We start from the raw sequence: 128,720 nt of genomic DNA, 5'->3' as shown, positions 1-128,720 counted from the left end.
AAGGCAAACGCCCTACCCACTGTGCTATCGCTCCAGCCCCCAAATCTGGCCCCTTAAGTCAAGTCATGGATCATATGGAAAGGTGGGTGGGACTTACTAGTGGGGCCGAGGGTCTGAGACTTCTCCTGGGTTCTCTCTTCGACCCCTACTGCCCCTTTCCCAGGAAAAGACAGGGTTGCTGGGTTTGAGCCTGCAGACTGGCTTGGCAGAGCTCTGCGGCTGGGTAATAAATGGACAGGAAAGGGGATTCCATTAGGCAGGAATGTCTGGGGAGGGGGCGGGGAAGGAGCCGGCCCTGCAGCTGTGATTGATGTGCCTTGCACCACAGCAGTCTGCAGGGCGGAAGGGGGCCCCTCCTTGGCTCACCCCTCCTGGAGCAAGGCCAGCTACCAGATGTTCCTGGCCTTTGGAGAGCTGGAGGGGGGGGGGTGGGGGGAGAGGGGAGGGCAGGGAAGGCCAGCAGTGGGTCAGGGCAGCTGTCCAGATGTCAGCCTTCTCCTTGGCATGGGCTCTGGGATTTGGGTTCTGCTGTTGACTTTTGGCTGGTGGCGCCCAGATTTGGGGGTGCTGATGTACACCCACCCTGTCCTGCCAGGGGAGGTGCAGAGAAGTTTCGGAAGAGGCAAGGAGGAAAGAAGTCCCACGAGGTGCGGCCGGGGCCCAGAGAACCAGACCTAGGATTGTGGGGCAGAATCGGGCCAGAGGCAGACTCTGGCCGAAGAGGTGACATTCCACCCTGGCTGCTGAAGACAGACCCGACTCACGCTCCTCTCCGGCCGTCTTAAGGTTTTAGCATGACACATACTCATGTACCAGAAGAGAGCAAGAATATATGGAGGGGGAGAACATCGAGGAAAAAAACCTTAATATTACCCAGAGATCTATGGTGTAGAATAATGATTACTAACATATTCGCGTTGGTGTAAATTCTTCTGCTATTTCTAACCTGGGTGTGTGTGGATAAATATTTACGCATTTTTTAGGAAGTGGGCTCATTGTATGTGTTAAGCTCCCAAACTGCCTTTCCGTGCTCAGGCTGGACATGAGTGCCCACTATCTCACGCTGCCTTTGTGGCTGACCATTGGACGGATTGTTTAAATGCCCTTCATTCGAGATAAGAACAAGAGGAAAGGAAGTCATGAGCAAACCGGGACTGAGGCTTCGGTTACCCTGGTGACGTGGGAGAGCAGCAGAGCTGTATGTCCTCAACACAGACGCAACAACACCGAAAACATGTCTGACTCCAGCTGTACCACCTGGTTAAAAATTCTGGACTTCAGGGGCTAGAATGATAGTACATCGAGGAGGGCATTTGCCTCGCATGCAGCTGACCAGGGTTCAATCCCCTGCATCCCATATGGTCCCCTGAGCATTACCAGGAGTAACTGAGGGAAGAGTCTGGTGTGACTGAAAAAACAGGAACAAAAAAAATTCTGAACTTCCTGGAGTGTGTGACCAAGCAACATTTCCAAACTCTACAGATAATGCAGTAGTAGCACTCCCTTTTAGGTTAGGGATGTAACCTAAAAGGCAACCAGTCTTGACTAACCAAACAGTAACACAGAAGGCATAACCTGAAACAATATCTTAGTCATTCCTCTAACAAGGACTTAATGTATCCGTGGTGAGATAAAACAGTTTACACTTATTTTCTTCTAAGGAAATAGTTTTTGATCATTCTGTTAGCAATTTATTGATAACAAGCACTGTAGCACGGTCCTCCCATTGTCATCAATTTGCTCGAGTGGGCACCAGTAACGTCTTCATTGTGATACTTGTTGTTACTGTTTTTGGCATATTGAATACACCACAGGGAACTTGTCAGGCTCTGCTGTGTGGGTGGGATACTCTTGGTAGCTTGCCGGGCTCTCCGAGAGGGACGGAGGAATTGAACCCGGGTCGGCCGCGTGCAAGGCAAACGCCTTACCTGCTGTGCTATCAATCCAGCCCATTGATAACAAGCAATATAAAATAAATGATTGTGAGCCTGCTATGGGGGCAGGCTTGGGTGGCTGGAAAAATTGGAGGCAATGGTGGAGGGAAGGTGATGATGGTGGTGGAACTGATGTTGGAATATTGAATGCTTGTAACAAATCATGAACAACTTTGCAAACCATGGCATTCTTATAAAGTGTGTGTATGTGGGGAAATTGGCATGAGTAGACCTTAGCTCTTCTATGTAAACTTCAAAATATATTAGCACAGACTATCTTTCAAAGTTTTATTAGTGAAAGGTAAGGCATGATTATTATCATGAGATCCTAATAGAAAATAAAATTTAATGTAAGGTACTTTGGATTCCAGAGTTGAGAAGTTAGTTACTTATGTAAATGAGAGTAATCATCTTATTATATTGTTTTGTTTTTTTTTTTTTGGTTTTTGGGTCACACCAGGTGACACACAGGGGTTACTCCTGGCTCATGCACTCAGGAATTACTCCTGGCAGTGCTCAGGGGACCATATGGGATGCTGGGAATCGAACCCAGGTTGGCCGCGTGCAAGGCAAATGCCCTACCTGCTGTGCTATCGCTCCACTCCCTTATTATATTGTATTAAAGACTTTTATTTTCCTTATTTACATAGGTTTAAATCATATAGGAATCACAAATTGCCTCTTACTGGTTTATTTTCTGACGATTCTACTTGCCATTCTTAAAGTTTTGTTGGAACATGTAAAGTAAATTCTGTTACGTGCCTAAGGGGGCCAGTTGGGAATGGGAAGAAAAATGAGAACATTGGTGGAGGGAGGGTCACACTGGTGGTATTGGAATATTAAATGCCTGAAACAACTATATAGTGAATAGCTTTCACAATCACCATGTTTTTAACGACAATAACCGCAAAAAAGTAACCAAAGAAACCCCCCACTGAAGACAGATCTAAGCTGCCACCCCAGAAAGTTTGTAATGGGCCTGCCAGGGTGACAGGCACAGGTCAGGTGGGGAAAGTGGGGTGGGAGGGTTGGGGTGGGGACGGAATATGGGGACCCCAGTGGTGGAATTGGTGTTGAAATAGTCTATGCTTAAAAATCCACTGTCAATAGCTTTGTAAGTCAAAGTTTTAATTAAATAATGAAAAGCAAAAATCAAATCAAATAAAATGTCCTTCATATGGACCTTGTGCCTCTGGATCTTTTTATGCCTGTGCCTTTATACGTGTGTGAATAGATTCCAAGAAGTCCTACCCGTGAGGCTGCGTTGTGTGTGTGCATGCCTGAGGGCCAGCCCCAGACCCTCCCGGTGTGGCTTGAGAGTGCCCCCCAGCTCTCCCCTCTCTGTCCAGTGGCCCTGGGACTGTGCGTGTGGGCAGCGGGTGGGCAGTGCTGCACTCTCTGCCTGGTCCCCCTTGCTGCCCCTTCTCTCCCAGATGGCACCAAGGAGCGGTGCTTGGCCCTGTCGCCCTCTCTGGTGCAGCTGTGACCTGGGGGGCCAAGGGGCCACAGCTCTCCCCTGCCCTTCCCCCGTGACCCTGCCTGGGACCCATGGGGGACTGTGGGCAGGAGCCCTGCCCTGCTCTGGTGCTCCCAAGAGGGCACCAGGATGGCCAGTGGGAGCTGTGTGGCCGGGCCCCTCCAAGGTCACCTCTCCTCCTGAGCTGGGGAGAGGCCCATGTGTGGGGACAGGGAACTGGCCGCGGAGGCGGCTTCTCATGGCTCCTGGATGTCACCGTCCTGTGTGGTGCAGGAGTTGACACTTTCGTGCCCTTCTGGTGCTGGCCGTCCTGCCTGGCTGGGCTCACAGCTGCCTTCTCATGCCGGCTCTGAGCCTTCCCGGTCTGGGCCTCCCTGGCATCCCAGACCCCCACCCTCACCCCGACGACAGCAGAGCAATCACCGCAGTGAAGGAAGAAAAATAGCAGGCACCGCCTTTACAGAGCAAAGGCACAGTCTCTTGAGGCCCTGGCAGAAACGGAAGGGAGGAACCCGCCCTCGGCACACAGCCCCACCATCCCCAGGGTATGCCCTCAGCCTCCTGCCAGGCTGCGGTGGTGGTGGGACCTGGCAGCCCTCCCCCTCCACGCCTCGCCCCGTTGGACAGTTGTACACAGTTGAACAGACCTGGCTTGTTCAGACACAGGCAGCTGGAAATATAGTCAATCCAGGCTGTAAGCCACTTTCTCGGCTACTCGGTTTTTGATTAAGGCTTGGTGTCAGCCCCGGGCTTCAAAACTGGAAGGGCAGAACAAGTGCACATGTGCCAAGTCCTTCACCTTCATGTGCCCTCCTCATCCTTCCTCATCCTCCCTCACCCCCCTCATCCTTATCCCCCTCATCCTCATCCTCCCTCATCCCCCTCATCCTCCCTTATCCTCACTCATTCCCCTCATCCTCATCTTCCCTCCTCCCCCATATCCTCATCCCTCCTCATCCCCCATCCTCCTTCATCCCCATCATCCTCTCTTATTCTCCCTCATCCCCCTCATTCTCATCTTCCCTCATCCCTTCATCCTCATCCTCCCTCTTCCCCCATATCCTCATCCCCCCTCACCTCCGCTCATCTCATCCTCCTTCATCGCCCTCATTTCCCGCATCCCCTCTTATCTTCCCTTATCCCCCATCCTCATCTCTCTTCATCCTCATCCCCCTTCATCCTCATCCTCCCTCATCTCCCCTTATCCTCCCTCATCCCATATCCTCATCCTCTTTTATCCCTCCTTCTCCTCCTGTCCCCTCCACTCCCCCCTTATCCTTCCTCATCCCCTCTCTTTCTCCTCCTTTGTCCTTCAGAACCAGCCTTGAGGACCTCCTCCTGTGAGCCTGGCACAGAGGACAGTGCTGGGCTCAGTGTGGGACCCACTAGGACTGGGCCAGCCACAGAAAGTAGAGGACAGGTTTGCTCAGGCCTAGCGGTTAACACCTTGACTCACCTCTGGGGGAGAGCTGGGGGAAGGCTTAGCCCCAGGGAAGCTCCTGGGGACTCTGTGGCCAGAGCAGCACTGATGTGAGTTGTGGCCACAAGCAGGGGATGCCCAATCTGCCACTCTGAGAACCCAACCAGGAGGATTCTGTTATCACCAAGCTCCCAGCTTATCACATAAGGAAACCAAGGCTCACTGTGGGCTGGGCTGCTCTCCACAGCCTGAGTGTCCCCCCGACCACACTTCCCAGAAGAGCACAGTGCTGGGAGCCCAAACTTTGGGACTTAGATGAGGAAGGAGCGTAATATTCTAGGAAGTGGATGTACTGGAGCCAAAGCCTGGAGATAGGAATATTTTTTTTTTAATTTTATTTTCATCGAGCGATAGCACAGTGGTAGGGTATTTGCCTTGCATGCAGCCAACATGGCCGACCTGAGTTCGATTCCTCCGCCCCTCTCGGAGAGCCTGGCAAGCTGCCAAGAGTATCTCGCCCGCACGGCAGGGCCTGGCAAGCTCCCCGTGACGTACTCGATATGCCAAACACAGTAACAACAAAGTCTCCAATGGAGACCTTACTGGGCCCGCTTGAGCAAATCGATGATCAACGGGAGGGCCTTATTTTCATAAAGTTGTTCACAATAATTGATTACATTCAATATTTCAACACCAATCCCATCACCATTACACCTTTCCACCACCATTATTTTGAATCTTCCCACCACCACTCGAGCCTGTCCCACTGGCAGATGCTAAATAATTTATTCTGATTGTTATGAATAGCATGAGATGTTGTGCTGCCATGTGCTCTGGAATCCTAAAGTTTTAAATAATTAGGGTCCAGAGAAATCTCTGTAGAAAGCTGCTTGGTACTGAGATTCATTTGTGAGTCTCTGGATCTTGGTCCTTAATGCACTTAAATGGTACCCAGAGGCAGTTTGTGGGTGTGACAGCCAGGACCCCGTGGGGGTGGGTTATGGGTAGATGGGAAGGAGAGGCCCGTCCCTGATCCCTTGAGGCCTGGAGTTTGTAGTCACTGGCCCCTCATACCTGGGTTTTTCATTGAGTTCTGGAGGCTTGTGGCTGCCAGGATTCATAGGGGGCAGGTGGAGGGATGATGCCTGGTCCTCCCTGAAGGCACACAGTGAAGTCGAACCTGGAGCAAGGTCTGGAGGCATCTCTGCCATGAGCTGTTCAGTTCTGAGATTCAGTTGTCCTGGAATGTTCTTGTGAGCACCAACACCAAAGAAGGGACAGAGCAATCTAGCCGCATCTCAGTGGTCTCTGTCTAGAGGTGCAGGCGAGACCAACCCTGTGAAAAGCTCACTTCAACTCTTGGGCAGTAGAACACAGATGCAATCTCACTGTAGTAGAACCAGTGATGGGTCCAGGCAGGCACCCCTGGGAAGCACAGCCTGTGGGGTACACAGTCCCTCCTGATCCCCCGGCTCCTAGCCAGCTCCTCCTCCTTCAGCTCTGCTGACCCTTCCTCTTCTGTTAAATGGAGCTTGAACCAAACCCCAAAATTGTTAGTTGACTAATATCAGCCTCTTCTAGATGCAAAGTCTGAGGGGGCAGAAGTTGTATCTGTCAAGTTCACCAGAATGTCTGCAGCCCCTGACGTCTCCAAAACCCAACAGGCATTTGTGGAACAGATGGGTGGGCGGACAGGTAGATATATGTATGCATGCATGTGTGAACTTATGGGGAGGTGGATCGACAGAAAGATGCATGAGGTGATGGATGGGTGGGTGGGTGGTGGGGGGTGGGTAGGTGAGCAGATGAATAGAATGGATGGGTGAGTGGGTGGGTGGATGAAATATGGGTGGATGGTTGAGTAGAAGAACAAGTGTGTGGGAATATGGTGAATACATGGATCAAGAGATAGGTAGATGGATAGTTAAGTAGGTAAAGGATGGATGGGTGATTCCTGCTTTATAGTGACAGAGCAGCCTCTGGGGAACGGGTAAGACTCCTTTGCTGGGGTCTCCGCAGCCTCTGGGATGGGTCAGCGGATTTGTGTCTTCTTGCCACACTTCCTTTGCACCCTGGAAGTCTGGGCTCATGGAGGTTTGTCAGGCTGGTCCAGGGGGCCTCTCCTGCCTTTCTGAAAGGCCCTGCAGCCACGAGGGTGGATGCCAGGTCATGCAGGAAGTGCCAGGACTCCCCCAGGAAGCAGCGTGGCTGCCAGCCAGTGCATCTTCAGGGCAGATTGTCCCTGAGGACAGCTGTGAGGAGTTTCTCCGGGAGCCACCAACTCCACACTACCTGCCTTGAAAAGTTCTCATTCACCTTCCTGGGCCCCTGTTACCCAGCCTGCTCAAGCTGCGAAGGAGGGTTTAACTGGGAAGACCTCTCCTTGAGTCAGCCTAGGGCAGCCTGACCCAGTCCCAATGCCCAGTGCAAAAAGAGTTGGTGAGCAAAGGGCTTGGGGAGAGAAAAGAGGCCTTCAGGTCTTCAGGAATCCAGATGTGGGATGTGGTATGGGACTGTGGTATTGGGAAGAGTACGGAATCTTGCTAGAGCGATAGCACAGCAGTAGGGCATTTGTCTTGCACGCAGCCAACATGGCCTACCCGAGTTCGATTCCTCCACCCCTCTCGGAGAGCCCGGCAAGCTACTGAGAGTATCTCGCCCGCACGGCAGAGCCTGGCAAGCTCCCCGTGACGTATTCGATATGCCAAACACAGTAACAACAAAGTCTCCAATGGAGACGTTACTGGGCCCGCTCGAGCAAATCGATGATCAACGGGAGGGCCTTTACTTTACTTACTTACGGAATCTCATTGTGTGCGTGCATGTGTGTGTGTTATGTGTGAGTGTGTGTATGTGTATGAGAGAGAGATGGAAAGATAGAGAGAGAGAGAGAGGGGGGGGGAGACAGACAGGGGGAGAGAGAGAGAAAGAGAGAAAGACAGACAGAGGGAGAGAAAGAGAGGAAGAGAGAGACAGAGACAGAGACAGAGAGATAATGCAGTGCAGGGTACAGAGTTGGGAGAGAACACTCAGGCCTGGGGCAGAGGATGGGTGCAGAAAGGGGCCAGAACTTGGGCAGACACCCTTGGCTTGGCTTGTATTACTCTGTGCCTCATTACCTGGTTCCTACTCTATAGTATAGGGAAGCCATACTTTTAAATCCATCACTTGTATCACTTGCCATCCCGTTGCTCATCGATTTGCTTGAGTTGGCGCCAGTAATGTCTCCAGTCATCTCTGTCACGTGCTAGCGTAGCCCAATGTCATCTGCTAGCTCCAGGAACACAAAGAGCCTCAAACCATTCAATCATGGTCTTGATGAAGAAGTCCGATCATCTCAATGGTGGACAGTCATGCGATCTTTTGACATCCCATGGAATCCAGTCGGCAACGGCTCTAGTTCAGTGGTCATCTCCAAATCGCACTACGTGTCCAGCCCATCTGATTTTCGACACCTTGGCAAATGAGGCAGCGTCCCTGATCCTTGATCGACAGAGGACGGAACTCCGGATTCTTTCTCCCTTGAGTGAAGCGTGAAACACCAAGCATAGCTCTTTCAATTCCTCTTTGGGAGACCCGAATAGCGTTCTCATCCTGTTTTCCTAGGGCCCAGGTCTCTGAGGCATATGTTAGCGCAGGAAGAACAGTGGAGTCGAAAAGATGTGCCCAGAGCCGGAGGTTCTTCGTTCTCTTAACAACTTCAACAATTTCTTGACTTCTTTAAATCCATATTCCGTATAAAAGTTCCTATTACAGGCTCAATGTAAGAGGGAAAAAGCAAATGGTACAACTGATTGCTCGAAGGAGAATAAATTTCCCTCTCTCCTGCTTCAAGTTCCCTCCCTAGAAGTACCCCTCCCATTGCTGTCTTCATTAGAAAATAGTAGTTGACACTTAATCCACTCAGCGTCTCCATCCACCCCTCTTGACATTAATGGAGTCATAGCCTACACCCCATTCTGTGGCCGGGCCCTTTGACCACGCTATTCTGTAGGGATCTTAGCACTCTAGCCCACCCATTACCCGGTTCCCCTGAGGAGCAGGAACCGTTTCCCAACCTTGGACTTCCACCAATCATCCTCTGTGCCTGCGGCCTGGCACATGTCAGATGGACCCCCGAGGGTATGTGCTCAGCTCTCAGTAGCACTGTCCTCCCGTTGTTCATAGATTTGCTCGAGCGGGCGCCAGTAACGTCTCCATTGTGAGACTTGTTACTGTTTTTGGCATATCAAATATGCCACAGGGAGCTTGCCAGGCTTTGCCATGCAGGTGGGATACTCTCGGTAGCTTGCTGGGCTCTCTGAGAGGGATGAAGGAATCGAACCTGGGTCAGCCTCTTGCAAGGCAAACACCCTACCCGCTGTGCTATCGCTCCAGCTCTCAGTAGTCGTCCCCAAACCGCCTCCCAGAAGGTGCAGCGCTGGCCCAGATCACTGGACAAAGAAAGGCCCTGCAGCCCTGGGCAATGATGGGAAGTGGCAGGTATTTGGGAACCAGCCTTCAGCCTGGAGACTGCAAGGTCTTCCCTGCAGATGAGCTCCCGGCAGGAGCTCTCAGAAGCTCAGGAGCAAGGGGCCCTCATGAACATGCCCCTCTGCTAGAGGAAAGTGCCCTGCACCAGGCTGTGGCCAGCCTGCTCAGGGAGGCCGCAGATGGCCAGAGGGGAGGGGACAGACTCGGAGCAGCTGCGAGCGGCTTGGGTTCAGCCAAAGCCCATGCAGTGAGCTGCCAAAAGTTCCTTTTATTTTATTTTTTTCCCCATTTTTCCGAGCCCTGTGCTCTGGGCTGGGCTTGGTGTTCTCCTCCTGGTTGCTGTTATTTGACGAGACTCCCTCCAGAGCTAGCCACGCAGGCCCTTTGATGTCTGCAGAGCCCGCACAGCTGGGGTGGGGGGTTGTTGGGGGGAGTGGGGTGGGGGGGAGAGGCCGCTGTGGGCAGGAGGGGAGGCAGACCATTGGCCCCTTGGGCGGGGAGGCCACAGGCTCCTCTATTGGGGTCTTTTTTTTTCTTTTTGGGTCACAACCAGCGATGCACATGGGTTACTCCTGGCTCTGCACTCAGGAATCACTCCTGGCAGTGCTCGGGGGACCATATGGGATGCTGGGGTATTGAACCTGGGTTGGCCACGTGCAAGGCAAACGCCCTCCCCACTGTCCTATTGCTTTAGCCCTTCTATTGGGGTCTTGCTGAGTAGTGCTGTTTGGTTAATTTATTTGCTTGTGGGGGGGCCACACCTGGCGATGCTCAGGGGCCACTCTTGCAGGGGTCAGAGGATCCTATGGGGGTGCTGGGGATCAAACCTGGCTCACACACGTGCAAGGCAAATGCCCTCCCTGCTGCGCTCTCTGTCCAGTCTCTCCCAGTGAGAGAGCCGCGCAGGGGCTGGAGGCCCAGAGAGGGCAGAGGCCTGGCCCAGGCACACAGAAAACCGGTTCAGGGTCTTCTCTTGGACTGTGAGCAAGTGTGGGCAGCGGGGAACAGGGAAGGATGGTTCTGTTGGCATCACCTGGAGCCTGGAGCTTCGGTCGTCTTAGTCTGTGCTCATTCCGCTTCCTGGAACCCTGTGGTGATGGAGGGGGAGTGGGAGTGGGTGTCTGTAGTCACTGGCATGGTCAGAGCTTTGGACATAGTCCCATCGGGTGTTGGTGAAGGTGTGGGGTCAGGAGAGTGAGCGGCACAGGCCTGTGGTCACCACGGGCCTGGGAGGCAGGAGAGGGGTCTCTGGGTGGATGTGGTGGCCCTGCAGCCTGGCCGGAGGCAGCCCAAGTAGGGAAGGGGGCGGGGTCCTGGCAACGCTGTAAAGGTTTGGATTTGGCTTGGAAACCCACCCAGAGGTCCCTGGCGGCCGCCTCCTCCAGAACGAGTCTCTCTGAAGTGGAGCCTGGGCCGGAGAGGCTGTTTTGTATAAAGGGGCTTTGGAGACCTCCAGGATGGGGGATGGGTTGCGGTGAAGACCGGATTCCCGGGCAGGCCCTGGAGATTCCATCATGTCCCTGGGACAAGGACCAGGATGGGGGAGGAGGGAGGAGTTGCCTCCTTTGAGCTGGGAGAGATGCCTTTACAGTCCATCCGAGTGTTTTTTTTTTTTTCATTTATCTTATTAAAAATACCTCTGGATTCTATGATTTTGGTGCATCTTGCAGAGCCTGTGATTGTACTCAGAGAGTGCCTTTCTTTAAACGGAGTTACTTTTCTCCCCTAAAGTGCTGGCATGTTTTTTTACCTAGTTGCATAGAGAAGAAAAATGATTTCTTAGTCAAATGTGACCCAAAGTAGCAAGTTTTCCGCCTGTCTGCAAGAAGCTAATGGACTGTCACCGTGCGTCTGCACCACCTCCCGTGTGATTCCTTGCAGACCCAGCTTGGATCTTCCCGTCCGTGCCTAATCTCATCACCAGTTTCCACCCAAGTTCCACTCAGGACTGGGAAGATTCTGCTTTTGTTTATCGACTGACAACTGCTTGATCCTAAAAGTCTGTGGGAAGCCACATTCACCCAGGGGACAACGAGGAGAAAAGGACAGAAAGAGCAAAACTGGCTACTTATCAAGTCTTTTTATTTTATTTCTTTTTGTCATAGGGCTGGAGCGATAGCACAGTGGGTAGGGCATTTGCCTTGCACGTGACTGACCCGGGTTCGATTCCTCCGTCCCTCTTAGAGAGCTACGGAGAGTATCCCGACCGCACGGCAGAACCTGGCAAGCTCCCCGTGGCATATTCGATATGCCAAAACCAGTAACAACCAGTTTCACAATGGAGACGTTACTGGTGCCCGCTTAAGCAAATCGATGAACAACAGGACAGTGCTACGGTGCTTCTTCTTGCGGTTGTTGTTTCGGTTTGAGGACCAAACTTGACCCTGCTTGTGGGACTGTGTGGTGCCAGCTCTGAAACCAGGGGCTTCCTCATGCTCCCCAGCCCTTTGGGGCTCCCTGGCCCTTGAATGTCTTTCTTTGAATTGCTAGGTACCACGTAAATAAATACAGTGAAACCAAATGATTAAATTGTGGCTGGGGTCTGCTCTGATGCTGAGGCAAAGGAGAGGGGGGGGGGCCCTCGCCCCTGCAGATTCTGTCCCCTGGATGGAGCGGCCAGAAAAAATATGAGATGAAATTTCAGACCAACAGTTAATAAGTGAGTCTTAAATAAGGGCAGAGGCCACAACTAGACTGAAACATTTACTTGTTTGTCTGCAATTCAAACTTAGCATCCTTTATTTTTATTTGCTAAGTTGGCCAGTCTTTCTTTGGGGGAACTAAAAGATGTTTTTTTGAAAAGTTAACTTTCCCACTGGAAAGAGATTAGGCAGTTTCCTGAGGAGTCCCCACCAAAAATAATCTGGAGAAAAATGGTTCTGATTCAGGTGGAATTAGACCAAGGAAGCATGAAGGGGTAGGCCTTGGGAAGTAGGAACATTCCAGGTGTGGAAATTCTGAAGGGTGGTGGTGGGGGGGAAGGGAAGGAGGAAGGGAGAGGAGGAGGGAGGAGAAGAAAGGGGAGGTGGAGTGGGAAGGGAGAGGAGGAGGAAAAGAAAGGAGGACGAGGGAGAGGAGAAAGGGGTAAGAGGAGGGAAGGAGGAGGAGGAGGAGGAAGAAGGAGGAAGAGTGGGGGCAGGGAGGTGTGGAGAGGAGATGGAGAGATGGGGAGGACGAGAGGAGTGGGGAAGAGTTGCCTTCTCCTGTGGACCTCTGTGTTGAGGGACAGTGAGTGTCCGCTCACGCCCGACCGCGCTGTCAGAGAGAACGCTCACATGAGAAATGGCGTGATTGCTTTCGAGGGTGTCTGCCCTGACGTCCCGCCCTGTGTGGGGACTGGAGCAAGGGGCCTCTCCGTGGTGGGGCTCACTGCCGCCCCATCCTGGAAGTGTGACAAGAAAGTCCTCCCTGCAGCTGGCCACGGGGCCTTGGGCCCTCTGAGCGCCGGAGAGGTCGGCCAGCCCAGCGTGTCTGCGTCCGAGTCTCTCTGACTCCCGGGCTCCTCCTGCAGAGGCCAGACTGTCCCCTTCAGACGGGAAGGGCAGAGGCTCCCTGCTGGAAGGGCAGGAGGGATCTGAGCTAGCCTCTGCCCGCTCTGCGGTGGGTGAGTGCCCGAGGTCTCTGCTGGGCCTTTGCCTTAGGCGCTGGGACCGGCTGTTCTCACCTCCGAGGAACGAGGAACGTTTGTACCAGAGTTGGGAGTCAGGCAGCGGGGGCCGCGGAGGGGGCCCTGGGACAGCACAGAGCAACTGGTGGCGAATTCAGGGGCCTCCAGCTCTCAGCCCATGGGCAGGATAAGGACCGCCCCTGCCCTGTAAGTCACACAGGAGGAAGGTCCGTGTTCTAGCCTGCAGACGGTCCACGTGGGCACACATGCTGGACCACCCAGATAGACAGGAACAGCAAGACGCCCAGAGAGGGAGATCTGGAGGTGATGGGGACGTGTGCTCATCGGTGCCTGTGCCTGTGCATGCATGTGCATGTGTGTGCATGTGTCTGCATGCATGTGTGTGTATGAGTGCAGGAATAGGTGTTCCTGTATGCATGTGTGAGTGTGTATTATGCAGGCGTGCGTATTTGCTTGTGTATGCATTATCTGTGTCTCTCTGTGCATGCCTGCATGGGCATGCATGTGTGTGTGTCTGTGTGCGTGGGTGGATGTGTGCTGATGAAGCCCTCTGCCTCAGGGAAGGGGACAGTGTTCAGGTTGGGGTGAGGGCTGTGCTCCATGGCCTGCAGGCAAGGAGAGCTCAGATGCAAGGGTCTCAGGCCTCCTGGCACCCCAGAGCCAGATGGCCCCTAAAAACTGAGGGTGCCCTCCCCAAGGGGGCCTGAGAGGGGTCCGCCTGGAATCTTCCTTTGTCCTGGATTTCTCCTGCATCTCTTCCAAGTCCCTTCCAGTTCTCTCAGCATTGGTTTCCCCAACTGGCCTCACCTTTGTGAAGCCCCAGTTCTCAACAACGAGGTTCTGAGGGTCCCCAGAGCAAGTTCATTCTTGGCCTGTCTCTAGAAGCCCACTGGCCAGTGGCCGGGCAGCCGAGAGTGTTCATTTGGGGATGGTGGTGGTGGTGGCGTGGGAGCTTCCCACAGCCAATGCGGGGGCTAAGAGGTGTGGGGGAGCCGGGGGTGGGAGCTCCCCTGTTCCCACACTCACCTGTTTTCTGTGGATGTGTGTGTCGGAGGGATTCCTTGGAAGCCTGTGTTCTCCCAGGACACCTGGGGCTCTGAGGAGGGTCCTAGAGCTGCAGGGGGGCTGCAGGGCACCTCAGGGAGAGGCTTCCTGTGTCTGGTGGAAATGAACGGGATTTGAATGGTTTTGACGCAAGAGGCTCAGCAAGTGACGGTGATCGGGTGGAGGTTGTAAGTGGCTTCAACACAAAGACTCCCCAGCTATGAAGACGCTGCTATCAGAGTGTGAGAGCTGGAAGGGGCTCTTGAACCTGAACTCGGCTGCCCTGCGCTTAGTGGGGAGACACATCCTGTGGGGAGGGGCTGGGCTGGGCTCGCAGCTGGGACTGGTACCTGGGCTTCCTGATTTTCCAGTCTCAGCACGGGCTGCTTTCTTGGGAGAAGGTGAGGAGGAGAGGGTCCGGGACCGTCAGACAGAGGTCTGTGGGGCCCGCCGCATGCTGATAAGCGTCCACAATGCCATTCCAAAGAGATATGTTATCAAGATGTAATTTTTCCCGCTGCAGACATGATTTTCTTTCTCGTGCAGACTTACGCTGACCTTTGCAATAAAGCGCCTAGACATGTTCACACCGAGGCAGCCAAAACATGAGGCAGGAGGGAAAAAATTCCCGTCTTAATCTCCCCCAGCCCCAGCTCGCTCCCCCCGCATTTCCTCTCATTCTCTCGGAGTTCTCATGCCCCTCACTACCCGCCCCCCACACCCCAGTGCCGACTGGCTTCTTCCGGCCTTCCAGTAAGGAGCCAGGAAGGTATGTGACCCCAGGAGGTCAGAGGAGAGTGGAGGGACTGCCCCAGAGAAAAGCCTCAGCCTGGCTCCTCATCCCTTCCAGCACACCTTCCCTGCAGATGAACGGGTAAACTGGGGGTGATCGGCCCCCTCCCCAGCCCTGCTCCTAAACTCCATATCAAAGGCCTGGTGGGAGTTTCTGGCAGCGGCCCCCCTGCCTACTCTCCCCCAGGCATCAGTTCAGGCCAGACAGGCCCCCTGGTCCCCACCTCCCCCTGCCACTGGTCACTGTGGCCCTTGGTCTTCAGGCACCCACTTGCCTGTGTTGGGGGAGGGGGTTGGGCTCAGCCATCCTGGCTCTGAAATTTGGCTCTGCACCTTCTCCAGTTGGGGTTCCATGCCCTGGTGCCTGACATCCTGGCTGTGTGGTCCCCGAGTACTAGAGCCTGCTCCCCCCCATCCCCGACATCTGGATGGGATTTACCCTCAAAGTGACTGATGTGGTCAGGATGGCACATGTGTCAGAGAGGCCCTGTGTGTGTGTGTGTGGGGGGGGTGCTCTGCCCAGGAGGGGAGCCAGAGCTCACCCCTCATGGCTCAGGGTGCACTCCAGGGCCCCAGGGGACAGGGAAGGGCCCAAGGTAAGATGGTACCTCCTGCTCTATCTTAACTCCCACATCCCCCCACCCTCCATTCATTTAAGACAAAAGCAGTGACTGGAGAGACAGCAAAGTGGGTAGGACATTTGCCTTGCACACGGCAGACCTGGGTTCGATCCTCAGCATCCCATATGGTCTCCTGAGCACCACCAGGTGTAATTCCTGAGTGCGGAGCCAGGAGTAAGCCATGAGCACTGCCAGCTGTCGCCCCCAAATAGAAACAAAAAAAAACAAACCAAACGGAACCAACATAAAAGATTTAACTAGCACAGTGGGTGGAGGGTGTAGATTGCACCCACTGGCCCAGGGCCCTAGGGCTCTCTGTGCACAGCCTAGGGCTGAAGGCTCAACGGACTACACACAGCTGCGTCTCGGGCATTGCCAAGGGACACTGTGGTTCTGCTTAGTCGTCACACCGAGACAGCAGACTCGGGCCTCCTGCTTCTAACACCTCTTATTCTGAGTTCACCGCCCAAGAACTGGCCTTGCTACCCCACTGGAGGGGCAGTGAGCCCGACCTTCTAGGACCCAGTGTCTGTGCCCATCCAGAAATGTCCCTCCCGGGAACCCCCCTCTCCCTTGCTGCCAGGCTACCTAGGCAAGGGTGAACAAAGCCAGGGTGGTAATGGAGCAGGTCACCCAGTACACCCCTTAGCACCAGCACCTGCCTATGTGTACCCTATGCCCTCAGGGCGGGGGTGCCCACAGACAGGGTTCTGTGTGGAGCGGCCCACTGGGGAAGCAGAGTCTGTGTGTGTACATGTGTGCGCATACCCGCCCCCGGAGACTCCCCAAAACACCCCCTGTTCAGCCCAGTGGTCACAGTTCACAAGGCAGTGTGCTCGCTCTGTTTGGAGGAGGTGGTGGTGGGGTGTCTGGGCTGTATCCTCCTTCCTGTGGACATCCCTGGCCACTGGCCCAACTGTAGGGTGGATGGGCAGTCAACCACCTGCAACAGTGCCCCCCCCCACAGCTAAAGGAACTAGGAGGGACAGGTAGGGGGCTGGGCCCCACTGGGAATGGGAACAATGGGAGGGTTGCTTCCTGTTGTACCGTGGAGCTATGGAGCTATTAGCATCAGGACAGCGACCCCTCACTTACCTGGACATCTGTCAGTACCACTCAGACACCAGCCAAGAACTTAGACAAAGGCCCTGTGGGAGGTCTGGGAACTTCCCTCAGAGGGGAGCTAGGCCATGCCCCAGAGCTCCATTGGCCTCAGTAGCAAGCTGGTGACCAGGCTAGTTCCAGACTCTCTGGGGTGGGAGGCTAGCCCGAAGCCTGCAGACCCCAGGGTTACTCTTGGCTCTGCACTTAGGAATTACTCCTGGCGGTGCTCAGGGGACCATATGGGATTTTGGGAATCGAACGCAGGTCTGCCACGTGCAAGGAAACCCCCCTACCCACTACGTTATTGCTCCAGTCCCATTCCCAGACTTCTTGAGTGTCCCTCTGACCCATTGGCTTCCTGGGGCAGGCGGAGTTTTGTCAACCCCAAAATGGTTCATGGGGCAGATGCAGATTATACCCAGGAGTGCCTCTGACAAAGGCCAATTGGGGCCTGGTGGAACCCGGACAGGATTTAATATTGGGACCATCCATAACACGAAACACCAGACGGGAAATCACTGCATCTTGGCACAGTCCCTTCATCCTTTCTGTCACCTGATCTCGTGGTTCAGCAGAGCTCTGAACTGTCCCTCCTTGTGAGCGAAGGGCCCACAAACAGCAGGTGGCTTTGGTCTCCGGCTCCCATATTAATGGCCTGTCTTTTTATTTATTTTTTTGCTTCTTTTTGGTTTGGGGGAGGCACATCTGGTGATGATCAGGACTTGCTCCTGGCTCTGTGCTCAGGAATTACTCCCAGTGGTGCATGGGAGACCATATGGGATGCTGGGAATTGAACCTGGGTTGGCCGCATATAAGGCAGCTTAACTGCTATGCTAACACTCTGGACCCGTATCACTCTGGTCTCATCCATGCATTGTGTGTGTGTGTGTGTGTGTGTGTGTGTGTGTGTGTTGGGGCCACACCTGTCTATACTCGGGATTTGCTTCTGGCTCCGCACTCATAGATCTGCACTCAGGCAGTACTCAGGAGACCATATGGGCTGCCAGGGATTAAACAGGTTAGCAGTATATAAAGCAAATGGTCTACCTGCTACACTTGCTCAGTCCCCATCGTCCATGTATCTTTTTTTTGGTATGGGGAAGAGGCGGGCCGGTAGTGGCAGGGGTTACTCCTGACTCTGAAACTCAGGAATCATTCCTGGTGGTGCTCGGGGGACCCTATGGGATGTCGATGATCAAACCTGGGTTGGTCACTGCAAGGCAAATGCCCTTCCTGCTGTCCTATCACTCTGGCTCATTGGCACTTCATGTAGCAGGATGGGGATGCTTGCTGTACCTTACTACACCTCTCAGCCCCCCTCCCCCACCTTGTGATGCAGCTGCGTTTCAGGACAGGACCCTATACATTGTTAAGATGTGCCAGAGACACACTCTTGGCTATGCTACCAGGACTGTGGCAGCAAAACATGCCCAAGCTGGGGTCAGAATTCGGGCTCACCCTTCAGTTGCCACCGTCTTGCTGGTGCCTCTGGCCGTGGCCTCTGTCTTCCCCCGAGGTGCCAGGGAGGAACCCACCACACCTGAGGCCTCCAGACTTGTCGGGATCTGCCGGCCTGAAGGGGATTTCCTGGGGCCGCCTGTTCCCAGCGGCTGACATCGCCCTGGACGGATGCCCAGAGCAGCAAGTCAGTGGGGAAAGCGGGAGGGCACTCTCCCAGCCCACACCCTGGCCCTGTCTCGGGGCTTGGGGTCTCCCCACTCCCAGGCATGAAGTGGGGAAGTGGGGATTCCCTCCCGTGGAAGGAAGAAGGCACTGCCTCCTGGTTGAGATCTGGGAGTGCTGTGTGACCTCAGACAATTCCTGGCCCTTTCTGGTCCTTGGGTTCCCCAGCTCTGAAGTGGGGTGTTGGGTGGGGGACACACACAAGGACTCTCCAGTCCTTTGGGACTCAGGCACAGGCCAGGGCAAGGAAGCTGGAGAGGAGGCTGATTGGAGGGGGGGTGGGGGCAGACTGGGAGGGGGGCTCCTCCTCTTCCCTCACAGAGGGGAAGGTGGAGGGAGTGTGCTGGAGAAACCCCCCGCCCCCACCCCTGCCCCGCGGCCCCCAGGCCTCCAGGTGACTGAAGAGGGGGCAAGCCAGGCTGCGTCTGGGAAACACTGATTTCTAAGTGTCCAGTGTCACTGGTCTTTGAAACGCTCCAGAAGGCAGCGTGGCAGGAGCGTGTCTGCCTAGCAGAATATGGGTTGTATTTATTCATCCTTTAGCCCGAGCCTTCAAAATATAGACGGCTAATGTCTTCAGTATGTATGAAATATCCCATATGCTTGGAAACAAAAGGGGCTCTGTTATTAAAGTTTCATTTCCACACGCCCCCTCCCCTCCCTCCGCCCGCCCCCCTGACACCCTGCCCTCCTCCCATCCCGCTCAGCCGCTGCAGACGAGCCGAGAGAGAGGAGGCGGGCGGGCAGCGGCCAGCCCTGGGCACCGTGGCCGAGGGAGTGGGTGCGAACACCGACTCCAGGTGAGGGGAGCACCTCGGGAGAGGGGGCAGGGGCGTCCGGCGAGGAAGGGCCTTCGGGCTTCTTGGGGTGGTCAGGAGGGGTGGGGGGGGCGGGGACCGAGGTGGCCCTTTCCATGGGTGCCTAAGGGGCTGGGACCCTGGCAGGGCCTGGATGTCTGGGACGGAAATGCCCGCTCTGCTGCTAAGTGGAAACACATGTGTCTCTCAGGCAGCGGGACGGAGATGCCGCCAGTCTGGGCTGGGGACGGGGGGCGGGGAGGAGAGACCCAGGCTGGCTCTGCCATGGGCCTGTGGGGAGTGGGGGTGGGAAGGGCTGTTTGCTTCTGCACCAGTGTGAGGATGGCTGAGTGCGTGTGTGCGTGTGTGTGTGTGTGCGCGCGCATGTGTGTTTGTGCGTGTGTGTGCGTGCGTGTATGCATGTGTGTGTGTGTGTGTGTGTGTGTGTGTGTGTGTGTGTGCGTGCGTGCATGCGCCATGCTTGGAAGGCTGTCTTAGTGTGTCTGCAGGTCACTAGAAGGCCTTGCCCCAGGGCCTGTTGGCTTCTCCATTCCCTGTGGCCCCGTTCTGGAAGCCAGAGGCCTAGGTGCTGGCTGGCGGCAGCCCCTTTTCCCCAGGGGGTCCCAGCTGAGTGGGTGGTGGCAGGCCTGAGTGCCAGGACCCCGTTTCCTCCAACCCCGTCTGGTCTTCTCATACCTGCACGGCCTCTCCTAGTTCCTGCGGGGAAAAGCCGGATCAGGATTCCGTGTCGCCTCCCAACCTGCTTTCCCTCAGAGTGTGGCATCTTCACGATCACCTGGAGGTAGGGAGCCAAGCCCAGGAGTAGCAGCTGGCCCACAGAGACTGGGGACATGGCGGCTGTTCAAAGTGGGAGGGGTCCGGGAAGGCGGGGGCAGACGGGACCACGTCCTGGTGTCTCTCTCTCGGGAATGACCGGTGCAGGGGGCCTGCTTCTGGGGCGTCCTGGCCACTGCCTTGCTGAGGTCCTGGCTAGTCTCCTGGCCTGGGAGTCCCATCCCTTCAGGGGCAGCCTTAGGCCACGCCATCACAGCCACTGGCAGTGGTATGGGCCCCTGGGATGTGCTTTTGAGGCTACACACTCCATCTGAGTCGGACTCTGTCATTTCCACCTGCAAACACAGCACAGTGTAGCAGAGCAGCCGTGGATTGGAATAAAAGTGAAGGCTGACCAGCTCCGGGAGCGGGGTCCCGGGGCTCCTGCCGTTTTGGCAACAAGCTCTCTTTGTGCTTCTTCCATACCAGAGGCCCCGCGGAAATGCTGCCGGCACTGCACAACTGCTCACCTTTGGGTCCCGGCCCTGAGATTCTGGTTAGAGCGAAACCCGGCTACCCTTGGGGGCGTGCTTGTGTGCATGTGTGAGTGTGTGTGCGTGTGTGTGCTATGTGCCTGTGTGTGTGTGTGTGTGTGTGTGTGTGTGTGGCGGGGGACACTTTGTTTCCACTGTGTGTGTGTTGAATTGTGTGTGTGCATGTGCGTGCATGTACTGTGTGAGAGGAACTGGGCATGGAGTGGGAAAAAAACTTGGCTCAGCCCAGGTGGGTCCTGGCCGCCCCCACACCCCTCCTGTCTGACAGGGCCTTTGGGAAAGAGATTGTTCCCTGGCTGACATTTCCAAGTGCTTTGTCCGGCCTCGCCTGGCTGTGAATGGCTGGGTGGGCCGGTAGGTGAGGGGGCCCCTGCCCCCACCCCTGGCTTCTCCGGCTCCGGCCTTTCCTGTCATTCAGCTCCAGCTGCTTTACAGGCAGACCTCAGAGCAGCCAGGGAGGGCTGGGGGGTGGGGTAGGAGTGGGGGGCAGGCGAGACCCTCACCCTGGCAGGGCTTTTGTAAGTGCTTCCCTTTACCCTGCGTCCGCATGTGCTGTCTTTCCTCATGCTCTCTGGGCCAGCTACCCCCCCTGCGCCCAGGACACATCATGCCAGACTCCAGGGTGAGGACCCACTCCAGGATGTGGGGGGCTAAGCTCAAGCCCCTCTGAGGACACCTAAGGCAGAGGCAGGGCCTGGGTAGGCCTGTCCTCTGGAGGGCTTAGCCTGGCCACCCGGCCTGAGCCCCAAGCATCTTCCTCACTGTCCTCGGTGAGCCTCCGAGCCACGTGGGGTTATGTTCCCCCTGAAAGAGCCTTCCCAGGTGTGCAGAGGGGGACAAACCGCCTGAGCCTGGGGGTCGGGGCCTGTCTCAGTGGACTGGAGTGGGGCTCAGTCCTGCTTATGGGATCCCTCCCATTTGAAGGTCCCACAGGTCCATGGGGTCCTGTGCCTGCCACAACTGCCCAGAGCCAAGCTTCAGGATGAGGGCCACCAGGGCTGGTTTATGGATGCCTGGTCAGTGTGGTGCTGGGCCTAGTGTCAATAGGGATGCAGAGGGCCGTTCCTTTCTTTGGACGGCAGTGCACACGGCTGACTCCTGGCTCTGTGCTCAGGGATCACTTCGGTTGAGGTTTAGGAGACCCTGTGGGGTGCTGGGGCTGGAGCCTGGGTCAGCTTTGAGCAAGGCCAGCGTCCTCCTGCTGTGCTGTCCCTGAGGTCCCCCGAGTAACTGCTCCATAAAGGAGACATTGCACCCTCAGGCCAGAAGGGCTGCTGCTCCCCGGGGGCTCTGTGCTTGCCGGTGCTGAGTGCTCACCGCCACAAAGCAGTTACTCGGCACACACACACATATAAGTTTGGGTGTCCTACAAAGACGCACAAATACACATGCACACACAGATGCACACTACACAGAGGCAAGTAGACATTATGGAAACACACATACGAGACACCAGGCAAGTAGGTGCGGGATGCAGGGCACATGTGACTAGATCACAGCCTTATTCTCTAAGCAGCCAGCTTCCCTGCTCCCCCCACAGTGCTCCGTGTAGCTCTAAACTCTTCGTTCCTGTCCACGCGCTCCGGTGCCATTCTCACAGCAATCGTGCAGGGTAGCCCTGCCGGCAGATCTGGTGGGTAGCGTAGATGGGCTCTGGGAGGGAAGGAGCCGTCCCAGCTCACACAGCTGCCTTCCAAAGTGGGCCCCAGAGTGTTGCCCCCACTGACTGGCCGCTAGCCCAGCCCGCCTCTGAAGGTGGTAGCCCTGGGATCCACTCATTCAGCCCTGCTCCACGCTGGTGAGGCCGCCTGGGAAGGAACGGGCTGTGCACGGGCCATGGGGTGGAAGGAACAAGCCTGGGGTCTTTGTGTGTGTGTGTGTGTGTGTGTGTGTGAGTGTGTGTGTGAGAGTGTGTGTGTGTTTCCTTTTGGGTCACACCCAGTGGTGCTCAGGGGTTACTCCTGGCTCTGCACTCAGGAATTACTCCTGGCAGTACTTGGGGGACCCTATGGGATGCCGGGGATTGAACCCGGATTGGCCCCATGCCAGGAAAACAAACACCCTCCCCACTGGACTATTGCTCCAGCTCCAAGGCTGGGGACTATATGTGTGCTGACCTAAGCTGGTGGTGAGGAGGAGAGTGTACCCCATGGCTGCAGCCCTCGGCCCCTCTTTCCAAGTCTCCTGCCTGAGTTCCTTCCCCCCCACCTGGCTGCCTGGAACTGCGCCCCTGTCCCTTCCATCTTCCCTGCCCCCCACCCAGGAGCTCCAGCCTCAGCAAGGATCTGCTGAACTTTCTCAATAATAGCCTTGGGAGACTGTTGACAAAACACGCTTCCCTCCCATTATCTTATTTCATCCCCTGGGTGTGTGGTGGCGGCGGTGGTTATTATTATAAGCACTTGCTGAGAACTCTTTCTAGAAGGGGACTGAGCTAATGCCACTGGGCTCACGCTATGCCAACCATGGGTTGGGGATAGAGCTCAAGCATACTCAGGGCCCTGGGTTCAATCCCCGACCACTGGATGTAGCCCTGGCGCCCTCTGAGCACCACGGGGCCTGACCACTGCACCACCAGTCCTGTATTGCCTCTTACGAACGGCAGCTGCACAGGGACTGCAGTGGGAGGTGTGACAGAAACGTAGCAGTTTCACTGTGTTCTCAGGGAGTATGAGGACAAGACCAACGCTCACCAAATCTGTAGCTTTAACAGCTACATTAAAGTAATCTGGGAGCTGGGAATATATGGTAGAGCTTTTGCCTCTATGTAGGAGGCCCTGTGTTCAATCCCCAGCATCCTGTTCCCTTCCCAACACACACAAATGGTCACCTAATGATAAGGTTACATTAATAAAGATGGAATGTCCAGAATGAGGGAGGTGATGGTCTTTGCTGGTTTGACTCCTCTGGAATGTTGTCAGAAGCTGTGAATCAACTGACGGGCTGACAGCAGAGGAAAGTGAATAAAATGTGAAAGGATCAGACAGTCCTTCCCTGCGTGGGGGACTGGAAGGAGCTAAGAGAGGAGAAAGAAAGGTGGAGGAAATGTGCCCTGTCCACTCAGAGGCTGCGATGGGGGAGACCCTGTGGAATGGGGGGTTCACCTTTATGGAAAGGGGGTGCAGAAGACAGGACTGGCTGTGGGCAGAGAGTGGAGCTCCCTGTTGTGTTCTAGGGGAGTGAGCTGTGAGACACACTGGGCTGAGTCCCCTACAGCCCAGCACCCAGCCACTCTGACAGCTGTTCTCCGCGCCTCCCCCCCCCCCCCCCCCCCCCCCCCCCCCGCACCTGAGCACATCACTGCGGCTGCAGCCCTTAGGGGATTCCTGTCCCATTTCAGGGGCCAGGACACTCCACCTCCACAGGGTGACCCACAGACCTGGCCGTGTGGGAGGAATTAGTGTGCAGCACCCCCCCCCCCAACCCCCTCCTCACATACTCCCACACTCCAGAGGAGCTAGCAGGAAGTCAGCGGCTCCCAGGATACCCAGTTCCAGCCAAGGGTCTGACCCTGCTGCAAGAGCAGCTCACAGCCTGCAGAGGGCCGGGCATGCCTGGTGAGCAGAAAGGAGGAGGCTGGACCCACCTGTGTGGAACCAAACATTGGCCCATGCTCCCTGTGCGTGTGCAGCCATAGCTCTGAAGGCCAAGCTCGCCTGCTCCCCACTGCTGCACTGCCCGCGCATGTGGGGAACCCTGCAGGGGAACCCATCCGTGTTTCTCACATGGAGCGTTTCTCAGCATCATGGGGCTGAGCGAAAATCTGGGACAGGATAGGAGGCCCCGGCCCGCTCTGCCTGAGCTGGCTCTTGAAATGAAAGTGGACACATCTGTGATTTCAGGTTTCCTAGCCGCTCCGCTGAAAAGAAACCCAAAAGAAACGGGTTCGGAAAGAATGAACCATGAGATCTCTCTTTAACGCTATTTCTGTCTAAACCCGAAATAGCATCTTCTTAACATGTATTAAACCTAAAATAAGTTATTATGAGCTCTTTGACATTCTTCTCGGGGAGCCAAGTCTCTGAATTCGGGCGTGCGTTCTCTCTGCACGTCTCACTTGGAACTTGCGGCATTTTGAGTGCTTGGGGACACGCGTTGGGCGGGGAGCTCCTGTAGAAAACGGCTTGCAGGATACTGAAGTGGCTGGTCCCAGTGCACAGGGAGAATCCAACAAGTGTCACTGCTCATTGGTTATGATCATCTGTATCCCTGGCTGTTGGTGGCAGTCCAGGGAGAAGCTGGGCTGAGGCCCCACACTTCAGCAAAGCACTGATGATGTCTCTATTCTTCATCTGCGTCCTTCCTCCAAGCCAGCTGGGAGTCCTTTCTCCTCCCAGGCTAAGTCACGCGTTGTAAATGCTTGGCTTGTGGGGTTAGGAGCACCGGGCCTGCTCCCTTTCCCTAGCTGCCCAGCTGAGCGCCACATGAAGTGAGACCTCCCTGGGGCTCTGAGCCTGGGGCCCGTCTGCTCTGGCGTGAGCAGGGAGCCAGGAGCTCATCTGGAGGGGAGATGCCAGGGACTCGCCTGGGGTCCCTGGACAGCACCGCCTCCTCCATGATGGAGGAAGATTAGATCTTTGAGAAGAACAAACAGGAGCCAAAGAGAGAGTACCAGGTGCTTGCCTTTGCGTGAAGCCAACCCGGGCTCAATCCCCAGTATCACATAGGGACCTCCTGATTTATGAGCTCAAAGAATAAACAAATCCCCTCTACTTTGGTTTGGTTTTGTGGCCTTATCCCGTGGAGCTGGGGGCTTATTCCTAATACCCTGGCAGTGCACAGGTGTTGCTGGAGATGCAACCTGGGCTGATCACATACAAGGCAAGCACCCTACTGCCATTTCTCTGACCCTCTCTTGGGATTTTTTTTTCAATTGTTCAAGAACTTTTTTTTATACCAACTACCCAAATATGGTCCATAGTAAAAGAAAGTTTGTTTCTGGATTTTTGTTTTTAAGTTCATGCTATAAGGTGTAACTGGTTCAATTTAGTATCTAGTATAGCAGCACTTTATACTATTGTATAGTGACAAAGTATATTTGATATATATAGGAATCCTCATAATTGGGGCTGGAGTGATAACACAGCTGGTAGGCCTTGCACACGACCAATCCGGTTCTATTCCCAGCATCCCATATGGTCCCCTGAGCACCGCCAGAAGTAATTCCTGAGTGCAGAGCCAGGAGTAACCCCTGTGCATTGGCAGGTGTGACCCAAAAAGGAAAAATAAAAAACAAAAAAAAAGAACCCTCATAATCAACAGAAATACAAACTATACTGCAACAATCATTACCTGGACTAGGTTTTGTTACGTTTAACTTGTTTGTTTTGGCGTCACACCCAGTGTTGCTCAGGGCTTACTGCTGGCTCTGTGTTCAGGGCTCACTCCTGGCCATGCTCAGGGGACCATACATCATGGTGCTGGGGATCGAACCCGGGTCAGCCATGTGCTAGGCAAATGCCCTCCCCGCTGTACGCTCTCTGTGGCCCCACCCCATCTCTCTTATTGTGCGATTGTTTTCCAGTTTCCTTCCAAGTAAATCGATGCAGGGCTGAGTCATGGCCTGCTGGACCTCCTCTCTCTGCGACTCAGGTCAGTTCCTTACAAAGTGGCTGGCAATAGGCGTCAGCATTCTCCAATCCTTCAGCATGTAGAAATGGCCTGGACCACTTAACCGTGTGCTGGTGCCTGGGTGCTTCCCGCATCCAGAGTCGTGGTAGAATGAGTACTAGGCCGCTGCTGGGGCTTGGTGCTACAGCCAAGCTCTGCACGTTCCAGACAGGCTCACAGTCCTCACAGCAGCTCGACACAGGTGTGGCTAGACTTCTCAGCCTACTGATGGGAAAATGGGGGCTTGCACAGGTGAGACAACGGGGCTGAGTTTGGCAATAGAACAACCGGGTCATCCTTCTGCATGCTGAGGAGGGGTCCCTGTGAGTGAGAGTTGATATGGTCAGTGATGTAGGGAATTTTAAAACATAAAACCATTATAAGGTGAAAATGTTGAGAATCCCAATATAAACAACAGATAGGAAAACAATACGTGGGGCTGGAGTGATAGCACAGCGGGTAGGGCGTTTGCCTTGCACTCGGCCAACCTGGGTTCAATTCCCAGCATCCCAGATGGTCTCCCAGCACCTCCAGGAGTAATTCCTGAGTGCAGATCCAGGAGTAACTCCTGTGCACCTCTAAGTGTGACCCAAAAAGCAAACACACACACACACACAATATGTGATCAGTACCAGTTTATTTTAGAAACTGAAATTGTAACATGCTGGTGTAACAGAGTTTCAGAGTTGGATGGGTGCACTTCTGGTCATGGACAGTAGGTGGCGCAAGGACAATCTCCTCTCCTGCTTCTGTGGCAGCCCCCAACTCCACTACCCTTACACACACACACACACACACACACACACACACACACACACACATGCACGCACGCACGCACGCACATCCAGACCTTCCCCAAGCTATTGCTTTCTGTACATGTAAGAGAGTGGGTGCACCCCACATCTGCGGTGCAGCTTCCAGGCTGGCGGGGGCCCTGTTGTGTCCAGCCAGCCTGGGCCCTGTATTTATAATCATGACTTCAGCAGTATCTCCAGTTCTGCTGAAGTTGGTTCCCTGGCCTGCGTATTTATAAACCTAGTGGGGCAGAAATAGATGTGATGTAGGGGATCTGGCTGAGGTACTGAGCAGGCGAGATTAGGCGAGTCCATTCGGAACGGACTATAGTTTCCCCAGTGTCCTGGGGACCAGGATTCAGGGTCAACCCAGAGCTGGAAGGGCATTTGGTCCAGCCCGGTCACTGTGTGTTGGGGTTCTCTGTGGAGGTCTAGAAGTGGAGGGGAGGTGTCAAAGGGCACAGTGGGCATGGCAGAGCCAGACCAGGATAAAGGCTTGTGTGTGTGTGTGTGTGTGTGTGTGTGTGTGTGTGTGTGTGTGTGTGTGTGATGAAAAGTGACCTTGCCCTAAACTTCCTTTAATGACTCCTAGTGACCACCCAGTGGACATCTCCCCCCCCTCAGGGACCACCATATATGAACCACGTGGTCATACATAAACCTGTTTATATAGATCAGAAACTAGTTGGTCAAACTACTCTTGGGGCTGGAGTAAGAGCACAGCAGAAAGGGCAATTGCCTTGCATGTGGCAGACCTGGGATCAATCCCTGGTATCTCCTGTGGTTCCCTGTGCCCACCATCTGCTCACTGTCAGAGTGATCCCTGAGCTCAGACAGAGCCAGCAGGAAGCCCTGAGCTTACTAGGTTCCAACAATCAACCCATCAGATCCTGGCTTGATTGTTTTCTTGCCCTGAGGACCATGGGCAGCAACTCATGCTCTCAGGACCTCAGTTACTCTGTCTGTGAAATGGGAATGATGATAGGTGCCTTACTCATGCCGGTATTGTAAGCAATAAACAATCATAATTGAGAGGATGTACCAGAACAGTGCCCAGCTCAATCATTGATAAATTCATCATCAAAATTATCATTTTTACGATAGTAGCTGTATCTTACTAAACACTAACGGACCTGAACTTATTGAATCCCCATAACTATATGATAACATCAGCATTATATCCAAACTCATTCTATAGTGTCACTTTTACATCAGGGAGGCATCATTGATGGAATGAATTTGGAGAATTATGTCCTTGGAGGGAGAGTGCTAACATGAAGACTCATTTTTATGTTCTGGATCATAAAAAAATACTCAGTCCTAAGTGGGAGACATAATCCTAGCAGAAGATTGTGTTTCTTAAATGAAGGAAAATTAAGTAGTCAGGATTTTAGCTTAGGAAACAGACATCCGAGGATTTGTTGGGAGTCAGTAAGGTTATGTGCTGAGTTGGCTACCTACTGTTGATTTTATAACTGCATATGAAAATTTAACCTAATTGTGAACTTAATACAGATACCGTCTGAAGCACAGAATGGCATCTGCCAAGGTTTTCCCTCCCAAGACTAATGGCACAGCACTCCCTGGCCGCCTTTCCTGCTTAATTATTTTCCCATCACACTTATCACCATCTGATGTGCTCGATTTATTTAGGATCTGTCCAACCCAACTAACATCTGAGCTGCATGGGGGCAGGGTTGTTTTCTCTTTTGTTCACTGTATACCTCCAGCCCTTAAAATAGCAGATGGCACCCAACAGGACCTGGGTGAGATGTGCTGAATGAATGAATGAGGGAGTGAGTGGTTGTCTCCAGCCTACAAGGAGAGCAACTGAACTTGAATGAGATGAAGTGAGTACCATGCTACCCAGCCAGGATGCAGAGGCCATGGCTGGGCTGCTTCCCCTCTTCCTAAGACCACCCAGTGTGCTCGGTTTTCAGACTTCTACCAAGCCCTCCCAGACACGTCTTGCTTCCAGGGGTCACCCCACACCACCCTGACTGTTCCCTTCTGCCCCCCAGGAGTTGGTGGGGATGAGGGAAGGAGAGGTCAGAGCAGAGCCGGCAGGGGAAGGAGCCAGGAGTGGTGTGGTCCATCTGTCTGTCTGCCCCACAGGCCTACAGGAGGCTGCAACAGGCTAGGCCACACATGCCCACTCGGATGCTGACTCTGTCCCTGAAACACGGTGGGACAGGGACAAATCAGGGAGGATGTGAAGCCCGGCAATGACCCCGCTGCCTTTCCCAGCTGGGAAACTGGAGTGCAGGAAAGATGCAGCCCCCCTGAGACACAGAGCACAGTCGCTTGCAGGCAGGCCTCCTCGCCTGTTGGTTGTCGGGACAGCTCTCGGGAGCCATGTTGAGGAACTCTCACTTGCTTTGATGGAAAGATGCCAGGAGGCAGGAGCACACTCTAGGCCTGGTTTCTGGAGGCCGCAGCCCATTCTCTTCCTGGGCTGCATTCAGCCCTGGACAGGACAAGCCCCTACCCGGCTGCAGAGGGACTACCAGGTTTGGGGGTGGGGTGAGGGCTCACTCCAAGCCACTGACCAGCTCTGAGTCCTCCCTTTCCCCAGGGTAACTTTAATGCCCTGGTCACCCCCAGTTATTATTGAGTGACTGCTGCATTTGATGCAAAGTGTCAGGAACTGTGGGTGGGGTGGGGTGGGGGGTGGGGGGAGTGAGCTCTTCCCTCTTCCTTCCATCCTTCCTTCGCATTCATTCATTCTTTCTTTCGGTAACTACATACACTAATAAGACATTCGAGGGATCAGAGAGATAGTACAGTGGGTAGGGCACTTGGCTTGCACACAGATGACCTGGGTTTGATCCCCAGCATCCCTGTATGGTCCCCTGACCATTGCCAGGAGTGATCTCTGAACACAGAGCCAGGAGTCAGCCCTGAGCATCACTGGGTGTGGCCCAAACACGAACAGTATAGCCTTAGGGGTGGGAGAGATGTTTGGAGCGAGATCATGAGGATATGAACTCTGATTCAACCTCCTACTAGCTGTGTGAGCTTGGCAGGTCACGTAAGCTCCACTTCCTTATCTGTCCAGTGGGGTTAATAACAGCCCCTTCCTTGCAGGGCTGTGATGAAGATCAAATGAGTTAATGTGCAGGAGGTGTCTGGAATAGCACCGCCGCAGTAAACACTCCACAAGCATCATCGCCATTGTTGCCAGGATCCTGGCGTTGTTCCAGGTGCTGAGGAAATTGTTCTAGAGCCTCTTCTCCAGCAGAATCCCTGCTCCTAGGCCTTGTTTCAGCCTCCCTCCCTCTCTGCACTGGAGCTCGCAGAGCTCCTGTGCCCACTCTCATTCAGCACCACCCCTAACCTGTCATCTTTTGCACTAGCAATTGTGCCTGGGCAGATTGGGGCGGTCACACCGGGCCTCGGTGAATGATGCACTGTCCGTACTCTGGAATGCCAACACTTCCTGCCCAAGCCCTTTAAATCCAACACAACCGTCATCATTCCCAGGAAACCTTCTTTCCTGCCCTTTTGCCAAGATCTGCCTTTGCATCTACCTTTTCCCCTGGTTTGCATCTTTTCTCGTTGGGCAGCGGGGGAACCATGGAGGGTTCTTGAGCAGGAAAGAACGCATGCAGAGTGGCGCTTTAGGGCACCGGGGTTCAGGCCTGCTGAAGTGCTGGGACAGAGAGACGCAGCAGCAGGGCAGAGGCCGGGCCTGGACAGGTCTGGGCTCCCACCGTCATTCCCAGGCTGGATCAGTTTCCCTGATCCAGAGTCCACTCCTGGAGTTCCCTTGGCTGGGCTCACTGAGTCCATGGAAGAGTCAAAACTAGGACCCCAGCCTTGGCCCCTGCAATGTACCTATGAAGACCCAGGTTCTTGACATTCTCTCTCTCTCTCTCTCTCTCTCTCTCTCTCTCTCTCTCTCTCTCTCTCTCTCTTTTTCTCTTTGGGTCACACCTGGTGATGCACAGGGTTTACTCCTGGCTCTGCATTCAGGAATCACTGCTGATGGTGCTTCAGGGACCATATGGGATACTGGGAATTGAACCCGGGTAGGCTGTGTGCAAGGCAAATGTCCTACCCACTATGCTATCGCTCCAGCCCCAGCATTAATTCCCACTTGTGTGCCTTCTCACAGCCACAGCCCAGCTGGGGCGGGGACTCCAGGGGAGACCAGGCCGGGATGGACTCTCACTCAGGCTATGTAGACTGAGCAGCACCCTAGGCGGCCCCCACCCCTGCGCTCAGGGAGGCAGTGTCCAAGGCCCTGTGTTATGGGCCTTCTTTGGATCCATTTGACAGTCGGGGAGCCCAAAGCTTAGCAATGTGGGGACTAGTCCACATTCAGGCACTCACTGAAGTGGATCAGAATTGGAGCCCAGATCTGATGGCACAGCCAGTGCCTAGAGAAGGGAAGAAGGAAGGCCCAGGGCCATATTCCCCAACTTCCTCAGCATCCCCCACTGCAGAGGCCAATGAGAAGCAGGAGCCTTGGGAGATCCAGCAGGTCTGCGCCTCACGGGGACAAGGCAGGGAGGACGGCTGTTAGCTGCGAGGACTGTCCTGGGGCCCTGCTTGTACTCATGGTTGGGGGTGTGGGGTCCTGGGTCCAAGTTCCAGGCTTGCCCCTGACTGTACCCTGGGCCCAGCACTCCACACTGGACAACCGAGGTTTCGCTGGCTTCCGTCTGACTATCCTGCCGGGCTCAGGGGCCTAAAGTCAGATGACCGGGACGGTTGGAATAAGAGGGCCCCTCCTATTTCTCACGGGGCCATCCGCAGTGGCCACATGCCCATTCTGACCTGCGGCGCCTGAGCCTCTGACTTGTGGACCCCCCTCGGGGGGTTGGAGTCTGTAGAGCAGGGAGAGGTGGGCGGTGGCTCGAGTCCCATGCTTGCCCTCCTCCCACCCCCAGGCTGATAAGGAGCTGGCCTCTCTGCACTCCCCTCACCGGCCTGTTAGTTGCAGGGCTGTGCGGGCCACTAGCAGATGCCCCATCAGGGCGGCTGCCTGGGCTGGTCCTGGCCTGCGCTGCCCCTCCTGGCCCCGGCAGGGTGGGTGTTCCTGGCCTCAGCCTCCCTGGGAGGGAGACTAGACTCAGAGTCCCCCTGCCAAGCCCTCCTCCCCCTTGCCTTGGCAGCGGGAAGACAGCGCTGGCCAAAAATATTTGTGTGGGTGGCGGAAAAGTTAACTTTCCGCCTCTCTCTTCTTTCCTGGAAACCGTGGACTTCGTCAAATACAGCAAAACAGAAGCAGGGACAGAGGAGGCGAGGCCCCGTGGGGCATGAGAGGGGGCCCTGCGCTCGCCCCCTCCCTCCGCCCGCTGCCATCTGGGTGTGGGGATAGGTGGCTGCAGAATCGCAGCCCCCAGACACGGCAGGGGCTCACCACCCCGCTCCCCTTCTCGGACCCAGCCCACAGGGGTGCCTTTGGCAGCCTGACTGCAGCCCTCAGAGGAAGTGGCCCAGGGTGTTCTCACTCCTGCCCTGAGTCGGAGCCTGAGGTTCCTGGTGCCTCTCCGAGGGGCGCTGAGAGAGACACACTGGCCCTGTTCACCTTCTCTGTGTAGGGCTTGGCCTGGGGCTGATTTTGACTTCCATGCCATCTTTTTTTTTTTTTAACTTTTTAACTTAAATTTCTAATATTTTTACTGATATGATGTATTGCTTCAATCAAAATGAATTAATTACATTTTTTTTTCCTTTTTGGGTCGGGGCTGGAGGGATAGCACAGTGGGTAGGGCATTTGTCTTGTACGCGGCTGACCCGGCCAACCCGAGTTCGATTCCTCTGCTTCTCTCGAAGAGCCCAGCAAGCTACCGAGACTATCTCGCCTGAACAGCAAAGCCTGGCAAGCTATATTTGACATATTCGATATGCCAAAAACAGTAACAACAAGTCTCACAATGTTATTGGGCCCGCTCGAGCAAATCAATGAACAACGGGAGGACAATGACAGTGACAGTGCTTTTTGGGCCACACCCAGCGATGCTCAGGGGTTACTCCTGGCCCATGCACTCAGAAATTACTCTGGCGGTGCTCGGGGGACCATATGGGATGCTGGGAATCTAACCCGCGTCAGCCACATGCAAGGCAAATGCCCTACCCACTGTCCTATCGCACCAGCCCCTCATTAAATGTTTTTAAATTAATTTTTTTCTCAATGAAGGTCCTGTGACTTAGAATACTGTTCATGATGGTTTCCTAGGCACATAATTCCAGCATCACGCTCATAGCCAGTGGAGCCACTTCCCTCTCCCGAGGACCCCAGTGCCCCTCCCTGTCAAGTCACAAACAACTCAACTGTGTGGATCTGCTCTTTCATCGTGCCCCCTTCGGCTCATTGTTGCGGCCTTGTTATGTATCTTTAAGTCCCAGATATGAGCTAGATTATTCTGGGTCTACCCCTGCTCTCCTGACTGACTTCACTCAGAATGGCATCCTCTAGTTCCATCCAGGATGGGGCAGGTTGCATGTTGAATGTTTCTTTCATGTTTGAAGCTTTTGAAGAAGACTGTGATTTACAAAATTGTTCATAATACAATTGTGCCCGGTACCTAGTGTTCCAACACCAATCCAATGGCCCTCGTCACCTTCCCTCCCAGTTACCCACGAAGCCTGCCCCCTGAGCTGACCCCAAATGATTTACTTTCTGTTGCTTGTTACACCATATATCTCACAAAGATGCTACCAAAGTCATTGTATGAGGATTTACTGAGCTCTTAGGCTCTAGTTGAGCCTTCTGTGCTACTGTTTTGGCTCAATGAGCTTCGTGGGCTTCTACACAACTTAACCCGTCTAATTTTATGTGCTCCTACAGGGCTGTCAGTAGAGTGACACTTGGGGATGCCACATGGCTGCATAGGGTGCGGTGTGTGCTCCAGGAGCTGTGGGGTTGGGATGAGTCAGCAGTATGGCGGCTCATCGAGCCCTTTATATGCTGGTGGAGGTCAGGTATGGGTGTAGTGCTAGGCCCCCAATCGACTGGGACTGGGCCTGCCCCTATCCTGAGAAGGTTCCAGAGATCCCGGCCCAGTGACTGGGCCTGCCTGTGTCAGCTCAGCTGTGGTGTCTCTCCGAGCTGGTTTTGTTTTTCCTTAGAACAGAGTAGTAGCCCACTGTGTATGTAGACCACACACTCTTGATCTATTCATTGACGTTGTTTTGATAAGACGGCAGTTGTACTAAGTGCTGCAGTGAACATATGTGTGCACAGGTCCTTTCAAATACCACCAAATATCCACAAGAGGAGAGAAAAAAAACACAGCCACATCAACTGACTTTTTCCTGTCTCTCACCCAGTCTCTGGGCTGGTCTGAGCCTCAGTTTCCTTCCCTCGGACAGAGTAATGAGAACATCACCTATCACAGGGTTGTGAGGAGTTGTGAGCAGCCCGGGACAGAGCAGGATTCACAGTGAGTGTGGGTCAGAACACCTCATGGTGATCCAGCTGCCTGGCAGCTAGTTGCTTCTTATTGCTCAGCTCCTGGGCTTGTTGGCCTTCCCTGCATGGTGCTGACTTGCCCTTGGAGCAGGTAATGTGCTTACTTATCCTCCTCCTTCTCCTCCTCTTCCTCCTCCTCCTCCTCCTCCTCCTCCTCCTCCTTCTTCTTTGATTTTCTTTGGCAGGAAGGGGACCACACCCAGAGGTGCTCAGGGGTTACTCATGACTCTCCACTCGGAGTTACTCCTGGTGGTGCTCAGAGTACCCTATGGGACGCCGGGGATCTAAGCCAGGTCGGCCACGCGCAAGGCGAACACCCTCCCCGCTGTACTCTGGCTCTGGCCAGGTGTGCTTATCTTTCTCTGTGCCAACCAAGCTCTCCTGGTACAGCTCCCACCAGGGGCCAAAGCTTGTCCCAGTCTTGGCAGCAGTGGGGGGGGGGGTTCAAAGCTGGTGCTGAGCCAGGCTCAGGCTGTGCCATCACCAGTGAGCAGGCTCACTATTCTCACAGCCTCACTGTGGGTGGGACAGCCCCATTGCACTGTCTCAGGTCCCCCCTGTCCTTCCTGGGGAAGCTGCCCATCTGCAACCCCTTGGGGACACAAATGATTTTCCAGACTTTGTCTCCAGCCTGGGACTGTCAGATGAGCTCCAGGCCTGGGGTGAGTCTGGGAGATGGATCTCGCATCTCTTCCTCCCCCAGGAAACCTTGATTGATGGGATCATCCTCTCTGGCCCGAACACCTGCTCCTTCCTTCCCATTTGCTTCTGATTCCCTATTAACAACTCCCTGTCACCAGAGCAACAACCTGGGCTGCATCCCGACTCCTTCCTTTTCCTCCACTCCCACTCTCCATCTGCCTCCCTGCCCAGCCAGCTCTTCCACCCGCTCCTCTCCAAGCCCCTCCTCCATCCCTTACAGGAAGTCTCTCCCCTCGCTCCTGACGATCATCCCCGGTAATATTTATAAATAGTCCTGCTATTACCATCTTGTTTCCCTCACCAGGGATCTGGGTCTTCATGATCCCACTGGGTCCCCGCTCCCTTGGATGGTCATCGGAAGCTCAGGAAACTTTTGGGAAATGAAAGAGCTGCCAACACGCATTGACTCATGTCTCAGAAGCTGCTAGATCCCAGGCATGCTCACTCAATCTCCACCGCAAGACCCCTGAAGGTCCCACAGATGCCCCTCTATCAGTAGCATCCCTCTCGTGGTTTCCATTACTCGAGGAAATCACGTCAGATATATGTGTTTTAGAGAAATATATGCTTAGGGCTAGTACACTCCACTGAGTCCACCTGCTGTGGGTCCCAAAGCATTGCATTATGGATAAAGTGGGGGGAGATTGTATTGCATCCCCCTTGACAGATGGGGGAGCTGAGATGAACAGAGGGTATGTGACTGGTCACTCAGGTTACAGCACCGAGATTCTAGCTGAAAGTTTGCACAGCCTCCTCAGGGCTCCAGGACCCTACCTTTTTTTTTTTAAAACTCTTTTTCCTATCCCATGATTCTTAGGGTGTCTATGACATTGGTGACATGAGGGAATTCATTCTAGGCTATGCCCAAAGAAAGGTTTTCAAAGAAGCAGACACCTATTTACTGTCTCTTTGGGGGGAAATGGCTTAGTATAACATACCTGTGGTTTTCCTGCTGATTATTGCTTAAGGTAAGTCAACAGGAATAGAAAGAAGTGATTTCAAGTTTATTTTAAGGGATAATGTTACGCAAATAAAGTGTCAGGCAGAACAAGAATGGGGTGAAATTGTGGAATGTCCAATGACTGAAGCCCGGGGGCCTGGCAGCGGATGTGTGGGACCGGAACCCGAAAGGCCACCTGGTTCTCGGCGCCCTACGACTGGCAGCTTCCAGAAGTTCGGCTGGAGCACCGCATGAGGCGGCTGATGCTCCGTTTCTTCTCTCCCTCTGCAGATAGACTATTCTGAAGAGCAACCAGAGACAGGCTTAAAAGGAGGATTTGGGGGTCCTACCTCCTCTACGCACAGCCCAGGACGGCTCCCAGACTGGGGGCCCCAGCTCCGCGAGTGCAGAGGAAGAAGCAGCAACCAGTGGAGGTGCCACCGCCGAGTGGACAGCAGTGCCCCCCCAGGCAGCACCATGCTGGGCCCCCCCATCCCACCTCCGCCCCTGGGGCCCAGTGAAGACACGTCTTCCCCCTGCACCTTCAGGATCCCTGACGGGAGCTATAGGTGTCTGGCCCTGGAGGCCGAGGAGAGTGGGGGTGAAGACAGCGTGCAGGGGGAGGTGGGGCTTGAGGGCCTGAAGGGAGAGACGGGAGCCCGCCGGAGCGGGGACCGCTTTGCCTGTGGAGCCGACCAAGGGACACCCCAACTGCCGAGAGTCCGAGGCATCAACACACCCAGCTGGCCCAGCGAGGCACGAGGGGACGCACCACGGGATGGCCTGTCCAGCCAGGACTGGGACCTGGCCAAGGCCCGGAGGATGCCATCCAGCCTCAGCCCCAATCCGGGACCCAGGGATGTCCAGAAAGCAGGTAAGTCCCTTCCCCGTGGGACACGAGTCCTCAATTTGGGGTCCCAGGGACCAGAGCCGTACTTCCCAGGTGCCTTGTGCCTGCACTCGCCGTGGTGGCGAGAAGGGCTGGCCGTGTGCCCTGTGCCATGCCCACTACATGCCCTCCAAGCCTGCCAACTCCCGTGCCAGAGAGTGCACTTGAGAAAGCAGGGAGGGACAGCCGGGGTATCATACCCGGGGTTTTTGGGTTTTTGTTTCCCCAAGCCCAACTCTCAAGTTTTGTCTGACCTTCAGTTATCCGTGGTGACAAGCAGAAGTGGAGTCGGATGCCGTGGGGCTGGAGGCTTATCTGCACGTGAGCGCTGGTGTCTGCATGTCCTTGGGCTGCTGACGTGGGCAGGACAGTGCAACCTCTACCTTGGCCCAGGTCGAGCAGAGCCAGAGGCTGGAGCCTGTGACTAATTCCGGCAGATGAGGAAACTGAGGTCCACGGAGGGGAGCTCCTGCTCCAGGACCCCCAGCTTGCGCCTTGGCTGAGCTGAGTTCATGTTTCCCCCACCCTGCCTCAGTTTCCCTTCTGTTGGAGACGACAGGAGCAGGCCCCTGTCACCTGGGCTGCAGTGGGGGCCGAGTACAGCACGTCGTAGGGCGGGGAGGAAGGAAAGCGCAGTGACCGTTTTCCTGCGGCGGCTGGAGTGTCGGGGCAGGGCGGGACAGGGAAACCCCGGACTGAATCACCTCCACCAACAGCTCCTGGCTACGTTCAAGAGGGTCCAGATGGAGAGGACGTGCGCAGGGCCATGCTCGGCTTATCGGGAGTCAGCGCAAACAGGTCCCGAGGGTGCGGGGCATGCGGGGCTCACAGGCTTGGCAGGGCCCATGCATCAGGAAACTGAAGAAATACTTCATTTTCCTTGAGGCGTTGCCGATGCCTAGCTGGCATCACACCAGCTGTCCACCCACTCTCTGTTCTGAAATAATTCTCTGCAGGCTCTGGCCTCACGTCTCCCCCGCCCCCACCCCCAAGGCCACTCACTGTTCCTGCATTATCCACTGGGGTGACAGGAGGAGGTAGGGAGGAGCAAGGAGAGCTGGCCCTGGGGAGGGAAGGATGTTGGCGGGAGGACCCGCAGTCGTGACTGACGGGGGAGGGGGGCCTCACACCAGAGCCGGCCCCAGGCCTGGTCCCCATGAGCCTGAAGGACCAGCCGTGATCCCTTTCCCCTCGCGGCCCATGGCCCAAGAGGCAAGAGGGTTGGTCCTGGAGTCAGTACCGAGCAACCAACTGCCAAGAATTGCCGTCCTCAGACTCAGCTTCTTCATCTGAGGATAAAAACTCATGAACCCTGTCTGACTTGTGGGGCCGTAGAGAGACCACTTGTAATTGGGACAGTGCCTTGGAAATTTCAGAGTAATCTAGATGAAAGCCTGAGGGAGGTTGGTAATAACTGAGACGATCAGTCAGCATCAGTGGGACGATCCTAAAGCTATCATTTGCTGAACCCATATGTACTTAGCCCTCAATGCTAAGAGCTTTACACGTATCGTTTCTTTTCATTCTCATATTTAGCCCCTTGAGTAACATTGTGTTACTGTTCCCATTGGACAGAAGAGAAAACTGAGGCTGAGAGAAGATAAGTGACTTGTCAGATATTTGAGGCTTCCAAGCCACTAAGCCATGATTTTTTCTTTTTTTTTTAATATGGGGTTTTGCCCTAGACATCCTTATATCCTGGATTTATTAGGGGAAGGTGCTTGTCTGGAGCCCGGCAAGCTACTGAGAGTATCTCACCTGCACGGCAGAGTCTGGCAAGCTACCCATGATGTATTTGATATGCCAAACACAGTAACAACTCTCACGATGGAGACATTACTGAGCCTGCTCGAGAAAATCGATGAACAACAGGAGGACAGTGCAGTGCAGTGCAGTGCTTGTCTGTGGATGTTCTGGACCAGAGAGACCCTGGTGGAGATGGGAGAAGAAGGGGCCATTTTGCAGAATGCTGGTGGCTCCTGACATGGTGTTTTTCATTTCTCGGCCCCTCAGCAGTCTTTCAAGGCAGTTTGTTTCCCCATTTTCCTGAGTTCTCAGTGTTTGGGGCACAGAGGGTGACAGGGTTCCTTTTTGTTTCACAGTCTGATCTGTCCTCTCTGCCGGGCAGTGCAGGGTCATCTAATTCTGCCCCACACGTGTCGAGGGACAGAAGGTGCCGGGGTCACCTCAGGACAAGGGAACAGGCAGGAGGACTCCTTGGAGGTGCAGGGAGGATGGAGGCTGCAGCAAAGGGGAAATCTGGGTGGTCTTCAGTTAGAGCCCACACTGGTCTTCATTTTTGTTTGTTTGATTCTTTGGGGGCACGTCCAGCGACACTCAGGGGGTCACCTCTGGCTGTGAACTCAGGAGTTACTTCTGGTGGTGCTCAGGGATATGGGATGCCGGGGATCGAACCCAGGTCGACGGTGTGCGAGGCAAGCGCCCTGCCCACTGTGCTCTTGCTTGGGCCTGCAGCCTTCATTGTTTTGGAGCCCTGGGGGTCTGGGGCAGGAGTTGCTGAGTTGCTAAGTTCAGCCCGGACTTGCTGGTCTGCTGATCACCCGGAGAGGAACACAGAGTCTTCATAGAGTCTCAGCTGGCTGTAGCTGGCATGACTCACTGAGATGAAGCTGAGACTCTGAGGCTCATAGAGAGGGCAGATGATTTGTCCCAGGTGCCACAGAAGTTTGGTGGCAAAGCTAGAGCTGGGATCAATGGGTTCTAGGCACTGTGCTAAATTCTTTGGAGCGGGTGACTAGATTGTGTCCCCTGAACCCATGTTCCTCAACTTTTTTTCAGCCACGCCTCTTCCGATCTTGTTCCCTTCCTGTGCCCAGCCCCCACCTCTCCACCCCTGTCTGATTCCCTAGTCTGAGGCTGTGACTCCCATTTATGAGATTATTTTATGTGTTTCCACCATGGACTATCCTGGGGCTCCTGGACTGGAGAAATGCTGCTCTAATTAACCCCGTGCAACCCCATGAAGTTCACAGATGAGGAAACTAAGGCAGAAGGAATGGAAGTGAGCTGTCCTGAGTCTCAGGCTGTGAGTGGAGGAACCAGGATTCGAACCCTGGGTGGTCTGGGCCCAGGTTCCCCCTCACCTCACCTCCCCCCCCCCCCCCCCCCCCCAAGGCTGGCTGCCTTGTCTCCAATGGAGATGATACAGCCGGCTGTGTTCTTCTGCCCACTGAGGGCTGGGAAAGGCTGTTCAGTTTCTGGGGACTGGCGGGGGATTCTGTCGAGTCCCTCCCTCCTTCCCTCCCTCCCTCTGCTGACTCAGGGATTCCTGGGGTCTACTGCTGACCACCCCCTCATTCTCCATAACTTAGGAGTCTGTGACATCCTGGGCATTTGGAAGCCGTGGGAATTCTCTTGACCACTGCTCCAAGCCTCAGGGGTGAGAACGGGATTTGCCCCGGGGTCATCGGAAGATCCCTGCCCCACCCAGGCAGACCGGTCAGTAGAGGCAGAGGGACCAGGGCCCATGATGAGCTGCTGATGGTGCTCACTCTGCCAAGAACCAGGGCCCAGTCTGCTGAGGGCTACGGAAGAGTGGGACAGGTCAGAAGACAGGCACAAGACACCCCCATGCCACAGGACGGCCATGGGAGGGCATGGCAGAGGAACAGGGCACACATGCTCCTGTGTACCCCAAACACGAACATGGATGTACCCGGTGGACACCCATGTTCTGACTCGTAGAACACTCGTAGAGACTCACACCCGTACACATTCATGACCCCACTCACTCACCTGTGCATGGTGTGTACACTGGCATACCCTCCCCCCACCCCCCCCACCCCCCATGACCGGCGTTCACGGCACGCACGTGCCTTCCAAGCTGCCGTCCTGCCTGCAAACACACCAGCGCAGGCTAAAAGCAGGCTCTTGCCCCCCCTTTTTCCCTGGCTCCCACCCCTCCAGTTTGCAGTCTCCCTTACGCGCACACTCTCTCCGTGCCTGCACCCACTGCCACCCGCCCACGCTCAGCCCCAGCCACTTTCTGTCCTCCTTCCTTTTCCTCATGTCTTTCTCTCTGGTGCTCACCCACACAGCAATCCTCGCCTCGCTCACCCACACAGCTGATTTCCTGCTTTTCCACATGCTGGGCTGCCGCAGCCTCTTTCCCAGCGCCAGCCCTGCAGGGAGGCCACACCTGCCTGCCGGATCCGGGGTTGGGTGGAGGGGTGGGGGGGCTCTCTTGCGCCCCTCACAGGCCACTTGGGGCAGCACCAGCACAAGGGACAGTCCCAGTCTCCCAGGAATTCACTGGAGCTTAGGAAGTCACGGGGATGGGGTCCACTAGAGAGAGTCTGTTCCTTCTGTCACCAACCTGCTCTCGGAGTGGCCGGATGCAGACAGTGGTCCCCAACCCAAGCCATTATGCATCTCACAGAACCTGGGACGGTTGGCCCCCAAACACACTTCTAATTTCTTTAGCAGAAATCCACACCCAGAATCTTGCTCTGAGATGAAAGTGGAACCAAGCTGGTGGAAGGGGGTGGGGCACTCGGAACCCGTGGAAACTTCAGTGAAAACCCAGGCCAGCATTTTTTTTTTAATAAGGGTGATTTCATTTCCAAACAGTGAGGAGTGCAAAGGGTGCTGGCTGTATTTAATTCCACTGTTCCACTGGCCGCCTCCTCTCCCCACCCAGTACTGGAAAGGGGCAGAACTTGGGAATCTAGACTTTTAATAGCATCCCAAGATTCCGTGGCACATAGACCACTGCCTCGGGGCCCTGTGCTCTATTTGAAAAGAATTTGGTTACAGGAAAGATGGGAAATTTTGGGCATGAGACTCAGCATCCCTGTCCATTACTTAGCACACGACTTAAGTCAGGGTATGTGTGTGTGTGTGTGTGTGTGTGTGTGTGTGTGTGTGTGTTTGTGTGTGTGTCCCTGGGGACATGTACTCAGTCCTCATTTATCTGAGTCTACCACCGTGAACAGGGTTGAGACAAGGGCAGACAGGGACCCAGAGGATCCTGCGTGCAAGAGGTCAGTTATGGGGGCAGAAGAAAAAAAAAGACACAGAAGCCGGGGTTGGAGGGATGGAGGAAAGGGAGCCGGCCTGCCGAGCAGCGCGGGTGGATGTGGGGGGTTCTCGCACCCCTCCACCTCCCAGCCCCTCCCCAGGAGGGTGGGCGGGGCGGGCCCGGCGGGGCGGCGCTAGGGCCGCGGGGCGCAGCCTGCCCAGCGCTGGTGGCTCGCTCGCTCGGTCCCCGCTGGCCGGCCGTGGACGCGGGGCGCGGGCGTGTCGGGGAGGCGCGCACAGACGCACGCGGGCAGGTGCGCGCAGGCGGCGGCGCGGGAGGTACCGCGGGAGGGTGCGCGGCCCGGAGCTGCTTCCTTTCCCACGGGCGGCTCGCTGCGGATCCCGGGCCTCAGTTTCCCGTCTGTGCGGGGGGTGGGGTGGGGTGCGTGACCCGTCTCCCCGCGACCGGGGCCGGGGCTAGGGGCGGCTTTAAGCGCGGGCGCCTCCGGGGGCTCGGGCACCTCCTGCCTGCGGGCGCGGGTGTCCAGCGCGCCGGGCCCCCTAGAGGGGGACAGTCTGTTGGGAGCCTCCCCCGTGTCTCATTCTCACAGCGCCGGGAGACGGACGCTCCTGCCCAGGTAGGCACCGAGCCTCAGAGGTGAGTGAGCAAGCGGAGGGGCTCTGACGCGTCCCTAACGGGTTTCTAACGGGAAGAGGGAAGGGTCCTGGCTGGACCTTTCCGAGGAATCCGCAGGATTCTCCGCTCCGATGCCCCCACTCCAAGCTCCGGAGGCTCCTGGGCGGGACCGCGGGGTCCCAGTTGAGGTTTTCTCCCCTGGACTTGGCTGGGCAGTACAGCTGGTGCCCGCCTTCCCACTGTCGCTGCAGGTGGCCGGGGAGTCAAGCAACTTGGTGGGATCTTGGGATTTGCTCCCACTCCCCACCCCGGCTCCCAGTGACGGGGGTGAGCAGGTGACTTCTGAGCGGACAACAGAATTGTGGATGGGGATGGGGCGGTGGGGGGGGGGGGGGGGCGGAGGGGGAACGCGCTGCCGGTGCTCTCAGGATGCCTGGCCTCTGTCATTTTCATTTTCCAAGGGTTAATAGGGGCGTATGGATAGTGGAAAACGGGACCAGCCAGCTGGGGCCAGGGACCCTAAACCTTGTTAGTTCCAGCCTGCCACTTACCCCAACAGACCAGTACCCTGTGTTGTGGGCAAAGTCACAACTGAAACCATAACTCCCCCCCCCCCCCCCCACACACACACACTACTTACCAGTTACTTCAAGTCTGAGGTAGAGTTCCCCCCCCTACACCCTCTGCTCCCCTCCCAGGACTTTTGGAAATGTGCTGTATGCTTTGGGGGCCGTGAGGGGGTGCAGGGGGGTAGGGGAAGTCCTCTCCTGTTTCCACTAGAGATTTGATTCCCTCCCACCCGCCCTCTGGCCCTCAGTTTCTCCATGCGTCTGACCAGGAAAATGGGTTAGCATTGCTCTAATAGCAGAGCGCTTCCCAGAGACCATGTACTGCAGGGCCACCCCCAACCCCCACTCTGCAGGTGGTGGGACCTGCCAGAGTAGAATGAAGTCGGTTACTCCCTCTTGTCATTAGCTCCAGTGGTGGAAGAAGAAATGGGGGAGAAACTCCCCGTGTCTTTGGGGTTCCTGGGTCCCAGCTGATCCCTAGTTTCCGCAGTCAGTGTTTTAGGGCATCTCTCCACTTTGGTTGGGGAAAGAGACCTTTGGGGGGTGATTGAGCGAGTCTGGGGGCAGAACCCCCTTTCTGGGTAAGGGGAGCTCCAGGGGAGGGAGGTGGGAGGGCCCAGGTGGCCCTGCCGGGTGCCAGGAGGAGCCTTTTCCTGCCTGGGTCATTGAGATGCTTCTCACACCGTACTTGGACTGTGCAATGCAGGCAGACGAGAAGCATCCATGCACCAGGGCCAGACCACAAGATTTCTCGGGCCTCATACAGCCTGGCCCAAGGGCCGGACATTCCCACCCCTGATTTGGAGTCAGGGAAAAGCCCGGAAGAGTCTCTCTCCACCTCCTGTCCTGTGCTGGCCCCGCTCCATCTCCACGTAGACATGTGTCTTCTGAGCCCACCGCACAGTGCTAGGAGGTGGGCTGAGCAGGGGCCACGCCACCTCCCCCCCACCCCAGGCAGAGCACACCTCCAACCCCAGGGCCAGGCCTGGGGGGGCACCTTTCCCTTCAGGGCAGCTCCCAGGCATCCAGACATGAGCTCATCGGAACTGCTGATGCCAGGAAGGGAGGGACCTGGAGGGAAGCGGGCAGGGCGGCCACATAGGGGCACCTCATGCCCCTGGGGAAGTGGAGGGGTGCTGTTGTCAGGGCCTTCCGGCTCTGGTCCCCCTCGGAGCATGACAACAGGGACAGGATAGGCCGGTGTGGATGGGGCTCGGTTGGTTCTGGGTGCCAGACCCACCTTACGGCTCGCTCGCTGGTGACCTTGGATGAAGTCCTTAGTGACCCTGGCCAGCGGTGGCTGGGAAGGCTTTCCAGAGTACAGTGTGAATGAGAGAAGGAGTTTGCATTTGAATTGGGGAGACAGAGAAGAAAAAAGAAAAAAAGAAAAAAACAACAGAAAGCCAGATATTTTCAGATGGCTAAAAGTAGTATTTTTTTCAGAAGCTGTGTGACTGAAAATGGAAAGCAGTTTGGTGGGGGTACTAGGTAATTGGGAAGATCAGAGGTAAGGTGGAGAAGAGACCTGAATGTTATTTGCATGGTTGACTGCAGCCTCCTATGTGGAGGCATGTCCAGAGCCTGGGCCACGAGAGTGGGAGGGGTCTAGTCCAGGGGCCTGTCAGGAGCTGGGATGGCTTTGGACACGTCTCCGTCCTTTGGGCCAAGCCCAGTCTGGTTGTGTGTATTCAGGAGAGCTCAGTGTCATGTCCTTTGTGAACTGTCCCTGGACACTGACCCCATTGCTCCCTGCTGTGACCAGAGGAGGCAGTGTGGGGATGGCCTCCCGGCCCTGTGACTCCAGAGGCTTATAAAAGGCCTCTCTCTCTGGAGGGAAATCTTCACCAACTGGCCCCTGCCTGAAATTCCACCATCCTTGCTTCATCTTTTCCATTCGGTGAGCCGATAGTACATGCTCTGTGGGCCCTGCGCTGCCCTGCCCAGCCCCCTGCTGCCTCATGGGGAAAATGTCGCCTCCCCATTTGCTCTTGGCCTCCTGCAGGCCCCAGATTCTGGGGCTGCACCAGTCTCCTCCTGGGTTAGCCAGAAAGCATCAGCGCCGATGTCGCCTCTCTAGACTTTTGTTTTCTCATCTGCAAAATAGAAACAATAATAGATCCTCTCTCGGAGTGTTCTGAAAACGGAGGTGTAAGTAGAATGATGATATTTTGGTCGCTGTTGAAATTGAAAAATGCTTTCAAAGATGGGCTCACCACATCTCAGTGTAAATGACCTGCTGACATTTGGCCCACAGGGTGGGGGTGGGCACAGGCACCAAGGAAGGGGCCTGGGCTGAGCTTCAGGACCGGATGTGGCGCCTGCCTACAGTCTGACAAACTCACCGGTGGGCTTGGGTGAAGCCATTTGCTTGTTCTGGGGCTCAGACTTCAGTTCTGAGTTGCTACAAAATGGATTGTGAAGTAGAGGACGGGTTATAGGTATAAAAGAATGTAGTTGGCACCCAAAATGTGGTGTCGGGGGAGGGGTCCCCCGTGTGGGTCAAGATGGGATTGGCTAGAACGAATCCCACAGACAAGAGCAGGCGCTGGCCCCGGATTCTCACTTTTAATCCACTAGAGTAAGGTCTCTTGGAGACAGAGAGTTTGGCAGATTAAAAAAAAAAAAACAAGTTTTTTTGTTTGTTTGTTTATCTAGAAACAGTTCCCATTGTTTTCTTGGGGACAGGGATAGTATAAAGTGAAGGTACTTGCCTTGCATGCAGCTGACCCTCGTTTGGTTCTCAGTACCACATACGGTCCCTGGAGCACCGTCAGGAGTGATTCCCCAAATACAGAGCAGGGGTGACCCCTTAGAGCCATTGGGTGGGGCCTCAAAACAAAAAAACAAGGGGCTGGAGTGTAGTATAGTGGGTAGGGCGTTTGCCTTGCACACAGCCAACCCGGGTTCGATTCCCAGCATCCCATACGGTCCCCTGAGCACCACTAGGAGTAATTCCTAGCAGAGCCAGGAATAGCCGGTGTGACCCAAAAAGAAAAAAAAATGCCCAAACAAAATAAGAAAATACCAATGGCACAGTTTAGTCTCTCCTAGAGAGGGTAGCAGAGGTGCCCATGGGCCCAGACTGGTGCCCTGTCCCTTGTACGTCACGGAGGGAGCCTCACCGGGTCTGGGGTCTGAGGCTCTGGGCTTGGCTCTTGAGATGACACAGCTTGGTCACTTCATCCCTCCCTGGGCGCAGGCCAGGGAGGATCAAGTGTGCTCCGGGAATGCTGTGGGCACTGGGGCACTGCCAGGGCCTGACATTGGGCGTCATTAGTGTCACAGAGCCGATCCCAAGACTCGAGTGGTAGTGATCTCCCTCAGCGGGTGGAGAGTGGGGTGGCCACTGAGGGTGGGGAGTCCAGGTTCTTCCTTTCTGGGCCTGCCACTCGGGCAGCTCAGTACTTGCAGGCCCCTGGGGGGACGTGGGACTCAGCGACCCTCCCACCAAAGCCCAAATTGACCCTGACTTCAGCCAGGACACAGTCTCTGTGAAAGGTCCCCTGAGAGGGCACCTGGAGGTGGGGGATGGGTAGGGGACAGTTAAAAAATAGACTGTCACGAGCTTGGGGCTGAGAGGCCACCACCTGCGGGTGCCAGCTGGCTCCCACACTCAGCCGCCCTGTCCCTGTGGCTGCTGCGAGTGGGCAGGTGGCCCCTGCCATGGCTCCTCTCCCTCCTTCACCCCTGCTTAGCTGTTGGCTCGAAACTGTCCCGAGACCTGGCCTGGCCACACACTGGCTGTGGTGACCCCCTCTGGGCCTTAAGCCTGGACAGCGTTAATGCCACCAGTTCCTGTCCCTTCAGAGCCGCTTCCAGATTCCATCTCTCACCAAGGCCACCGGAGACCCCATGCAGAGAGGGCCACGAGGCCTCTAGAGCCCGGGCACCTGGTGCAGGGTACACTGCGCAGGACTGGTCCTGGTGGCCAGTAGGTCCCTCCTGGACCCTTTCCCCAGGGTGACTGAGGTCACTTGGCACCATGGAGGTGACTGATTCGGCAGTAGTGAGGTGAGCTGTATTTTTATTCTGTGATTCCTTCCCCAGCCAGGGAATGTTTACTGAGCCTCCGGCCTGGCCCAGATCTGGGGGTGGGGGACACGGCAGAGAACCCTGGGAAGGGCCTTGCCCTGCCCTGCAGGGCTGCTCACCATCCACCCCGTGCGTGCTGGCTGACCTGACTGATGTCAGAGCAAATAAAGATGCCGTTATTTGGGGCAGAGGCGGAGGGTGCTGGAGCAGAGGAATGTGACCTCTTAGTGCCACGTGAGGGGCAGACCTGGAGGAGGGGAAGTGTGGTCACAGGGGTGGGAGGGGGAGGCAGGGAATGTCAGCAGCAGCGGAAAGGCCGAGGGGACGCCTCTCACTGCGCCGGACTGTGACAGCAGGCAGACGCCATAAGGGGCTTCTGTGTGAATGGGTCGGAGTGATGGACCAGCCATGCAAGGGTATATCCAGCCAGTCTGGGCTGTAGGCCGGCCCCCTTACACTGATCTGGGGGGCCGGTTGGCCTCTCCTCCTTTCCCTTGGGCCTTGATGACCTCATACACACCTCCAGTCACCCCCTGACTGGGTGCCCACCTCATCTGCCCCCTGGATCTTGGTTGCATTTTATTTTAGTCTAAAACTTTTATTTATTTATTTATTTTTTATCTAAGCGACACATTTTCTGTCTTAAGGGTTACCCACATCTCAGCCTGAGCTTTGTACTCTAGACACTTTTCCCTCTGGAGAAAGAAGCCAAGGTTCTCTCTTGAACATATCCGTCTGCTTCTTCATATTTCTCTAAAAAAATAATTCTTTTCCTTCTTACACACATATATTGTTTTATGATATTCTGTAAGTTTTAGGTGCATGTCATTGAGCATTGATATGAGTGTGTCCAGTTTGTCATGTTCACCACTTCCAGTCTGCTTCTGTCCACCAAGAACTAACTGATTCCTTCTTACCTGGTTCTATCCATTTCCCTTCCCTCTAGTGGCCACTTCTGGTAGTCTTACAGTAAAGTTTATTTTAATTTAATTGATCATTTATATTCACTGTATAACACAGTGTTTGTCTTTATCTGACTTAGTACACCTGGCATTTGCTTTAGCCACATCCATAGTGTTGTAAGAGGTAGGGTTTCATCTTTTTTATGACTGAGTAGTATTCTGCATCTTCTTTATCCACTCAATTATTGCTGGTTGCTCCAGTTATTTCTAGCTTTTGGCTATTGTAAATAATGTTGCAGTGAGAGGAGAAGGTCCTTTGATCCCCTCTAGCATTTGTGTTTTTGTATTCATGTTAACTCTAAGGAGTGGAATAATTCTTTGCATTTTGATGACTTCCTGGATGTACTGTACCTTCCTGGAGATTCTTTGGCCCTTCAGGTGAGGGCGTGGCAGGGGGCACAGTCATCTAAGCCGAGAGCCCCTGTGCAGACGGCTTCTTCCTTACCTTCATTCCTGTGGGAGTCTGGGGTCCCCAAGAGGTTGAGCTTTTTTGGTGTTGTCTGCCATTGGACCTCCTCCCCAACTCATGGCTGTTGCCCCCCCCCCCCCGCTTTCCACCCCAAGTCTCCCATTCCATAGCCCCCAGAGGATCCAGACCTGGTCGGTGCTCAAGACTCATCCTTTCCTCCCTCTGAGCCTGAGTGCTCTGTGGGTTCCATTGCAGCATCACCCAGAAGCTTCTTAGCAGAATTTCAGGCCACACCCCAGACTTTGTGAGCCTCAGTCTGCATTTTATTTTAGTATATATATTTTTAATTTTCCATTTTTTTTGAGGGGGGAGAGTTGGGGGCCACACCTGGCTATGCTCTGGCTAACTCCTGGCTTTGCACTCCTGACGAGGCTGGGAATCGAATCCAAATAGGCCTCGTGCAAGGGTGCAAGGCAAGTGCTTTAACCCCTCTCTGATGCCCAGTTGGCATTTTAACACCACCCGATTATCATTAAATGCTTGTTAAAGTCCATGAAGCACCATTTTAGGTCAGTGGTTTTAAAACTTACAGTTTTTTTTTTTAATTAAAAGCCATAGAACTACTTCTCAGTGACTAGAAATGTCATGTAGCTCAATGGCTGAGCACTTTCCTTGCATGCAGGAGGTCCTGGGTTCAATCCCCCATGCCAAACAAACACACACCAAACAAACAAGCCATAGAATCTTGTCTCCTTAGTTTCCCATAGGGAACCAAGACTGTCTGTATTGATTCATCACTCACATAGAACAGGGATGATTTAGGGGCTGATGAATGGGGAGAGAACAAAGTAGGGCAGATGGAAGAGGATGTGGATGGTCCCCACAGCCCAGGTGTCCCGCCAGCTTGGACAATCAGAGCTAAGCACCCCTATCTACTGGGATGGAGAGGTGGCCTTGGAGGTGGGGGACACAGCCCAGTGACGTCATTCCCTGCCTGGTCCCGCCTGTGTCCCGCCCTCTTCCCCGTGGACTCCCTCACAGGACAGCCACACTATTCTTAGTCTGCAGGGTGGCCAGGAGAGAGCATGTTCTTGCATTATGTATGCCTGTGAGCCACCACAATGACAGGCAGGGCTTGTGGAACACCGCCCTCCCCGGTCACTTGGTAACTTCTTGGCAGACGGGGAGGCATTTGCCAGGAATCTGACTATTCTTCTGAGCCCCGAGCCCCCCTGCTCAGCGCCCCAACCCCCAGGCTGGGAAATGGCTCAGGCAATAAAACAGGAAGTCCGGACTCAGAGCTCGTTGCTTGGGTGATTGTCTTTCTCTTCCCTCCTTCTCTCAGCACGTATCCCATGTGGGAATGCTGGGCCCACTGGCGCACCAGGAGGATTCCTGCCTTCCAGAACTCATGCTTCTGCTGGTGACTTCATGGTACCCTCATTTTAGAAGCCCCGATGCCAGCCCAGTGCTGGCTGGGTACTTCACACGGAGTAGGAAACTGAGACTCAGAATGCACAAGGCTTGCAAAAACTAGTGGTGGGCTCGGCTGGGATCTGCATTCAGGTTGCTGAGAATGGAAGGGCTGTTTCAGATGAAAGGGTGCATGCGGCCTTAGGCTTGGGGAGCCGCGCACTGCCTAGAGTCTTTGGGCTGAAAGGAAATGAGACAGCTGAGGTTGTTCTGTTCTTGGTGACTCCTGAGTGCCTGGAGATCTCCTGTGTGTACAGAATTTTGTGGCCCTGGGGCTGAAGGACACAGTGTCTTGGGAGCTGGCCAGAATCATAGAGGAAAGGGATCAGGCCCCAAAGGGGCAGGGAGGGTCTCAACAGCCACCAGGACCTGTTCTAGAAGAGACTAGCTTCAGCTAGTATCTTCCTTGGATTTCTAGGATGTAAGAAAGTGCCACCATGTCTGCTCCACGCTGGTCTTAGAGGACAAGATATGGTCAGGAATGTCATAGGCGTAATATGTCCTCTCAGGAGTAGTTGTATGGTTACTATCATCCATTATGCATAGGAATATGTTTTTTATATGTTTGGGCAGGGGAGTTTTGGGGCCCACCTGGCAGAGGCTACTTGTGGCTCTGCCCAAGTGACCCTGCTGGTACTTAGGGAATCTTTTTTTTCTCTTTTCTTTTTGGGTCACACCTGGTGATGCACACTCCTGGCTCTGCACTCAGAAATTATCCCTGGTGGTGCTCAGGGGACAGTATGGGATGCTGGGAATGGAACCCGGGTCAGACGCATGAGAGGCAAATACTCTACCCGCTGTGCTATCACTCCAGCCCCTACTCAAAGAATCTTATATGGTACCAGGACAGAACTGTGTTTGTTGTGTGTAAGACAAGGGCCTTCCCTTTCTCCTGTACTATTTTCTTAAGTGAATTTTGGTTAACATTGTAGGGCTCTACTACCTGCCATGCAGAGCATTTTAAATATGTTTATACAATCATGGGCCCCCAAGCCTGGTGGGTCCCCAAGGGATGTCGAGGGTCTATGCGTGGGGTCTGGAGCAGTCCCAGAGCCACATTCTGGACACATTCCCTGGAGCTTCTGCTGTGCCTGCAAGCTTCTGACCTGGGCCAGAGAAGGGCTGGGGCGATGTGAGGTCACATGATGAAGTGAGGTGGGACCCCCTGGCTCCCAGTGTGGCCCTTTCCTCCTAGTCTTCAGCTGTCCCAGGCACCGTAAAGCTGTGATGCGGTGATGTTGGCAAGGTGGTGGCTGTTGATGTCTGTGAAGTGGTGTCAGGTGGTTACAGTCTAATTGCAGTTGTGATAGGAAAGGGGGCAGTGCACAGCACTAGTTTCCTGGGACATTGAAACACCAGATGGCAAATCTTTTTCTTGGTTTGGTTTTGGCACATGCCTGACTGTGCTCAAGGGTTACTCCTGGCTCCATGCTCCTGGCGCAACTCAAGGTGCCAGGGATCAAAGCTGGGTCAGCTGCGTGCAGGGCAAATGTCTTCCTCACTACACTCTTTCTTTGCCTCCTCCCCAATGTTTTGTGGGGGCCACACACAGCTGTGCTCTGTGACTCAGTGCTCTGGGATCACTCCTGGTGGTGCTTGGGGACCATATGCAGTCCTGGGGGTTGAATCTGGATCAGTGGCCTGCAAAGCAAGTGCATTACATTACGTTACGTCTGTACTGGGCTGGAGCAATAGCACAGCAGGTAGGGTGGTTTGCCTTGCAAGTGGCCAACATGACCGACCTGAGTTTGACTCTTCTGCCCCTCTTGGAGAGCTCGGCAAGCTACCGAGAGTATCTCGCCCGCACGGCAGAGCCTGGCAAGCTTCCCATGACGTATTCAATATGCCAAACACAGTAACAATTGTCACAGTGGAGACATTACTGGGCCCGCTTGAGCAAAATCGATGAACAACGGGAGGACAGTGACAGTGACAGTGACAGTGACGTCTGTACTATCTCTTTGGTCAGTGCCCTGGGAAAGGGGTGTAGTGAGGCTGGGGCAAGGAAGCTCCCCCACCAGGGGCTTAGAACTGTGGCAGCAAGACACACTCCTGGCGAGGGTTGTGATTCCACTGCCTGGAGATGCCGGAAGGCACGTGTGTGCCAGCTGCCCCGCCCCCGAGCACCTGTGTCTCCCGCCCCAGCTGCTGAGTTCCTGCCCTTCTGGCACTCAGGGGAGCCTGCGCACACACACCTTTGAGCGGCAGGTGGGAAGCACGTGCCTCTGCCCACGGCTGTGTGGTGGCTGCTGCCCCCTGGGGCTGCCCAGCCCGTGCACTTTAGGTTGAATGTGCCCACGCATGTGAGTGCAAATGACTGCAGGGGAATCCCAGTGACCGCAGGAGCGGTGCCAGTGGACAACCAGCTATTTGCATCCTGCCTCCAGCTGCCATCCTCACACAGGCCGAGGGGGCCAGCCCCGGGCCTTCCCTGGCTCTTCCCTTGGCTGCTCTCTGGCTCCTTCGTCTCCACGGCCTCATTCCGTCATTGGCCTCTTCTTTCCTCAGATGTGGGACTTCTCCTTGGTCGCTGCTGATCAGTCACCCTGATGCATTATTTACCACCTACCCCCCCCCCCCCACCACCACCACACACACACGTTTCTCTTATCCTTGTTTTGTTTCTGTCTTTTGTGTTACCATCTGACCGACTTGCATAGCTCCTCGTAGAATCATTCATTCGCTTGCTCCCTTACTGGAATGCGAGCAGGGTTTCTTGCCTTTGGCTCTCCTGGGCCACTTTGTGGGGTCCCTGGCACTCGCTGGGTGAGCAGTAAGGGGGCAGAGTGAACGCGCCCTGTGCTTCCTTCCCTGTTTGTTCTCTTGGGATCGGCCACCTTTCCTTTTGTCCCTTCACTTCTCACTGAGCAGTAATAGCCCCTTGCAGGTTCCGCGTGTTTGCTGTACGCCCTTCTCCAGCACACCTTTGAAATTTACAGAAGGATTAAGAGTTTAACTCTTGGTTCTCCACCCTGGGGTTGGCACGAGCAGCCTTTGCTTTTTGGACTTTCTCCTTTGTCTCTCTCTGCGTATTTCTCTCTCTCTCTCTCTCTCTCTCTCTCTCTCTCTCTTCTCTCTGTCTCTCGTTCACACACACATACACACACATTGTTCTTAGAATTAATTTCCTCCCTCGGTAAACTATTTCACTAGAAAGTTTTACTCTTGGGTACCTTTTCATCCTTCACTTAAAGGTGTCAGGAATGATTGTCTGGTCCAAGCACTCTCTCGCTCTCGCTCTTGCTCTCTCTCTCTCTCTCTGCACACATGGTCTGAGGCAGCCCAGAGAGGGTCAGGAACTTTCTAACGTGGCAGCTATTAGGACAGTAAGTACATCTCCAGTTGGCTTTGCTTCTGCAGTTTGTGGGACCGCGGGCGGGAGGGGAGATGACTCAGCCCTCAGCCTCTCTTGCCTCTCCAGAGAGGATCCAGATAAGCCTGGTAATTGCAGGGGGTGGGGGTGATGGGGAGGTGGTATGGCAGGGCCATGGGTGTGTGACTCATCGGACCATGGTGCCTACAGATCTGTGGGAACCAGCAAGGGCTGCAACCCCCCACCCAGGAGAGGTGGCTCTGGGTGCTGCTCCCGGGATGAAGCTGGCCTGGGATTCTAACCCAGTTTGTAAGTTGAAGGCATGATACAGCGGGTTGAACATTTGCCTTACTTGCGGCCAACTCGAATCCAATCCCCAGCATCCCGTATGGTCCTCTGAGCCCAACCAGGAGTGATTCCTGAGTACAGAGGTAGGAGCAAGCCCTGAGCACCGCCAGGTGTGGCTCAAACAGCAAAGTCATCCCCAGTCTGCTCTGCTGTAGCACTTTGAAGATTGACATGGTTCTGTGCAGAGGGGGTGCTGCCGGAGGGGAGAGTAGGGGTGGTGAAGTTGGGCTGCAGGCTAGAGAGGACTGCTATGGGGTGAGGGGCAGGCGGAGGTGGGTTTCTAGAAAACGGGTGTGTACAGTGTGCAGAGCAAATGCTCTGGGTTTGCTTCTGCATCACATTCGCTCAGCAGCAACTCGGCAGAGCTGGGATCATGCTCTGGGCTTGCTATGGAGGAAATCAAGACCCAGGTGAAGTGATAAACTGAGAAGTCTCCAGAGGCTCAGGGCGGATGCACATACTCCAGGCATGAGCCTTCAACACCCACAGGGGCCACACAGAGGTGATGGGGTGAGAGTAGTGGAATAGGAAGAAGGTAATCTTTCACTTTCCATTCTCGTTGCGTGGTTGCTTCCACATCTCTATGCTTCAAGACTGGGGTCCGATGCCACTTCCTCCAAGAAGTCTTTCTGGGTTGTTTCATACTAATTTTTTGTTTCCCGTTTCCAAGAACTCCAGCAAGTCTTGGGGGGTGCCCTGTCAAGGTCATGGTTGTGGTGCGGGCAGCCCCTCTGGTTGGATTTGGCAGAGAAGGACAGATGAGGGAAGACGGGCGCACTGAGCCCATGTGGATGGGGATGAGCAGGGAGCAACGAGGTGGCTGAACGCTCACTGGCCAGATAAACTTGGTGAATCACAGACCTTCACTGAGCTTCAGTTTCCTCACCTGTGAAGTGGGACATTGGCTCAAACTGGAGACGGTAACCCCTGAAATAGAGCCCGGGTGATAGGGTAACTTGACATGCAGAGCCCTCACAGGCTTGCCACCTGAGCACCTGCCCCATGGAGGATAGGGATAAAGGGGGTGGGGGGTGGGGGTCTGAGTTGTGTAGAGCAAGGCCAGGGAGGGGGAGGCCACCTCTCTTCAGCCCCATCACGCCCCCTGCTGTCGGGCGCATGTGCTGCAGCCTGTTTGGTGGGCCTCATTCCTGCTGCATTTTTTCCCCCTCTCAGTTGTTTATTTTTGTGTAAAGAAGGAATGTGGGGAATTTACCACAGGGCCAGCCTTCGTTCGCTATGGGCTGCCCTGGGGCCTCTTCTATGAGTTGGAAGAGGCCCCTCAGATGACAGAGGGGGCCCAGAGAGGAGGATGGGGGGGGGGTGGCGCTGAATCTGGGACCCTGAGGCCCAGAGCAGATATAGTTTCTCTGGGCCCGAGCTTAGGCACCCATAGTGTCCACAGAACTCTGCCCGAAGCTCCCTGTTCACTCAGTCTCTGGAGAGTCCCATGGAGCGTCAAAGGCATCTTCTTCTCACCAGGTGTTGGTTTGGGAGGTGATGGGGTGAGGGTAGTCAGAGAAGGAAGAAGGTAATCTTTCACTTTCCATCTTCATTACTTGGTTGATTCCACAGCTCTATCCTTCAAGACTGGGGTCTGATGCCACTTCCTCCAAGAAGTCTTTCTGGGTTGTTTCATACTAATTTTTGTTTCCCATTTCCTCTTTCCTTCCTTCCTTCCTTCCTTCCTTCCTTCCTTCCTCCCTTCCTTCCTTTTTCAAATTTCTAATCCATTTCTATCTTCTCCTGGCACCTAATGGAATCTTCTGCTTTTTAGCTCGAATACTGTGATTTGAAGCGTTACTTCCCTCTTCACCCACAGACTGGTTGTTCCCTCTCTCCTTCCTTCCCCCCATGTCCCTAGGACCCACTCTAGGTCTCTGATTTAGAATGTAGATTAGTTCGGAATTCATCTTGGGGAATAACTGGGGGAGCAGAATGAGAAGGTGGATTTGATCTGTGCGTGTGTTCACTCTTCAGCCTTTTATTAAGCCAAGATGTATAGAACCTCTCCTCACACCAGCCCCTGCTGAGTCCGGAGCACTGGAGAGGAGCTGAGCACAGCATGGGGGAAGGGCTGCATATACAGGGAGCGAGAGCCCCGGGGTGCCAGGCCCTAGGCAGGGTACTGGGGACCTAGGGGTGGCGGGTGCCCGCCTCTGGTCCCGGCAGAGCCTGTGTGAAGCCACCTCTCACCCACCCACTCACTACCTCTCATTCCCTGAATTAAGTGTTTTCTCTGGGAGGGCAGGTGTGACGTCTGTTCTGGGCACCCTGACGAAGCTGGAGAGGGCAGGGAGTGGGCCTGGCTGTGAGGATGGATCCGGATCGGGGAGCCTGTGCTAATCACGGCTCTGTGAACCTGCCCTGGGCTGAGCCCGCTTCTCCAAGCCCCTGAAGCTCTGCGGAGGGACATTAGGAAAGAGGCCAGTCCAGAGGCCAGGCAGGACAGACGTGGCCTGTCAGCCGGCCGGGAGACCGCCAGCCACTCCCGGGTCCATTTGGGGGCCCTCCTCTTGGGTTCTGCCCACCCGTTTATCCTGCCCTCTGCCAGCAAGGACGCACCAGGAGCCGGGTCACCAGCCTCCTACCCCTGAATCTTGATTTCTGGGCTCTCTCTGTCCATGCTTTCTCCAGGTTGAATTCTGTGCGGAGGCTTTCAGGTGAGGTTGCGTTACGTGAGGAGCACTTGTCCAGGCATCTGGGTAGATTGACAGGGCTTCCTGGAGGAAGTGGCAGGTGGGACAGGGGGCAGGGAAGTGTGCCTCCTTTGCAGCAGCCTTCTTCAGAGGCTTGGTTGGGGTCATCAGACTGGGACCAACGGTATTCTCCGTAGGATGGAAGGACAGCTCCTGCACAAGTCGTGGTGAGGGTTCGAGACCAAATTTGTGGCCTGATACCGCCCAGTGCTCGCTGAGCATTAGTTGATCTCCTCCTTAACCTCATCTTTGTTCTTTAGTGCTCACAGGCCCCGTGACCGGTGGGGGCGGGGCACAAAGGGAAGCTCTGGAGGCATTTATGGGGAGAGATAGGTGGGACATGGAAGAGGAAACACGGCCCTGGGGACTGGCCACTGTGGGCTTGAATCCTAACCCCACCTGTGGCTTGCTGTGCCACCATGAGGAAGTCGCTTTACCTCTCTGAGCCCACATCACGGAGAGGAGGAACTGCTAACCTTGGGGTGGCTTGTGGAAAGCACCAGGCATGGGGTGAGTACGTCCTGGTGAATACTCCACCAAGCGGGGAGGTCCAGGGGCGCAGAGCACGCTGCAGTAGGCCCAGTGAGAGTGCTGGAGTCAGGTGCAAAGGCGGGGGGGGGGGGGGTGTCAGGACGAAGGATGGGAGACTGAACGTTCTGGGGGGCAGATCTGTGCACACCCACAGGGAAGGCAGAATTTCCTAGGGAAGATGTGGGAGCCCCTGGTACCTCTCAGGCAGGCCCTGATGATGGGCAGGGTGAGGACTCGACCCTCCTGGTCCTGGGGAGGGAGGCAGTTGGGAAGGAGGACAATGGATCTGTCAGCCTGGGGGAGAGAGGGGGCGGGCGGAGAGGCCATTGCAAAGGCTGTTGCAAATTCGTGTTTCCTGATAAAGAGCTGGGTTGAGTCACGGGTGAGAATCCCCTCAGCTCCTGTGTGCTGTGCTGCGCGTGACATTGAATTTCCCAGTCCCTGGCGGCACTGCCATTGGCTGCTTCTCCTGGAGGCTTCTGAGGCTGGCTCAGCTGCAGGGAAACCCCCCCCCCCCCCCCCCCCCAGCGAGGAAGCTGAGTGGCTGGAGGTGCCCTTGTGGTTCCTTGGGGGGAGTGCGTCCCTCTCCCATCTCTCAGTTTCCCCTCTGGGCATCGAGGGAGAGGCCTCAGTGACTGGCAAAGCTGGAGCAGGGTCTGGGGCTGCCCCATCTCCTCGGCAGCTCCCCTGTCCGGGAGCCCTTCCCTTCCTTCTCTGATTTATCCTCCTGGCAGTGGGCTGGGGCTCAGTCAGGCTGCGCTCACCAGGACATGGGTGTGGATGGAGAACTCCCCGGGGGACAGAGACTGTGGCATTTCCTCCTCTCGGCCGGGAAGATGTGGGGCAGAGGCTGGCCAGGCCATTACTCAGGCCCAGTTCATCGTCCTGGCCACCGGTTGTGCAGTGGTCAGCCTTTGGCTCCCGCCCAAGCCCACTAAGCGGGGGTGTCTACCCGTCTTGCTTTCTATCACCAAGACTCCCGGCAGCCACCACGCGCTGCCTCCAGCCATCCTGTGTCCGTCTCTGCCTCCCTGCCCTGCCCTGAGCATTCCGATTGACGTCATTGTGTGAAGAAGTGTTTCCTTGCATTTTTTTTCTCCCTGTCCTAACCTTCAAACCTGGCTTCCTTTCCCCTGTCCCACCTTCCGCCTTTGGATTCCTCACATCCTCAGCCTGTGTGCCACACCGCTGAGAGATGGGGGTAGGAGAAAGGGTTTATCCCCTCCCCAGCACCTAGAGCTCAGGTCTCCTGCTGGTCTTTTCACCCTGCTACTCTTTCATGCCTCCCCAGTTCTTTGTGCCTTAGTGAAAATGAGCCCAGGGCTTCTAAGAGGAAGCGGGAAGGGAGAGCGTGTGTTGTTCTCGGCAGCTGACTCCCAAGGGAGAGGGTACCCCTGGGGGGGATTCTTGGGAGATGAAGCAACCCTGGACTCCGCAGACCATGCCCGAAGAACTGAAGCCTCCAGAGGCAGCAGCTTGAAGGCAGAGAGATGGAGAGATGAAATAGCCTCGAGGCTGCATTTTTGTTGGTTTGGTTTGGTTTGGTTTGGTTTGCGGGCCATATCCGCCAGTGTGAAGGGCTTACTCCCGGCTCTGCACTCAGGGATCACTCCTGGTGGGGTTGCAATGGGATTGAGGGGGGGTGGCCTCTGCCACTCTAGGGATAGAGCCCAGGCTGCCTGCCTGTCAGGGTACGCTGTATTATCTTTCCAGCCCCGACTGTGAATTTTGAATCCCAGCTCTTTTCACTTGCCAGTGGCATGACCCGGGTGAGGTCTCTGAGCTCACATGTTATCTGCAAACTGAGAAGACTCACGGTTCTTATCTTTCTGGAGTTGTCAGGAGGATGGAATGAGATGGAATGAGGATGGAGTTGGATGCTTGTGGCTCACCTGGGGTGGGGCATAGTGGAGGATGGCGATGAGTTCTTCTCAGGGCTTCTTGGACCCTCCCCATCCAGGGGGTCCTGGTCTCCAGGCCCCAGAGAGCTCTCCTTGGGTCTGCCTTTCCCTTTCTCTTTTCCAGTCCAATGGTCAGGGCTCCTAACCCAGTGCTCAAGGAGTTCTTTCAAGGGTCCGCACCCCCAGGGGCCTCTGCAGAGGCTTGAAGAAGGGATGTGATGACTTTCACAGGTGTGAGCCTTAGCCAGGCAGTTTGGGGGTTCAGTGAGGTGCGTGTCCGCTGTGACCCTTGTCTCTCTGACACCAGGGACAATGTGAGAGTGAGCTGACTGGTGGCAGTTCCCTATTCCGGGGAACTGCGAATAGCACAGCCTTCCCTGGTACCCACAACAAGAAATTCTGGGGTGCCTAGAGCTAGCCCAGCCCCCGTTCTCTCGGCCTTGTTTGTGCAGGGTAGCAAAGCCCTCTGGATTGCTGGCTGGGGCTGGGCCAATCCTCCTGCCAAATTCCTTTCCCATGGAGTCACTGAGGGCTGTGGTGGGGGGAACGGGAGCCGCAGGATCCTGGCCACCACTTCTTGTGACCCTTTCCCTCCTTCTGTGCCAGCTTCTTTCCCGGGTCCTTCACGCTCCACACTGGAGCCTGTTCTAAACCCATAGCCCGGAGAGCCAGCCTAGGACAGAACTGAGTTAGAGGAGGGAAGAGAAAATGGATCATTGATTTTTGTTTGTAGGTTTGGTTTGGGGGCCACATCTGCCAGTGCCCGGGGGGCTTAGTCCTGGCTCTGTGCTCAGGGAGCACTCCTGCTGGACTCAGGCGACCATATGTGCCTCGACCAAGTGGGAAGCTAATTAGCTCTTGCGGAATCTGACCTGACCCACCTTGCCCTCCTTGGCACTGGCCAGGGTGAGCAGCTGAGCCCAGCCCCGGGAACAGCCTGTCCTGGCGTCCTGCCAGCGGGTTCAGGATTCAGACTTGGAAGGAAGGATCCTGATGGAGGAGTATTGGCCCCACCCCTCTTTCCCAGATGGGGAAACTGAGGTTCAGAGAATGGTACAGAGTGGGTGAGGCCCACCCACAGTGGCTGCAGACATGGCCACGGGCTCCCTGACCAATACTCTCTTTTTTTGGTCCCAGAGAGGAAGTCTCCCTTTGCTCCCTGCACCCCACACCTGGGAGTGCATGTGTGTGCACCCCACCCCCACCCCCGCCCACCCCCAGACAGCTTCTCTCTGATTCCCCCCACCCCCATCTGGATGTTTGGTCAGGTTGATTCCCTGGGGAAACTGAGTCAAAGGGAATGTCAAACCTCCAGCCTTGTTGGTAAAGGGCAGTGAGGACAGTTTGGTGTGGGGGGAGGGTAGTGCACCCAGGGGGAATCACCTTTCTGTGGGTCTGTCTGTGCGCCCCTGGGGCTCTGTCTGTCTCTCCCCCTCCCCCCGCCCTCGCCATGCACTAACAGGGCCTCTGTCATCCCTGCAGCCTTGGTCCGGAGCACCAGCCTCACTGAAAGGAACCTGAAAGAAGCCAAGGTCCGGAGCCGGCAGATCGCGGCACAGCTGACCACCCCGCCCAGTGGCGGCTCCCGCGGCGTCCAGCTCTTCAACAGGCGCCGGCAGAGGGTCAACGAGTTCACCTCGGAGAGCCACGGCCAGAGTGGACCGAAGGCCAGCCAGGGCTCCCTCCGGGTCTCCACTGCCAGTGCCGCAGGCCATGTCCCGGGGCTCAGCCTGAGTCCTGCGTCCCTCCCCTCTGCCCCGTCCCCCAGGGACTCTGACAGAGGGACCCCCAGCCACAGCATGGAGGGCTGCTCTGAGGAGACGGGCCTGCTGCGGCCGCTGGAGAAGGTGGCCAGCGAGGAGGAAGAGGTTCCTCTGGTGGTCTATTTAAAGGAGAACGCAGCCCTGCTGACGGCCAACGGGCTGCACCTCTCCCAGAACCGAGAGGCCCAGCAGGCCCCGTCAGCCCCACCGGTGACTGAGGTCCCCAGCCCAGTGGCGGATGTCAACCAAAACCTCACCTCTCCGGGTACCGCTCTCATCACCCCAACTTCTAACAGCAACCACATCCTGCCGGCCGCAGATGTCAATCAGAACCCGCCAGCCACTCTGCCCTCGCAGAGCCCAGCCCTCACCAGCATCCAGCAGAATTCCCTGGAGGCCCCGCCCAAGAGCACAGTGCCCGATGCCCAGCCTGGCAACCTGGGTACCGGAGGGCTGCCCCAGGAGGCAGCCGTGGAGATGAGGTCCAGCGTCCTCCTTCCGGAGAACGCCTTCACTGCGCCAACCACCACCAGCACCTTCTGCAGAGACGCGCCTCCCATCACCAGCTTTGGGCCCCCAGCTCCAGACTTCATGTCCAGCTCCCTGCTCATCGACATTCAGCCCAGGGCCTCCAGGGCAGAGCAGGAGATGCCTGGGCAGGCAGCGGCCACCACACCCACCAAGATGTACAGTGAGGTCCACCTCATGCTGGCCAAGCCCCCGTCAGTGGTCAACAGGACGGCCAGGCCCTTTGGGGTCCAGGCCCCCGGGACCCCCGGCCAGATGGAACGGAGCCCCATGCTGGAGAGACGGTACTTCGGAGAGAAGGCTGAGACCCCCCAGCCGTACACCATGGCTGACAGGAGCCCCCGGCCACAGAGACACGTGATGTCCCCCAGCCCCATGCTGGGAAGAAGGTCCGTGGGACAGCGAAGCCCGGCGCTGGAGAGACGCCCCTTGGGGAATTTCACCCCGCCCCCCACCTATGCAGAGACCTTGTCCACAGCGCCCCCAGCTTCCCAAGTGAGGTCTCCCCCCTCCTACGCGGCCCTGTACCCCAGCTCTGACCCCAAGCTTTCTCACCCGAAAGGCCAGGCCGTCCCTGCCAGCAAGACCGGCATCCTGGAGGAGTCGATGGCCCGCAGAGGCAGCCGGAAATCCATGTTCACCTTTGTGGAGAAACCCAAGGTGACCCCGAACCCAGATCTCCTGGACCTGGTCCAGACGGCCGATGAGAAGCGGCGGCAGAGGGACCAGGGGGACGTGGCCGCGGAGGAGGAGCCCTTCGCCCTGGGGGCTGAAGCCTCCAACTTCCAGGCTGAGCCGTCCGCCCGGGACAGGGCCAGCCCGGCGGCCGCAGAGGACACTGTCCCTGAGTGGGCCTCGTGCCTCAAGTCTCCACGCATCCAGGCCAAGCCCAAGCCCAAACCCAACCAGAACCTCTCGGAGGCGTCCGGGAAGGGGGCCGAGCTCTACGCCCGCCGCCAGTCCCGGATGGAGAAGTATGTCATTGAGTCCGCCGGCCACCAGGAGCTGGCCCGCTGCCCGTCCCCCACCATGTCCCTGCCTTCCTCCTGGAAATACTCCACGAGTGGCCCCGGGGGCTTCCGAGTGGCCTCCCTCAGCCCAGCCCGGACGCCACCCTCCTCCCTCTACCACGGCTACCTGCCCGAGAATGGGGTCCTGCGCCCCGAGCCCACCAGGCAGCCCCCCCACCAGCTGCGCTCCTCGCTCTTTGTGCTCTCCCCGCTCAAGGAGCCGGTCAGGGCCCCCTCGAGATCCGCCTCACCCAGGGCCACCTCGTCCAGAGCCGCCTCCCCGGCCAAGCCGAGCTCCCTGGACCTGGTGCCCAGCCTGCCCAAGGGGGCCTTCCCGACGTCGCCGGCCCTGCCTCGGGCCTCCCGCTCTTCTCCTGGGCTCTACACCCCGTCGGGCCAGGACGGCCTGCAGCCCATCTCTGGGAGCCCCACCTACAGCACCGACGTCTCCCCTGTGTCGCCTTCCCGGGCGTGGTCTCCCCGAGCCAAGCAGGCCCCCCGGCCCTCCTTCTCCACCCGCAACGCTGGGATCGAGGCTCAGGTGTGGAAGCCGTCCTTCTGCTTCAAGTAACAAACCGTGTGGAGACCCACTGCCATCAGATGCGGCAGTAGGGGGCTCAGGGCTGAGAGGCAGGAGTCTGGGACTCTGGGGGTGCAGGGTCTGAGGCCGCCAGCAGCTGCCACAGGAGGCCACGTGCCCTCCCTGGGCTGCGGGTGTCCCTCCCGTCTACAGGGAGTCTTAGATTCTGCAACTGAAGGTGGGGGACCCAAGGGGAGCACTGGCTGAAAGTCCCTCGGCGGGCCCTGATGGGATGGAGGAGCTGCCTCCGGCTTTCACGAGCTGCAGAGATGGCAGCGTCTCACTGGGGAAGCCGTGGAGGGGCCTTCCCCATCCCCAGGGTCGCTAAGGCCACGAGAGCCTGCCGGTGACCCAGCCTCTGCTACCCCGGCGGCCTTCCCAGCTCCTGGAGTCTTTCTGCCTGTCGCTGAATTCTCACCTCCAACGGTCTGTTCTTTCTGCCTCTGCCTCTGGACACCGTTTTCTCTCCCAGCTTCACACGGCCTTGCCCTGGCCTCCACGTTCTCTCCTCTGTTCGGTTCGGCAAGAGAATTGAGCCACGGCTGCTGTCTGATGGGACACTTCTGCCCCCGCCTCACCTCCCCCGCCCCCCCTCCATGTTCAGGCTTTGCCGGGCTCCCTCTGGGGTCTGCTGGAGCCGCCTTCCCCCAGACCCACCTGGCTGGCCCTCGTACTGGAGTGAGGGAGGTCCCAGGAGATAGGTTCCCCCAGAGAAAGTGAGTGCTGCAGAATGTGTGGATGTCCGGGGTCAGCAGGGGAGGCCTCTCACCGTGTGTCTATTGGTCTTTTGGCTGCAGACTGGGCCACATTGCCGTGCTAAGGCTGTCCTCTTTGAGCTGACAAAGGCGGGGGGGGGGGGCGGGGGGGTCAGGCATCTCCTCACTCCCTGGCCCTCTGACAGTGGCCATGTTCCTTTCCTTTGGGGGAAGGCCTGGGGTTTTCTCATTTCCACAAGGGGCCTTTCCAGATGTTTCTGTCAGAGAGTTCGAATTTGAGAGGCTGGGCTGATGCACTGCCTTGTAAATGACTGACAAGACAGTCTCCTTGGTGGAGAGCAGGAAGGAATTCAGTGGTGCCCTAGGACAGATGGAGGTTCTGTATCTTTCGGCAGGTTTGTTTCAGGGATGGGCGAGTGGTGGCAGGAAGCCAAGGGATGTGAGATCTAGGATCAGGGTTGCCTGGAGACAGACGAGTGTGGTGAGCACTGAGGCAGGAGCCAGAAGCTCGGGAGAGAGGACAGAGGAGGAGAACCTTCAGGTCTTCAGGAAGAGTCTAGGACTCAGAGGTACGACTTGGAATACAGTGAGTCCACGTGTTTCTCTGGACCTCTGTTTCCTGGTGCAGACAGGGAGGCTCTGGGGCCGATAGCCCCTGATGGCCCTCCTGGTCACTCCTGACACCTTTCATCTGATGCAACACCCCCTGCCCCGAATGGGTGGGGAACTGACAGAATTACAGACACACGAGGCAGGATTCAGATGGAAGCTTTCCAAGACTGGGGGCCGAGCACCACCCACTTCCTCTTTCCTAGCCCTATTTCTGGGCTCCCCAGTGGGGCGAAGGGTGGTGGAGGCGGTGCCCATGCTGGGCTGAGCCTGCAGTTTTCGTGAGCTCGAGGGGGTTCGTCTCCATGGAAACAGGGGTGCTTTCCCAGTGAGCTCATTCTGCCCAGAACTCTGAGGGCATCTGTGGGGGAGTCTTGAGTAAGTGCAGCTCCTTCATGCCAGCCCCTCCCAGGACAGTGCAGCCTCAGCCAGCAGCCACTTCCCCCCACCCCAACCCCCACCCCCGGGGTCCAGCCAGGGAGGAGCCTTGCCCCCCTCTCCTGCAGCTCCGGGAGCCTGGATGCCCCCAATTCTGTTTTCTCCTGTTCTCAATACACTCTGCCTCCAATCTGCCTTGCTTCTTTCTTTCCTCCGCGCTCGTTGACTGCTTGCTGGGCCCCTTTCCTCCTCCCTGATTTGGGTCTGGGAAGTGGGTGGACCTGCAGGGGGTACCACGTGTGAACATGGGTGTGTTCCCCAGCCTCCACATCGACTGTGTGGGAGCTTTCCTGGACACGGCTGACCCGAAGGTAAGGGTTGGACTCTTTTCCCCGGGGCAGCGTCGAGAGACCCAGAATTCCCAGGCTGTCCAGGCATTTCTATTTCTCCTCCTTTTAGAGTTTGGCCAGCAAGACTGAAGAGTAACAGGGCAGCCTTAAAACCCAGTAATGTCTAATTTTGAGTTTTTTAACAGTGGAGCTTAAATGCCTCGAGCTAGGACATAGAAGTTCTGGTTCTCTATCGTTCCCACCTCCCTCCCAGGGATCTAAATCTGGCCTTTTCCCACATTCCTCACTAGCTCCTGAAAGCCCTGGGTGGAGAGAAACAAATAGCCAGAACCAGATTCTAAATGTATTCCTGACTCCATAGGCGTGAACATAGCCTCTGGGTTCTAAATGGCTCCATCCCCCACTCTGGTCCTCAGTTTCCCCTTCCATGCAATGAAGGGATTGCAGAAGGGGCTCTGGGAGATACTTGGTCCTGAGAGTTCTGCCTGAGAAATACCTACGTGCTCAGCCCACATCCTGCTCTGCTCTGGGGCCGGGACTGGGTTAAGTGGGCACAACTTTCTGAATTTTCACTCCTGTGCACTTCCCAGGAGTTCTGGTGCGTTGGAAACATTGAGGTCTCTGCCAGCAAGCAAATGGTTCTGGCTTTCTACAGTCTTTTTTTTTTTTCTTTTTGGGTCACACCTGGTGATACATAGGCGTTCCTCCTGGCTCTGCACTCAGGAATTACTCTTGGCGGTGCTCAGGGGAACATATGGAATGCCAGGAATCTAACCCGGGTTGGCCACGTGCAAGGCAAATGCCCTACCCGCTCTACTATCACTCCAGCCCTGCTTTCTACAGTCTTGACCCTCCTGATCTACTAAACACAGAGACAGGAGTGAGATGGGGCAGTTCCCACGAGGGCTGGCTCTGGCCCCTTCCAAGGGACTCCAAGAAGCTGGTCACCACTGTCCCCAACTTTCCAATCCGGACTTGAGAAGTAAATCCCGCTACTCCTTCCACCTTGCTGGCCCTAGTTTTCACTCGTGGCCCCTCAAGGTAGAAAAAAGTCCCTATTGAGACTTTTGGACAGTGACGTAGTACACCATACCCCTGCACCCTTCTGCCCCCAGCCTACTCTTCTCCTGAAGAGTCCTGGTTCTTTGACCTCCATGTTCAGCGGCTTGGGTTATGAACCCTTGGCCCCACACAACAGCCTGGCTGCCTGAGGTGTCAGATTCACAGCTCTGACTCTGGCAGTAAAAAGGGTAGATTCCATACCGGGCTTCAACTTTCCTACTTGGTGACTAGGGCTTTGCATGTCTCCGGGAAGTCTGAGATTGACTCCAGCATTACCATCCCACCAAAAGTTCCTTTTCCAGCTGCTGTACAATGTTCCTCTTTAGGATGAGGGCCTCCAGTCTGAGTCTGGACTCCCCTATAGCTTTTACCTTGGAAGAAACATGTCTACTTCATATCTGCTACCTCCTTTTCTCTTTTCTTTTTTCTTTTCTTTTTTTTCTTTTCTTTTCTTCCCTTAAGTACATGTACATTTTATGACTTAAAGTAATGGATACAGATACCTCCTATCACAAATGAATATGCTCATCCCATCACATTACAGTGTAACTTAAAACAGTTTTTTTTTAAAGTTGAATCACCATGAGAAATACAGTTACAAAGTTGATGGTGACTGTGTTTCAGTCATACAATGTTCTGACATCCAGCCCTTCACCACAGAACATTTCCCACCACCAACATGCTGTTTCTCTCCACCCTGTCCCCTGCACCTCTATGGCAAACACTTTTCTTCTCTCTCTTCCTGTTATTCCCCTTTGATTTTTGGACCACTCCTGGATCTGCACAGGAATAACTCCTGGTAGTGTTCAGGGAGTCATATGGGTTGCCAGGGATTGAACCCAAATCAGTCACATGCAAGGCAAGAACCCTTCTCGCTATACTATTGCTCCAGCTCTCTTTTCCTTTTATTGATTCCTTTTCATTGGGAGAAATTAGATTCTGATTAGATAAGAGAATGGAAGTTGAATGGTTCTTGACTTTAATGTGGTAGGAGACACTAAATGGACTCACTTAGGACTCAGAGTTGATTACTGGTGAATTCGGCTTGAGGCCGAATGAACTGCTTATTACTGGTATTATTAAAATCTGATCAGATGAACAATCTTAGTAAATACACGCCAGACATGGCTTACCAAATCCAAACTGGGTAAGCACATTAAAACCAGTTCAAACGCATACACACACATCACACACACACACACACACACACACACACACTTCCTAGTTAGGTAGAATACATTGAAGGGTTCTTCATACCTTTGAACTGTATTAAAATGGAGTTGGTATTGCCAACTCCCTTACCAGTCTGTGTGAAGATTTAATGAAAGCCAAAAGGTGAGATTGAATCTTGTAGCATACATATGAAAAATATATAGCAATTTATAGCAAACCCATGCTATTTTGAAAAAATATATAGTTACATAAATATAGTAAATCTGGTGATTTACAATACTGTCAATAATATGGTTAATGCATATAATGGTTCAACACATGCCCCCACCTTTTCCCCTCCATCATTGTCTCAGGGTCCACACTCTTCACACATACCCCCACCCCATCTCCTCACCATAGTAATCTCAGTCCTGCACACCAGTTCTCAGACTTGTTGCTTTCGGCTATTTTTTACTTCCTTTCTGTGCTTCGTATGAAAGAGATCACCCTGTATCTTTCCTCTCCTCCTGGCCCAATACTTCAGTCAGCCTAATATCCTCCAGTTCCATTCATATGGTGATAAATTGCATGATGTCACCTATTCGTATAGCTGAGGGATGTGACATTATGGACATATGCCAGTTTCTTAATTCAATCATCTGTTCTTGGACACTTGTATTGTTCCCAGATTTGGGATTGGCTGTCTTTTTTGGTTTGTTAGGGCCACATTCAGCTGTGCTCTGGGCTTCCTCCTGTCCCTGAGCTGAGGGATCACTCCTGGCAGATTTGAGGGATTCAAATGCAGTAGCAGGGATCAGGCCCAGGTCAACTGCATGCAAGGAAAGAATCTTCTCCACTGTACTATCTCTCTGACCTTGATTTTGGCTATCATGGCAATGAATATAGGAACACAAATGTCTTTTCTGAATAGAGGTTTTGGGGTCTAGGGGTAGATGCCAAGAAGAGGAATTGCTGGATCATATGGTAGCTCAATTCCTAGTTTTCTGGAAAAGGGTCCATATTTTTTTCCGAAAGGGTTGGACCAAGCAACATTCCTACCAAAAACAAATGAGAGTCCCTTTCTCCCCACACCCCTGCCAACACTGGCAGCTTTTGTTCTTTTTGATGTGTGCCAGCTTCACTGGTGTGAGAGGTGATATCTCATTGTTGTTTTGATTTGCACTTCCCTGATCAGTGATAGAGAAATTTTTCCATATACCTATTGTCTATCTGTATGTTTTCTTTGAAAAAGTTTCTTCTCACTCTATCCCTCCATTTTTGATGGGGTTGGTTTTTTTTTCCTGTCAAGTTTTACAAATTCTTAATATAGCTTCAATATTATCCATTTGTCAGATGAGTGGTGGGCAAAGATTTATTCCACCCAGGCTGTGGGTTGTCTTTTTATTCTGGTCACAGATTCTTTTGTGGTGCAGAGCTTCTTGTTTATTTTTGCTCCTGTTTGCTTGGCCAAATGCAATGAATCATTGAGGGTGCCTTTAGATTCAGTGCCATGAAAGGTTCTTCCAATGTTTTCTTTCTATATTATTTGTGGATCCTAGTTCTTTTCAAAGTCTTTAATCCATTCTGAACAGACTTTTGTGCATAGTGTGACAGAGGTTCTGAGTTCATTTTTTAACATATGACTGATTAGTTTTGCCCATCACCATTTGTTGAAGAGACTTTCCTTGATACACGTCATACTCTTTGATCTTTTGTCAAAGATTAACTGTTCATAATATTTGAGGATCTGTCTCTGGGCTCTCAAATCTATTCCACTGGTCTTAGAGTCTATCTTTATATCAGTACCACACTGAATGTAATGCTAGATTACTTGACTGTAATACTTGATACTTGATTACTAGAGATTTATAGTATAGTTGAAAGTTGGGAAAAGAAAAGTATCCCTTCTTTCCTCCTCGCATTGCTTTGGCTATTCAGGGGGAGGGGGTTATTATTCCACTTAAATTCTAATACATTTGTTCTTGGAGAGCCCGGCAAGCTACCTGTGACGTATTCAATATGCCAAACACAGTAACAACAAGTCTCAAAATGGAGATGTTACTGGGCCCGCTTGAGCAAATCGATGAACAACGGGAGGACAGTGTTTTACAGTGTTTACATTTGTTCTATTTCATTTTTAAGTGTCATAGGTATTTTTTAGGGATTGCATTGAGTCTGTACAATGCTTTAGGTAGGATTCTCATTATGACTATGTTAATCCTACCAATCCACAAACAGGGGATGCATTTTCATTACTTATGTTTTATTTCTTTTACTAGTGATTTATAGTTTTTTTAAAATATGTCTTTCACTTACTTGGTGGATTCCTGGGTGTTTTATTTTTGCAGGCACCATTGTATGTGTGCTTTTAAAAAATAATTTCTTCTATTTCCTCATTTGCATATAGGAATGCCATAGATTCTGCGTGTTGATTTTGTAGTCAGTCATGTTACTGTACAAGTTTATTGTTTCTAGTTTGGGGTTTTTTTTGGGGGGGGGTGGAGGTCTTAGATCTTTAGGGTTTTCTTAGTATAGTATCTTTTCATCTGCAAATAATGATAGTTTGATTTCTTTTCCAGTCTGGGTACCTTGATTATTTATTTATTTATTTTGCTTTTTGGGTCACACCCGGCAATGCTCAAGGGTTACTCCTGGCTCTGCACTCAGGAAGCCTCTGCACTCAGGAATCACTTGCTCGGGGGACCATGTGGGATGCTGAGAATCCAACCCGGGTTGGCTGCATGCAAGGCAAACACCCTACCCGCTGTGCTATCACTCCAGCCCCCAGTCTGGGTACCTTTAATATCACTTTCTTGCCTAATTGCTGTGGTAGGGACTACCAATACTATAGGGTATCATATTTATACATTAACGCTAATAGAAGTCCCATTGAGCTATCTCGATAGCCCCAGAGTCATGGTTTTTTTTTATAAACTTCTTTTTTAAAAGGGATTTTATTTTCCTTTTATTAAAACGCCATGATTTACAAAGTCATTCAGAGTTAGGTTTTAGACATCCAAGCTCTGCTCCAGCCCACTAGTGCCTGCTTCCCTCACCACAGTTCCCAGGTTCCCTCCTCTTGTACATTTTAAGTTTGGCTGTTAAAGTTTGAATCTCTTGTTTTCAGTGTACTTAACTCAAGGTTTGGATATTTAGTTCAACCACTCCCATTCGCCACCAGTGTACTCAGATCCCCTTGACCCAGCTCCCTGTTTCTTCTCGTTCAACTCTTCTTCCCTCCCCTTTATTTCTTTTCTGCTTCTCCCTATACTCAGTGTCCGAGGGCGATCTAGCCATCCCCTTCCTCCCCGCTTTCAAACACTGCATTCCTCTTCCAGTTATTCTGTATACCATATAGAAGTGAGGTCATCCTGCGGTTGCCCTTCTTCTTCTGGCTTATTTCATTCATTTAACATGATGCCTTCCAGTTCCATCTGTGTTATAGTGAATTGCATGATTTCGTTGTTCCTTACAGCTGTGTAGTATTCCATTGTGTGTGTGTGTGTGTGTGTGTGTGTGTGTATATTGCATCTTCACGATCCATCTTCATGATCCACTATCTAACACCTAGGTTGATTCTTTATTTTAGCTATTGTACTAAGCATCCAGAGCCATGCTTTTTAACTTCAAATATTTCACTAACTTGACCTCATCCAAGTCACCTTTTCTATCCCATGCTTGCAAGAAAAAGCTAGGGTACTACGTTACCTTGGGAAGAAGGATCTGACTTCTTTCTTTGTTTCCATCTGTCAGTCTAACAAGGAAAAAATAGGAGATGATTCTAGCATCGTGGCAAGGGGTTGGGGCTGAGAGGGCCTTCCTCTGAACTCAACTTCAATAATAATGGTTGATACTTTTGATACTTTAAGGTATCAACCATTATTATTGATATTTATTGATTAATGGATACTTACAGTTGATAGTTTAATTTTGAATGGATTACATCTAGGTGATTAAAGACCTAAACATTTAAAAGCTATATAGTACATTGAAAGCCTGGGGGAAAAGCACTAGTACACCAGGTAGGGTGCTTGCTTTAAACAAACACGGTTCTATCCCGGCACCACATATGGTTCCCCCAGCCCATCAGGAGAAAATCCTGAGCACAGCTGGATATGGCCTAAAACAAGACAAAACAAACAAAAACCTTCATGCCACCACCACTGGCGGTGGACCTTGTCCCTTTCATTTCCTAACTGGCAGCCACTTGTTTAGTTCCCTATGTGCCTTTCCAGTATTTTTGGTTGTTTGTTTTTGTGTGTTTGGGGGCCATGCCTGGCTGTGTTCAGGGCTTAATCCTGATGCTGTGCTTGGGGATCACTCCTGGATGATTGTGGATAGAACCCTGGTGGGCCACGTGCGAGGTAAGAGCACTGCCCGTTGTACTATCTCCATCTCCTCGGGAATTTCTGTATGGGAAATAGTATCTGTTGAGCACATCTACTGATTCACGTTTAAAGAAATCCACCACATGTGAATTTTTTAAAACGTAAACGATCTTTTAGTCCTCCCGCTAGTGTACCCCACTTTACTGAGGAGGGTGCTGAAGCCCAGAGGCTTCACAATGCTTCCTTTGCTGGAGCAATTGACTCAGACTCTCAGCAAGCACAGGTGGTGGTCCCCAAAGGGAGCGTTCCATGAGCAATTTACCACTGCAACCAGGGACCTTCATTGCTGTCCAGGTGCCCCTCCCTGTACAAAGAACACATCCAACCCGGCTCTTTCCGACACCCCGCTCTGGAGGACCCCAGCACTAACGCATAGCCCTCCCCGCCTTCTGCTCTCTCCCCAGGACCGCCGGGAAAGCCTGCCCACCTCCCCGCCCTGGACACCGGGGCCATCGCGTCCTCCTAGCAGCCTGGACGGCTGGATGAGCCCGGGGCCCTGGGAGCAGGGCCGCGGGAGCAGCATGGGCAGTCCCCCGCCGCTGCCGCCGCCGCCTCCCCTGTCTCCCTCGTGGAGCGAGCGCTCGGTGTCCCCGCTGCGACCCGAGCCCGAGGCGCGGCCCCCCAGCCGCCAGCTGCAGGCACTGCTGGCGCGGAACATCATCAACGCCGCCCGGCGCAAGAGCGCCTCCCCGCGGCCGGCGGCGGCAGAGCGCCTGCGGCCCTTCTCCCCGCCCGGGCTGCAGCCGCCGCCGCCACCGCCGCCACCGCCGCCGCCGCCGCCGCGCATGCGCTCGCCACTGCCCGCCCGCCCGGGCCCGGCCCGCGCGGTGGCCACCGCCTTCGCCCCGATCGCGCGCAGCCCGGGGCCCGCTGCGCCCTCCCCCTGCGCCAGCCCCCGGAGCCCGCCGCCCGCGCCGCCCAGGCCCTACCCCTACCGCCGCTCGCCCACGGACTCCGACGTGTCCCTCGACTCTGAGGACTCCGGGGCGAAGTCGCCGGGCCTCCTCGGCTTCAACATCTGTCCCCGGGGCTGGAACGGCAGCCTCAAGCTCAAGCGCGGGGGGCTGCCCGCCCAGGCGTCCTGCACCTAAAGGGGCGCCTCTGCCAAGCCCCAGGGGGCCGCGATGGGCGGGCTCGGGGCTGGGGTCGAGAGCCACGCATGGGTCCCAACTCTTCTGCATCATCAGAGGCCCCCGCTCTGTTAGACATTCCTTGTCCCCACTGTTTCATGGGGCTTTTTACCAAAGCAGTCCTCGGAGGTCTAAATGCTACCTTCTCCCCCCAACCCCATCCCTGCATCCCCCAACACACACACACACGCACACACGCACACACACACAGAATTCCATGGTTTCCTCCCCCCTTCTGCCCTCCTAGCTTTGCCCTCTGGAATGTGGCAAAATGAGCGGTCAGTTCAGATCTAAGTTCTCTGTCGCGGCCCTGGCTTGACCATCCACCTTCCTGGCACCAAGTCCTGGGCAGGAGCAGCTGTTTTCCACCCCTTCCCAGACCAGCTCTATTTTTACCACAGTGACCTTTGAAGAGGCCTCCCAAGCCAGGCCAAGGTGTCCTGCTGGCCCCTCTGAAGACAACAGTGGAAGATTCCGCCTCCCAGACCATGTCTGGCTGTTCTCCACCCTCCTCAGACCGGTCAGCACGTTCTATCTGCAGCCAGAGAAAGAGTTGCTAGGTGCTGCTTCCCTGCACCGACTGGGGCCTCCAGGAAAACCCTCAGACCCTCTTGGGCCCTTTCATGGCAGCTTCTGGGCCCAACCCTGAGCTGGGAAGGAAGGTTATGTGGAGCTGTCCTGTGATTTACCATATAGTCTAAGGTTTGAAATTGCGTGTCTAGTAAGAGGGAGGTGAGGAGTTACTTTGTGGGTCATCTGAAAAGTCCAAGGGGTGAGGAAGGAGGGGATCACAGTCGAGTTCTGACTCGGAAGAATGCAGGGCGAGAGGAGCATGGGAGGGGAAAGAGGGGTTAGACCACATCCGCCCGCATTTCTGTTTCTTCAAAAAGTGCCTTATTCTTTAGTGCCAGTTCCCAGCCAATGTCCACGGTCACGTCCAGTTGAGCGAATACTTTCGACCCCACTAGTTTCCTATTGGAGGCCTAGATAGTGCCTGATACTCAGTAACCTTAGGGAGACTGCGTGCCTTTTAGAAGTTCAGAATATCAGTTTCAGGGGACTCCAGGGGTGGGGTGTGGGGAAGGGGGTTGGAATGGGCTGAGGGTCAAAGGGATATACGAGAAAGGATAATAGGATGTTGCTAAAAAGGTGAGGGATACCATGTCATTTGGATTTCAGACTTACCCACTCGTCAGGGTGATGCTAGATCTGGAACTCTCAGCTGCGGTGCAGGTGGGAAAGAATCGGGGTGCTTTTGAATAAAGGGGTGATCCCAGAGAATTCTTTGGGCTTAAGGACTGGGGACAGTTCTGTTGGTGGAGAGGGTACTTCGACACAGTCAAGCATCCTTGTTGCTCAGGAGACGAGCTAGGGGTCTCTCTCAGAGAAGATGTACCATCAGACTCCTGGCTGATGCAGTCACCTAGAGCTGTGGTTTTCAACCTGGTTCCACCGGCAGACCAGCATCCGTTCATTGCCCTGGGATTGAAATCCACTTCCACCTGCATTTCCCCCAAAGAGCCAGCAGGAGGTAGCTTTGTAAAGTTGCCATTCCCAAGTCCGACTGATCTCTCCCTACCACTCGCTGCCTTTCCCGTCCTTTCTCCTAATCCGTGGAACCGCCTTTTGCCTCCTATAGAATTCAGCTCTGGCCCTAATAAATGCTTCCTGCATCCTTCTGCCTCCCCGTGTCCTTTTCGGTGGTGTCTGAAGTTCTGTTCTCTCTAGTCCCCAGAGGATTAAAGTGGATGTGAATGAGTTGTGTGGGATGAAGCCTAAGGAGCAAGGACCATGAGGAGAGATAGGAAACTTAGAAACACTTGGGGCCTAGGAGGGATCCCTGGGCTGAAGTGTTGGTGCACACACAGGCTGCTCCTCCAAGCCTCAGCTTCCCTGTGTGTGAGTGAGTAGGTGGGTTAAGGAACGATTGGGGCCCAGCAGGTGTAGGCCCTGGGCCCAGCTGCTTCCTCCTGGCAGTGGTCGTGCCTGTGGAGATGGCAGGCGGCCCTGTGGTACCTGAGTATCAGGAGTGCCTCTCTTCTGGCTCCTACCCGCCAGTTGCGGCCAAACCTCTTTCCTAAGAGGAGTCAGAGATGCGTGCCTGGACGATCTGTCCTGCACACAGCTCAGATGCCTTCCACCCTCAGCCCAGGGCTCTCTTCTCTGGGAGTGCTGGGTCACTCTCTGACACATCTTCATCTTCAGCACAACTCTCCTGAGTGCTGTGTCCCACTGACCTACTGCATGTCTCCGACACGTCCTACCGAGTTCATCCCCAACTGAATTTGGCATCTGTCCTCCACCCCCAAGGGGCTACCTGTCTCGGTCACTCCAGCCTGAATCTGCTTCTGTTGCACATTCAACTTCTCGTTGGGATGTGGGGAAAACCCCCATAACTCTTAGGTCCCTCACTCCTCTCCATGCCTCCCACTCTCTAGCTCCTGCCCTCAGACTTCTCACTTGGCTACAGTAATACCCTTTTGCTTCCAGGGCCGGGGGTGTGACTCAGCAGTAAAGTACTTGACTTGCATGTGTGAGACCCTGGGTTTAATTCCTGCTACTGAAAGAAAAAAGAAAGTCTGCTGCCAACTAAATTCCCCCAATGTCCCAACCCATTTTTCACACACAGCCAGAGATATCTTTGGAAAATGCTAATTGACCACCCTGTTGCACCCCCTTTAAACCTCCCACCAATCCCTTATAAGTTCACTATCCCTCCTATACAGCCTTCTGGGGTCTGATCCTGTCCACCTCACCTCTCAGCGCTGCCCTGTCACCTTCAATTCTGGTTCGAGTTGTTGACCCCTAGGCCTACACGTGTGCCATGACTCTGCCTGTGACACCATGCCCTTTGCTACCCCAATGAAGTACCCAGCAGCCAAGGATCTGCTCAGATGTCTTCTCTAGAAGCTCTTCCCCATGCCCCACCCCCAATGCTTCCCATGATGCATTGTAAACGCTTGCTGCTGGATCTGATTCCTCCTGGCTCAGGTCCTTGAGAAGAGAGCTCTGTCTTATTTCCACCTCAACAGAGATTCTCAGGGGCTGGAGCGAAAGTACAGCTAGTAGGATGCTTGCCTTGCACACAGTTGGCCCCGGATTTGATCCTGGTACCCTATATGGTCTGCTGAGCCTTCCAGGAGTGCTCCCTGAGCAAAGAATCAGGAGCAAGCCCTGAGCACCACCAGCTGTGGCCCCCAAACAAGAGAGAGACTCACAGAATATGACACGGCGTAGAGAGATAGAAGGGAGGAGGGAAGGAAAAAAACCATCCATACATTCATGCATCAGGCAACTGTCACTCACAGGCTCGTTTGTTCATGCAGTAAATATCGATCGAGCGCCTAACAGGTGCTCTTCTAGGCACCAAGGAAACAATGCATAAACTCAAGTAACAGGTCGCTGGTGTTCAGTGGACTCTGTTGTGTGCGTTGGAGTGTCTGTACATGTGTGAGCGAGCCCTCTGTCTGCAAGGGCCTGCTGCCGGCCACCTGTCTTCCCTGGGCCCTGGTGCTCTTAGCATCTGGCCCTGGATCCTGTTGCAGCCCGAAATAAGGCAGTAAGCTGTGCCGAGGCAGAAAAGATTCTTGTCATCTGAGGCCAGAACCAGCTGTAGAACACACCCGGAGTGCTGACTGCCGGCGGCCAGCACAGAAACCACCACTCAGAAACCACCAGCACTCAGCTTCCGGGCAAAGGTGTTAATCTTGAGCGTCCGACATACCCTCCTGACCTTTGGGGTCCCATCTCTCAGGTACCAGGAGTCTAGGGGTGCTCAGGGAGCTGCAGAGGAGTGGGCAGAGAAGATGAGTCAGTTGCTAGAGCGTTCCCCACCCCCAGGAAGAGGTCGGAACCTGGGCAGGACCTGGGAGTGGGTCTGGAGGAAGCCGAATCCTGCATGGAGGGAGGGGTGAGCGCTGCTCTGAGTGACTCAGTGCGCAGGATTGGAGAGAAGGGGTGGCTGGGGTCGAGCAGAGACTGGTAATGGCTCCTGGAGTCCCTCTTTGTAAAGTTCAGGCTCCTCCCAATGTCTCTGCATTTCCAGAAAAGGGGGGCAGGGGTAACAAGCAATGGATCTGGGGACTGTCCAACTAAGTGGCCATAGCTAGAGCAGTTACAAACACGACCCTCACCCAGATGCATGCAATGCACGTGTATGCAAGCAGTTTTCTTTCTTTCTTTCTTTCTTTCTTTCTTTCTTTCTTTCTTTCTCTCTCTCTCTCTTTCTTTCTTTCTTCTTTCTTTTTTCCTTTCCCTCCCTTCTTCCCTCCTTCCCTCCCTCCCTCCCTTCCTCCCTTCTTTCCTCCCTTCCTTTATCCCTCCGTCCCTCCCTCCATCTCTCTGTCCCTCCCTTCCTCCCTCCCATCCATCCTTCTTTCCTTTCTTCTTTCCCTCCCTCCCTTCCTCCCCCTCTCCCTCCCTCCCCCCTTCCTCCCTCCCTCCCTTCCTCCCTCCCTTCTTTCCTTCTTTCCCTTTCCTTTTTTTTTTTTGCTTTTGGACCACACCCAGTGATGCTCAGGGGTTACTCCTGGTTCTGCATGAAGGAATCATTCCTGGCAGTGCTTGGGGAACCATATGGGATGCCAGGGATTGAACCCTGGTTGGCCGTGTGCAAGGCAAACACCCTACCCACTGTGCTAGCGCTCTGGTCCCTGCAAACACTTTTGGAGGCTCAGGGATGCCCGAGGCACACCCATGGAATCCCATGGTAGCCTGATCCCCTTCTGTTAAGCACAGGGCTAGGGAAGTCCTTGCTCATAGTAGCAGAGGGAGTTGGATGTGGACCTTGACCAGATGCCTGGTCCAGGTTTGGGGGAGGTGAGTGGAGAGATGGAGGTGGTGTGTTCTCTAGAGGAAGGAACACAGGAAGACCAGGGAGGAGAGGAGGTGACCTGGGTGGGAGGTCTCCAGGGTCTCCGGGTCTTGACCTTCTCTCAGGGCCCAGTTAGTGGATCTCGATTCAGGACTGTGGAGCTTCTCTGGGTTTCTATCCTCATATTATTTCAAATCTCCAAGATTTCTGGTAAGAGGCATGAGATGCAAGTAGGGGGATGGAAGAGAGAGAAGGAACAAGAATAAGTAAACTGAGGAATAAGTCAGTTAAAGGAAGAGTGGGGTGGAGAGTTCGCTCAGCTTCCTTGGGTCACAGACAAGAAATGGAGACAAGAGGGGAATTCACTCCCCCACATCCTCTCCCTCTAACTGAAACCTCCAGCCTCTTGTTAAAGTTCTCCTGAGCCAGTGTGGTGGCGGGGCAGTTGGGAGAGACAGGGGAAGGGGGGTGACAGTATTCTGAGGGCCAGCCCCCTTTTTCCCATGCTCCTAATGTCCCCCAAACACCTGTTTGGTCCTGGGGAGTGAACCCAATGATGAGAAAGCATCTCTAGCAACATGGGATCAGGTCTGTGTGACCTCAAGGGTCTTGTAGCCTTCCGAATTTCAGTGTCCTCCAAGTCTCCCCAGCTGACACAGCAGGCCAGGGCAAGAGTTGAGGGGGAATGAAAGTGACTTGGCCCATCAGAGGGAGTCTTCTCTCCACAGGATGATCCCCGAGGAACAGAAAGGACCAGAGCTGGCTGCCGGGAGGGATCTCGCTGGGCCAGGTAAGGGGGACACAGGCCAATATGTTCTTCGGACCCTCCTTTGTGGAGCCTGACCTCAGGCCTGGGCACACAGGCTTCACATCAGCCCTGTGGGAGGGTCTAGGGAATCTGCCTTCTGGATAGACTTCCCGAAACATTAGGGGCTGATTTTTTTTTTTAATTGAATCACCATGAGAACAGTTAAAAAGCTTTCAGGTTTAAGTCTCGGTCATACAATGATCAAACATCCATCACTTCACCAGTGCACATGTTCCACCACCAAGAATCCCAATATATCCCCCATCCCACCCCTCCCCCTGCCTGTGTGGCAGATGATTTTCACTTTAGTATTTTTTTACTTTGATTACATTCGATTTTTCGAGAGAAGAACCACTAATATTATTTGGAATTTCCCCCCAATAATCAGACCTGCTGAAAAGGCATCATTAGATAATTTGTTTTATATTGCTGATAATGAAGAGCATATGATGTCACGCAGCTGCAATAGCAGTTTGGATTTTTGATATTTTGGATTTTGTATTTCTGGTATTTTAGTAATTAAGTCTGGAGGGATTTCTGCTAGAAGCTGCTGGGTTCCGAGATTGGCTTGTGTGCCTCTGCGATCATGGCCATTCAGGAGTGGAGGAGCCATTTGTGGGCGGCAACTTGGGGTCTTGTCTGGGCGGGGAGAAGGGCTGGTTCCGCCCCCCCCATCCTGAGAGGCTAGGGGCTGATTCTTATATTCACCTACCCAGTTGCTGAGACTGAACATCTTAGACTGGGCCCTGGCCCCAGCTAAGTCTAAGCCCAGACTAGACTGAGGGCTCTAGCCTCAGGGCCCGGCCTCCCGGAGCCAGAACACAGTTGGCCTTGCTCATTCAGCTCTTGTGAGCCTCTGAGGCCCGAGGCAAGGAGTGGGGAGAGTGGGTCAGGGAACAGGAGCTGCCCACATGAGACCACTTCACTCAAGCTGGCTCTTCCAGTCATCAGTACATTCTTGAAAAGTCTACCAACTTTATCTATTTTAAAATTATTTCAGTTGATTCAGATTTTGTGGTCTACAATACAATCAATAGTGGCTCCTCATGCACATAATTTCAATGCCACACCCACCACCAGTGTCCCCACCTCCCTCTCCCAAGGACCCCAACACCTCTCCCTCCCTTTATCTGATGTACTGTGTCCAGATTTACCATTCAGTAGGATGGCATTTTTTGTTATCTTTTGTTTGGGAGCTACATCTGGCAGTGCTCAGGGGTTACTCCTGGCTCTGTACTCAGCAATTATTTCTGGCAGTGTTCGGGGGACCATATGGGATGCTGGGGATCAAACTCGGGTTGGCCAAGTGCAAGGCAAATACTCTACCTGCTGTACTATCGCTCCAGCCCCATGGTTGACATTTTATTAGCATTTCCATGGCTATCAACTTTATAAGATCTCTTCTGGAAATTCTTGGCTTAATTTTGATGTCTGCTTGTTTAACTTACTTGAACGCATTTCAAATGTTTTTACAAACAAAGTTAGGACTCTCACACTTTAGTGTGAACCATAGTGACATGGTACCATTGGTAGAAAATACAGGTTTCCAGTAATTAATTGCTCACAGGGATTTAAATTTAGTGGCCAGGATGGGGCCATGGTGGTGGTGTGTTTGAGGGTTGGGGGGACACCATACATCTTCTCAGGGGACTCTCATGCTTTGGAACAGCCACCCAAGCTCTGACAAACCCTGTCCAAGGACAAACCCTGTCACAAGTTTGCCTCCTTCCAAGTCCCAAGAAATGTTTTGCTGTACTGTATGTGTGTGGTCCCTTGAATCTGTTTTTGTATGTTCTTGTCTCCTTTACTCGGTGTTGTTCCTTCTTATTCCATGATTTTGTGTGCTGAAATAGGCAAACTTTGTGAGTATGGATTCTCTGAACAGGAGAATCATTCTCTTTTTCTCTTGTCTGGATAATGAAATAACTGGAGTTACATAGACTGATATCATTTACACCAAACAGGAAATTATAAACTTCTGATTATTGCTAGGGTTCTAGTTCAAGACAAATTTGAAACTAAAGAAAAGGAAAAAAATGAATCTCTTGACTCACCTTTAAGAGATAGTCACTGTAAAGTAACACTGATGCGAACAACACTATTATGTACTTCCTGTGTCAGCTGCTGTGCGGAGCAATTTTAACCTTAACCTGTATAATTCTCCAGCAACTCTAAGCCTGCTATTGTTACCCTCATTTTGGAAAACAAGGCTCAGAGGAACCCTCTCGTCATCCATCTGGCAGATGGGAGAACTGAGATTTCACTTCAGATCGCTTTGTACCCAGAGCTGCTTCTCTGCTATCGGGTTCTACAAATAATACATCCATTTGATAAACAGTTGAGACAAGATAGCAGAATGACTTTAAAATGAAAATTCCTTATAATGGAACCATCTGAAAAGAATACCCTTAACATATTTATTTGTGTAAACACTCTTCTGCTCATGTAGAAACATATTTCTATAAAAACACTTACATATGGACTATGCGCTAGAGACTAGACTTCAGCTGCAAATTTGTTTGGGACGCTGGTGTTCTGTTTTTGGAGCCACACTCAGCTGCACTCAGGAGCCATTTCTGGCTCAGTATCTGGGCCACTACGCAGTGTCGGGGATCGAACTCAGGCCCCCTTGGAGGCCAGAGTGATAGTACAGTGAGTAGGGCATTTGCCTTGCATGTGGCCAACCTGGGTTGAAACCCCGGCATCCTACTCAATGTCTCTTTTGCAAACCACAGCACTTAAGGGGAGAGAGATAACAGAAGGGAATGCCCTGCCACAGAGGTAGGGTGGGATGGGGGGAAGGGGGGTGGGAGGGATACTGGGACTGGTAGTGGTGGAGATTGGGCACTGGTGAAGGAATAGGTATTCGATCATTGTATAACTGAATCCCAAGCACAAAACTTTGTAAGTCTACAACTGTACCTCATGGTGTCTCACTAATAAAAAAAAAAAAAAAAGAAAAGAAACCCCGGCATCCAATATGGTCCCCAAAGCAAAAGTGCAGAGCCAGGAGTAACACCTGAGTATCATCTGGTGTGACCCAAATAGCCAAAAAAAAAAAAAACCCACAAAGCAAAACAAACCCAACTCAGGCCCCTGCAGGCAAAAAAATGCACCATCAAGCTTTCCTCCAGATCCAAGAAAATGTTCTTAATTTAGCAGCAAAACACAAATTCTTCCATCTTTTTATGTTTTTTTATAAAGGGAGATTCTCTGCCCTCGTTTTCAACATAGAGCATCTTTTTTATAAACCCCTTTTCCCACATGGGATATATTGTATAGATGCAATACATCCCCTGTATAAAACTGTAGCACTGCACTGTAGCACCGTCTTCCCATTGTTCATCTATTTGTTCAAGTGGGCAACCAGTAACGTCTCCATTGTGAGACTTGTTACTGCTTTTGGTACATCGAATACACCATGGGAAGCTTGCCAGGCTCTTCCGTGCAGGTGGGATACTCTCGGTAGCTTGCTGGGCTTTTCGAGAGGGACAGAGGAATCGAACCCGGGTCAGCCACGTGCCAGGCAAATGCCCTACCCACTGTGCTATCACTCCAACTGCTAGCAAAGGTTAGCGGACATATTGTCTAAATTTATATACAATATGCTCCATCATAGAACATATTGATATATTTATATACAATATGCTCCCTGCACAGGACATATATTATATATATATATATATATTTGTATATACTCCCTCTCCCACATAGAATGTGTTGTATATACTTATATACAATATACCCGCTGCATATAATGTATTGATATATTTATATAAAATATGCCCCCTGCGTACTATGAAGCATACTGTCTGTTTATATACAACCCCCTGCACAGAGTGTCTAGTATATACTTATATACTTCCTTCCCTCACAGTGGCTGTGAAGACAGGTTGGAACCTGTAGCAGTACTGAGAGTGACTTTTGAGGCTGTTCTCAGAAGCAGAAGGGCAGGCTCAGAGGTGGGCTGAGTGGATGGCCCAGCCTCAGAATGATGTCTGAGGGGGTTCCAGAGAGTTGAACTGCATGGGGATCATTCTTTTTATTTCTTTTGCTCTTTGGGTCACACCTGGTGATGCACAGGGGTTACTCCTGGCTCTGCACTCAGGAATTACTCCTGGTGGTGCTCGGGGGACCATATGGGATGCTGGGAATCAAACCCGGGTCAGCCGTGTGCAAGGCAAATGCCCTACCCGCTGTGCTATTGCTCCAGCCCCTGCGGGCTCATTCTTCCCAAGCAGGGGGTCCTGGCAGCTCCCACAGAGTCCCACAGAGTCAATTGGTGACTGACTTTGAGCCACAGAGGGAGCACCATGCTCAGCTCCCATGAGACTGAGCTCTAGTACCCTCCCCCCAACTTTTATTGAGGCACTCTGATTGATAGTACTGCTAATGATTGGATTTTGTGCAAAGAATTTTCCAGCAGTGTCCATTTCTCTCCAAAGACCTCTCCCATTCAGTGTCCCCCTACCCTTGGTTGGTTCAGTTCTGTAGACCAGTTCTCAGGTTGGAATGTCTTTGACCACTTGCTATTCTCCTACTGTTTCTTTCTATCACACAGATGAGGGGGCTCACTCTGTATGTGTATTCTGTACCTGTCTCTCCTTCCAACTGACTTCACTCAGCATGATTCATTCTAGTTCCATCCATAGAGGAGAAATTGCATGATTTAACTTTTTTCTCATAGTGATAGGCTTGTTGAGTCATAGTCTCTTTTTTTAGTCATCTGTTCTTGGACACACGGGTGGTTTCCAGATCTTGGCTATTATGAATAGTGCTGCATTAAGATCACTGTTCAAATTTCTTTTCAAAATACTGTTTTTGGTCCTTTGTTGCAGAAGCCTAGAAGTGGAGTTACTGGGACATATGGAAGCTTAATACTCAGTTTTTGTTGAGGGTTTTTCATTTGTTTGTTTTTGGACCACAGCCAGTGGGGCTCAGGGCTTATTCCTGGCTCTATGCTCAGGAATCACTCCTGGCAGACTCAAGAGAGCACATTGAGTGCTGGGGATTGAACCTGGGCTGGCTGTGTGCCAGGCAAATTCTTTGCCCTCCATACTATCTCTCTGTCCCTCAATTTTAGTTTTTGAGAAGTGTGCATATTGTTTTCCAAAGAAGTTGAACTAGTTAACATTCCTACCAACAGTAGATGAGAGTTCCTTTCCCCCATATCTAAGCCAACATTGGTTGGTTTTGTTCTTTTTGAATTTTTAATAGGCCACACCCAGTGTTACTCAGGGCTTACTCCTGGCTCTGTGCTTAGGGGATCACTCCTGGCATGGTTGGGGAACCCTATGGGGTGCTGGGGGTCAAATCTGGGGTTAGCTGTGTGCCAGGCAAGTCCCCTGCGCTTGTACCAATCGAGTCCCAAGTTTTGTTCTTTATGATGTGTGGCATTTTTGTTGGTGTGAGGTGGTATCTTGAACTGTCTTGATTTGCATTTCACTAATCAATGATACAGAGGATTTTTTCATCTACCTATTAACCATCTGTATGTCTTCTTAAAAAAAGTGTCTTTTCATTTCTTACCGCCCCCCATTTTTGATGGGGTTGTTTGTATTTATGTCATTGCACTTTGATATCTAATTTTTACAAATTGACTACCCCCTCGAAATAAACATATATTTATCTTTGGGTGTGTTTTGTTTGGCATTAATCCCAAGAATAAAGGTGTTTAATCAAGTAGGCTTTATCTAGAAACTTTTATTTGGGAGGAAAGGGAAGGTTGGAGCCCCCAGTCCTCTGGGGCTACTCCTGGGTCTGTGCTCAAGAGTGATCCCTGGCAATACTTAGAGACTATATCTGGTACAGAACCGGGGTGGGCCTTGTGCAAGACAAGTACATTGCCTCCTGTACAAATTCTCCAGCTAAGCTTTCAATTTTCTAAAGACACAACAACAAACTCCCCTCCCCCACCTTGGTCTATAAATCTCAATTCATCTTATATTTGAAAATATGACTTTTACTGTGTATTTGTAGTATTTCAGACATGTAAGTGTGCAGTACATTTTATTACCAAGAATTATTTTAAGTTAAATGTCCTTCTATGTTCTACAAGTAGTCCCTACTAATGTTTGAAATAGCTCCTTACGTATTTTAATGACAGTGTAAGAACATACTTATATATTATGATACATTTTTTAAAAGCCACTGTATTTCAGAACTTTAAAAAACCCTTTTTTAGGGCTCAGTGATAAGGGTTCATACATATGAGGACTAGGATACACCCGCCCCAAATCAATTACAATGCAGGCTCTCACCGGTCACAATCAGGAGGCACCTATGAAGTTTTGATGACTAACATAATGTGATATCTTAGATGTGATTCTTGGGCAAAAAATTTTTGAACGAAGAAAATGGCCAGGGGATGGTGGAGGAGGTGGGATGGCGGAGAGAGAGTACAGCAAGTAAGGCACTTGCCTTCACAAATTATGTGTTCCCTGAGCACAGAGCCAGGAATAAACCCTGAGCACATCCAGGTGTGGCCCCAAATTCCCTCCTCTTCTCCCCAAAACTATGGAAATCTGGAACAAAGGAGCTATTTTGAAGAGCTGGAGCACATGGTTTGCGTGCAACAGATCACAAGTTGGATCAGGGGTACCACCTGCCCTTCTGAGCACTATTGATGTGACCCGAGGTTCCCCAGCATCACCTGGTCAGAGCAACACCACATCACCAACGCTGAGCATCTCCAGGAATGGCTTCCAACCACTATGAGCACAGCTTGGGAGATGCCCCACCCCCAACAAAAGAACAAGGGAAATCTGAATGTTAGTGCACAGTTTTAAATTGAGATATACTTGTCATATAGCATTAGTTTTAGGTATAGAACATAACAATTTAACATTTGCTTATGGTCACCACAATAAGTCACCCCTGAGCACTGCCAGGTGTAGCCCCCCCCAAACCAAAAAGTAAATAAGTAAAAGAGTAAAAGATACACAGGCAAGTTTTCCAATCTTGCCTCCATGACTATGTTGCAGAGGAAATTCATGGAATAAACAAAATTGGCCGCAGAGCATATGAAATGGCGTCTGTGTCCCGGAGGGTCAACCATACACTAATTAAATTCTGAAACGTCACTTCTGCTCTTCAGGTGGGCAAATATTCTGTAAAATGATGACCCCCCATATAATGTCAGCATATGGGGGAAAGAAGCTTTCTCATTCATAACACACCACATGTAAGGTGACCCAGTGCCCCGAGGTTTGACATTCAGCTCTTGGTCTCTCTCTCTCAGAAGTCCCTTTGCTAAACCTGGGCAAGAAGTTGAAAGTTCCCCAGGACTTGATGATAGAGGAGTTATCCCTATGCAACAACAGAGGATCTCTCCTCTTCCAAAAAAGGCAGCGCCGCGTGCAGAAATTCACCTTTGAGCATGCAGCCCGACGACAGGAGGTGAGTGAGCCCCCTACTCCTGCAGAGGAAACTGAGTTGAGAGAGAGAGAGAGAGAGAGAGAGAGAGAGAGAGAGAGAGAGAGAGTCAGTGGTTGGTCTAACGCCAGTGAGTCAGAGGAGGACTCATGATCTCAAGGGAGAGCCTAAGTTTCACTTGGGTGTTCTTGAAATGAAGCCTCTGTCTTACCCTGTGGCTTTCGTTGGGAGATCTTCAGGCGTCTCCACTGAGATAGGCATAAAGTGAACAGGAAGAGTGGTGAAGTGAAGTGATTCCTCTAAAAGTGTAGACAAGGGGTCGGAGCAATAGCACAGCGGGTAGGGCATTTGCCTTTCATGCGACCGACCCAGGTTTGATCCCCGGCATCCCATATTGGTCCCCCAAGCACCACCAGTAGTAATTCCTGGATGAAAAGCCGGGTGTGACCCAAAAAGCAAAAATAAAAAATGAAAATAAAAAATAAAAGCACAGAAGAACTTCCAGGCGCTGCTCGGGGCTACACACTCCAGCAAGCTGCATACCGAAAACAATTTTACTAACATTTTACTAATCCCACTGGGAGAAGGGAAGTGCCCTAGAGCAATGTGCTGCTGGAGATCCTTAGAGAAGGGTTTGTCCTTGGCTCTCAAAACAGCTGATGGTTCCAGGTACATGCAGTGAACTCAGGGGTGTTCCCCGCAGGCTTTGTCCCCTTTCTGGACTTGACTGAGGTGATGGAGAGGACCTCATTTGGCAAAGTAATAACATGAGAGAACACCCTCTTTGTAGTGTGCCGAAGCAAGGACTTGAAGTATATCGTTTCCCACCGTGAAGTTGAGCCCTACAAGCCTGATCGTTCTCATCACTCACATCTTTCAGAAAAAGGAAGCTGTGGCCCAGAATGACAAATATCTACTCAATATCATGCAGCAACTAACGTCTAGAGCCTCTCCATGTTCAGGCACTCGATTGAACACTCTGCATTTTTTTTTGGTCTTTTTGGGTCACACCCAGCAATGCTCAGGGGTTACTCCTGGCTCTGCACTCAGAAATTAATCCTGGTGGTGCTCTGGCGACCATATGGGATGCCAGGGATCAAAACCTGGGTTGGCTGCCAGAAAGGCAAATGTCCATACCACTGTGCTCTCTCTCCAGCCCCCAAATGCTGTACGTTATTAACTCACTGCATCCCCCCATGTCACTCGGGGTTGGTAGCTAGGACCTGACTCTTTGGTGCTAGAATATCCTCTGCCTTTTGACCCACCGAGTCTCCTGGTGATTTGTTTGTCCCACCACAGGTCATGACTGGAGGTCCGGGGACAGCAGAGCAGAGGACAGTGAGTATGGAGGGGGAGCCCATAGAAAGGAGGGTTTGGGAGAGGGACTGGGCAGTGGGGATGCAGAGTGCCCTGCTTCTGAACATGCCCTGTTCCCAGGTTGCCAATGGCCCAGAAGAGCAGAACTACGGGTCAGAGATGCACAACTTTGCAGGCTCCCCTGGGGGCTCACAGCAGACAGCCCCTAGGGAGGCTGCCTACAGCCCAAGCGCCCTGGCACCAGGTGAGTGATCTGCGTGAAGAGGGGTCCTCTGGGACCTGGATGGGAAGCAGATCATGGGTGAGCCCCTCACAAAGCAGTTGAGTCACAAACATACATGTAACACACAGCACACCACACAATACAACATAAAGCACAACACAAAAGAACATGCCCCACCATAATACACACTGCACTGACACACACCACACATATAAACACATGAGAAATACATACTGTACACCATGCAGCACATACCACACACCACGTACACCCTACACATAAGCATATGACAAATACACAGACCACACACACACCACCATACACCACATCACACACACTATACACACTACACATACCATGCACATAAACACATGACAGATACATATTTTACACCCACACACTACATATCACATACCACATACCACATGCACACCAAATAATCATGGAAAACACATAGAATGCACACACCACTAAACACCACTACATAGCACACACACCACACATATGACAAATACATTCTGTACACTATGCTATACTACACAAACCGTACATACCACATACCACACACACCACACATATAAACACATAGCAAATACATACTATATACCACACAATACATACCATACGTATCACTTGTACCACACACACCAAATACCACACACACCACACAATAAACATGACAAATACACAGACCACTCACTACATACTATATACTTACCACATATACACTCTGTACACATACAACACACCACACATTACAGACCACATACATACCAGGCACATAAACACAAAACAAATACACACTATACATACCACACACGGTACATACCACAAAACACACACCACAAACATGAACACATGACAAGCACACACAGTACACACCATGCACACTACACAGCATACACTATGCACCTCACATATAAACACAAATTAACATCACATACCAACCAGACAACATACTGCACATGAATACATGATAAATACACACTGTCCGTACATGCATGCACACATGCACACAATGTCACTGGCCAGATACAAGCCCAGAGAGTTCAGTGCCAAGGCTCAGGCATCTGTGCAGAGTTCTGGTGCAGCTCTGAGGGCCCCTCCACAGTTTCCGGCCCCCACCCCGGGTCAGGTCGGGCTCACTGTGCTGCAGCACTCCGGCCGCTTCCCTTCCACTGGCCTTTGCCACAGGGCTTGTCCCAGCCAGTCCTTTTGGGATGCGTGTGACAGTGCAGGGCTTGGGGGCCGTGCTGAAGGAGCCCAGGCTCTGCTGGCCTGGGATGTTTTCTGGCATGTGCCCTGCTTCAACCCCAGGTTATGCTGAGCCACTGAAGGACATCCCACCTGAGAAGTTCAACCACACGGCCATCCCTAAGGGCTACCACTGTCCGTGGCAGGAGTTGGGTGGTTCCAGGCACTTCCACAGCCACCTTGGAAGTCTCACCCCACAGCCTGCCAACTATCGAAATTTCAACAAGTAAGCTGGGGTGGGTGCTTGAGGAGCGATGGGAGTGGGCCGTTGACAACAGCCATCTCTGTGCTTCCCGAAAGACTCGGAAAGCTCATCCAGCTTCTGAGCTCTTACTGAAATGCAATCAAACTCTGGCCTTAGTATGGAACAGGGGCTCAGTACAGTAGGGAACAGCACTGGCTAACAAAATTCATCCCACAGCAGGGAGGCATGGCCAGCTGCAATTTCCCCTTTCTGCACAGAACTTTGTTCATGAATTCTGCTGTCAGCCCCAAGTCACAGAGGAAAGTAGCAGTAAGGCTGGCCCAGTCTGGGTTTGTCCAATTTCTGAGATCAGGTTCCCATTCTCCATCACTCTTTTTTTAAAATTCTGTTTATTTGGGCCATACCCAAGGCCTCTTGGCTCTGAACTCAGGGATCTTAGTAGGGCTCAGGGGACCATATCATTCCCGGCAGGGTTCAGGGTGCCAGGAATTGAATCCAGGTCAGCCACTTGCAAGGCAAGTTCCCTACCCACTGTACTATCTCTCTGTCCTCTCCATCACTCCTTTTAATGGATAGAGTGGTGAACATCTTTTTCTAGGTGGGTGACACACATCTTACCAGCTTGAGACCAGCTCACCCTTTTCCTTACTTTTATCAACAGTCTGGAAAAGAACTAGAAAGTAGCTTTGAAGCTGTTTCAAAAGAGAATTGACTATGAAAGTTTAGCCTGCAGATGTGAGAACTACAAAGGAATAGCTCTTATTGTTTAAAGCAAAGGGTCTCAAAGCAGGTCGACATGCAGACTCCAGAGGCTGGAGTGATAGCACAGTGGGTAGGGTGTTTGCCTTGCACGTGGTCTACCCGGGTTCGAATCCCAGCATCCCATATTGTCCCCTGAGCACCGCCAGGAGTAATTCCTGAGTGCAAAGCCCTGAGCACTGCCGAGTGTGACCCAAAAAGCAAAAAAAAAAAAAAAAAATGCAGACTCCATATCATGCTATGTGACCTTAGGCAAGTGGCATAAGCCCTTGGAGACTCCATTTCCAATCAATAAAATCTATTTATATTATGGTAATTACTTCCTAAGATTGTCTGAATATGGTGTAAAAAAAACATTGGCAAAGTTTCTGGCAGGCAATAGACTCTGAACAAATAGCTGAAATTATGACTGATAACGTTAAAATCATACTAATGTTTCAACATAAAAATGTTGAGATGATGCTTGGAAAAGCTAGCAAGGGAAGAGCTTGGAAGGCCAGTGAGAGTCTCAGGCCTCAGTCAGCTCCTGCTCAGACGTGGACATATCATTAGCAGAGGAGTGAGTATATTACAGATCTGAGTGCAGACAACCTCTACGACACACAAGGGAACTCGAGCTTAAAAGGGGAGAAATAGCAGTGATGGTTGCCAAGTTATGCTCTGAACTCCTCATCAGGTGCCCAACGCTGAGGCCTGCTCAGCTTGGAAACTGCTCCACTGGTTCCCAGGGGTTTTAGCTATGATTGCCACCATGGGGGTGGGCTAAGTAAAAGTGTTTTCCTGGCTGGGATCTAGGCCCCAGCCTGAGTCTTATCTTTTCACCTCTAAGGCAAGCACACTCTTCTTCCCAATACTCATGGGTTGAGGAACAAAATGTAAGAGCAAAGCCCTTTAATCTTAAAATAAAAAAATACAACGTTCAAAGTAAAGACTAAGGCCTGATAGGTGGTTCAATGGGCCATCCATCTTGTGGGGGGCTCCAGTTTGATCCACGGCACCACATGGTCCCCTGAGCACTGCTGGGTGTAAGCCCCCAACTCCTAGCAAGTCACAGACTTATATTAGTAGCACTGTAGCACTGTTCTCTCGTTGTTCATCAATTTGCTCGAGTGGGCCCAGTAACATATCCATTGTGAGGCTTGTTGTTACTGTGTTTGGCATATCAAATACGTCATGGGTATCTTGGAAGGCTTTCCCATGCGGGCGAGATACTCTCGGTAGCTTGCCAGGCTCTCCAAGAGGGGTAGAGGAATTGAACTCCGGGTGGCCAGGTCGGCTGTGTGCGAGGCAAACGCCCTACCTGCTGTGCTATCGCTCCAGCCTTACAGACTTACATTATCATTAAAAAAGAACTATGTTACTTCGAATAAAGGTAGGGTCCCTTTGCTCACCACCCTCTAATCCTAGTTCCCTTCCCATTGATAACGCTGTTACCAGATTGATTTTCATGTCTTTACAAAATTTTCATGAAACAGCTACATACTCTTGTTTAACAGGCAAGTGTACATCTATTTTTGTCACTTATTTGCTTATTTTATTCAACATCATGCTTTTGTACTTACTCTACTTTACCTTTTAATTTCCTTTAGTCACACACTGTAGTATTCTGTCATGTGAACACACTTTTGCTTGTGTATTTATCTGTCATTAATAGACTTAAAGAGTTGTTTCTAGTTTGTCCACGAATGCACTGCTCCCATCTGGTTTCTCCTGCCTTCACCATGAGCTTTCCGTGGCCAGGTGCTATAAGTCCGGCTGCTGGCTAACAGTGCAGTCATTTCCGTTAAAAAGATATACCAACTTATCCTCAAGGTAGCAACAATATTCCCTCCAGCTAGCAGTGTATTAGTGAAACTTAACACATTATTTCTTTTTGCCAATTTTATGGGTCAGCAAGAGCATGTCTCTATATAATAATAAGAATTCCCCCAATTCTCAATGACTGTTCAAATTTCCCTCTCATTCCAATTGGTGGATTTATTGTTCTGGAGGGCGGGGGAGGTGACAAAAGGAAGGAAAAGCTCTATTCCAAATGGATTCCATTGGGGAAGCTAGAGAGTTTTACCTAGGAAAATCCTCTAACTCTAAAAACATTGTTTATTTCTAAACAGTGTGCCAACCCACTACAGGAAGATTTGGAAATGGGTATAGTTGGAGACCTATTAAAGAAAGTACAAGAAACTTGGGGTAGAGAAGGGGAAACTGAGAACCAAAGAGTTGCTATAACTGGTGACCTGCATGCCACTATTTTGCCATCCTTTCCCACGCAGCCCACTTCTCTGCTGCTCTTCTTTCCCTAGGACCCCAGTGCCCTTTGGAGGACCCCTGGTGGGAGACACCTTTTCCAGGGCAGCCCCTCCTTCCATCCTGGAGCTCACCAGTGGCTTGGAATTACTCCGTCGCAGACCCAGCTTCAACAGAATAGCTCAAGGCTGGGTCCGTAACCTACCAGAGTCTGAGGAGCTATAGCTCTGGCTGAATTTTCAATTTCCCAATCTTACGAGTTTGTGGAACATCTGAAGCCAGGACTTCTGGACAGCTCTTCACAGTTTATGATGGTCTTTCATACACACACACACACACACACACACACACACACACATATTTCACTGCAAAGGCAAAGAAACTTGGTGTTTCTGGAATGTGTGTATGCTTCAGAAGCTTCCTCAGGATGTTGTTCTTAGTAAGGATTTCTAGCCTATCCCAGACTAGTGGCCTCAGAATCTCCTGTGCCGAGGGGTCTCTATTCGTAGACAATACTTGTAGGTGATTCCATTGTAGCTTGTTCCTAGTTTGTGACTCCAGGAATTTAAGCTCCCAGAGAGGTTTGCCTCCCAGTTTATACTGATGCTGGTGCCTGACTTCAGTCTATTCTCCCTCAGTGGTGGTGATTCCTCCCTGGCAGTTCACTTACTTTTGAGTAATTCTTAGCATTAGAAAGGATTTCCTTTTACTGAGAATGTTTTTTATGTGGTTAGTCTTTAGTCTTTCTGTCAATATTTACTTTATACCTACTGTTTGCTAGATACTATTCTTGCCCCAAGGAAAGTATGTGCCTAAGCCCATACTATATGCCTGTACTATATAATCCTGTACTGTATATAGTTTAGAAACATAGATAATTTATAAACTATATCATTTATATATATGTGAGAGTGTGTACTTGATACTTATATTACATAGTATATACTACCTAGTATTCCTTACAAAAACTAGATTGTAGAGAGATAGAAATTTTTTTAGGGGGGATTTTGGGTCACACCTTGAGATGCTCAGGTATTACTCCTGGCTCTGCACTCAGGAATCACTCCTAGCAGTGCTTGGGGGACCATGTGGGGTACTAGGGATTGAATCTGGGTTGGCCACATGCAAGGTAAATGCCCTACCTGCTGTACTATTGCTCCAGCCCTGAGAAGACAAATTTTTTTGTTTTTTGCTTTTTGGGTCACACCCAGTGATGCACAGGGGTTATTTCTGGCTCATGCACTCAGGAATTACTCCTGGTGGTGCTCGGAGGACCATATGGGATTCTGGGAATCAAACCCAGGTCGGCCGTGTGCAAGACAAATGCCCTGCCTGCTGTGCTATTGCTCCAGCCCCAAGAGAAGACAAAATTTCAAAGTAGCAATTTATCTTAATTTTTCCTAAAGTGCACTAATTGGCAATTAAAAAACAAGTTCCATAAGGCAGCAGAAAGGGCCCCTAACTCTGGTTATGTGATGGGATTCCAGGAAGTTTCCCAGAGTAGACCTCAGAGTAGGAGTGAGTGTCCCTCAAGAAGAAGGGTGATGGTGGCTGATATACCTGGCCCGTGGACTGATGACTACTGCTTTGACAAGTCTGGAATTGTCAAAGGAGTAGGGAGTTAGGGAGAGGGAGGAGGGCTTTGTTAGAGGAGTTGAAGAGACCCAGAGTAGTGGGAACAACTAGAACAGGACATTAGGAGGGGATTAAATTGTATATGGGTTTTCCCTTGCTCCTCTCCTTTCCCCTTGGAGAGGAGTAAGACTGGAAGTCTGAAAATAATAAGACCTGGACTGGGGAATTGGCCATCAAGGTGGAAAATAGAACACCTTTCTGGTGTCTTTGAGGACAGATGTAAAGTGGGACACCTAAAAGGAACTCTTTTTTTTTTTTTACTCCATCTTATCATCGTAAGCAGGTCCAAGGGTAGATCTTGTCTCCATTGGTTCATTAGGAAAAGTAGAGATAATCAAATGATGATGGTTGGTAATGAAGGTGATGATGATGATGATGATGATGATGATGATGATGATGATGATGATGATAATGGCTGCGTTTTATTGTAAGCTTCAGAGCTTGACTTGGTTCTACACACAATCTATTTCTAATTTTTAGTACACCTCTGAAAGAAGGGTTACAGATATGACAGATGTAAATATCCAGGTTAAGGTGAATATCCTAAGTTACAGATATGAACATTCAGGTTTATCTCATAGGGTAGTGAGTTGCCCAGAGACATAATCAAAATGAGAATCTGTCTGTTTTTGGTGGGAATCACTTCTCACTACAGTGGAAAAGTGGCCAAAGCAGTAATTATGCACACTGGATCACTGGATTTCGGCATCCTACTTAGAGTTTAGAGGTTAAGAATTCAGGCTGGTGGTCAGACTGGTGGGCCTCTGTTTCTCCACCCTGTAAGATCAGGACAAGAATAGAAGAAAGCCCACTTGTTAGAGCTGTGAGCACCATAATGGACACAAACATACTAAGTGTTCAACTATGATTATATTCCCTGCAACAACTGCTCTTGATGGGAAAAGATGTTCTTGTAGACGCTGTCTGAGGTCTGAAGGAAACCCTCTGATCACTCTATATATGACTGCTGTTTGGACTTAAATTCCCTCTTTGGAGAATAGAGAAGGTCAGGATTCTCTCTGCTTCCGACGGTGTGTGGGTTGTGTTTGCATTTGCCTTTTGCTCTGATGTTTCACCATACTTCACACTGTCTCAAGAGGTTAGCAACCTGACAGAATTGCTTGCAGGGGCTGGAGTAGGTAGGGCGTAGGTAGGGCACAGTGGGTAGGGCGTTTGCCTTGCATGTGGCTGACCGGGGTTCGATTCCCAGCATCCCATGTGGTCCCCTGAGCACTGCCAGGAGTAATTCCTGAGTGCAGAGCCAGGAGTAAGCCCTGTGCATCGCCAGGTGTGGCCCCCTCCCCCCCAAAAAAGAATTGCTTGCAGTTGTTTCCTTGCACTTGGGAACTGGCATTTAAAGTCTTGTTTTCAAGAGCCACAGCCCTGCATACACCTAAATAAGGTCTATGAAACACAGAAGAGGACTTGGGTTGGTGCTTCTGTGCTTTGAAGGAATTACAGCTACCCACCAGAAGAGGAGGGTCCAGGAGGGGGTCTGATGTCCTCGTTCCTTTCTCCCCCTGATAACATGAGTTCTGCTGATGTTGTAAAAATGCTTATTTAAAAATTAAAAAATAAAATAAACAAGGAAGCAAACTTTGAAAGTGTTTGTGCATGCTTACACCTGTACCATTCCCACGTTCCTCCTTATGTCCTGCCCTATTCCCAATACCAGAGAAAACTGCTGTCAGCAGTTTGATTTTTCTTTTTTCAAATTTTATTTTATTTTTATAAAGTTGTTCACAATAGTTTATTACATTCAATATCCCAACACCAATAGCACCACCATTACACCTCTTACCATCATTATTTTGAATTTTCCCTACCACTACCGGAGCCTGCCCAATTATCAAGCCCTAAATAATTATTTCATATTGCTTGATATTAATAATCCACTAAAAATGATCAAAAAAGTTTTCTTAGAAGAAAAAGTGCAAAGATTGTTGTATCTCAGCCTGGAGTCATTAAGCCATTGTATAAAAGATTACTAACATGTTTTAGGTTGAACCTTGTGTGCTAATATTTTTTTAAATTTAATTTTATTCTTATAAAGTTGTTTACAATAATTTATCACTATAACTTAATCACTTAATCCCCGTTATTCATCGATTTATTCGAGCGGGTGCCAGTAACGTCTCCATTCATCCAGGTTGCGTGCTAGCGTAGCCCAATGGTATCTGTTCGTTCTAGGAACATGCAGAGCCTCAAACCGATCATTCAGGGTCTTGACGAAGAAGTCTGACCATCTTGTAGGTGGGCGTCCACGTGATCTTTTGATGTCCCGTGGAATCCAATCAGTAATGGCTCTAGTCCAGCGGTTGTCTGTAAACCTCATTACGTGTCCAGCCCATCTGATTTTTGATGTCTTGGCAAATGAGACAGCGTCCCTGATTCTTGAGCATTGACGAAGATCAGAACTTCGGATTCTATCTCTCATTTGAGTGAATCGTGATATTCATTTAATATTTAATTTTAATTATTATTATTAATTATTTAATAAAATTAATTATTAATATTTAATAACATTTAATATTCCAACACCAATCCCACCACCATTACACCTTCCCACCATAATATTTCAAATGTTTCCACCGACCCCCTAATCCTGCCCCCAAAGAAGTACATAAATAATTTATTTTATACTGCTTGTTATGAAAAATCTGCTAAAAATGATCCCAAAAATTTCCTTTAGAGGAAAGTGTGTGAAGATTGCTGTATTTCACCCTGAAGCCCTATTAAGCCCTTGTATATAAGAAATACTAACATGTTGTTAAAAGTTGAGCCTTGTGCGTACACACACACACACACACACACACACAAATCTTTCCAAGATTAGTTGCTTTCTACTTTACACTTCATCAAATGTGGCGTGCTACTTTTGGCATCTTAGTGGTGTAGAGTATGAGATGTCATGCAGCTGTGAATGCAGCCGTACACTCCAGGAATTCTAAAGTTTTAAATATGGTTATACAGATGAGGTTGTTAATTTTTTTTTATCTGGATGGTGATTTTGGGGTGTGCAAGGCACCACTGCTGCATGTTGCTCTCGTGTTGCTCTCTTCCAAGAGATTCATTTGTGAGTCTCTGGATTATGGCCATTAAGGATCTTATATGATGCCAGAGGCAGTTCGTGAGGGTGACTGCCAGGCTACAGGAAACACAGGGAGATGTGGGGAGGCCGCCATTCCTGACTGTGTGAGAATGGAGATTTCAGTCACACAGGTGTTTTTCAGCAGATTCACTCATGGGTGAGGCTTGTCCAAGCCTATGGAGATGGGCCATGAGTGTGGCAGTGATTAAGGTTTTCAGCTTCCAGGGCTCTGTTGGGGCAGGAAGGGGTACTGACCCGTCCCCGCCCACCCCCCAGGTTGCGCTGGGTGGGGTCTGGAGGCATCTCTGTGGCGTGTCGCTCTGTGTTGCTCTTTCAAGAGATCTATTTGTGAGTGTCAATTTTTTTTTATCAAGATCAGTTGCTTCTATTTTACACTTCATCCAATGTAATCTTTCTTTTCTTTTCTTTTTAATTTCTATGAAATGATTCACAAAATTACTGATAGTTACATTTTATGTATACAATAATTAAACACCAATCCCTCCATTAGTGTCAACTTTCCTCCACCAGTGTTCCCAGATTCCCTCCCCATCTCAACCTCCACTCCACCCCCACCTGTCAACTTGATAGGCGATATTATAAAGTTTCAGTTATTGCTCCTTCGATCTTGTGTTTTCAGTTTTGTTGAATCTGTGTTTTGGGTATATGTCAACATCCCCCATATCACAGGGATATCTGAAGCCTTGATACCTACTAACCCATTACTTCTTGTTCTCTTCTTCCCCTCTAGCAGTTTGAATTTTCTAGAATTGTGGAATTCTTTTGTATAAATGTATACATGTGTAAAGATTCATACATAATTGTTTTAATGGGATCATTCACAATCACGACCATGATCACGACCATCCTGTTGTTCGTCGATTGCCTCGAGCAGGCCCCAGTAACGTCTCCTCCTAGCCCTGAGATTTTTTAAAAAGTGCCATATTAAAGACTCCTTCAGGGTTAGGAGAAGGAGACCCATCATTGTTACTGGTATTTGGCATATTGGGTACACCACAGGGAGTTTGCCAGACTCTGCCGTGTAGGCAGGTTATCTTCGGTAGCCTGCCATTTTGTCCAAAGTAAGAATGAGAAAATAAGATGTCGCGGCTGCGCACTTCCAGGAGCTGGGTTTTATAGTCTCTGGATCTCGGCCGTTGATGGGATTACACGGTGCCAGGGAGGCAGTTGGTGGGTGTGACCCTGGCCTACTGGAAGATGGAGGATCTGGGTGGAGGATGCTCAGCCCGGATCTGAGCAGGCTTGGAGATCTCAGCCCCAGGACCTGCATGCCTTTGTTCCTCTGCCGGTACCTTCATGCGTGTGGAGAGTGGTCTCAGCATGGTGGTGGCTGGTTCTGGAGGTCTTCGGCTGCTGGAGCTCTGGTCGGGACAGGGAGGGAAACTCAACCCGCTCCGCTCCAAGGGGCCCCGGCGAGGACAGCCAGGCACGGGGGCAGGAGACTCTGCGCTGTTCTCTTCCGGGAGCTGGGTTTTATAGTCTCTGGGTCTCGGCCGTTGATGGGATTACATGGCGCCAGGGGCCTAGTTGGTGGGTGTGACCCCTGCCTACTGGATTATGGAGGATCTGGTTGGAGGATGCTCAGCCCCGATCTGCGCAGGGATTATATATTATATATATATATTTATATATAAATATATATTTTATATATAATGGGATCATTATATATAAAAATTCTATATTAAGCTTCTTTATTCAATAGTAGGCAGGTAAAATTTGGATCCTGAAAAATGATATCAGGGGCCAGAGTGGTAAGACAATGGGGAGAGCATTTGTCTTGAACGTGGCCAACCCAGGTTTGATCCTCAGCATCCCATATGGTCCCCCAAGCAGTGCCAGGAATAATTCCTAAGTGCAGAGCCAGGAATAACCCCTGAAAATCAGTGGTGTGACACAAAAAGTCCCCACCCACCAAAAAGAAAAAAATTGATCATTAACTCTTCATGTAATTTGAATATCAAGTAGTTTTTCATATAGTTTTCTATATATTTTTTAATACAAACGATATACAGTAATGTGATGAGGGGTTGCAAAGGCTGAGAGATAGCTCAATGGGCTGAGCACATGCTTTGAATGCAGAAGGCTTAGGTTCAGGGATATGGTGCCGAACCTGTACCTCTGGGGCAAGTGCATCAGGAGCCTGATGCTGCCTTCAGGCTTCCTGACACCCCCAAATTGCCACTGTGCCTTTGGCTGGACCCCAACAACTTGGGACCAAGTTTTACCAAGAAATTAAATGGCCAAAAGTTAGGTATGTGGGAGCCAGGCCCACAAACCACTTCTGGCTCAGCTATAGAAGCTCATTTATTGACTTTATTTCAGAGACCCATGATAAATCTTGAAAGGGATCAAAAGCCACAGTTAATCTTGGACTCGTGCATGGCTGAACAGACTGGGGCAAATCTGAGGAGGGTGAGTTGGCCTGAGGCCCACCCAAACAGAGACCCCGATGGCTGCTTGCTTCCACCTCCAAAATCTTTGTCATACCCTGAGGCTGACTCCACCATCTCAGGACGGACCTCACCAAGATATAGTCTGTTGAAAACTCTGGTGTGCAGATTTTGTGACTGAAATCTCCAGGCTTTCTCAGAGTTGCGGTGGGTACCTCCCCCCACTACCCAATACTCATGGAAGCACTGCCAGTCACTCCCACGAACCAACTCCATTGCCACCCTGTAAGCTCTACTACCAGCCTAGCTTCAGTGACCCATAAATAAATCTCGAAAGAGATCAAAAGCCACAGTTAAGCTCAGACTCGCGCATGGCTGAACAGACCAGGGTAAATCGGAGGGGGGCGGGTTGCCCTGCACCCACTCAAGCAGAGCCCCCTGCAGCTGCTTGCTTCCACAATCCAAAATCGCCGCCATACTCCCAGCCTGACTCCACCGTCTCAGGACAGAACTCACCAAGTGATAATCCGATGAAAATTTTGGTATGCGGGTTTTTTGACTGAAATCTCCATGCTTTCTCAGGGTTGGGATGGGCCACCCCCACCCACCTCCCTGTACTTTCGGAAGCCTCAGCAGTCACGTCCACACCTCAATGCTGCCAGTTGAAAAGCTACTCCAACCTTACCATCCCGATAAAAATATCAAATGCCCTGAACACACCTCATGACTTCTTAGCACCTGTATTGCAAACCATAATGCATAAAAGGGAAAGGAGAGAGCAAGAAGGAAAGTGCCTCTCAAAGGGGGAAGCTGGGGGTAGGAGGTAGGGGGTTGGGGAATGGTGTTGGGGAAACGGGGGGCATTGATGGTGGGAAATGTACTCTGGTGGAGGGATTATGAACAGCTTTGTAATGGTCTATCTCAAGGATATTCAATTAAAAAAATGTTTTTAAAAAAGTAATGTGGAGTTCATGTTCAGTTCAATCAGCTTAATCAATGGCTGAATAAATAGCAGTACTCCTATGTGGGGAGCTGCCTGCTTATGCAGGGTCCTTAAGTGGACCTAGCTCTGGGAGCTGCCTCACTCAGAGGGCCAAGTGTACTTGGCATAGCTCTCTGTCCTGCCACCTCTAATATGTAGAGAAGTCATTATGTCGCTAACTCAAGCCTACAGAGAAGTTAATACTTCATCGTCCTCAGTTTGCAAGAGAAGTTAACAAGAAATGGATGCATTGTGATTTTGTGGCATATGCAGGAAATTACACCTTTGGTAAATAATGAAGAGTACACAGGAAGGGTCAGAGTGTTCTTCAGTATACTTTGTTATTATTCCTACCTTGTTCTTACTTCCTGTTACTGATCTAAGTAGCATTGTTTTCATTATATTATGCTTCCTATGCTTGTTGTGATCTAAGAAATGTATGATCTTGGCAATATGTTTTTTGCAATTACAAAGGATGATTTTACCTGCCAAGTTCCTGATAGAGATGTATCAGAGGCTGTCTGAAATAAAGATCAATGCTGCGCGAGAACTCAGCCCTCTCAACCACTTGTACATAGTTTCTTTGATCCTCACCTTCCCTCTCGACCCGTTGGACTGCCGGCTGGTCTGGCACTCCTACTAAAAACAAAAAAAGAAGGTTTGGGTTCAAATCTTGCCACCACATGTTCCCACAGGCAACACAGGGACTGACCACTAAGCACAGAGACGGGAGTGCCACCTGAATACTACTCAGTCTGACTCTAAAACAAGAAAACAAATAGAAAAAAAGAATTAGAGAATAAGACTAGCCCAAATATCAGGAAACTGCATTAGACAGAGTGAAAATAAACACAAACCACTTTACTGAAGTGTGTGTTCACAAAATGTGTGGGCATGCGCTGCATGCATTCAGTGGCCATGGGCCGTGAGCTGCTTCCCCACGCTGACTGGCCACTGCCAGCACCAAAAGACACATGAAGGAGGGAACTGAAATCACCAAGCTGGTCGGTGATCAGTCCCCATTCCAGATTCACACTCCTCTCATCTCAATATCCTACCTTCTCCCATGCTAGTCTCCCAGCCTAGTTATAAAGAACAATCACCAAGGATTGCGGGGTAGGAATTACAGAGAGGTGAGAAAGCACAATCAACATATGTGAAGCCCTTGCTCTTCTAAGACAAAGATCTCATCTTGCTAGGAGATCTATTTGAGGGCAGAATTTCATCTAAGGGCTACTTCTTTTTACCTTAGTCCATATCCATTTAAACAATCATCCTAAATTTACTTCTCAGGGCTGGAGAGATAGTACAGCAAGTAGGGCGTTTGCCTTGCACGCGGCCAACTCGGTTTGATCCTCGGCATCCCATATGGTCCCCCTAGCACTGCCAGTATTAATTTCTGAGTGCAAAGCCAGGAGTAAACCACTGAGCATCGCTGGAAGTGACCCAAAAGAAAAAAAATTACTTCTCGATAATCTTTCTAGTTATTCTGTATGGACACAGTAAGAGATATATTAAGCTTATAGGGTGGCTCTCCTGGGGACATCTCACTATACATCCCAGACTACAGTCCTCAGTCCTTGCTAACTCTGACATGGCCCTTGTACAGTCAGTTCTCTTAGGGTAATGACAAAATTTGTCCATGACTATACTCTTACTATAAGTTTTATGGTGCTTGGTTTGTTCATTTTCTATGCCAGGGTAGCTCACAGCTTGCCTTTGGTCCATCCAATTCCCTTAGTCAGGACCCTACTTTTGGGGTGCTAGGAACTAAGGGTAACGAGACTTATGTCGAGTAAATATGACAGATGCCCAGAAGTAAATATTATTTGGAGTCAATTAACTCATAAGTTACAAAAGCAGAGCATTAACTTCCTGTGTCTATACAAAGGACATTGCTCTAAAGTAAATTATGCAAAGGACATAAGGGAAAGGGAAAAGCAATATTTCACTTACAAATACAAAATCCAGAATCCTGAGAAGAATCTGACCTTACAAGTCACAGGGTCTGATATAGCGATATAATTGATTAACAGATGGGGGAAGCATAGCTCAAAGGAGAGCTTAAAGATAAACACATTGGAATGGGAGTGCCTCGGGAACACTGATGGGTTTTAATGTGATATCACAGTGAGTACAGCATTTGCCTTGCCTGCAGCCAACTGGTGTTCAATCCCTGGCATCATGTCTGATCCCCTAAGCCCACAAGGAGTGTGATCTCTAAGCATAGAGCCTGAAGTCAACCCTGAGCATTGCCAGGTGTGGTCCCCCTAAACGAAAGCAAACCAAACAGAAACTCCCTAAGAAGAAAAGCCCTGTCTGGTCCAGATGGGTTCACTGGTAAGTTTTATCAAACCTTCAAGTAGTATTTACCACCTTTACTCCTTAAGCTTTTCTATTTTATTTTTAAATTTTTGCTTCATGGGTCATACCCAGTGATGTTCAGGGGTTCTCCTGGCCCTGAACTCAGGAATTACTTCTGGAGGTGCTTGGGGGACCTTATGGGATGCTGGGGATCAAGCCCTGGTCGACGCATGCAAAGCAAATGCCCTACCCACTGTACTATCATTCCAGTCCCAACCCTAAGCGCTTCTAAATTATTAAAAAAAAGTAAAGGCCCTCCTGTTGATCATCGATTTGCTCGAGCGGGCCCAGTAACGTCCCCATTGTGAGACTTTGTTGTTACTGTGTTTGGCATATAGAATACCTCACAGGGAGCTTGCCAGGCTCTTCCGTGCGGGCGAGATACTCTCGGTAGCTTGCCGGGCTCCCCGAGAGGGGCGGAGGAATCGAACTCGGGTCGGCCATGTTGGCTGCGTGCAAGGCAAACGCCCTACCGCTGTGCTATGGACAGAAATCCTTCCTAACAGTTTCTATAATGTGAACAGCACATTAATACTCAAAGCAGGTACAGATGCTACTAAAAAAGAAAATTTCCCCCCAATTTCCCTAATAAACATTATTTTATGTGTTCAATTCATGGTTTTTTTTTTTTTAAGAGAAAAAGCATGGGGTCAGGGGGCTCACAGCCTCATGAACTGAGATCTCTGACCGAGCTCAGCTTCCAGTACTTATTGATTAGAATCAATAAACATCAGGAGAACTACAAACATTCTTTAGCTGGATTAGACTTCTACATAGCTAAGAGTGTTGGTCAAATGTAAACATAAACAGGTTAAGCATATATATAACCATGGGTTTACTTGAAGGAGGTGTAAAGCACTTCCTTCAGGGGAAATTCTTCCAGGATATCCTTCCAGGGGCAGCACTCCATCAAGGGGCTGGAGCATTAAGAAAGTTGGTCCCCAACATCTCTCCTTTCTTGCTTTGCAGCTCTGTGAACCAGTAGTCTTGTCTGGATAGCTTCTAAGACTTGATTGGGTTGCATTGGAACCTCTCTGGCAACTGGATATCCTTGGGCAAAGGAAACTGGATTCGGTGTGATTCACTCCAGTTGATCCTCAGGAATAGCAACTTCATCAGTTCACTGATTTAATCAGCTGCTTCTAGTTGTGTACTGTTGTGTCTCTGTGTTGTATTTAGTTTAGCTATTATGTTATTTATTGATCTTCATTTTTTCCCTTTTCCATTTTCAGGCCATACCATGGTTCTTAGAGGCTACTTGAGCTCTATGCTCAGACATCAGTTCTAACTGTGATGCTGGGGATAGGACCAGAATTCCCAGTTGCAAAACATGTGCTCAGTCCATTGAGTTATCTCTCTGGTCCTATTTTTATATTTTTGGTGGGGACAGGATAGCCGCATGCAGAAAAAATGCCCTTCCCACTATAATGTCGCTCTAGTCCCCCTACTTCTGTTTGCAATTTTTCCATATTCCATATTTTTGTTGTTGTTTTGGGTCAGGTCTGGCCATGCTTGGGGCTGACACCTGGATTTTTTTTTTTTTTTGCTTTTTGGGTCACACCTGGCGATGCACAGGGGTTACTCCTGGCTCTGCACCCAGGAGTTGCTCCTGGCGGTGCTCAGGGGACCATATGGGATGCTGGGAATCGAACCCGGGTCGGCCGCGTGCAAGGCAAATGCGCTACCCGCTGTGCTATATCTCCAGCCCCTGACTCCTGGCTTTGATCCTCACAGTGCTGGGGATCAAATCCAGGTTGGCCACATGCAAGGCAAATATTCTACTCATGGTAGTATCACTCTGGCCCTCAGATACTTTTCCATATTTTCTTTATTGTTTTTTTGGGCCACACCTGGATATACCCAGGGCTTACTCCTGGCTCTGAACTCAGGAATTACTCTGGGTGGTGCTCAGGGAACCAAATGGGACGCCCAGGATCAAACCCAGGTCTGACACATGCAAGGCACATGCTATTTCCACTGTATTATAGCTCAGCCCCAATGTTTCCATATTTTTCTGTATCTTTGTTATGCTTTCCTAATTTTCTCTATCCTTGTTTCTCATATTTTCTCGATCCTTAAGTTTTCTTTAAAAAAAATCAATTAAAAAAAACTTAGGCAAGCATTATTTAAGTGATCACTTGATCACTTGACTTGATCACTTGACATCCTGTTACTCATCGATTTGCTCGAGCGGGCTCCAGTAACGTCTCCATTCATCCCTGTCGCGTGCTAGTGTAGCCCAATGGCGTCTGCTTGCTCCAGGAACACGAAGAGCCTCAAACCATCCGGTCAGGGTCTTGACGAAGTCTGAACATCTCGTAGGTGGGCGGTCACATGAACTTTTGACATCCCGTGGAATCCAGTCGGTAACGGCTCTAGTCCAGCAATCATCTCCAAATCTCATTACATGTCCAGCCCATCTGATTTTCGATGCCTTGGCAAATGAGACAGCATCCCTGATTCTCGATCGTCTATGGAGGTCGGAACTTCGGATTCTTTCTCTCACCTGAATGAAACGTGATACTCAAAGCATAGCTCTTTCGATTCCTCTTTGGGAGACCCGAATAGCGTTCTCATCCTGTTTTTGTAGGGCCCAGGTCTTTGAGGCGTATGTTAATGCAGGAAGAACATCATTGGTCTGACATCATTGGTCTGACTGAGACGAGAAGGCATCAACCATGTCACGCCATTTTCGACACTGGAGAAGAACTGTTCCTCATTGAAATGATATCCCTCCCTTTATAGTGATTTTTATTAGTTTACACTGTTGTAGAAATTCAGGGGTATGGTTTAAGTCCTCTATATATGTACAGAATTCATTCTCACCACTAAAGTTCCAAGCAACTATAGGTGCCATTTGAGAAGAGTGCCTCCCTCACAGGACACCCTCATTTCTCTAAGATTATAGTCCCAGGAAGGAGTGATCATCAGAAGGTGGGTCTGCTCCTAGCATTTTCCAAGAACAGAACTTTCCCGTTAAGTGTAAGCTTCTACTGCCACTGTCTGGATTTTTATTTAAATAATATTAGCCTCCTCCTCCTCCTCCTCTTCCTTCTCCTCCTCCCTTATCTCCTCCCATACCTAGTGATGCTCAGAGGCTAATCCTGGCTCTGTGCTCAGGAGTCACTGCTGGTGGTGCTTGGGACTGGAATGGAGTTGGCCACACGCAAGGCAAGTGCTTTAACACCTCTATTATTTCTCCAGTCCCATCCAGATGCCTTAAGTGTTGCTTTTAAAGGCAGAAAGCAAGTCACAGACAGCACAGTGGTTAAGGCGCTTTCCTTGCATGCTACTGACTCCATTTGACCCCCAGCACTTTAATAGGGTCTCCCAGCTCTGCCAGGAATATTTCTTCTGGCCGTGAACCAACCCCCTGCCACCCTCATCCCCCACAAAGCATTAACCATGTTCATTCAGTGACTGTGATCTCAGTGGTAGCCCTAAGGCAAAGCTGACAGGTACTTCACATAACCATCAGGGTAGTGCTGACCCTGCTCTGAGATCACAGATGGGTCTGACTCAACCCTCCCTAAAGGCTCATATTTCAGGTGCCTGGGTCAGAGGCCTATGTTATTTAGATATTGCTTTGAACTAATACTATGCTTGTGGTCATTAAGAATTGTTTAGTGGCCTCAGACACCCTCAACAGAAGAAATGGGGCATATTTCACACCCCAATAAAAGCTGAAGCCCTTATTTCTTGATTTCTAGTAGTATGCATCTACTCTTGCCAACATCTATCTACTCCACCAGAACATAGCTGTGACTCTCTATTCCGGTGTCCACTTTTCTCTCCATTTTCCACACCTCGTTTTGCCCTTCCCTCACTAGAAGTTCCCAGGTTCTTGGATTTCTGATATGGCTGAGTCACTTCTCAAAAAAAAAAAAGGCTCAGCAACACTTAGTTTGGTTTACACAGGTGGCAGAGTAAAATGTTAAGTTTTTCTTGCACTTTGCCTCTGGGTGGGCAGCGCTTGTCCTGTTTTGTCTGAAAGTCAGGAACTACTTTTTTATATATATATTTTTTATTGAATCACCGTGATTCATGTTACAAAGCTTTCATGATCAAGTTTCAGTCATACAGTGTTCCAACACCCATCCCTCCACCAGTGTACATTTTCCACCACCAATATCCCCCGTATCCCTCCTACCACCCAACCCCGCAGCCTGACTCTGACACACCCTCTCCCTCTACTTTTGGACATCATGGTTTGCAATGGATACTGAGAGGCCATCAGTTTGGTCCTCCGCCCAAGACCTGCCTAGCTGTATTTGAGTACTGTCTGAACGCTACCTGCGAAAACCTTTCTCTACTTTGCACTCCCACCCCTCTCCAAGTTCTGCCAATGAATCAGCATTGATTCACAAAGGGCATCTTTCCAGCCTGTTGCCTGTCCGAGGTCTGTGCCTGTGGAGTAGGGAGGAGTCATTCTAAACTCCCCCTGCTTCACATCTATTTTGGGTCCCAGTATCTCACTGGCTTGGCTCAACACGTCACTCACATCTCATGCTGTTTCTCCAGAGTCACTGGTCACGAAACATGGAGAAGGGTTGGAGGAGGCAAGGTGTTCTCACCAGAAGAGGCGTCAGAACTTAGGGAGTCTGACCCCAAAGTCTTTCTGCCAGCTTAGTATGAAAAATGGGTTTATTATGCTGAGATTTTTGACACCTTGAGTAATACTAGCTGCTGTAATAAATCCCCCTTTCAACAGCTCACTAGAACACCAATCTTTCGTATCATAATATTCTCCTCAAAGTGGTGGGCTAAGGAGCCCTCCACGTCTCTGCCCTCTGGCAGGAGTCAGTCTGCAGTCAGCATCGGAGCTCACAGGCCTCAGGGAGATGCTGCCACAGACCAAACCTGGCAATGGAAATACTTTCTTAAAGGTCAGACCCCGGTTATGGGCCCTAGAGGAAAAGGAAATGAATGTGCCAAGAACCTAAATAATTTCAGCTTGGGCCTTCTGCTATTCTGATATACTTAAGAGACTGAACGTCACCCTAAACTCCAATTTATACTAGTTATGTCTTAAAATACTCTCGAGAAGCTGTTATATGGCTCTTACGTTTTAAAAATGGTTAGCATGAAATTGGCTTCATTAAAAAAAGAGATTTTTGGGTAAATTTTGACTGTTTCCTTTCATGGGGGGAGGGGCCGCACCCAGCAGTGCTGAGGCTACTCGGGGCTCTGCTCAGGAGCACGCCTGGTGGTGCTTGGGGGATTTTATGCAGTGTCAGGGCTCAAACTGGCATTGGCCGCATGGAAGACTTATTTCCTTTTAAAATGACTTGAAGATGGCTCCCCCTTTTACCCTGCTGGGGAACGAATCCAGGGTCCTACACGAAACCCGGAATCTGCCACCACAAAACATCTCCAGTCCCCTAGGATGACTTTTCCATGGTGCTCAGGGACTGCAAAGACGCAAAGCAAATGCTCTAATACTGAGCTATATCCCCTGTCCTATGATGTTTTAAGGCTATAATTTATCACCAACCATGACAGACTTTGCCTAATGCCTTCTGTACATTTATTACAGTCTTTCAAACTTCACAATTAACCTTCGATATAACTACTGAAAAGGCCCGAGCCTTTGTAACACCGTGAATTGGATACAGAGATTAAAAAAAAAAAAATCAAGTCAATTCTTGATTTAAATCAAATATAAATAAACTTCTAATTTGTTTCAAACTATAACCTCAAAGGATAAACAAAACAAAAAAGGAGCCTAAGACATTTGGAAAATTGACCCGTTTTAATTTTTTTAAAAACAAAAAACCAACACATCAAATTATTATTTTCCCACCTACAATTCAATTAGATCCAAATTTTCTAAGACTGAACAGTCTCCTGCCAGAAGCAGGGGGTTAAACTGAGAGCCTGAGTCACAAGCAGTGACCGCTAATGGTCAGAGTTCCAGCCAAGAGTCCCATGTCTTCTGCTCAAACACTCTCCAACTCATTTTCATGTCAGTCTGTGAGTGTTTTATAGGAAGTTCTTTGAAATCATTTCATCCCAGGCACCGGGTTTCTTCAATGATACACACTCCATCCAATTGATAGGTATAAGAACTTTAGTTTTTCTCTCTTTTTGGTAGCGTAGAAGTAAAATTATCAGCAATTCCTTTAGCCATAAATGAGGAAAAGAGAGGAAAGGAAAGACCTGGATTATGCTGGGTGCTGGTTCCGACTTGCCTTTCTGAGGTGTGACTTCAGAAGTGTTAAATCACACTCAGGTCACTACAATGATTAGTACGAGAAATCTTTGTTTTAGATGATACATTTTTAGATGATAAAAAGGAAAATACCCAGTGGATATAAAAATGATCAAAAAAATTTTTTTTAGGATATTTTTTAACCACAGGTCAATTTTCTCCCCCCATACCCTGCAAAGATACAAAACAAATGTTCCATTGGGATGGTAACTCAGAGTAGGACTTTCCGATTTGCAGTTCCTGTTCCCCATGGAGATGAGGGGAAGTGACATTAGGTCTATTAGTAATGTTCTAGCAGAAACCAGATGTGCTGACGGCAGCTTATCTGCAGCCCATCAATCCTCTGAATACATGGAGGAAAGCACGACTGTCCAACTGCCCACATCTGAACATATTCAGCTACCATGGAAACTACAAAGAAAGGAAAAATAAATTTATTCCAAGGTTCATATACTGGGATTTTCATGCGCCTTCTTTTCGGCAGAGCCTCAGAGTGGGGAGAATGCGCTAGGGGCTGCTGTGTTTCCCGGCATGAGCTCCCATCCTCTGAGGGTCCTGAGAAGGATAATGGATTGGTCCTGGAGCCCTCATGAAAGGAGGGGGTGGTCCCATTGGATGGAACATGTGTGGTCCAAAACCTGCAAATGGAGGGCAGACTTGTTAGGATTCCAATTCCCTTGACACTTTACAAATCTCTAATCTAAGGTCACAATCACCAACATATCAATCAGGTTGATACAGTGCATCAGAAATGTCTGTTCCCAAGGCTTGTGCAGGATTGTCTACCTGTATTACTGGGTTTTAGAAACCTTTGCACTAAGTTGAACTTAAAAACACATTCTGCATTCTTCAAGGGACCCGAAACTGTTATCATCTGCACCTCTGTTAGCCACCAAGAGATGCTTATCCTATGAGGATTCAATCAGAATTAGAAGGCAAGAAATCAGGCTTTTCAAGACCATCATTATTACTTTAGCCCTGCATTAGAATGGCTGGTGTTCAGAAATCATATAATGTAGCGACTCTGAGAAGGAGAACTACTTGTGATTTACTCACACTGTTTACACAGGAACTGTTCAGGTCTGGAAATGCTACCATCAACTATGTGAAGAAATTTCGAACATTCCTAAATCCGGAGAATGATCTATCTAAATTTTACCAAATGACATGCTCTTTGAATAGCTGGGGAAACCTGGACATGCATTAGGATTTTTACAAAACTGGCAACTTCTTCCTTTTCGCAGGCCAGGAAAATCCTCTGAATATAGATGCCTGCCTACAGACTTCTATAGGGAAGTTCAAAAGACTTAGACATCTTAGATTTAATGGTGAGGTGTGTCCACAGAAATCTTAGGTGGTTCTTCTGAGCTAACGCGCAAGGACGTACTAAGAAGACATTACCTGGGGGTGGGGGAGGGGCAATACCAGGGGGTGGTGGCAGGGCAATGTTCACCACCGCTGGAGGACCACTTGGGGGCAGGTTGAAGTAGTTGGCAGAGGATTCTTCTTCTGCAGGAGGAGGAGGAAGTGCTGGAGAAGAAAAAACAGTCCATAGTCAGAAGGGAAGGCGAGAGTGTGATGTGGGCTCCATCACCCCAAACGCAGGGGGTCCTGCAGGGCGAAGGGAGTCAGGTTCTGCTGAGTGCCAAGGATGGGGGCAAGATGAGCATCCGAGGCTCTCAGGGTAGGCAGTCTGCACTGACCTCCAGGCAGTCCCGGGACAGGCTCGAGCTTGATCCCAGACTCTGTGGTTCCATCCTTCTCCTTTTCTTTCCCCCTAGCTGCTTGGGACCTAGGACACAGACACATGTGCAATCAGTAAGGATTCAGAACATGCCAGAATTTTGAGGGCTAGGAGGGTGCTTCATCAACACACAGCAAACATTCCTAAAGCATTAATGCCACTAGCACAACTTTATGCTTCCAAAGGAGACACAGGCTCCCCTTGGGATTTTCAGAACATTTACTTGCATCTATTTCTCTAATGATCATTTTCAAGTTATTCTTCTATGTATAATTCTCATCAGCCTCCTCACTCTGGCATTAGGCTTGGCTTAAACTAGTTGGTCATAAAAAACACAAACCTTGGAAGAAGCATATTACTCTAAAAACATTTCTAAAGCAGGATCCTCCAAATATTCACAGCAACAAAATGTTGGAGGAGCCTTTCCCAAAGTGAGTGAAACTAGCTCCCCATTTGACCCCCTGACCCCATCAACACAATGGAATGATCCAGGGGGAAGCTGTAGCCTGGAGCTCAACAAATGTGCTCTCTGCTTGAATAAAGTGGATTTCCAGAGCAGCAGTGAATGGTATTTCTCTTGAAAAGGGGTTGAAAAACCAAGTAAGACTGGGAACTATGTGTTATAGAATTAGTTTTTTAAAACTTCAAACTTTCAGGACCAGCTGGGAATGGCCCCCAGTGACCTCTGCACTGCTGGAAAAAATAAATTAGATATGTTACGTGTGCATTGGGCTGGAGCGATAGCACAGTGGGTAGGGTGTTTGCCTTACACACAGCTGACCCAGGTTTGATTCCTCCGCCCCTCTTGGAGAGCCTGGCAAGCTACCGAGAGTATCTCGCCTGCATGGCAAAGCCCGGCAAACTCCCTGTGACATATTTTATATGCCAAAAATAGCAACAAGTGGTCTCACAATGGAGACCTTACTGGTGCCCCTTAAGCAAATTGATGAACAACGGGAGGAGAGTGCTACTGTGCTTACATGTACCTTATTCCATTCTGCAACTGTCATAAGTTGCTGATACAAGTAACAACATTTACATAACATAAAGAATTTTTTTTAAAGGGCCTGTTGATTTAAACAAAGAAGCTTACCGGTTTCCAGAAAGCGAAACAAATACTGAAAAACATTTTCTATAAAATTATTTAAAAATAAGTCTTTCTCACCTTCCCCATTTCACATTGAGCCTTCGGCCATTGACAATCAGCTTATTAAAGGACTTCTCAGCAGCGACTTCTGCAGCCTGCCTTGTGGCAAACTGGATGAAAGCACACTGCTGTCTTTGGACAACAGTAATCGTCCGGATCTCTCCAAACTGATAGAAATGATTCCTGAAGAAAAAGAGAAACAAAAGAACCAGAGTGAGCAGACATTAGCAGGAAGTAAAAAATGGTACAAACAATACTGCAAAGCAGCTGGGCCCATGGTTATATGCCCGATCACCTGCAAATAGTTCCCTCACTAGCAAACTACCATGGATCATGCTGCATACTGAGAGAGGGAAGGAACAAGTCAATTAAAAAAATCTCAGGAATCTTCTCACAAATAAGAGGCATAAGATCCTGAGTAATAGCACAGCATATAGGCTATTTGCCTGGCACGCGGTCAACCCAGGTTCGATCCCTGGCATCCCATATGGGTAACTCCTGAGCACAGCTGAGTGTGGCCCAAAAATAAAAAAAATAAATAAAAATTTAAAAAAAAAAAAGAGGAGGAAACAAGGTATGAGTAGAGTCCTTCAGGATATCACCCTAGATGGGGTTTGAAAAACGACACTTCCACATACTAAGAATATTTAAATTTTTTTTAAGGTTCTAAAAAAGAGGAAGGAGAAGAGGCAGGGAAAAGTCTATCAATCCTGTATCTTATCTAGTTCAGTGGTTCTTAACCTTCTTATTTATATCTGCAGATCAGCAGCAGTCACCAAAAACCACTGGTCCAGTTTATTCTGACAGTGTATAACAGAAATATGCTACCAAAAGCAGGTTATACACATATAGGAATTTTTTTCTAATAATGTCATTATTAGTCATTTAGTCATTTCCATAATAAGTTCATTTCCATCACCACCTGTTGCAGTATCTCATTCAAACACATAAAATACGGGCCAAGAATACAAACTTACCAAACATCAATCCTTTTCTGTAATTTGTTTTTGTTTTGGGTTACACCCTGCAGTGCTTGGGGAACTATAGGGGGTGCCGAGGAATGAACCCAGATTGGCTGCATGCAAGGAAAGCCCCTTATCTGCTGTACTACTGCTCTAGCCCAATAACATATCCTTTCAAGTCAATGATTTGGGCTGGAGAGTACAGTGGGTAAGGCAAGGCACTTTCTCTGCACACGGTTGACCTGAGTTCAATCCCTGGCGCTGCATATGGTCCCCTAAGCACCACCAGGAGTGACTCCTAAGCAGAGCCAAGAGCACACCCTCAACACCACAGGATGTGGCCCCAAAACCGAAGGAAAAAAAGGGCAACAACTTAAGGCGGGAAAGAGACTACTCAAGGGTCTAAGCACATGCACTGAACACAGAAGGCCTGAGTTTGAGTCCTGGCACTACCTGTACCCTGAGCACAACTGGGAATAGCTCCAGGATTACCAGGTATGATCCCAAACCCAAAAATACAACAACGAAAAACTTAAAAGAAAAGCCAACAAGCGACCGGAGCAATAGTAGAGTGGGTGGTGTGGCCGACCCAGCATCCCATATGGTTCCCTAAGCACCGCCAGGACTAATTCCTGAGTGCAGAGTCAGGACCGAGCCCCAAGCATCAGCAGGCACACACCCGCCCAGCCCCAGCCTCCCGAAACTCCAACAATTTAAAGAGTAAGACTATACCATTGCAAATCTTCCCCCTACCTGACCCCCATTAGATAATGATTTAAATAGAGCCCTCCCTAAAAATTTTTAACTGGCTAGTAGGTCAAATAGAAACTTGTAATTATCACCATAGGTCAGGCAGACAAAGCAATGTAATGTTGATAAATAGTACATTCTGGTGGGCACAAAGGCCTGGTGCACACACTGTGCACACAGGAGACCTGGGATCACATGGTTCCCCCGAGCATTGTCAGGAGTGGCCCTGAAGTAATGTGCCAGAAGTGGCCTCTAAGCACCAGAGGGTGTGGTCCCAGAGCCAAAACTCCAGTCTGCATGATACTAAATATACAGTGGCAAAATGTAGTGGTTCGAGTGACAGCACGGCAGGCATACAGCAGGTAGTGCTCCTGTCTTGCACGCAGCTGACCCAGGTTCCATCCCCGGCACCCCTTATGGTCCCCCGAGCACTGCCAGGAGTGACTCCTGAGTGCAGAGGAAGGAGTAACCCCAGAGCATCTCCAGGTTTGACCCAACACAAAACAACAAAATGTACAAAGTTACAATACTTGCCTATATTTGTGTGAAGAAATTATTCTAGGATTATTAAAAATAAAAAAATGTCCATTAAATTTTATCTACAAACCTTAGATCTGTTTCGGTAATGGTGTCCCCCAGACCACCAACATAGAGTGTGGTGATAGTCTTATCCTCTGGCGGGTCCAGACGGGGCATTGTTGATGCCCGCTTTAAAAGTTTGTCTGCCACAGGGTCATTGATCCCATAGTACCGGTCTTTAATATTCTGATCAGCAAGGGGGTCATCTGGATCTGTAGGCTTCTCATGTCTGGTTCAAGAAAGAACGATGGTAAAACATAAAAGTAAGCAAAGGGGAGACATTTACAAATATTTCATCTCCTCAGTGACAGCAATGTAAGTTCAAATACAATGCCTTTTGAACTAAAAATCATAGCCAAACCAGAATACAATAAAAATAAAGCTAGTATCAGTAGGACATAACAGTCTCCTAAAAGCCATTTTACGTATCCATCTAGTTTTATTATAAAAGAGCTGTTTTTTAGCACAATCTAGCTCCCAAATCAAGGTTATTATCTACTATTATTTCTACAGTTTTTAATCTGAGTGCTCAGCTGTTGTTTAAGTTATGGAACCAACCTTAAGAAAAGGTACACTTGAGCCCTGGGAATGAATGGCTCAGTTACGAAAAGCATCGACCCTGCAAACATGAGATTATGAGTCTGATTCCTGGGACCACCCAGGGGCATGTTGGGTCCCTACGCTCTGGCCTGCCAAGTGCCACAATGGCCATGTAATCTCTGCACATCTAGCTGTGCATGTCCACAACGAAGAGTCTGCGATTCCCAGTGAGCACCAAAACTAATGCTGTGCAAGCACTGTGCCCAAAAGTGGTGCTCCCAGAATGAATGCACTGCAGCGACTCCCATGGGCTCCACAACCAAAATGGCTATGAACACAACTAAATGAGTATATAAACCCTATTAAGCAAGGGTGCGCCTCCCTGTAAAACACTGCAGTCCCCTGAGGGTACCGTGACCAAGTGTGCAAACAAAACTATGTATCTGTGACCCCTGGTCACGGCCAACAACAGCAACAAAGGGAAGGGGGAAACATTAAGGAAAACCATAGTCCTTAAAAGAAAGTAAAAGCATATACAGGGGCTGGTCCATTAATACAGTGAGAGGGACCTCTACTGTGCACATGGCAGTCCCAGGTTCAATCCCCAGCACCCCATTTGGCACCCTGGGCCTGCCAGGAATGATCCCTGAACGTAGAGCCAGGAGTAAACCCAAGTACAGCCGTGGTCCTAAAACCAAAAAGAAAAGTGTGTGGACTTTGCTTTGTTGTTGGGGGTAGATTTTAAACCAAGAACCAGTTAAGAATTCCTAATCCAGAGCTGGAGATAGTAGTCTGGGTGCCTTGCACTCAGTCAATCCCAGTTTGACCCCTAGCTCCTTACAGTGTACCCTCCCAAGCCCTATCTCCTGCAGTGATCTCTGAGCAAAGCCAGCAGAAGTCTCGAATACTGCTTGGTGTGACCCCAAAACAAAAAAAAAAAAAAGGAAAACCACATCTATTATGTGGCCCTGTGATTTCGTTTGATGTAACACATACTGCACTAGTAATATACACCTTGAGATTTTAATGCAGAACTAGTCTGAGGCAGCATTTTCCACATCTAAGCAGCAAGCAAGTACTGAAAATGGGGTTGAGCTCTTGCCTGTATGGACACTCCTCTCCTCTCTTACACTCTCCTTTTACCCAGAAGGAGCAAATATGGGGTCGATTTCTTTTATAGTAAGGTGTGGTCCGCGCCAGCTTGAGAAGCATATCACTGGTGGAAGTGGCTTTCCCGAGCATGCCGACGGGCCGTGTTCCATCTGAGTTAGAAATCTACACAAAGATAAATCAAAAGAGGCACGTTACATAAGTCCTGTCAAACCACTAAGATGCTTTCATTAGCAAATTAAAACGATGGCATGAAGGAAGCGGCAGCATACCTCTCTCTCCATATTCTGCGTGTAGTACTCTTTGTTGACATCAGACTTGGGCATATCATCCTTAAACGACAGCCCTGCATCACGAACCTGGATGGGCAGGCCTGGTACCAAGGACAGGGGGAAAAGAAGGTCACACTCCGACAGATAGAGCAATAGCACAACAGATAGGGCCCTTGCCTAGCACACTCCCAACCTGCGTTTGATTCTCGGCACCCCAGGAGTGATCGCTGTGTGCAGCAACAAGAGTGAGCCCTGAGCATTGCCAGGTATCACTCCAAAACCAAAACAATAAATAAAATACCCAGGGAGCTGGTGTGCCAGTACAGTGGGTAGGGTTTGCCTTACATGTGGCCGACACGGGTTAGGTCCCCAGCACCCCACTTGGTCCACTGATAACCGCCAGGTGGATTTCCTGAGTGCTGGGCCAGGAGTTACACCTGAGTATCACTGAGTGTGGCCCCAAATCCAAAATAAATAAACATCCATGCAGAACAGGCACATGGGGAACATCCATGCAGAACAGGCACATGGGGAACGTTTCCACAGAACAGGCACATGGGGGAACGAACATCCACGCAGAATAGACACATGAGCACAGCATCAGTTTCCTTTCTTTACTTTCCTATTTGGTTCCAGACATTTTCTCGTTTTCACTTTAAGTCTTTAACAGCATCATGCAAATACTATTATAGTCTAGTCAACTTCCAAATTGGCCTGAAATCTGATCAAGTGAGTATTTTAGAAAATCTTGTTTTTTGTTCTCTTCAGAGAGGACAAAAGCAACCAAAAAAACAGAGATAAGTGAGATATGTGTTCAAAGAGAACATGTGTTTGAAGAGCAAGCTAGACAATCTTAGGGATGAACAAACTGAGGTTATAGTCATATTTGACTTAACAGTTAATATTTAGCTAGTGTATCCCCGTTTATTTAAAGTAAAGGTAAAATTGCTCCAACTCTAGGCTGGCCCTATAGTCTCTGGACAGCCACAGTTCTAAGAGCTAATGAATTCCAAAATTCCAAAACACCTTAAACCAACATGTACTATTAAATGATATGGGACTAGGATGATTAGGAATAACTTTCTGGTGGCCAGAGTGATAGCATAGTGGGTAGGGCATTTTCCTTGCATGTGGTCCACCTGGGTTTGATTACCGGTATCCCATATAATCCCCTGAGCACCACCAGGAGTAATTCCTTAATGCAGAGCTAGGAGTAATACCTAAGCATCTCGGGTGTAAAGCCAGAAAAAAAAAAAAAAGAGTAACTTTCTGAACTTAACATACATAGAGTAACTCATTTTCCTTTTTACTCTGATACTAAAAAAGGTCCTAAACCCAGAAACAGAGAGAACAATGCCTTTACTTCATGTTCAATACAGAGCTGTGAATAAGGGTTGTTTACATTAACTATAATTAATTTCCAATCTATGAATGTTAGTTACCAATTACTGTTACTTATTAATTCCTACTTTGTTAAAATGAACTGTTAAAGGAGAATATGGTTCTCCTCTTTCTGGGAAAAACGACTACAGTGACAGTTCACAGTGGAACTAGAAATAGAGACAGAGTAAGAAGCAGCAGCAGGAGAGACTGTGCTAATGCCTAAGTACCAGTCCTTGCCCACTTTGCAATCCACTAGACAGGGCCAGGGTGTGGCTCTGTGGCAGATCACTAGTCTTGCAGGTGCGAGGCCCTGGGTTCCACACAGGGCACTGCAAGAAACAAAAACAAACAAACAAACAAAAAAAAAAAAACAAAAATAAAACCCCAACCAAACAAACAAAAAACAAAACCCCCCAAAAAACCCTAGAGCCAAGAATAAAAACAATTTCATTTGCACCAATCTACCAAACAGAGGGACATACCATACTCCAGGTCCAACAGGCAGGTTTGGCAGACATTCTTCAGTTTGCTGCAGGTCTGGCACACTTCGGTCTTCTTGAAACGCATACGAACTCCAGGACACCAGCGAAATACTGTGAAGGGTCTGGCACAGATCTTTAAATCAAAATAAGAGCCAGAGTGTTACTAGTCCTGACCTGGACAAACAATTCTGGGGTTTACTAAAGACATAGAATTCAGAGATGGGGTCCTTGCCTTCTCAGCTAAGATGCTCATATTCAGAGACATGTAGCACTTGATATAAAACTGAAGGGAGCATAGTACAGCGAGAAGGGTGCCTGCCATGCATAGGGCTGCACTGAGTTCCTCCCCCAGCACCCTATTTGGTCCCCTGAGCTCCAACAGGAGTGATATATGAGCACTGGAAGGTGTGGCCCAAAACCGAAAGTTGCAGGGAGTTCAAACATCATCCAGGCCATTAAAGGACTCACTTGCTTTGGGGTTTTGGGGGAGGTGGAGGGTGTTGATAATACAGGGAATAAGGCCCCACCCAGCAATCCCAGCACTCATGGGAGTACTCAAACGACACCCCCTCCCCCCTCCAAAAAAAAAAATAAACGGTTTATTTTCAAATCACTCGGCACACACTTACTTTGCATTCCTTTCCATACTTCTCTTTGGTCTGAAATACAAAAGAACTGTAATTTAAAAAAAAGGATAAAAACATAGGAGGCCAGGGGAGTGTATATTCTTCTACATAATGTAATCTCTTAAAACCTCAATGGATGCAATACCAGGGTATGTGTCTTCTTACAGCTACAATTCTTACTCACTTTAGGCTCCTAAACTCTCTCCCAAGTATTCAAATTCCTAATAGTTTCCACATCCCTGGTACAAAGTTTAATCAGAAGGCAATCACTATAGTTTCCTTGTGCTGGCTCCCAATGGGCCATTCAAGATCCTGAATGCAGTGGCTGGAGAGACAGTACAGCAGTTAAGGCCACCTGCCTTGCCGGCAGCTGATTCTAGCTCAATACCCAGCACCCAATACAGTCCCCAGAGCACAGAGCCAGAAGTGCCAAGCATCAATAGTTATGGTCCCAAAACACACACAAAAAGGAGACTGAACGGATCACTGAATGTATGAACAGGAACACCTCTGAGACCCATCACAGCACAGCCTCTAAGTGTTAACTGCCACTAATCCTACCCTGATTCCTAAAAGAAAAGAAGGTACAATAAAGAGTCAAGGTACAGTGGCCAAAACTCATTTGCTTCGGAGTTCGGAAACCTAGTTTCCCCTGTCTTGGTTCTCTTTACATACTGAGGCTCCAGAAACCTAAAAACTCTTGAAAAGGTAGTTGATGATGAGACATCAGCTCTCGTCGCCTCTGATGCATCCACCACCCGGGTCCCTGCGAGGAGTTAAGCTACTGGTGTGTTCCCCCGACGATGTGCAACTGTGGCTGAGCTTCCCAATGCGAGCTCGGCAGCCCCGTGCACACGGCCCCTGGCCTCGGGCGGGGTGGGGGGAGGGGGACGCCGGGTCCCTTGTGCCGGCCAGGCCCAGCGCGGCGGGCACCGGCCCGGGCACGGTGCGTGGACCCGAGCGGAGCGGCGTCGCGCGCGGCATCACTCACCATCCGGATATACGGGTTTTCTCCAAGACACGTCTGGCACAGAATCGGGAAGTCCTGGTGACAATGGGGACAGGGTTGGTGGCGGGGCGGCTCGGGGACCCCCGGGCGGCGGCCCAGGGCGACCGGGGGCGCAGGGGCGCGCGGGCGGCCGGCGGGCCCGCACCCACCCGGGGCCCTCGCGTCCCGCCCGGCCGCGCCCGGCCCCCGCCCCGCAGCCCCACAGCCCCGCGGCCAGCGCCGCAGCCCCGCCCCGCCCCGCCCGCGCGCGAAGCCGGGACCCGCCGCCCCTCCGCGCCTTTCCCCCGCAGCTCCCTCACCGCGTCCTCCCAGTTCTGCCTGTTGTACGTGTTGGAACCCAGCGAGGTCGCCATCTTGAGCGCGTCCGGAGGCGGCGGCGGCTTCCGAGTCGGGACGGACACCGCCACAATCCCGTCAGGCCCCGCGGCCGTGACGCCTTATGTAGGCGCCCCTGCGAGCGCGCATGCGCGCGCCCTCCCTTCGTGGCAGGGTTTTTGCGTCTGACGTCACTCCGTTGGTTTGACTTATGCTCACCTGATCTGAGTTAGAGGTACCAACTTCTGATGGTGTGGCTAATGACAATGGTAGGACTGTTCCTACTTATCCAAACACGTGGATAACAAATGATGATAAAAATGTTTTATCAATTCATAACCAGCTTCCAATATTTTATGATATTTAGGTATTCTGAAACAATTGGTAACTTTAAATGTATCTGTTGGATAACACAGGGTTGTTCTTGCTCCTCCCAGGAGCTTTAGGTTTATCCAGCTACTTCCACAACAGTGTCCCCAAGGCACACCCAATTCCACCAAGCACTAATAATTCTATATTGCTTTTCTCTTTCTTTATGTCATTTGCATGGTTTATTTGGCAATGCCCTTTTTGTAAGGCCATAGGAAGATAGTTCAGGCTATGCTTTGTAATATGGAAGTTAATTGACTCCAAAATAATATTTACTCCTGGGCATGCATAATTCCTTGACTTTAGCCTCAGTTGCCCTTAGTTCCTAGCACTCCAAAAGTAGGGTCCCGATGAAGGGACTGAATGGACACAGGGCAAGTTGTAAGCTACCCTGGCAGAGAAAGGAGACAAGCTGAGTGCCATAAGTACAGTCATGGAACAAACTTTGTCATGACTCAAAATAAAGTAACTGAATAAGGACCCTGCTGGGGTTAGGAAAGACTAACCTGGCCTGAGGACTGTCATCTGGAATATATAGTGAGATGTCCCCAGAAAGAGCCTGTTGGGAGCCTGTGCTAGTTAATATTAAGAAAGTCGTTGTCCTGGAGACGTGTTGTCTAAAGGCTGGTTTATAGGAACCGTTGTCTTGGGGTTACACAATCTAAGGGCTGACTTTGTTTTTCTAGCTGGCTCTTTCCCGGGTCTTATGGCAGAACATGTTGCTAAAGTGTATCAATATATAACCAAGGAAAACATCATGAAACTATGTAACTATAGAAAAAACATCATTGACCTCTAGAAGCCCAGTACATTCTAAACTTACGTATCCTTAAAGTTCCTGTATATTTTTCCAATGTCTGTTTCCTTCTGGAGACCTATAAAAAGTCTGTTGCTTGTTCAATAAAGACACTGCATGAGCATTGCTTGCAGCTCTCCTTACCCCGTTGCCCTTCTCCCTCTGCCTCCGGGACCCTGTTCGACTTAGCCATGTGGGATGCAGCAAGAGCCAACCTTTAAGTTTAACATATATCTCTTACTGTGTTCATACAAAATGGTTAGAAATATTATAGGACGTAAAGTTACTGATTGTTTAAATGGATTACTATCTGAGGAAAGGAGAAAGCAATACACCCTGGATGGTATCCCACCCTTGAGCAGATCTCCTAGTAATCTGAAGTGCTGAACCTTCAGATGAGAGTTTATCCTTGAGCTAATCTCCTAGAACTTCCCCTGAAGAAGTGGCTTTACCTCTGTTTGTCGTTTTGACAATGTTTAACCCCATCATATAACTATATAACTATGCTGTAAGGGAAAAGAAGAGACTTTGGGACTTTGAGGACAAGAATACAATGACTATGAGGAGAATATGAGACTACGAGGAGACTAGGATGATGGAACTATGATGACTGGGACTATGACTTAAACTACAACTGTAATTGTGCAGTAAGGGAAGAGATCAGACTACGCTGGGGAGGAGAGTGAAATAAACTGATTGCCGACCAGCCTGGGGCCCAGGGCAAGTTTCTTCGTTTCTCCGGTCCTTAGTCCTTCCATCGCCATGGGGCGGCCAGGGGAACGGTTCTTGGCCACCGAATGCTCGAGTTCCTCCCGTGCCCACCGTGCCTTTTCTTTGAAATTCACATGTATTCAATATTTTGTTACCTCATTTTAATCAAGCTTAGATAAGGTACAATTCCTATATAGTAAAATTTATCAATTTTACAGAATTTTGCTTGCATTCAGCGATCACGATCACGACCATCCTGTTATTCGTCGATTGCCTCGAGCAGGCCCCAGTAACGTCTCCTTCGTCCTAGCCCTGAGATTTTTTAAAAAGTGCCAAATTCAAGGCTCTTTCAGAGTTAGGAGAATGAGCCCCATCACTGTTACTGGTATTTGGCTTATTGGGTACGCCACGGGGAGTTTGCCAGACTCTGCCATGTGGGCAGGTTACATTCGGTAGCCTGCCAGTTTGTCCAAAGTAGGAATGAGATAATAAGATGTTGCTTCCAGGAGCTGGGTTTTATAGTCTCTGAGTCTTGGCCGTTGATGGGATTACACGGCGCCAGGGGGCCAGTTGGTGGGTGTGACCCTTGCCTACTGGAATTTGTAGGATCTGGGTGGAGGATGCTCAGCCCCGATCCGAGTAGGCTTGGAGATCTCAGCCCCGGGACCCGCGTGCCTTTGTTCCTCTGCTGGTACCTTCATGTATGCGGAGAGTGGTCTCAGCATGGTGGTGACTGGTTCTGGAGGTCTTCGGCTGCCGGAGCCCTGGTCGGGGTGGGGAGGAAAACTCAACCCGCTCTCCTCCAAGGGGCCCCAGTGAGGACAGCCAGGCGCGGGGGCAGGAGACTCTGCATTCAAAATTAATAGAGAAATGCCCTATCAACCCCAAAACGCCCTTGCCCTTCCTTCTTGGATTATAATCCTCAGCATTTTAGGTTTAACATTGCTTTGTATATGTAAGTGAAATATTGCTTTTCTCATTATGTCGTTTGCATAGTTTATTTTAGAGCAATGTCCTTTTTATATAGACACAGGAAAGCAGTTAATGTTATGCTTTTTTAACATGGGAGTTAACTGACTCCAAATAATATTTATCCTGGTCATCCATTACGTAAGCCTATTGCCCTTAGCTCCTAACACCCCAGATGGTGGGTCGTGCAGAGAGTTGCATGGACCCAGGGTAAGCTGTAAACTACCTTGGCTTCAAGAAAAGGATAGCCTAAGCACCATAAGAAGCACGGGGGAGGGACAGAGAGAGGGGGAGAGAGGGAGAGAGAGAGAGAGAGAGGAGAGAAGGAGGGGAGAGAGGAGAAAGAGAGAAGGGAGGGAGGTGAGAGAGAGAGAGAGAAAGAGAGAGAAGAATGTGTGGATGTGGGGATGGGGGCATAGTGGAACGGAAATGTACATGGGTGAAGGGATGGATGTTTAGATGTTGAAACATTGTAACCCCATCAGGAAAAACTTCGGAACTATGTATCTCAGGGTGATTTAAAAAACCTGGTGAAAAAGAACAACCAGTGCTGAGTTTTTCAGCAGATGCATTTTCTGAGTGGGGGAGCTCATCCCAAGCCTATGGAGATCAGCAATTAGCAATTGGGTTCTGGAGGTTTTTGACTGCTGGGATTTTGTTGGGGTGGGAGATGGGTTCACCCGCCCTCCTCCGGGTTGCCCTACTGGCTCGGGGTGTGGAGGCATCTCTGCTGCTTGTTGCTCTCTTCAGAGATTTGTGAGTCTCTGGATCATGTGGCCAGAGGCCTAGGTTCCTTGGCCTGCCTTCCAGATCCTGGGAGAACAGGGAAATGGGGGTAGGTTGCCTATTCCTGACTCAGTGTGAACTTGTAAATTTCCATCACAAAACCTGCATATCTGAGTTTTTCAGCATATATATATTCTCATGTGGGGAGACTCATCCTGAGCCTGTGAAAGTTGGCCATGAGCATTGTGGCAATTGGGTTCTGGAGGTTTTTGGCTGCTGGGGCTCAATTGGGGCAGGTGTTGTCTCACCCGCCCCGCTCCAGGGTGCCCCGATGACACAGGATGTGAAGGCATCTCTCTCCTCATTGTTGAGTTAAAAATATATATCCCTTTAATTTTTGAATTTTATGTCTTCTTATTTTATTTTCATTTTGCTTTTTGGGTCACCCTGGCGATGCTCAGGGGTTACGCTGGCTCAGGTATTAACTTCTGGCTGTGCTCAGGGGGACATATGGAATGTTGAAGATTGAACCCCGGTTGACCGCATGCAAGGCAAATGCCCCACCCTCTGTCCTATCGCTCTGCCCCTGTTGAGTTTTATGTGGGTTAATGCTGGTTCCAGTTAATATTTAAAAAGTGATATATCCAGTTGTTTATAACAGAAGGCTACTGACAATACCTTTGTTTTAGACTGTTTTTCTTACTACTTGGCGCTATTAGACTATGACAAGGGGGTTTTGATCTAGTCACTCCATTTAGCTGACTAAGATGTATGACTGCATAAGGTCGTGAAGTATGTTTGGTGCACCCACTGGCTTCAGTATGAAGTGTGTTCAGTAAGAATCAGTTTGGGGTTTGGCTAATTAGCTGTCAGGCTCCCAGCTCTAAGGTTTTCCATCTGGAGCCGGGTCCTGGTGAGAGGGAATGGGTAGGTGGAGTCTCAGTGCCCAGAAACCCACACCTGGATTTGGAAAAATTGAAATTCTCGATCTAAAGATCTATTGGGAAAAATGAAATTGTTAACACCTGATAAATACCTCACCGGCAGACCTCTACTACCTCTACTACCTCCACTACCTCCACTACCCCACTGCCGCCACGCTCCAGGATGCTTCCCGGACGCTCCGGCTGAGACTCACGCACGACTGAAACCCCACAGAACAAGATAAGCGGAACTCTGAGACCTTGGACTCCAGGTTCAATGGACCCGGGGACAGAGATTCTCTGCTTGCTCCCACCAACCACAGGTGACGAAGGGATTAAAATCAGGAGCCCCACCCTACCCTGCCCTGTCTGCTTCCACCAAGGCCAGAGACCCAGGGATTGGATTGCCCACAGAAGACCCACCCTACCCCTACTGCTACCAGAAAAATACCTCACCGGCAGACCTCCACTGCCTAGCCGCCAGGCCGCGTGGCCGCTTTGCGGCCACATGACACATTATAAAACACTTAATATCCATCTTCCAGAATTGCCGCACCTTGTTTGATAGGGTTCAAATATGGTTTGAACCATGGGAACACCAACAAGGGCGATTAGAGGCTGCACCAAAAGCCTCTATCCCTCTCAGAGAGCCTGACAAGCTACCGAGAGTATTCTGCTCGCACAGCAGAGCCTTGCAAGCTATCCATTGTGTATTCGATATGCCAAAACCAGTAATTACAAAGGGTCTCATTCCCCTGACCCTGAAGGCGTCACCAATATGGCAGCATTGAGAAGGATGAGAAAGGAGAGGCTAATAAAATCTCAAGGCCGATCTAGGCTCCCAAAACGAAGGAAGACAAAAATGATTGTCTGTACTTTCAATGCACATACGCTAACATCGGATGCATCCATCGAGGACCTGATGGCACAGGCGCGAAATATCAAGTACGACATCATTGGTCTGATCGAGACAAAAAGGCACCAATCACATCACGCTGTTTTCGACACCAGAGAGGAATTGTTCCTCGGAACATGCGACAAAAGAGGCGTCAGAGGCGTCGGTGTCCTTGTCAACACAAACTTGGCCATGAGCATTGATTCATTCGAATGCCTAACAACCTGAATCGGACGTTTACATTTGAATAGATGTGGCTCACTGCCTGCAGTTTCTATCTTCATTGTCTATGCACCAACACCCAATTATGATAAAGGAGAAATTGAGAAGTTCTACGTGGAGCTGGAGAAGTTCTATAAAGAACACACCTTCTACAAGATCATTGTGGGTGATTTTAATGCCAAGATAGGACCAAGAAGATCAGCTGAAGAACTCCACATCGGGACCCATGGCCTAGAATGGAATGAATAGGGTGAGAGACTGAGTTCATCATGTAGACCAAGACCATCCATGGTAACTCACACTTCCAGAAGGCCGAATCTAAACGTTGGACATGGGAGTCTCCCGGTGGACAGTTCCACAACGAAATAGACCACATCACATTCAATCAACGGTCCACATCATATTCAATCAACGGTTTTGCCTGACCGATGTCGCTGTTGTCCCAAAATTCCAAATGGGATCAGACCACCGTCTCCTTCGTGCAAAATTCTATTTCACAGAGTGGTGAGAAAGAGCTGCAAAGTTTAAGAAGAGAACTCCCAGAACGACCACCAACTGGGAGCTCTTTGGCACTATTGCGGCAACATGGGAAGATGCCATTGTTGACAACATTGATGAGGAATATGATTGACTGGTTCAGCACCTCCATGATTGTGTGAGGAACGCCAAGGGAGAGATAGCTACAAAAAAACGCCTGTCTTTGAAAACTCTTGAGCTTATTCACCAACCTGGCTTGGCACATGCCTCAGGCAACCGCAAGTGAACATCTGAGTTTGCTAAGCAGTGCAGAGATGCGATCAAGGAAGACCTCAAAGAGAGAAGAGCAGAAGTGCTGGTAGATGCGGCAGAAGCTGGGGAAAGCATTCGTAATGCCCACCTGTCCTTTGCCAACTACAAGACCAAGATGACTGCCCTCCGACGTCCTGCTGGATCTATCACATCTTCCAGAAGGGCAATGGAGAAGATTGTCCATGACTTCTACTCAGATCTCTTTGATAGCCATGTCCACCTGCCCACATACCAAATTCCACAGGATGGATATGTTGTTCCCAATGTTCTCCCTTCCGAAATCCAACACGCCATTTCGTCGGTAAAGAAACGAATGGCACCCGGCCCAGACAAGGTCAGACCTGAACACCTGAAGAACCTGCTGTCAGTACTCATCAATACACTGGCTCGGCTCTTCACACGCTATGTGTCTGAATGCAAGGTTCCGTCCCAATGCAAAACCAGCAGGACTGTACTACTGTACAAGAAGGGAGACATCCATGACATTGGCAACTATCGCCCCATCTGCCTATTGTCTGTCATCTACAAGCTGTTCACTCGAGTCATCCTGAATAGGATTGGCAGAACACTAGATGAAGGACAACCATGCGAGCAAGCCGGTTTCCGAAAAGGATTCAGCATGATTGACCATATTCACATGATAACCAAGCTCATTGAGGTTTCTTGGGAGTTCAAGATGCTGCTCTGCCTAATATTTATTGATTTAAAGAAGGCCTTTGATTCTGTTGAGAAGGAAGCAGTCATTGAAGCCCTAGTCAATCAAGGCATTCAAACTCAATACATCAGGATCCTCCGTGAGCTGTATTATGGATTCACTACCAGGATCTCACCATTCTACAAAGAAGTAATCATTGATGTCAAGAGAAGGGTTCAGCAGGGTGATACCATTTCACCAAAACTCTTCAGTGCCACCCTCGAGAACATCATGCAATGACTGGAATGGGAAGAAATGGGAGTGAAGATAGATGGTCGGCAACTACACCACCTCCGCTTAGCTGATGCCATTGTTCTAATAACACCAAACATTAGTTAAGCGGCACAAATGCTGGCCGACTTCGACCGTGAGTGTGGAAAGGTCGGACTACAGCTGAATCTTACGAAGACAATGTTTACAAGAAACAGCCTCGTTTCTGACACTCCATTCGCTCTCAACGGAACGGCCATCTCCGAATGCTACAGTTATGTGTACCTAGGTTGAGAAGTCAACATGATGAATGACCTGGCACCTGAGTTGCGCAGGAGGAAGAGAGCGGCTTGGAACGCCTTTAAGAGCGTCGAAGAAATAGCTAAGAGGATGAAGAACCTCCAGCTCCAGGCACATCTCTTTGATTCCACTGTTCTTCCTGCATTAACATATGCCTCAGAGACCTGGGCCCTATGCAAACAGGATGAGAACGCTATTCGGGTCTCCCAAAGAGGAATTGAAAGAGCTATGCTTGGAGTATCACGTTTCACTCAAATGAACGAATCCGGAGTTCCGCCGTCAATGATCAAGAATCAGGGACGCTGTCTTGTTTGCCAAGGCGTCAGAAATCAGATGGGCTGGACACGTAATGAGATTTAGACACGACCGCTGGACTAGAGTCGTTATGGACTGGATTCCACAGGACGTCAAAAGACCACGTGGCAGCCCACCTACCAGATGGTCAAACTTCTGCATCAAGATCATGAACGATCGACTTGAGCCTCTTCATGTTCCTTGAACAAACAGATGCCATTGGGCTACTAGCACGTGACAGGGTCAAATGGAGACGTTACTGGCGACCGCTTGAGCAAATCGACGATTAACGGGAAGTCAAGTGATCAAGTGATCAAGTTTACACTTGAAATTCTTGAGCTTCATAACTTGGCCTCTGCAGAAAGAGCTGCAGAACAGAGCTCAGAGCTCTGTGAATTAGCTGCAGGACTTTATCCTGCAAGCATAGACTAATTTCAGTTAGAAATTAGGCTGTTTGACTTTTGCCAAATTTTACTTCAGTCATCTGCCTCCTAGGAATCCTGGTGGCTGCTATCTTCCATAACTTAATGAAAAGTCCAGGTATGCAAACGCTAGGTCTCATGGGACAGAGGAGGAGCTGGTCTCACTCCTCCCCCTCCCCATGGGACTCTGCATCAAGTCTCTGCATCCACGAACTTCCCCTGGCTACTTATTAAGCTTCTAAACGGCCATGATCCAGAGACACATAAATGAATTTTGGAACTGAGCAGCTCACTGCTGACATCTCTCCAGACCCTAATTATTAAAATTTTAGAATTCCAGGAGTGCATGGTCACTCTTGTGGCAGTGCAACATTATATGCTATTCATAACAAGCAATACAAAACAAATTGCCTAGCATTGCCTTTTCGGCAGGTTTGAGTGGTGGTGGGAAAATTCCAAATAATAATGGTGGGACTGGTGTCAAAATATTGAATGTAATCAAAGTAGAGAGAAAGTATTGTGGAAATTGTCTGCCACACAGGCAGGGGAAGGCTTGAGATGGGGAGGGGGGATACTGGGGACATTTGTGGTGGAAAATGTGCACTGATGGAGGGATGGATGTTTGATCATTGTATGACCGAAACTCAAACATGAAAACTTTGTAACTGTCTCACAGTGATTCAATTAAAAAAAAATCAAAGTCAAAATAAAAAAATGCTTTGGAAGGAATGAAAAAAATAAACTAGGCTGTTTGACAGAGGTGTAATTTCAATAACACTGGAACCTCTGCACAAAATTATCAAAGTTAAATTAAAGGGGTTTTGAATTCATATAAACTCTGACAGCTTAAGTATCTTTCACTGTTACCTAAAATTTTTATAGGAACTTGTGTCTAAACAGGTTCTTTTGCTTTTACATTAAGTTACTAGACTATTTAGCCCCGAGAATACTTACGATTTGAGAAAATTATGGTACAGAGAAACTAGTACTAAATCTACGAAACCAAAGTGTTAAAGAAGGAAAAAGGAAGAAGGGAAGAAGGAAAAGAACCGACAAATGATGTGTACTTTTTGCTAGTCAGGTAGAAGGAAAACCAGAAGTTCTGTATTTTGAGAAGCGAGTTAAGTCTGAAAGGAAGGGGACAACCTTCTGTTGCTTCCGGAAAGAATACACAGACAAACAGAGATTTAAGGAATCACAGGGAACCTTTACAAGAGTAGAATGGATTGAGAGGTGACAAGGAGGATCAAATAGGAAATCAGGAAGTTTTGTCATGATGGAAGCAGAGAAATGGGGTGGTAGTTAAAGAGAGATATGAAGTAATTTTCTTCTATAAAATGAGAAATTGGGGCCACTGAGCTAGCTCAAAGGGCTGGAGTACACGTTTTTCATGTGGGGAGATTGTCCAGACATTTTGTGGTTTCCCCTTCTTCCCAGAACCTTGGGGGAACAACCCTCTTGAGTTGGAGTGAGTGATACATGAGCAGTGCTGAGTGTAGCCTCAAAACAAAAACAAAAAAATCAGCATGCAAGAAATGAGAAAGGAGAGGGAGAACTGCTGAAGAGGTAGAGAATGAGACCGAGTCAATTAAATCTGTTTTCAGAGTAGTCAGAA

The 128,720-nt window shown here is 50.9% G+C and overlaps 3 protein-coding genes across 5 annotated transcripts; 2 read left to right on the top strand and 1 right to left on the bottom strand.

Annotated features, from left to right (window-relative positions):
- The first annotated feature begins 36,246 nt into the window (after window positions 1-36,246).
- Window positions 36,247-72,136, top strand: SYNPO (synaptopodin). 3 transcript variants are annotated; one of them, XM_056124519.1, is made up of 3 exons: window positions 36,247-36,643; window positions 59,992-62,351; window positions 71,450-72,136. In XM_056124519.1, the coding sequence occupies exons 1-3, from the start codon at window positions 36,247-36,249 to the stop codon at window positions 72,134-72,136; spliced, it is 3,444 nt and encodes a 1,147-aa protein (XP_055980494.1). The 3 variants fall into 3 exon arrangements, 2 of the variants coding, with proteins under 2 accessions (XP_055980494.1, XP_055980493.1); XM_056124518.1 differs by lacking the exons at window positions 36,247-36,643; window positions 71,450-72,136 and adding an exon at window positions 41,827-41,952 and having other exon boundaries at window positions 59,992-62,470; XR_008793885.1 differs by lacking the exons at window positions 36,247-36,643; window positions 71,450-72,136 and adding an exon at window positions 42,254-42,296 and having other exon boundaries at window positions 59,992-60,104.
- A 5,581-nt stretch (window positions 72,137-77,717) lies between these two features.
- Window positions 77,718-91,397, top strand: MYOZ3 (myozenin 3). The gene is made up of 5 exons (XM_056124731.1): window positions 77,718-77,778; window positions 85,040-85,194; window positions 86,608-86,731; window positions 88,028-88,190; window positions 91,229-91,397. The coding sequence occupies exons 1-5, from the start codon at window positions 77,718-77,720 to the stop codon at window positions 91,395-91,397; spliced, it is 672 nt and encodes a 223-aa protein (XP_055980706.1).
- A 16,301-nt stretch (window positions 91,398-107,698) lies between these two features.
- On the bottom strand, window positions 107,699-118,890 carry RBM22 (RNA binding motif protein 22). The gene is made up of 11 exons (XM_056124386.1): window positions 118,770-118,890; window positions 118,453-118,506; window positions 117,465-117,494; window positions 116,836-116,968; window positions 114,971-115,071; window positions 114,691-114,863; window positions 113,077-113,277; window positions 110,776-110,940; window positions 109,570-109,658; window positions 109,268-109,396; window positions 107,699-108,504 (listed from the first exon to the last, which is right to left on the bottom strand). Exons 1-11 carry the CDS (start codon window positions 118,821-118,823, stop codon window positions 108,374-108,376), a joined length of 1,260 nt encoding a protein of 419 aa, XP_055980361.1. The 5' UTR covers window positions 118,824-118,890; the 3' UTR covers window positions 107,699-108,373.
- Between the last annotated feature and the right edge of the window lie 9,830 nt (window positions 118,891-128,720).

This window comes from Sorex fumeus, unplaced genomic scaffold (genome assembly GCF_029834395.1).
Source record: "Sorex fumeus unplaced genomic scaffold, SorFum_2.1 ptg000051l, whole genome shotgun sequence".
NCBI classification, from domain to species: Eukaryota; Metazoa; Chordata; class Mammalia; order Eulipotyphla; family Soricidae; genus Sorex; species Sorex fumeus.
The sequence above is the reverse complement of the archived record's forward strand: the minus strand, read 5'-3'. Positions and strand labels throughout refer to the sequence as shown.

What these genes read in the sequence shown, in the direction of transcription:
- RBM22 (XM_056124386.1), bottom strand. Translation starts at nt 118,823, where the DNA reads ATGGCGACCTCGCTGGGTTCCAACACGTACAACAGGCAGAACTGGGAG. An exon ending in TGTCCCGGGACTGCCTGGAG is followed by an intron (nt 109,397 to 109,569) that starts GTCAGTGCAGAC and finishes TTTCTTCTCCAG; the next exon opens with CACTTCCTCCTCCTCCTGCA. An exon ending in TGCCCCTCCCCCACCCCCAG is followed by an intron (nt 108,505 to 109,267) that starts GTAATGTCTTCT and finishes CTCCATTTGCAG; the next exon opens with GTTTTGGACCACACATGTTC.
- SYNPO (XM_056124519.1), top strand. Translation starts at nt 36,247, where the DNA reads ATGCTGGGCCCCCCCATCCCACCTCCGCCCCTGGGGCCCAGTGAAGAC. An exon ending in CAGGGATGTCCAGAAAGCAG is followed by an intron (nt 36,644 to 59,991) that starts GTAAGTCCCTTC and finishes TCATCCCTGCAG; the next exon opens with CCTTGGTCCGGAGCACCAGC. An exon ending in ACGCTGGGATCGAGGCTCAG is followed by an intron (nt 62,352 to 71,449) that starts GTGTGGAAGCCG and finishes CTCTCTCCCCAG; the next exon opens with GACCGCCGGGAAAGCCTGCC.
- MYOZ3 (XM_056124731.1), top strand. Translation starts at nt 77,718, where the DNA reads ATGATCCCCGAGGAACAGAAAGGACCAGAGCTGGCTGCCGGGAGGGAT. An exon ending in GAGGGATCTCGCTGGGCCAG is followed by an intron (nt 77,779 to 85,039) that starts GTAAGGGGGACA and finishes CTCTCTCAGAAG; the next exon opens with TCCCTTTGCTAAACCTGGGC. An exon ending in AACTATCGAAATTTCAACAA is followed by an intron (nt 88,191 to 91,228) that starts GTAAGCTGGGGT and finishes TTCTTTCCCTAG; the next exon opens with GACCCCAGTGCCCTTTGGAG.